The sequence below is a fragment of the Perognathus longimembris genome, chromosome 3 (genome assembly GCF_023159225.1).
Source record: "Perognathus longimembris pacificus isolate PPM17 chromosome 3, ASM2315922v1, whole genome shotgun sequence".
Taxonomy (NCBI): domain Eukaryota; kingdom Metazoa; phylum Chordata; class Mammalia; order Rodentia; family Heteromyidae; genus Perognathus; species Perognathus longimembris.
In genome coordinates, this window is record NC_063163.1 from 91,867,669 (window position 1) to 91,985,822 (window position 118,154).

Here is a 118,154-nt window from a genome sequence, read left to right on the forward strand (position 1 = left end):
ATTCCAGACTTGGCCACCAGCCTGGATGACGAGGATGACTGCTAGTTGGGAATCTGGGACTGAGTGAAGGATGCTCTGTGGCTTTGGGCCAGTTGCTTCCCCTCTCTGGGCCTTCCTGGTAGATGGGCACCGCCTTCCTCACTCCACTCTGGCTGGGAGCCTTTGCCCTAGCTGTTCTGATCACCTCTTGTGCACGTCACTCTGACCACAGAGTGGACGTCATCTCTCCAGACAGTGTCCTGGCCACCCCCATCGCCTGATCCCCTTGGTGTGTTTCATCATCCTGCCTTCTCTTTGCCAGGCTCATGCAATCTCCAAGGCTCTAGTGGGTTCTTTTGCCTGTCTGTTGTCTGTCTGCCCCTTGCCCTGGAGCTCCGTGTCTCCGGGGACTCACACAATGGGGGGGCCACGCTGCAGAGCAGCGCGAAGGGTCAGGAGGAGGCTCCCGTCCCCGAGCCCAGCCAGCCTCCGTGCACACCACCCACCCCCTGCTCAGTAGCTTAGCCTCCACTTTCCCTTCTGCAAAGCAGGCCATACTCTGCAGCGGGGCCATACTCTGCACACTGGGGCCCCCCCCTCAAGGGACAGGAGTGTTGGGGACTAATCAGGATCCATTTCTTCTTCTTCCTCTCCAGTTTTTTTTTGGGGGGGGGGGCTGGGAGTTATTTCTGGTACTAGGATTTGAACTCGGGGCTTTGAGCTTACCAGCCAGGTCTTTGGCTGCTGAGCCATGCTTCAGCTCGTCTTCCATATTGGGGATGGAGCCCAGGGCCTCATGCTAGGAACATGCTTAACCACTGAGCTCCCCAACCACTCCAGCCCCCCTTTCTTACATGCTGAAGAATACTCAAAATGTACCCTATGCCCACAGCCTGGGGGTGGTAAACCCCAAGTCCACCTGCTTCTGTTGGCATGCCTTCGGCTAACAGTCACCTCTCCCGTGGAAGCAGCCCAGGCTGGGGTCTTTGCTGCCACTCAGGAACAAGCTTTCTTTTTTTGTTTCATTTTGTTTTAGGCAGCCCTGGGGCTTGAACTCAGGGCTTGCACTTGCAAGGCACGTACTCTACCACTGAGCCCCATCCCCAGCCATTTTTCCTGCTGGTTATATTTAGGATAGGGTCTTGTTGCCTAGCAAGCCTTGAAATCTGCCTATTCTAGTCTTTCTGTCGTTTCTGGGATGACAGCTCCCCTCTGTGGAGATGGATATTTCTGCCTGGGCCAGCCTGGATCTGTGATCCTCCTATCCTCAGCCTCCCAATTCACAGGGATGACAGCCGTGAGTGACCTGTACCTGGCTTTCAGGGGTCATTCTAAGCCCACATCAGAGTCTCAAGATCAGTCTGGATCACTTAGGATCTTGTCTGTTCCCCAGATTAGGAAATAAAGGCTCAGAGGCCCAGCTACCTGGCCAAGGTCACGCACATCGGTGGGAGGGGCTTCGACGAGACTTAGAGGCCTGTCGGGTATGCCTGACCTTACTGTGTGCCCACCACCCTGTCCCCTTGCTGGCTAGCCATTCCTTTCTGAGTGCCCACCCTGTGTGTGTGCCTACCAAACCACCCCACAATGCTTAGGGTGCCCCCTGGGCTCTACATACAGATGTCCTCTGTCCCCCCAAAGGATCTATGAGCACATGACACAGCAGTACACATCTACATGGCTCATGTGCTGCATGGACACATACACTCTCTCTGTCTCTCCCTCTCATACACACATCCTTACAACCCCCCCACCCCCACACATCCTTACAAACACAACACCTAGGCTTTGAGATTGAAGAAAGGAAAACTCCCACATCTTTAACCACCTAGAGACCCTACCCTCAAGAAGCCAGGACCCCCAAGTTCCCCCTCCCCCCGCAAAAAAAAACAACAGACAGCAGCTTTAGAAACCAAGAAAATGTTTAAATACATGTTAGCAAAATATTACCATTAAATACACATTATAAATCATAAATAAGTCTTATAAATATGAAACAGATTAACAACTGATATTAAAAATAAAACAACAATAAATTAGTCTTGTGTCTCAAAGGAATCTGCCCAGCAGTTTCTGGGAGGGTGGCCATCTCGGCATGAGAAAAAAAAATCCCATGTCTGGCCACCAGGGGGCGCAGCCAGGCCACCAGGGGGCGCAGCCATGGTGAAGGCCTGAGGGGGGGCGGTTCAGTGTGCACCCTTCCCTTGGGGGGGGGGGGGGTGGCCTTACATCGCCCTCCAACCCTCACGCTTCCCAAAGAGAAAACCTGAGATCTAGAGAGGCAAAGGGACCTGCCTAGGGTCACACAGAAAAGTAGGAGCTGAGATAGATCATGAGCTCCATTCCCAGATGGGTGTTCCTTCGGGAACCCCCTCCCTGCATCCCACTGCACCCCCCCCCCCGCTCCTGTCACCACTGCCTAAGGTGAAGTCACCACCCAGACATCGAGGTGTCTGGCCTGAGCAGCAATGTGGGAGGCCAGCTCAGGCCCTGGCCTCCCCCTAGGAACCTCACCACCATCCACCGTGGAAAGAAGGAAGTCTGGAGACAAGTGTGCAAGTCATGAGAGGGCGGGCGAGGGGGGGGCAGCCGGGGAGAAGGGGGGGCTGCTATCCGCCCAGCCGTGAGTCAGATTGTGTCATCAGACCCCTGAATCAATGGAAAGTCGCTCCCTCGTGGCCTGCCCCAGCCGCCCCTCCAAATGTGGGGGACCTCCAACAGTCTAGCTCTCGTGCCTCTAGGCTTTTTTCCTTAAAGTGCACCTCTGAAGTTGGGGAACAGATGTGAAATAGAGGGGACAGTATCCTGCCACTACTCATGTCCACAGGGGTACCCCCTTTCCAGCTACCGGGGCAGCCAGCTCTGGGGCCCAGGCCCCCTGACCCTTCTGGGGCTCACGGTCCTACGAGACCCTTTGTGCTGGCGGCCCCGCTGGGAGCTGTGTCTCCGGGGGCTGTGTCTCCGACTGCGGCTCAGGCTGTCCCCCCATTCCCTGAAGACCGTCCCCGCAGCCTGCATGAAGCTGTGGTAGCCATACAGAAACTTTAAGCCAGCCACTTTGGCTGCCCAGGTGCCCTGGCTGGGGTCCGGCAGCCATGAGGGCTGGGTCCCCGTGTCCGCCGGCGTAGGCTCGGGCGTCTCCAGGGAGCTATTGAGGAGCCAGGCCATACAGTGGATGTTGTTCTGGAGGCCTAGGACATTCCACTTGGCGGCCTCCAGGTTCTGGGCATCCTTGGTCTTGGAGAGCTGCTGGTTCAGGATGTCCAGGTTGCGTACAATGCAGCCCAGGGTGGTGTGAACCGTCCTCAGGAGGCTGGGCCTGCTCAGTGCCCGCAGGGCGTCCTCGCTGGGGAAGATCCCTCTGCAGACCTTGCACAAACTCCTTAGGATGGAAATGTCCAGGCCTTGGTGCTGCATCTGCAGCGGGAAGGAGGGAGAGGGAGGAAGAGGATAATCAGGGGGTTCCTAGGAAAGCCCCCAACTCTACCCTGTAAGCAGATGATCCCTATCTGATCAGACCAAAGGGCATATAGGGAAACTGAGGCCCCCGGAGAGGCCAAAGCTCTGTGATCATGGAGATATCAGCGTGCAGTGAGTGGGGAGGGATTTGAGAGTGACTGCACAGGTTGGGGTGCAGGGATGAGGGAGTGTCAGCAGGAGGGAACGGGGCTCCAAGAACACAGGACTGTTTTGTTCATGGCTGTGTCTCGGTGGCCTTGAAGCAAGCAGACAAGCCCAGAAGGGAGGAATAGAGGCAGGGAATTCCCTCAGAGCTTTGGTTGGGATAGCTCAGACTCAGTTTCCCCATCTACCACTCTTCTCTCGCTAAGCCCCATAGTCCTCAGAGGCAAGGTGCTCACATAGGGTTCCAGAAGGGTGTTGTTGGCCGCGGTGATTTTGAACAGATTCTGGAGCTGGAGGAGGAGGTGCGGGACGGAGTCAGGACAGCCTTTTATGGCCGGGGCCTCACTCACGAGCAGGGCTCCAAGGGCCAGACCTGGGGCACAGAAGGGCAGGGTCACCTGATCAGGTAGCAAGAATCTTAAGGTAGGGGTTTGCAAGGTCATGGGAAGTCGCACCCCCTCGCATCCCCTGCAGAAACGGGGCACTGCTGTGTACATGCACACCCAGGGATGCGGGCTGGCTGCCAGCTACACCACCTCCCCTGTCTGGGACCAAAATGGGGCAAAGGAGTCGCTGCAGGGCCCCCCCATCCTTTCCTTTCCACACCTCCACCACCCGCCAGCTGGAGCTCAGCGCGGCCCAGGTCCCATCCTGAACTGCCAGCAGGGCCCAGGAGGATAGGATTTCTGTAAGCCACAGGCTGGCCAGTGACCCCAGACTAGCTTGTCTGCCACTGTCTGGAGACCCTGGACCTCTATGCAGAATGGAGCTGCATTCCCATGAGAGGCTGCCTCTCCTGTCCAAGGGGGCCGTGGCTGAACCCATTTCCCTGACAGATAAACTAAGTCCCTGGAGTCAGGCCTGCCCAGGTCACCCAGCTCCACATGCCTTCCTCTTCTGCCTGCAGAGATGCTGTGAACCCCCTGTGCAAGTGGCGGGGGGGGGGGAGGGGGGAGGTGGCGGTGGCAGTTCCGGCTCATTGCCCCCACCCCCACAGGCGCCGGCAGCCACGTGGTCGGAAGGGGGCCCCGTGGCGCAATGGCCCGGAAGGCAGTGACTCCATCACCCCTTCCTATCAGCCAGCCGGTCTGTTGGGGAGGACCAGCTGCTGGGGATATCTGGGGCCAGGCCCCCCAGGGGTGACCATCACCTTCACCCTCCTCCCAGGTGTCTGCAGTGGGAGCCCACGGCCCATGTGGGACAGGAACACGTGGGTCCCAGGGTGCAGAGGTGTGTGCAAGCTGGGTCACAGGAGGCCCCAGGAAACACCTGCCCGGATCTCCGTGGGGCCCAGGGCACAGGTGCAGCTCCTCCCCCCAGGTGAGCGCCCAGGTCCCCGCATCACACAGGCTGTGTGTGTGCAACTCTCCTGGGGGGCGGGGGGGCGTGGCTACATGTGCTAGGGTGCCTGTGGGAGTGCCCAGGGGGGTCCTCTGAGGTCTGGCTGACCTTCTGGTCCTTCCAGATCCTGAGGATAAAATTGGGGTGAGGAGGAGGAAGAGGAGGCCCCATCGGAACCCGCATTACTCCACTTCCCCCCACCCCCTGACTTCTGGGACCTTCCCAGAAGGTCCTGCCCCTTCTGCCTGCCTCCTGATTCCCGGCTGCTTCCTTCTTCATCCTCTTCCCTCCCACCCCGGACCCCCAAATTCTCTCCATCTCCACTCCTCCTGGAAGTCTAGGTTGGCAGACTTTCCAGCCTCCGCCTGGAGCCCTGGCCTTCCTCTCCTCTGCCCAACATGCTCACACCTGGCGCCAGCCCTGCCCGGCTCACAGAGGGCAAAGGGTGCCCCCCGCTCCCCACCAGCTGGCACAGCTGTGCCCTGGGCACAGCCAGGGGGTGCTGGCAGGAGGAAGTACTTACTGAGCAGTATTCTCTGGGTGATCTGTGCCCGCATAGCTGGGTGCCCGTGCTGTGGCCCGCGCCTTTGGGGGTGACACCTCCCGGCTTTGGAGCCCTTCGGGCTGGCAGCCACTTTATGCCCGCCCGGGGCGATTGGCCAACACCTCGTGAGGTGGGTGGGGAGGGGGAGGGGGAGGGGGAGGGCAGGCCTTCTGGGAACATAACCCCAAAAACCAAAGTTTTCATCGTGGCCAATGGGCGCTGGGCATCATGGACATGCCCGCTCCTCCTCCTGTTTTCTTCGAATTCATTCTTCGAGGACAACCCCACACCCAAGAGTGAGTGATGTAAAATACAGCCTCAGCTTTCTTGGGAACCCGCAGGCAGCAAGCAGGCCCTCGCCATCTCCGGGGCCTGGTCCCGGTGTGGGGGGGGGGGGGATGCCTGCAATCCTGGGCCCTCGGATCCCCACCCCAGCCCATCTCATCCATTGGCCTTACACAGAACCAGGGTTTGGGGGCAGAAGAGGGGCGAGACATCTTCCTTGTTGAATGCCCTTCCCGCCCTCCCGCTGGGGTTGTTGGGACATCTGTGAGCGGAAACCACCGGGCTCTGGGCACAGAGCCAGAGCCAGGCTGGTAGCCCCGAGATTGTGGTTCTAGCCCTGGTAATTGCATCTCCAGTTTGGAATCCCCTACCAAATCTTCCTATCCTAGGTCTACTGCCCACAGCCAGGCGCCTTCTCTGCAGTCGGGGAGGGGGGCGGGTCCTCACGGAAGAACTGGACATTCAGAATAAGAGAAAGAGAAAACCAAGCCTTCTGATGTGCTGTGTGACCTGAGGCAAGCCACTCAACCTCTCTGCCCCTCACAAAACAGACCGCAGGAAAGCACATCCAGGTCCACCTCTCCCGGGGCCACTGCCAAACATGGACATAAAAGAAGAGATGAAACGCTTGATTCCAAGTACCAGTTTTCGGGGGAGAGGACAAGGGAAGCGGTGAGATCAGAAGGGGAAGCCAAGGGGTGGGGGCTGCCTCGGCAGTTGGCGCCCGGGTTTCACTTTCTCTGAAAGATAGATAGCGATCGTGGGTTGGTCCCTGGGTTTCGTGAAGACGCAGGAGCCAGAAGGAGTCAGAGTCCAGGAGACAGTGTCACACTGTTGCTTCACCGTGGGGGTAAACTGAGGCCCAAACACAAAGCTAGGCCAGAAAATTCAGGGACTGGTCCGGGTCTCTATGAGCCCATCTAGCAGGCCCAGAAAGAAGACCTTCAGCAGAAGGGGGGGTGCCAAGGTGGGGCCCCTAGGACTTGCGGTGGGGGGCTGTGTGGATCCAGGGGAGAGGAGGCCCTAAGCACCCCCCCACACACACACACTGAGCCTCAATTATGAATGGCAGAGAAGCTATCCAGGCTGCGCCTGCTCTCTGTCTGACAACCCCCCCACGCCCCCCTCCCCACTGATATTCATTCAACAAACTGGATGTGCTCACACACTGTGCCAACGAGGTCTAGAAACTGACAAGCCCACACTAGGCAAAACCAGAAACACTGCTCTGCCCCTCCGGCCCACTCGGGGTGCTGGCCCTGGGCAGCACCCACTGTGGGCAGCCCTTCCCCCACCTTGCCACCCCCAAGGGCCTGTTCTGGAGCTGCAGCCTGAGACAGTGGCTTCCAGGAGCCTCCTGCGTTTTCCGCAGCAGCCCTGGGGAGGGAGGTCCTGAGTCTTAGCTCTGATAAGGAGACAGAAGCTCTGAGTCCATGGCCAGAGCTGGAAAGGGCTGGAGAGGTCCTTGCCCCAACCTCTCACCATGCCTGACCACCTCTCTCCTCCCCTCCCCTGTGGAACAACACCTCTGAGGTGCAGAGACTTGAGCAACCCAGCCTGAGACCACCCCGGAGACTACTGAGCTAAAGGCCAGGCTAGGTAGTGCATGACTGTCATCCCTGTTACTCTAATGGACAGAGTATTCTAGGCCACTCTGGTCTACACAGCAAGACCCTGGCTCAGAATATAATCAAAAGCGCCCGGAGCCTGTTGCTCACACCTGTAATCCTAGCTACTCAGAAGACCGAGATCTGAGGATCGCAGTTCAAAGCCAGCCTCGGCAAGAAAGCTCATAAGATTTTTTTTTTTTTTTTTTTTTTAGTGAAAACTAGGTTATTTTAAAATTAAGTGCAAAGCACTCATCTAGTTTCATTGGTGTCGTGGGGCATGAACTCTGGGCCTGGGTATTGTCCCTTGGCTCTTCAGCTCAAGGCTAGCACTCTACCACTTGAGCCACAGTGCCACTTCTGGTGTTCTGGTGTTCTGGTGGTGTTCTGGCTTTGAACAGTGGTGCTCAGATCTCAACCTCCTGAGTAGCTAGGATTACCCGAGTGTGAGTCACCAGAGTCCAGCCCCAGGATGTCTTTATAATCCCCCCAAAAGATGCAACGGTTACAGAAACCATTGCAACACCCAGTCATTTAGGAAACAATGGGGGAAATACATTTGCACGGTGTCCAGGGAGAGAACTTCCCGGAGAACTTAGAGCATGTTTCCGGAGAACTTAGAGCATGTTTCCATCAGCATTAGCTTGAACCTCCTGGTGTGGTGCGGCGACCAGGGCGTGGCGTGGGCGTGGCCTGATGTGGGCGTGGCCCGGACTGGGCGTGGTCTCAGGTTGTGGGCTGCTGTGGGCGGGGCCCTGGGACCCTGCACCAAGAGCTCCAAGAGTCAGTGGGGCTCCTGCAGCTGGCAATCCGGCATCGGCGGCATCGAGCGAGGCACCTGAGGTTGTTTCCTTCTGCAGCCTCTCCTCGGCTTGTTAATGGCTGGTGGTGTCCTCTCTTGGTCCTTGTCGGTTTATGTGTTTATCTATGTTCTCTCTCTCCTCGTCTCTCTGTCTCTCTGTCTCTCTCTGTCTCTGTCTCTGTCTCTCTCTGTCTCTCTGTCTCTCTCTCTGTCTCCCCCCCCTTCTTCCTCCCCCCTCTCTGTGCCAGCCCTGGGGCTTGAACTCAGGGCCTGGCTTTGATTCCTTAGCACCACATACACAGAAACAGCTGGAAGTGATGCTGTGGCTCAAGTGGTAGAGTGCCAGCCTTGAGCAAAAGCAGCTCCGGGACAGTGCTCAGGCTCAGTTCAAGCCCCAGGACTGGAAAAAAAAAATTTTTTTTTAAGGTTTCTTGCTCAGGCTGGCTTTGAACAATAATCCTCACATCTCAGCCTCCTGAATAGCTAGGATTCCAGGCATGAGTCATCCCTGCCTGGAACTATTTTCTTTCCTTCTTTCCTTCCTTCCTTCCTTCCTTCTTTCCTTCCTTCCTTCCTTCTTTCCTTCCTTCCTTCTTTCCTTCCTTCCTTCCTTCCTTCTTTCCTTCCTTCCTTCTTTCCTTCCTTCCTTCCTTCCTTCCTTCTTTCCTTCTTTCCTTCCTTTCTTCCTTCCCTCCTTCATTCCTCCCTTCCCTCCTCCCTTCCTTTCTTCCTTCTTTTCTTTTCCTTCTTTCTTTCTTGAACTGAGATTTGAACTTAGCACTTTGTACTTGCTAAAGCAAACAACTCTATCACTTGAGCCACTTTTTTGGCTTTTGATATTTTTCAAATTGAGTTTTGCTTTCTTCCCTATCTACATGGACCATGATCCTCCTATTTATGTTTCCTAAGAAGCCAGAATGACAGATAGGTATCGGCTGCATATTGGTTGAGATGGAATCTCATGAGATCCCCACCCCCACCCCAGGCTGGCCTAGAACCTTGATGCTCCTAGTCTCAGCCTCCCATGTAGCTAGGATTACAAGTGTGAGCCCCCAATACCTGGTTCCTAATCTCTGTTTGGAAAGCTATGTGGAGGTCCCCCTATGACCTCATTTAACCTTATTTCAAGGCTTCATCTCCAAAGGCAGCCATATGTGAGATACTGTGAGGTAGGGAGGAGTGGAGTGGGTGGGAGATAGAATGCATCCAGCCCATAACAGCTTGCAGAAGGGTTGGAAGGTTACGTATAATGGGGGCCCCAGCCCAGGGCCCAGAGTGGGATAACACACAGGAGGACAGGGAGTGGCCTGGAGACTTGGGGGCTGGCCTCCAGACCAACCAACCATCTGGGAGACGTGAGAAGGAAGATGCGTCAGCATTTCTGGTGAGGTCAGCGCTCAGTGACGTCCCTGTCGCCAGCAGGAAAGGCTTGCAACAGCTGGTATAAATAGGATCCCCAACCACAGGCCCTGGGCTGTCCCCTCTTCCTGGGTCACGTCAGTCAGAGCCGCGTGATTTGGAGAGGAAGAGAAGACCAGCTGGCTTCCTCCGAACTGCTGTGTCTCAGCCTCTCGAGCCCACTCTGCCTATGAGGCTCCTGCCCCTTTAAATGCAAGGACAGGTTCTAGAATGGCCATGGGGACACCCCGCTGCACAGAGGGACCAACTTTGGTTCTGGTTTCATGGCTTCTGAGCCCAGGATTCTTGGCCTAGACACAGCCTCTTCCTGAGCTTCAGTTTCCCCTCCAGAAAACGCAATGACATGAGCTTGGCGTGGTCATCCCGGATGGGCTGGCACATTCAGGAGTCAGGGGCAGGAAGATGGAGAGTTTGAGGCCAGCCTGGGCTATATAGCCAGATCCTGTCTCCAAACACAAAAGCAGCCTGGTGCCGGTGGCTCATGCCTGGAAACCGAGCTACTCAAAGGCAGATTGGAGGACTGAGGTTCAAAGCCAGCCCAGGCAGGGAAGTCCTTGAGACACTTTACTACAATTAACTAGAAAAAAAAAACCCACAAAAGTGGAGCTGTGGTTCAAATGGTTCAAGCAAAGAAAGCTAAGGGATAGCACCTGGGCCCTTAGTTCAAGCTCACACACACACACACACACACACACACACACACACACACCACAAAAAACTGAACATAAGTAAATAAATAAAGCAGCAACACCATTTAACAAGGATAGAAAAACAGTTTTAAAATGGGCAGAGGATTTAAACAGCCATTTCTCCAAAAATAAAAAGACATGTACATGGGCAATAAGACTGGAGTGAAAGCGGGCCACTGGTGTAATCCTAGGTACACAGGAGGCTCAGATCTGAGGATCACGGTCCAAGGCCAGCCTGGGCAGGAAAGTTCGTGAGACTCTTATCTCCAATTAACTACCTGAAAACCCAGAAGTGGCACTATGGTTCAAGTGGTAGAGCACTAGCCTTGAGCAGAAGAGCTCAGGGACAGTGCCCAGGCCCTGAGTCCAGTCCCAGGCCTCATGACTGACAAGAGTGAAAAAGGAATTGTGTTAAGATGCCTGATTTCATGAGCCTTTGTGAAATGCACATGCAAACCACTGGCATGTGCCCCATCACCTCCTCCTGGGTGGTCATAATCAAAAACATACAATAAGAAGTAGTGGTGAGGATGTGGAGAAATGGCCCCATCCGACACTGCTAGCAGAAACCTAGGAAAGTCTTTGGAAAAATCTAGTGGTTCTTCAAATGGCCCAACCAAGATCTCATATGACTGACAATTTCATTCCTAGTTCTATCATTAAGAAAAAAAAAATCAGCCCTCACAAATTGTTTAAATAAGATAAACAGAAAGCATATGTCCACACATGAACTTAAATCAGCATAGGAGCAGTTACTTACAAAGCCCACACAGCCTAAATGCCTGTCAATAGAAAAATGCATCAACCAAATGCAAAGAATACTATTAGGCAACACACTAAATGGAGAAATGCCACTAACCGCAACACAGACCAACTGTGAAAACTTTATAACACAGAAGCCAGACTCAAAGGACCCCCTATTTTATGGCATTCATAATTAAGACACATCCAGGGAGACAGTGGATTCGAGTGGCCAAGAGCTTGGGGAGATCGCTAAAGGCAATGGGGCTTTTGGGGGAAGGAGACAGGAATGTACACATGCCACCTCCAAGAACAGCCAGTGACATTCATTCAGTGAGCTGACTGTGACCCTCGCCAGGTCTGTGATAAACATGTCCCAGCAGCCCCTGGGACAGAAACTGAGGTTCACATTTGCTTATGTCATTGGGTGGTGGCGGGCGGTTGAGAAAGGCGTGTTACATAAACCCCAGAGTGAACAAGGATCTAGTAGTTCAGCGGGGTCACTCTGTGCCCAGGAGGTCCCTGGGCTCACAAATCTGCCACAGAATCCTTCTGGAACCCAGCCTGTCCACAAATACAAGAAACTATGTGTTGCCAGCACTAGTGCTTCACACCTGTAATTCCATCTACTCAGTAGGTGCTCAAGAAATCCTTCAACAAACACGTAGCCATGGGCAGAAGTCCCAGGGAAGCGGCAGCCTGTGGCTCTCAGCCTGCAGGATCCAGATGTGTCTCCAGCCCACATCTGTGCACCCCACTCCAGGTGTCTAGAAGTTGGCCACAGTAGCTTCTTTTGGGCCCATCTGCATTTGCTGTCCTGGTTCCACTTGCCAAGGAAATGGATTTCTGCCATTTTCAATGCCCTCCGAGTCACGTAATCCCATTTCTGGGCAGCTTTAAATTAAAAGACGCTGACTTTTTATTTATGATAACATTTTTAATAAGCAAATTTGAAATCTGCTTCCCTCTCTGCCCCATGTAGATTGCAACACTTTCCAGGAAAACTAACTGAAAAAAGAAAAAAAAGAGAAAACTAAAGCATTTCTCCTGCTTCCCAGTAAAGAATTCCCTTTGGCCCAAATTCCACCTAGGCAGCATGGGATCTCACAGAAACTGGGCTAGTCTTTGCTGGAGAGGACGATCCTGCCTTTTGGGAGTGTGAGGGGAAGAGCCAAGTACCGTCATGCATGCTGTAATCCAAGCTATGCAGGAAGTGGAGTTAGGAAGACCATAGAGCACCAAAGTGTGAGTCCCTATCTGAAAGAAAAAAAAGAAAAGGCTGTGGGCATGGCTCACAGGGTAGAGTGCTGCCTATGAGGCCTTGAGTTCAAGTGCCCGTACCACCACCAAAACAATGGAAATGAATAGATCATAGGGGCCTTGCACAAAGTCTCCAACCAGCGCCCAGCCATGAGCCACCCAGAGAACAGGCCAGGGTTGCAGCATCACTGTTGAACGTGGATGGGGAAGGGTGAGTGGGCATGCACGTCACACAGGAGCTTGCACATGCTCATGTGCACTGAAGGGCCATTTCTCAGGTTGCACCTCTCCTGCCCCATCACAGAGGAGGGATGCCTGGCCCGGTGGGGGCTTCGTGGGACCCCTGAGGCCGCAGTGCACCTGCAAATTCTGAAACCTTCCCTGGGACTGACATAGGGTGCCCAAAGCATGCCTGTCACATAGCTAGGGGTTTTCAATGTGTGTGTAGGCTGGGCCTGGGGCCTGAACTCAGGGCCTGGGACTTGAACTCGGGGCCTGCTAGACAATGTCCCTTTGCTTTCTGGCTCAAGGCTAGTGCTTGTGCCACAGCTCTACTTCCAGCATTTCTGATGGTTAACTGGAAAGAAGAATCTCATAAACTTTCCTGCCTAGGCTGACTTTGAACTGCGATCCTCAGATTTCATCCTCCTGAGTTAACTAGGTTTACAGGCAGGGACACAAAGAGGGGGCAGGGACACAGACAAGGGGCGGGGACACAGACGGGGGTGGGAACACGGAGAGGGGCGGGGAAACAGGGGGCGTGGACACCGGGAGGGGGTGGGGACAGAGAGGGGCGGGGACACTGAGGGGGTGGGGACACCGAGGGGGTGGGGACACAGAGGGACCTCATGAGCTGCACCACTGAACACCACCCTGAGGCCCTCAGACACATGGAAAGGCAGCTTCCTCCTCTGACACTTTCAGGGGCTGCAGGAAAATCTCTGAGCATATATTGAAGAGAAAAAGAGAGAAGCCAGGTGCCAGTGGCTCACACCTGTAATCCTAGCTACTCAGGAGGTTGAGATCTGAGGATTGCCGTTCAAAACTAGCCTAGGCCAGGAAAGTCCATGAGACTCTTACCTTGAGCTGTGGCTCAAGTGGTAAATGCTAGCCTTGAGCCAAAAGCTCTGGAACAACTCTCAGGCCCTGAGTTCAAGCCCCAGGATCTGCAGAGAGAGGGAAGTGGGAGAGGGAGGGAGGAAGATGACAGAGACAGAGAAGGGAGAGGTCATTGAAGTCCCAATGGGAAATGGGGGTTGTGGTTAGAAGGGGGAAGGAAGAGAGGGAGGGAGCGACTGGAAGGCAGAGCTTAATCACTGAAAGATGGACAAGACACAGCCCAAAGGTCCTGCAAAAGATTCTGAATAAACAAAAGAGTAGCTATATAATGGAATATTCTTTAGTTCTGAAAAAGAATGCCGTTTTACCATCACAGGTGAACTTCAAGTACGTGATACCCAGTGAAATAAGTGTAAAGCCATGTGCTGTGTGAGTGTAGGATTCTGCACACGTGAAATATCCGAAGAGGTAAACGCAGACACATGATGGCCAGGAACTCAGAGTGAAAGGGGCAGGGACTGGCTGCTTGGTGGATATGAGGTGATAAGTGATTTATGCTTTGTAAGTAAGTAGAGATGATGGCTGTACAACATCGTCAAAATGCTAAATGCTGCTGAAATATTCCACGTATCTTAAATGATTAACTTTGCACTGGGTGTGTGGCTCAAGTGGTAGAGTGCTTTCCTAGCAAGCATAGAACCCTGAGTCTAACTAAACTAAGCTGGGACTGGAGATTGAACTCAAGGCCTCAGGCTCTCCTTCAGGTTTTTGCTTAAGGCTGGCACTCTACCACTTAAGCCACAGCTCCACTTCTGGCTTTTGGATGATTAATTGGAGATAAAGAGTCTAATGGGTTTTTCTTGCCGAGATTGGCTTTGAACCTCAATCCTCAAATCTCAGCCTCCTGAGAAGCTAGGATTACAGGCATGAGAAACCAACTCTTAGCTTTAAAAGTTTTGTATCAATCAACCAAAATCTATCAGTCTATTTTTAGCCAGATATGGTAGTGCACACCTATAATCCCAATACTCAGGAGGCTGAGGCCAGACTGAGCATGTGAGGCCAGCTTGAGCTACAAGTAACTCTGTCTCAATTCTTTATATATTATGTAAATTTTACTTCAATTTTTAAATAAAAGGCAGACTTTAAGAAATCCAGCAATTTACATTATGTATCTAAAACTAAACAACTACTAAACAAACATAAAAAGGTCTAGAACAGACCTATCAGTGGATCACAATAGCTCAACAACTATGTATGTACACATGATTAAATAAGAGGAGGATAAGCAAAAAGAACTCCAAGAGAAGGATACAGGAGGATTCTATTGTTGATGTTACGTTTAATGTTCTAGGTGAATTTCCTTTGGCAGACCCCACGTGGTTACTGTATATGATTTTGGTACACTGGATATTGTATATATGCCTACCTGATCTAGGGAAGGGAAAGAAAAATGAGGGTGTAACAGATATCACAAGAAATGTACTCACTACCTTATTATGTAACTGTACCCCCTTTGTACAACACCTTGTCAATAAAATTTAATTAATAATAAAAAAAAGAAATCCAGCAAGATTTGAATGTGTGGCTCATTGATAGGGTGCTTACCAAGCATGTGAAAGACCCGGGGTTCATTCATCACCAGTGACAAATGAAAAACAAAAAGAAAAGCACAGAGCAACCCGGAAAACCAGAGGGCTGAGACAGAGCCAGGCTGCGAGGGGTCAGGAGGGGTCAAGAATGAGTCAGCGGCCCCAGGCCCTTCCTGGAACCTGTTTCCTACTAGTCCACCTGCAGACTTGGAAAGTACTAGCCTCAGCCCAGCACTGGCAGCTCCCGCCTGTAATCCTTGCTACTAAGGAGTCTCAGATCTGAAGATTACAGTTCAAAGCCAGCCCAGGCAAGAAAACTCCGTGAGGCTCTTATCGCTAATTAATCACCCCAAATCCAGAAGTGGTGCTGTGGCTCAAGTGGTAGAGTGAGCCTTGAGCAAAAGAGGGACATTGCCCAGGCCCTGAGTTCAAGCCCCAGGACTGGCATATGTGTGTATATATGTATATATATATGTATATATATACACACACATACATACATATATGCATATATATGTATGTGTGTGTACGTGCACGCACACACACACATATACACATGCACACACGTATATATGTTCATAGACACCCAGCCTAGCCACTGACACAGTACACACACACACACACACACACACACACACAGAACCCGGACTACCACACGTACTCACACAGGCAGCCACAGGCGTGCACACAGAGCCAGGCCCATAGCTGGTGCTCACCCAGCCATATCCAGACAGACATCCATCCTGGAGAAGCGTCTCTTCCATCCACGTGGACACTGCTACCCGCAGCCATGCAGCACGGTCCACCTTGGGGCACCGGTGCCCCACGTGGCGCCTCCCTGCCCCCCCACATCTCCTGGGAGAGGAATCCTCTGGACACCCCAGGGGCTTCCTTGCCTCAAACATCCAACACAGGGCAAGCCTGGGAAAGTAAGACAGAAACCACAGCCATTGCCCAATCCCCACCCGGCCCTGTGCCTGGCCCGGGGTCAGGCCTCGCGTGCCTGCCCACACACCCGTTGCCACCGGCAGCAGACACCCAGCCACCAACGCAGACAGCTGCCGTGACAAGGGATCTTGCAAAACCTTCCCATCCCTCAGGGTTCAGCTACAGCACCCCCATACACACACCTCAGCAAGAGGCCCCCAAGCCCCTCTCCTGTGTGAACCTGTGTGGGAACAGTGGTGTCTGCCTGTGTCCAGCTGTGTGGTCGTGAGGAAGCCACTGTGCCTCTCTGGGCTTCATGTCCACCTAGGTGAAATGAGGATGATGGAAGTACTGCATAGATGACTGAATGGGGCCACCCTCACTCACCATCACGAGACACACCTTGCGGGCAGCCAGCGGCAGGTGGACTCACTTCCTCCATGCCGCTCCTTCTGGGGTCTCTCCCCTGGGATGGGGCAGGAGAACACCAAAGGGGACATGGCGTTTCTTCTCTCACCTCTAGAGAGGATCAAGGAACCACCTAGGCCAGCACAGGACCCCAAGGCCCCTTGGGGCAGGAATGGAGGGGTGGGCTTGAAGGCCTGCATTTCTGCTGTAGGAGTTTACTCCCCCCCCCCAAGGCCACACCATCTCCACAGGTGCTCTCCCCAACTTGCATCAGGATTGGGTCCCTGGCTCCCTTCTCTGCCTCTGTGGCCGGCCCGAAGGCTCCTGGGAGGCCCTGTCCCCAGGCCTTGGCCTTAAGTCAGACCCAGGCCAGCCACCCTGGGGCCCCAGACAGGAAGCAACAGGTGGGTCTCTGAGCCCCAGCCTGGGGGGTGGGGAGCCCCCTGGGAGGCACTGTCTCCACTCAGTGTCGCTGGGACACCCTCTGCCTGCTGGGTCTCCTCAGCACACCTGCCGTGGATCTATCTGGGACCTCTGAAGGCCTTACCATATGCAGGAACACGGAGTGGGGGGCACAGGCTGACATCCACGCCTGGGCCCGAGTCAGATCAGTATCCTAGGGGTACACTGCAGCCACCTCACCCAGGCCTGGCCCCTCACAGCCGCCAACATCTATCTACAGCCAATTGGGACCTGGTTTAAGGGGCCCAGAGAGGCCTGAGGCCCTCAGAGAAGTAGGGTGAGAGAAACGCCCCAAACAGACAGTGACTCACAGGCAGAGAGAAGTCAGACCCACCCCCCCAAAAGGCAGGCCAGGAGTACTCCAGACATGGCTAAGACTCCCCCCTTCTTGAGTCCCCATCTCACAGGCCCTCGGGAACAGAACCAGAACCTTCTAGAATGTTCTACTTCTGACCACAAGGAGCTTGTCCCCAAGGGGCAGCTACCAGGTTTCTGGGCATCTGAAGAAACTGAGGCTGGAGGGAAGGGGCCTCCCCAGGTCTCTGCCACTCACTCACCGGGCCAGGGCTGCACGCTCAGCTGGTGTCATCAGCAGCCTAAGGAAGGCCCCAGCCCTGAAGTCACCAGAACCAGAGTGGGCGCATTGCCAGGTCTGGCCTCTTGTTCTAGCTTTTCTGGGGAGCCCCAGTGATGTGGGAGTACACAGAAGTCACGCCCTTCTTCCCTTCCCAAGTTTGGGCGGGGCTGGGCTGAGGTTGTCTGATAACCACCCCCCCAAGGCATATGGGGGCCCCCCGCTGATGGGCTGCAGGGAGTTCCAGGCCTGAGGGGCGTATGGCCCTTTATGGCACAAAAGTCTAGGCACAGAGGAGCCCAGACCCACTTGGGCATTGCAGGACAAAGCCTCCAAGGACGTGGGTTGTTCTCCTAGTCCTGGGTGGAGGCCCAAGGCACAGGCCCGGCCACACGAGCCCTAGAGGGGCCCTGGGAAGCACAACTGGAACGGGAACACAGGCTCGGCCAGATGCTCATGCCTGTAATCCCAGCTACTCAAGCGGCTAAGATTCCAGGATTGTGGATCAAAGCTAGCCTGGACAAGAAAGTGTGAGACTCTTTTTTTTTTTTTTTTTTTTTTTGCCAGTCCTGGGCCTTGGACTCAGGGCCTGAGCACTGTCCCTGGCTTCTTTTTGCTCAAGGCTAGCACTCTGCCACTTGAGCCACAGTGCCACTTCTGGCCGTTTTCTGTACATGTGGTGCTGGGGAATCGAACCCAGGGTTTCATGTATACAAGGCAAGCACTCTTGCCACTAGGCCATATTCCCAGCCCTCTGTGAGACTCTTATCTCCAGTGGACCACCAAAAAAGTCAGAAGTGGCTGCTCTGACTCTAGTGATAGAAAGCTAGCTGTGAGTGAAAAAAGCACCCAAGTTCAAGCCCAAGTACAAGAACCTAAAACGAAAAGCAGAGCTCAAGAGCAGGAGAAAGGTGGTCGGGGCCTTCTTAATGGCTTCTCCATGTCCAGGCAGAGGACACCGTAGGCAGGAAGATCTGAGCATCTCTCTACCCATGCCTACAACTTTCTTTGTTATTCTGGAAGCAACAAGAAATGGAGAAAAGAACCCAAACTTGAGCAGCAGACAGCCCTGAGTGGGAGCCCCTGTGGCCCTGGCTGTCAAGTCACCTCAGTTCCTCATGTGGAACATGGCAGTGGTTCACATACTGCTGGGGGGGTGGGGGAGGTGAGAGCCCAGACCAGGGCTGGCTCACACCTGTCATCCCAACCCTCAGGATGCTTGAGGCCCACGGGCCTAAGGTTCCACAACCAGCCTGGGCTCCATTTCCAACTCACCAGCAAAAAGCAGAACTGGAAACATGGCTCCAGGGAAAGAACACCTGCTGTACATAAGCAAGCAAGCTGAGCCAGTGTGAGACCCTTTCACCCTTTATTGGTAAAAGAAAGAAAAGGAAACTTGGTGCCAGAGACTCGGTCATCCTAGCAACTCAGGAAGCTGAGATCTGAGGATTGCAGTTCAAAGCCAGAACAGGCAGGAAAGTCCGTGAGACTCTTCAATTAACTAGCAAAAACAAAACAAAAAACCCACAAAAGTGGAACTGTGGTGCTAGCCTTGAGTGAGAATGCTATAAGACACTGCCTAGGCCGAGTTCAAGCCCTAATGACAGCACAAAACAAATACATCTATAAAATAGGAAGGAGGGAAAGAAAGAAGGAAGGGAGGGAGGGAGGGAGGGAGGGAGAGAAGGAAGGAAGGGAGGGAGGGAAAGAAGGAAGGAAGGGAGGGAGGGAAAGAAGGAAGGAAGGAAGGAAGGGTGAGCCATGATTGAGAATGAAACTCAGAGGATAACCAAGGACACAGAACAATCTGGTCAATATAAAGTCTTTTATTAATAGTTAATTTTTAAAAAAGGAGAGATGTAAAAATACTTTTCTTAAGGCACTGTCAGAAGTCACCTGGCCATCGAGGCAACTGGCCAGGCACAGGAGAGAGCCTTGCCCAGGGGAACAGCTGGCCCCGGGGTGGGGGGTGGGGGTGGCTCAGGCCTCGAGCAGGGACTGTGCAAATGCTGAAAGCCCGAGGGGAGTGACGGGTGGGGGCCCGAGCCCTGAGCACCAGGTTCCCCTGCATGGGCAGAGCGGGGAGGGGCTGGCACCTGCCCATGGCCCCTGGGAAAGCGCGCCTGCGTCCCCAGGTGCTGGTGCCCGCACGCAGCTTACATACAGAAGGCGGAATGATGGTGACCTCCCCATGCTGAAGCAATGGGGAGGCTCATTCCGTAGCTTGATTAAATAGTTCAGAGAAGTCTCTGGAAGCCCGGTGGTGAGGAAGAGCTGGCGTCTGCTGGGTTCTCTAGGAACCTTCGGATACCAGGCCCTCCTGCCTTCGCTGCAGGACCTCAATGACGCTGCTGATGCCATCCTCGGGCACCTGGGGGCACACGGGAGGGAGAGAGGGCAAGGAAGGGCAGGGGTGAATGCAGCCTGGCTGGGACTGCCTCTGACCCTCCCTCATGTCCCTGGGCCTCAGTTTCCCCCCCAGGACCCTGCGGCCTCTGGTACTCACCAGGGCATGGTCAAAGTTGAAGGTGCTGATGTAGTAGGCGGAGATGTCAGCGGCAGCCAGAGGTCCCGCAATCTGAGCCACGATCCCACATTCATCTGGGGGTTCAGGAGGGTACATGTATTCACCCTGGAGGCAGGGGTCACCCCACCCATGGCCTCTTCCCCAAAAAGAGCAGCCCTCACCAAAGCCCAGAGGATGTCCACCAATCCGCACCATCCTCCACAGCTCTCCCGATGAGCTGGTCAGCAGGAGGTCACTGGGGAACCTGGAGGAACAGGTGGGGGGGCAGGGTCACCCATTATCCCACTGTGGTGGGCCCTGGAGCAGGCCTGGCCTGCTGATCTCAGAGGCTGGTGGCCTCCCTCCTGGGGGGCTGTGCCCCCCTCCTCCCACCCACCTCTGGGGCCAAAGGTCACATACTTTTTCTGTGTCTCTGCATCCATCACGATGGAGATGTAACCCTCAATGAGGGAGAAGGCAAAGAATGGGATGGAGCTGGATTCCAGACTGTCGGAGGCTGCCTCCCTAGGGGCACTGAAGAAACGGCCAAATCAGGGGCTCCGCCATGCACCCAGCGAGTTCCATCTCCCAATCCTCAGCCTCCAGACCCCAGGGAAGGGGCTGGAACCGGTGGCCCTAGGCAGCTCTCCTGCTAGAGAGCGTGTGGACCTCCGAAGACTCCCACTCAGGACAAAGGACCCCAGGGGCAAAGAACTCCAGCTGGGAGGTAGAGGGGGACGCCCTGCAGACACCTCCAACTCCCACCCATCAGAAACTTCTTTCAACATGAGTGGAGGGCACCAGGATGCGAGGAACGCCCGAGGAACAGGGCGAAGCACAGGAGCGATGGACAGGACACAGGTGGTGAGTTAGAAACACTGGTGTGGAAACAGAGATCAGGTGCACCCGGGGCCCACCTGTGAGAGTAGAAGAGCACGTCGATGAGGATAGTGGCGATGGACGGCAGTGTCTCGGGGTCCAGCGTGAGGACACAGAAGCGGTTCTGCGGGCTCTGAATGGGGTGCACGGTTGGGCTTGGGCCTGTGGGAGAGGGGCATGGGTGAAAAGGCATCCGTGGGGCTCGGGCCTGTGGGAGAGGGGCATTGGGTGAAAAGGCATCCGTGGGGCTCGGGCGACCCCTGGTGGCCGGTTGGGAAAGGCCCCGCTGTGGGCGTGGCTTTGTGGAAATGGGCGGGGCCTGGCCCATGGTTCTCCAAGAACCAGCCTGGAGCCTCTGGCCTCACCATTCACACGGGAAGTGTGCCGCCGGTCTTCCCATGCCCATGGACCCGGGAGAGCAAAGGTGTATCCAAGAGGCAGACCTCACCATGCTGGGCACGGGGAAAGCCATTGCTGGAATCTTCCCTGATCACAGGCACAGGTTCCCCGCCCACTTCACGGTAGATATCAAACTCTTGGGCCAGGGTATGAATTACCACTGACAGGTCCTGCTCTCGAACCTGAACGACAGAAAGATAGTGCATCACGTTGGGGCCCCCCTCAGGCCCCCTTGTCCACCCTGCCCTGCCACAGAATTTATAGAAACTCACTAGGATGAAGTCTGTTTGATATGTAGACAACATCAGCACAGATACATGGTGCTCAGCCAGGGGTGTGATGACGGAGCGGGCGATCTTGGTGACCCCCGCAGCCTGCACTGCAGGGCCGCTGTGCGATGACACACTCATCACTAGCCACGTGGCCTCGGCTACTTGCAGGAACTCAGATGGGGGCAGTTCTGTGGGCAAGATGCACATGCCAGGTCCCGGCCTGCAGGCTTAGCCCCTGCCTTTCTCTGAGCCTCCATGGTCCTGACTGAGCCTTGGGAAGCTCTAGCAAGGTAAGGGGACAGGGCTGAAGACTGGGGCTGGGGTTCTAAAATTCCATATGTAGCAAAGTAGTGATTCAAGAACTGGTCAGCTAGGTATTAATCCTTCCCCGTAAACTCAGAAGTCCAGACTCAGAACTGGGTTCTAATCCCAGCTTTGCCATTTACTTGCTGCTTGATGTGGGGCAGATGATTTGAGTTTTTTCCTGTAAAATGGGAATCTGCACCTGGTTCAGTGAACTGGATAAGTGATCCAGTTCGGTGATCACATTACACCACCAGGGGGCGCCCGCAGATCGGGTTGGCCAGAGATGCTCTCAGTTTGCAGGACTCCCCAGCAATACAAACAGGGAAACCAAGGCCTGAAGTTGGGAGTTGCGGACTAGGCCAAACTCCAGTTGGCTGGCTGGAGCCTCCAGGCCTGTGAGATGGCCCTGGACAGCCAAGAGTTGAAGCCACATGTAAGCCCCAGGGCCCTGGGAGGGACCAGGCTAGCGTCCAGTCCTGAGCCAGGGACAAGGGCCAGGGAGGCTGCTGTTCGCCCAAGCAACAGCAAGGAGGCCCCCAGAACCCTGCTCTGGGATGGCTGCCTGATCCTGCATTCCTTCCCAGGCCTCAGACTCCTGGAGTTTCCAGACCAGCAGGGGAGGAGATAAATGCAAGAGGAATAGTGTCCAGGGGTCAAACTGCTGCAGGAACCCCCATTTCTCACCTGAAGCTGATAACAGAGCCTCTGTGCTGGCCTAGGACTTACTGCCCCTCTCACACTCAGCCCACATAAATCTTAACCTTTTAAAGCCCTCCTGAGAGCTATCTAGTTTAGGCCCCTCCTCCCACTATAAGGATACCCATTTTACATAATTGGACACAGCCCAGAGAAGGGAAGAGATTTGCTGAAAGACACACAGCCTGTGAGTGGCGGATTTGAACTCCGATCCTTTAAGGTCCAAGATTTCTCAAGACTTGAGATTCCGGGCAGAGGGCACAAGTGCCCAGCCCTCACCTGCAAAGCCCTCTTCGTCCACCATGAGTGTGTAATCCTCCGGGGTCTCCGTCAGACTGAAGAATTTGCACCTGGTAGGGGTTAGGGAGGATGAATTCTCAGCGGAAGGGTAGAGGGAGGGAGGGCAAGCAAGCTCTACTCCTACTGTCCTTTATAGGACTCCCGCTGGTGGACTTCTTGACGCTACCCCCCGCCACACCCAGGCCTCAGTTTCCTCCACGGAGCAATGGGGTGTCGGCCGCGGCTTCTGATCACGAAGTTTTCAACCTCCAGACCTTCTCCCGCCCCTTCACGCCAGGAGGGAGGGGAGGCTCAGGCACACCGGGACGCCAGCCCAAGGGGCACCGGACCTTGCCCTCCTCGGTCAGCTCCTCTAACCTGACGGGAGGCGTCTGCAAGTGGCGTGGCGAAGCGGCCGGGGGCCACAGCCCCCGCCTCACGCCACCCACCCCAGGCTGTTTGCGCCTGGACTGGCCCTGGGAGGGGGGCCGGATAGGCGGCGTCCCAGGAAGGGTAGGCCCGAGCCGGATGGCGGCCGGAGCGAGGAGCGCCTCCCCACCTGCTCCCTCTCCTTTCGAGGCGACCCTCATCCTTCAACCCGGACCCGGGGCGACAGCCAGGCCCCCGCCCCCCACCTGCGCCCCCAAACCTGGGCGCGCACCGGCTGCGGCGGGGCAGAAAGAGCAGCTTGATGAGCGGGTGGGTGTAGAGCCAGAGACCCGGCCGGGCGATACTCAGCACCCGCACCCGGTGCTCCAGAATGTGCAGCTCCATCGCGGCTAGCGCGGCCCCGGCCCCGCCACCAGCTAGACCCAGGCGGGAGGCGGGACAGCGGGGGTGTCGCCCCGGGACTTAAAGGAGCCGCGGAGTCGCGGCAACCCACGCCACCCGCTACGCGGCGGGGCCCGCCCAGCGCGGCGCCACGCCCAGCGGCCTCCCGGGGCGGCCACGCCCCCAGAAGCACGGCCAATGCGCGGTGGCCACGCCCCCTCCCCGAGCCAGACCTTCACTCGGTTGGTTCCAGCCCGCCGAGCCCCACCCCTCCCAGCCCTGGCTCCGCTGTCACCGCCTGACCCCACCCTCTGCCGAGACCTGAGGCCCCGCCCCGGCCCCGCCCCCGGTCGGGGCTCCGCCCTTTCCGCAGGACGTCTGCCGACCGGGCTCTGGAACACGCCGGAAGCATGAGCTTGTTTCCATCCTGCAGGCATGCACCTCGGCCTTAGGGTTGAGTCACTGAGATACAGAAGACGAACTCCAGTTCGGCTGGGATCTGAATGCTGCCCCCAGAGCTCTGGAGTGGGCGGCCTGGGGACAGAGGCCAGGGCCCTGGTGGCCCAGTGATTTGCTCCCAGCTGTGTGAGGGCTGCTTTCTCCACCCTTCCACGTGCAAGGTTGGGAGCTGGCTGGGCTGGTGGTGACCTACGCCATGTCTAAAAACAAGGACTGCCTAGCATTGGCATGGAGAATTACTTGAGTGAGGGCCGGCAATAGTGCCATTTTGGTCACCCAATTTCCACATTAGAAGAAAGCTCCCCTTCAGTGGACAGAGATAAGGAAAGCCCTAGCCACCTGTGAACGACCTTGCCGTGGGGTAGGTAGTGCAGGTGGCCCCAATTTATGGCTTGAGGCCCTTCAGAAGAAAGCCAAGGCCATGCTGGGTAGTCAGGCCAGAAACAAGCTCCACAGTGGCCTTTACAAGCCGCCCTTAGCAGAACCCAACTGGCTTCAGCACATCCAAACCTCCCCTCCCCCAAGCACTGGCAGACACCCCAGATCTGATCAGGCTTCTGCAGGTCTAAGACCCCAAGGCCAAGCAGGCACCAGCAAGCTCAGGTTGGTTCCTAGACAAGGCTGGGCATGCTCCAGGGGGCATGTCTGTCCCAATACACTCAAACCTTAGGTCTGAGGCTTTTCACCAAAGGGAAAGCAGACCTCCGGCCTCATTGGTATCCAGCCTGCCTGGGCCAACAGGCAGATGGGAAGCTCCCAGCCTGTGGGTGCTCCCATGAGCACTACAGCTACCAACATCTTGCTCTGTCCCCAGGAGGATTGCGATTGCGGGGAGGAGTGTTTCTGAGGCTGAGCTCAGGCCATCCACGGCAGGTGCAGATGCAGATGGGGTGGGAAACCACAGGGGTGAGAGGCAGGAGGCAGGAAGTGGGTAGTCTCCCATTCACCTCCCTAGCCTCAGTATCCCCAGCTGTATCAGAACAAGATGTTCCAGGCCAGGGCAATGCATGAAAGTTCCTAGGGAGGCTCTGCTCTTCCCTCCTCCACCCCCTCCCGCTATGGCCAGGCCTAGCTTGGTCTTCCGCCAGGAACAACCGCTATTGTTTGACTGGAAAAGCTGCTTCCTCAGCAGAAGGGGGGGGGCTCTCTCCCAGGGACACCCTGTCCTCACCCTTGCCTGTCACCAGATTGTGACCAGCGCCTACCTCCATGAGAGGCAAGTCATCTAGAAGCCTAGTGAGGAGAGGCTCTGAGGGATTCCTCACAGAGAGAAGGAGGGACTCCTTTCCCACTCAGCTCATACTTCCTGTCAGGCACAAGCAGCCCAGCATGGCACATGGTAGGTGCTTAGTAACAGAAGACAGCTTTACTTCAAGGACCCAGACTTCTCTCCTCACTCATGAGCCTCTGATAAAGGCCAGGCCTGAACATGGGGACATTCAGAATACCTCACCCCAGGTGCCAGCAGTGCTCAGAATCCCATCCTGAAATGGCAACCGGACTGGGAGGGGGAAGAGCAAGAAAGCATCTTCTTAGCCCAGTGCTAGTAGCTCCTGCTCTTAATCCTAGCACTTCAAGAGGCTGAGGATCGAGATTCAAAGCCAGCCTGGGCAGGAAAGCCCATGAGACTCTTATCTCTGATTAACCACTAAAAGACTAGAAATGGAGCTGGGGCTTGCATGGTAGAGTGCCAGCCCTAAAAAAAGGTAAAGGGCAGTGCCCAGCCCTGAGTTCAAGCAGGAGGGGGGGGAGGAAAGGAGGGAGGGAGGGAGGGGGGAGGAAAGGAGGGAGGGAGGGAGGGGGGAGGAAAGGAGGGAGGGAGGGAGGGAGGGGAGGGGGGAAAGGCAGATACCTCCTCAGTGAATAGCAAGCAGGGCCTGGATCATGCCCTGCTCTGCCCCAATGCTGGGCTCTAATACTATCCCTTGTTCATGGTGGACAGACATGGGGCAGCAGGAATGGGGGAAGAGAAGGGTTAAGATCAGGGGCTCACCCTGAACCTGGCAATTCCTCTGCCAAAAGAACTTCTCCAAGAGAGGCTCGTAATGAGGGCCTAACTCCTACTAGACTAGGGCCAGGACGGGGGGGGGGGGGGCTCTCTGGAGGGCATGGGGACGATCTGATGCTGAGCAGCGGGGTGACACCCATTCCTGCTCTTGAGCTACACACCAGCTCTCTACATAAGCGTGTTTATTTCTGTACAAAATCATATTTCTATTTTACACAAAGAGGACCCCCATGGCCCCCTTCAAGCCAGCACACTAGTGCTGGGGAGCACCCCTACCCCAGGAGGAGGGGCTGAGTGAGGCCCCATCCACTTGGCCCTAGTTCTGCCTGTGTTGGCTAGGCCACCGGAGCTCCACTCTATAGAGAAAATAAATAAGGAGACTCAGGCAGAATCTGCTGGGCCAACCAGAGTCTGTCCTGGCCTGGTGGCCAAGCAGGCAAGAAAGGCGTGGAGTGTCAGTCTTCGAACCATGTGTGCGGAGACCCCATGCTGGAGGTCTGAGCTGCCAGGGTTACAAGTATGTGTCTTCACTCTCCTGGGAAGTCAGGCTCTCCTGGGACCGGCGGTAGACTAAGTCCTGGGGAGCAGAGTCCTGAGGGGTCAGGTTCTGGGAGGTGGGGTGCTTTGAGGGCACTTCCTGTGGGGGACGTGCATCCCCTGCAGCAGTCACCGTGTCCTGACTGGGGGCTGGGGCCTTGTCCAGCTGCCCCCTTGCCTTCAGCTGCTTCCGCTGCTCTTTCTGGCCCTGCTTGAGTGGCTTGGCTTTGGAGTTGGGAAAGGGGGCATCTGGGGGCAGGCGGATGGAGGGTGAGGGCTGCAGGGCGGGGCGGGGGCCAGGCTCTGCCTCCAGGATGGCCTTGGCGCCGTGCAGCCTCGGTGGTGATCGACACTGCAGCTCTCCCCGGGTCTCCTGCCAGCGCCTCAGCTGGATGAGGTGTTCCCGCTCGATCTGGCGTTCTGTCACAGGCAACTCAACCACCTATGGTGGGAAGAGAGGCCAGGTAAGCAGGAAGAAGGCCTAGCTCCCCTGCACCCCAGCCGAGATCCCTTTCTTCCACTGTCTCCCCCAGCTCTGGCTGCTAACAGCAAGATGGAGGGTCTGTGAGTACAAGTCCCCAACTCAGTACCAGGCCACCTGCCTCAGGCTGATCAGGGAGCCACTGGCTTTCCCTACTGGGCAGGAAGGGTAAGGCTCAGACAGGCAAGGACCTGGACTAGACCAACATGTCCCCTGCTGCCCAGGGCCACCTGACTGCCCAGGTTCAAATCTCAGCCCTGCCATCCTTTCTGGCTGGTGACTGAGGGAATCACTTTGAGATGCTGCCTCTAGGGGGGCCTCTATTCCTAGTGTGGAAAATGAGGAGGTAAGCAACAACCCTCCTTGGTTGCTGGTAAAACAAGGACAAAGATGGCCTGTGCTTCAGCCTACCCCCAACAGCATCAGCTCTAACCCTGGGCCATGGAGATGAATGTGTCCCCAAGAGACGAGTACCATCCAAGAAAGGAAATAGGGGGAATAAGCCAGGCACTGGTGTCTCACGCCTATCATCCTAGCTACTCGGGAGGCTGAGATCTGAGGATCATGGTTCAAAGCCATCCAGGTTGAAAAGTCCTTGAGACTCATCTCCAATTAATCATCAAAAATGCCAGAAACATGGGCTGGGGATATAGCCTAGTGGCAAGAGTGCCTGCCTCGGATACACGAGGCCCTAGGTTCGATTCCCCAGCACCACATATACAGAAAACGGCCAGAAGCGGCACTGTGGCTCAAGTGGCAGAGTGCTAGCCTTGAGCGGGAAGAAGCCAGGGACAGTGCTCAGGCCCTGAGTCCAAGGCCCAGGACTGGCCAAAAAAAAAATGCCAGAAACAGAGATGCTGCTCAAGTGGTAAAATGCCAACCTTGAGCAAAAAAAATGCCAAGTGAGAGGGCCCTAGTCCTGAGTTCAAGCCTCAGTACACACACACACACACACACACACACACGAAAAAGAAACCAAGGAGCCAGGTGCTGGTGGCTCATGCCTATCATCCTAGCTACTCAGGAGGCTGAGATCTGAGGATCGCAGTTCAAAGCAAGCCTGGGCAAAAAAGTCCGTGAGACTTTTAGCTTCAATTAACCCACTAGAAAACTGGAAGTGGTGCTGTGACTCGAAGTGGTAAAGTGCTAGCCTTGAGCAAAAGTGCTCAGGGACAGTGCCTAAGCCCTGAGTTCAAGCCCCATGGCCTAAAAAAAGAAAAAAGAAAAGTAATCAAGGGATTGAGGTATGCAGGTTGCAGCTCCTCTTTAGTCCTATTGGATAAGGAAAACCTGTAACCCTAGTCCCATTTGTACCCCCTTCTCCTTATCCAGCCAGGAGGATAGGGCTACCCCAGTCCTGTCCTGGGCCCTGGCATGGGTGACTCATCTTTGGGGACACGGGCTTACCAGGACCCCTCCATGTCCTCCCCCTCCCACCCCATGGCAAGGCGCAGTGTGGGCCGCACCTCCTGGACCAGGAAGGCCTCCTGCATAATCTTGGGGCTGAGGCTCCGCAGCCGCTCGATGGTCTCGTACTGGCCCTGGCAGGCTTTGAGCTTCTCGGGGGAGCCCAGCGCGTGCTTCAGCAGCACCAGCCCCACTCGGAAGATGATCTTGACGCCTGCATGGAGGTGGGGGGCAGGTAGTGAGCACAAGTGGGCCTCTCAGGGCTTCTCCAGCACTCTCCCTGGCCCAGCCCAGCACCTTCACAGAAGAACATGTCCCAGACACGCAGCACGGAACTCCAGGGCAGGGTGCGGGCAAAGGCGCACATGAACCACTCTGTCATGTACAGCAGGGGGTCGATCTTCTGCCGGCTGAGGTGTTTGTGGGCGACAGGCGACACCTTCTGCAGCAGGGAGAAGAGAATCTCGCCATCCAGCTGGATCGCCTCCTGGGGAAACATCAAAGCCACAGGGCCATGAACTGGGCCCAGGGGGGCGGGGGCTGGAACTGGGCCTTCATTGATTGATCCAGGCCTTCATTGATTGATCTGGTGGCTGCTGCCTTCAGGGTGCTGGCCTCTGGAGGAGTCTGAGACCCAGCAATGAGCAAACCAGACACAGGTGGACTCCCATGGAGCTGAGGTAAAAGGGGCCTCAGGCACCTGGGTGCTGATGAGGCAGAGCTATGACTGGACATTCAGCAGTGGTACAGGGTCCACGTGTGAGGGTCAAGGCACATTCCCCAGGTGGAAAGCTGAGGGTAAGGAGGGGTTCTCAAGGGAAAGACAGTGCAATAGAGCTGCAGACAGATGCCAAACTAAGCCCAAACAAGGGCTGAGATGAGGAACCCAGTGCCCTGAAGAAATTTCTATCCTGCCCAGTAGCCAGAATGGCTGAAGACAGAGATGGAGGCAAGTGTGTAACTGATCATGCTGGGTCTAGAAGACCTGACCCTCATAAGTCTTGGAACTTCATTCTGCCTGGAATGGCAACAGAGAAAAAGTAGCCAGCCTCGGGTGGGGCCAGGACCAAATAAGCACTCACCAGTTTCTCACTGTAGTAGCCAGGCAGGTACTTCTCACAGATCTGTACCAGACACCAGAAGGCTTGCTGTGGGCAAGAAAGACATGCGGCCTTGCTGATGAGGGCTGGTCCCTACCCACTTGCCCACCGCCACCCCAGGGCCTGGAGGTACCTCAGCAGGCATGTGCATGAGCAACACGGCAGCAATGGGTGCCTGGGCCTGGCAGTAGCCCTCCTCAGGCCGGTACAGCGTGTAGGCCTTCAGCACACGGAACAGGTCCTGTTGGCTGTGGAGAAGCCAGACGGGGCATGATGGACAAGTATGACTCTGCTGCCCAACTCCTCCCCTGTGCCCACTGGACCAGGCCTACCTCAGAATCTGCCCTTCCTGCCAGGCACCTGGGGCTTGTGCCTGTCACTCTATCTACTCAGGAGGCTGAAATCTGAGGATCATGATTCAAAGTCAGCCAGGGTAGGAAAGTTTGCTATCTCTAATTAACAAGCTAGAAGTGGAATTGTGGCTCAAAATGGTAGAGTACCAGCCTTGAGTGAAAGAGCTAAGGACAATACCAGGCCCTGAGTTCAAACTCCCTCATACGTCCACACCCACACGTACACACATAGAAAATCTTCCTTGATCAGAGGAGGTGAGCTGAATGTAGTGACCAAGTGGTCAGTCTCCCACTGTAGCACATGGACTCCAATGTGACGAGGTGAGACAGGGGTACAGGGAGAGAACAAGGCAAGATGGCAAACACGTGGAGTAAGGAAGGGTCAGGAGCTGGTGGAAGGCCCTCACTGGACAGTTTGTCTCCTTGCCCACCCAATCCCCTCTTGTCCCTGTTTCTAGAAGGTCAGAACAGACAATCTCATCAGTCTGGAGAGCAAATGATAAAAGCTGCCCCAGGAGTCAAAGGATACTATGAGTACCACCAAACTCTAGCCAAGGAGGCCAGTGTGGAGAGCCGAGTGTTGGACACTTGGCTTCTGGGCCTCCCGAACACCCCAAATTCACTGCACTACCTCTCTCCTCCCCCCTCCCCATCTCCCAGAACAAGGCCCAGAGCAACAGCTCAGCCCACAGGCCCAGCCTGCTCACCCGTGGCCTCCTCGGGACACAAACATCTCATGGAAAGGGAACTGCCGGTGCAGGTCGCGCTCAATCACATCCAGCCATTTGGGGTCCCCAGGAGACAGGTCCAGCTCCTAAAAACAAGGGCAAGGGCACAGATCAGGGACTAGGGAGGACAGCAGGGGGCACTGTGGCAGGACACGGTTGTTCCACAAGCTCTTTATCAGAAACCATCACCATCTAGTCCCATCAGGGGACCTGGCCTTCCCATAAGCAGGTGTGGAAGTCTGGCCAAAGCGAAGCAGGACTCTGGGAAGCCTGAGAGGTGATCCTAGCTTGTCGAGGACTCTAGCTGTGTGTGAAATCACCTCTGGGCACATCAGTCAGGACTCGGTGTGTGGAGGGATGCATCTTTGAGTCACTGCACAGATAAGACAATGAGGGGAAAATTGAAGACCCTGGCTCAAGGTCTTATGGGCATAAAACTGGAGGAAGTGGAACTGGTAGAACTGGGAGGTAAATATGACTGAGTGCCCCAGCTTCTCAGCTGCTAGCACTCCCCACCATGGCCACGGGTGCCACCTGTTCAGGAAGGATATGACATCTGTCAAGCTATTAGCCTTAGGGGCTACTCTAGGTGCTAGGGTTTTAATAAAGTTTTAGTTTCTTCTTTGGACTTTTGTGAACATTTTTTTTTAGCAAGTGTTCCTTTAGAAAGAAACAACAAAGGCTGGGAAGGTGGCTTAACAGTATCGTGCTAGCCTAGCGTGCATGAAGCCCTGGGTTCAATTCTTCATTACCACATACACAGAAAAACTTGGAAGGGCTGGTATCCCTGCTGGCAGATGAGCAGGTACCATCATGAGGTAAAGCCCAAGGGAAAAACCAGGTAAGGATGGAAGGGTCATGCCAAGGAAAGGAAGAAATCGCATGTGCAGGAACAAACAGGCACCAGGGCTGAGAGCTTGCCTGGCTATGATGGTCAGGCGCCTGGGTTATTATGTGCACAGTGGTCCTAGCACGCAGGTGTGCTTCACCACTACAACCCTCTCGTGCCCAGGCTGCAGCTCATGATCACAATGCAGTGGAGAGCTTCCCATCCCTGTTTGCTTTCCTCCAGGTCACCCAACGGCCAAGTCCTTCCAGGTGTGCTCCCAAACACTCTTGGAGGCCCTCAGGACTGTCATGGGGACCCATACTCAGATTTAGGACATTTAGAAGGCCTTTCTTGGCAGCTACATTTGCACAAGCAACCTTCCAGATGTTGCAGGAAATGGCTTCCTCTTTACTCTCTCGTCTCTACATATATATATATATATATATATATATATATATATATATATACACACACACACACACACGCACGCACGCACGGAGCTCCATGCTGTTTAGCACACGTTGCTAACACACTGGCACCTGTTGGCCAGCGCACCCAGGAGGCTGCCCAGCTCTCACTCATGGGTTTGGGTTCTGGTGGCTGACATAAGCTATGAAGTCAGGGTAGGCTTCCATCCCTGAGCCTTCCATTTTGCCCCTGATTCAGGATGCAGGAGATGGACCCACTGGGAAGAAGCCTCCAGAGTGAGGGGGTGATATGTCCAAGCACACTGGTTCCAGGTTCCCCCAGCCAGATGCCCCACCAGTCCCCTTCTGCCAGGACCAAGCACTGCCAGCAAATAGCTCTGACCACTCTCTACCAGGAGAAATGCCAGGCTGCCTTGCTCTGCCTGCCCACCTACTCAGAGAACAGGTCTGGTCATAGAGAAGTATTCACTGAAGCCTGAGGATATCCACGAAGAGCTGGGGGCTGGCAGTTCCATCTCATTGCCTGTCATCTGTCTCAAGGGTTTGGAACAAACCCTGATACCTGGGGCTAGATCTGGCAGGTAAGCCAGGGAAACTACAGGAATACCACTGACTGCTCCACAGACTTTCCCCTAGGGGAACAGGCCAGGGAAGCTGCTCAGCTCAGGGAATGAAAGATTTGCATTCTGGCCAGCCCATGGGGCTAAGGCAGCAGAAGGTGGGCAGAGGGCACCCTTTCAGCCCACTGTCCTTGAGGGCAGTGGTTGGGTTCTGCCATCCCAGTGCTGATGGACTATCAAACAATTCAGATAGATAGGGTTTGGAAAGTGTGTGGAGGCAAGTGTCAGAGCAGAAGATGGGAAACCAGGCGGTGTGAAAGGTCCTATGTGCCACTGCCAGATGAGCCACTAAAGACCCAGTATATGACTCAAGACAGCTGGGCACTGGTGGCTCATGCCTGTAATCCTAGCTACTCAAGAGGCTGAGATCTGAGGAAGAAAGGTCCATTGAACTCCTATCTCCAATTATCACAGAAAAAGCCAGAAGTGGAGCTGTGGCTCAAGTGGTAGAACACTAGCCTTGAGCAAAAGGAGCTCAGAGACAGTGCCTAGACCTGGAGTTCAAGCCTCAGGATTGGGGTGTGTGTGGGGGTGTGTGTGAGGGGTGTGGGGGGGGGTGTCAGACCCAAGAGAGTTCAGGGGTCTGATCTGAGGGCTCCCTCCTGATCACTAAGAACTGTGAGTCATGAGCCTGAGAAAGCAAACTGAAAAAGCTGGAATGAGGAGTGGCAGGTGTATCCATTCCATTAAGTTCTGCTCAGGATGGCACCTCAGAGGAGGGAGGCCTCAGGAGTCGCGGGTCCACAGTGATGGGCCAATCTGGCCGGCTGAGTAGTACAACACGTGACTGGAAGTCCCATCCACTGCCCCCCTTGCCAAGGCCCGGTTGATGGGGGTGGGGGAGTCACTGCCATGGGAATACACGCAGCCCATAGACATGGCAGGACAAGTGGGGGGAAGGCAGGGAAACTCACCTTAAACTTGCCAGGATTCTGATGCAGCTTTACCTTGCCTCCAGACAGGTACTCCCAAGCCCGGCCCCTCAGAGAAGGCGGGATGCCCTTCTGACACCGCAGGCGGATCTGAAAGGCAAAAGGACAGCTGAGCCCATGCATCCACTCCCATAGCTCCTCCAGCCAGGCCCCTCTGCTCTGGTTCCATGGGCCTTCAATGAACAGTCAAGAGCAGAAAGTGGGAGAACAGAAGACTTTCTTACTGTTGCTCCAATGTAACTCCAATAGTGGGGCAAGGGACTAGACTACAGTGAGTCATGCTGCCAGCAGGTAAGCTCAGAGGGCACATCCCCCTGGGCCAGTGGCAACACAGGCATTCCTGAGGACGCCACAGTCATCCATCAAAACCTAGGCTAAACACATAGCTAAGTGGTAGAGTATGAGTCTAACAAGTATGAGGTTCTGAGTTCAAACCCCAGTACCCCGCCCCCCCCCAAAAAAAAGGCTGGGGATGAATCAATGTTCCCAGAAGTGTGGCCCAGGCACTCTGAAAGAGGGTGTTTGTTTAAACATCTGTGTGGCAGGACACAGCTGGCCCAGAAGAGAGAAATCTAGCAGAACTCAAAAGGAAGATAGGGGCTGCTCAAGGGACTCCCCTTTGTCTTGCTCTGTGAGGGCCTGATGGAGTCCATGTTCACCAAGTAATGGCTTCCTCTCCTCCCTCATCCCAGAAGTCCCAGTGCTTCAACATACACACACGTGCACACACATGTGCACACACACACACACACAAACACACCTGGAAAGCCCCCTCACAACCTCACAAGCAGCACTCAGAAGAAGAGCACCGAGGTCTTGGCTTTCCTAATGACCATTACAAACAAGAGAAAACTTTCCAAGGGTCAGAGAGAGTCAAGAACCAGGAAGGAGACAGGCAGGCAGGCTGTAAGCAGTGGGGAAAAGCCAAGCCAGAGCTTTGGGACGTCTGGGAAAAGGGGAGAAAAGGGAGCAAAGGGAACTGTCCTGGACTGTGAAAACAGTTTCCTGCCACTGCAGGGCAAGGGTCACCCTAAGAAAACCAGTTGAGACAGGCTTTAGCCATGGAACACTGGACAGCCCCTCGCCACAGGCCCTTTGAGCAAGTTCATTCAGCATGGGCAGCCTGGCTACCACAGCCTCCTGTCACAGGCAGAGGACTCCAGAGGGGGCATGAAGCACTTCCAGGCAATTGAGGTGCCCCAAGTGGCTGTATCCACAGACAAACCTGGGCTGGGAGCTGGATATGGAGAGACAGGAACACAGGAAACCTTTCCTAGCTGGCCTTCCTCTCTCCTCAGCACAGTGGTGCTGGAGATGGTCCTGCCTGCCTGCCTGCCTGCCTGCCTGCCTGCGAAAAAATTGAGGCAATACGTTAGGATAACTCATGACAAAGTGCTCCGAGAAAGTACAGGGCCTTACCAATCTCTAAAGCAACACCTGGAAAAAAGAGGCCACTAATGACAGCTGAGCAAAGCCACACCCTTGGCCTGCTAAACTCTGGGAGGGCAGGGCCCCCACCAGCAGGGGGTAGGACAGGAACTAATGAGGGGAGGAAAAACTTCCATCCTGCCTCTCCCCAGGCCCAGAGTTCTAGCCTGGACACAGCTGGTAGCAGGGAGGAAGGCACCCTCCCAGCAGGACTAAGGATGAGTCCTGGAGAAGTTCCAGGCCTGAATCCACATCCAAAACAACTACTGTCCTTCCTGTGCCATGGTTTCTGGAGCAGAGGGGAAGGGAACCTCCATAGCCAGGCAGGAAGATCACCCTGGGCAGGGCCTAGTAGGGCTGCAGCTGAGGCAGGAGGAGGGGCTCCCCAGGGCGATGGCTATCTAGACCTGCACTCGAGCGTAGGTTGAAGCTTAACTATGGAGGCCTCTGCTGGGCCTTGAACTCTCAACTAAGTATGAAGGAAACAAAGAGGAAGAGGAAATGCTGCTGAATGCTCTGCTGAGAGGAGTCCCTAAAACTCCCCTCAGGAATCTCCATTTGTCAGGGAGGCCAGACATCAGGGAGCACAACAGAAGGGTGAAGAGTAAGCCATAGCACAATGTAAGAGCCTGAGGAAAAATGAGTCAGGGCCCAAAGTTAGGTAATAAACAAGTGAAAACTGTTGCCTTAAAGAGAGAGAGAGAACGAACCAGTGGCTCACACCTATAATCCTAGCTACTCAGATTTGAGGATCAAGGTTCAAAGGCAGCCCAGGCAGGAAGTCTGTGAGATTCTTATCTCCAATTAGTGGTGCTGTGGCTCCAAGTGGTAGGGCACTAGGTCTTGAGCTAAAGAGCTCAGGGACAGTGTCCAGACCCAGAGGTTCAAGCCCCACGACCAACAACATGTGTGTGCCTATGTGTGTGTACACATACATGCACATGTATATATACATATATACATATGATTTATTTAAAGAAATGAGAGCTGGGTGCAGTGGTTCATGACTATAATTTGTTAATTGGGAGGCAGACAGACCAGGAGAATCACAGTTCAAGGCAAATCTGGGCAAAGGTTAGCAAAACCTCTCTTCATAAACCCAAAATAGTGGCACACATACATAATCCTAGCTACAGGTTAGAAGGGTTTTGGTCTGGGGCTGGCACTGAGCAATGAGATGCTATATGAAAAATAATTAAAGCACAAAAGGCATGGTGCTAGTATCTTATGCCTGTAATCTTAGCTAATCCTGAGATCTAAGGATCGAAGTTCAAAACTAGCCAGGGTAGATAAATAGGGGGAGAGAGAGAGAGAGAGAGAGAAGAGAGAGAGAGAGAGAGAGAGAGAGAGAGAGAGAGAGAGAGAGAGAGAGAGAGAGAGAGGGAGGGAGAGAGAGAGTGTATGTGCATGTGCATGCGCATGTGTGCCAGTCGAAATCAGGGCTTGAACTCAGGGCCTGGTCACTGTCCTTGACCTTTTGTATCCAAGGCTAATGTGCTACCACTTGAGCCACAGCTCTACTTCCAGCTTTTTCCAGTGGTTAGTTGGAGATCAGAATCTCACAGACTTTCCTGCCCAGACTGGCTTCAAATTGTGATCCTCAGATTTTAGTCTTCCAAGTAGCTAGGGTTACAGGTGTGAGTCACCAATGCCCTTCCCAGGAAACTCTTATTTCCAATTAACCAGCAAAAAGCCAGAAATAGAGGTGTCACTCAAGTGGTAGAGCACAAGCCTTGAGCAAAACAAGCTAATAAGCAAGAGCATGAGGCCCTGAGTTCAAGCCTTAGTACTGGCTTGGGGGCTTGGCTTAAGTAAAGAGCACCTGTCTCAAGCACGAGGCTCTGAGTTCAAACCTGTCACCCACAGCAGTCTATGAAACATTTACAGTCACCACCCAGTGAAGCCCTGAAATAGATTTATCCCAGGAAAACTGAGGCTGAGTGTGAGAGGCTTTTTGTTCATACCACTACTACTCACATCATCCAGGTGGTCTTTATAAAGACAACTAGGGGCTGGGACTGTGGCTTAGTGGTAAAGTGCTTGCCCAGCATGCATGAAGCTCTGAGTTTGATTCCTCAGTACCACATAAACAGAAAAAGGCAGAAGTGGTGCTGTGGCTCAAGTGGAAGAGTGCTGGCCTTGAGCAAAAGAAGTTCAGGAACAGTGCCCAGGCCCTGAGTTCAAGACCCAGGACTGGAAAAAAAAAAAAAAAGACTACTAGGTCAAACACCTTAACTACAATCTGCAAATGCTCCCCGCAGGTTAGCTGTCAGCAGTAGCCAGTCTTCCTTGATGGAGTGCAAGTACTTCGGACTTCTCCCAGCCGGACTGGAGCAAAAGCATCCAGTAGCAGCATTGTTTCAAAGTTCAGCTCCAGCACAAAGTTCAATGTGACTCTGAAGTCATCTGTCAGGACCCAACCTACCCTTTGCTTCCACCAGCTTCTGTTCCCATTTGGCCAATGAAGGCCATCTAAGGCAGCCCAGTGGATAGAGAAGCCCCTGCTCTCCTAAGCTGATGGAGATCTTCTTCCCCATCCCCGTGCTGTCAAGTCCCAGCCCACACACCAAGGCCCTTCACCTTTTTATGCTTCTTGGCCATCCATTTGTCCCAGTTGTTGAACATATCCAGCCACTTGGACTCCCTCTGTCTCAGCACCTCCAGGGGCACTTCCTCCAGCCTGTGGAGCAGAAGGCAGCATCATCACACATGCCAAGAGAAGCAAAGGCCCTGGCTTCAACCCCCAGCCTAGCCAGCCTCGCATCCTCTCCATAACTTTACTTCCCTCAGGATGGCTATCTCATGATGTCTCATCACAGATGGCATGGAATACTAGCCCTCTCTGGAAAGCATAGGCCAGAGAAACATTGGATCCAAATGTCCACTTCCCCAGTGTGTCAAGGGACCAGAGACACCAGGCCTCTTTGGGGTAGAATGCTGAATGTGTGTGTGTCTGCACATAGTCAAGCATTCCTATCTTGGGCCTGCCTTGGTAAATAAATGAGCCTGCTCAGAGGGCCTGCATGCTAGGAGTGGAGCCGAATGCAAAAACTAGCCAAACAAGTACAGAAGTAACAAGCTCACCTCGGCATCTGAGCCAAACTAGTTACTCAGAGTTTCCCTCAATTACATCTTGGCCTTTCCCACCCCCTCAACCTTTACTCATGCTAGTCCCTTGGCCAAAATGTTCTTCAAGTTGTCTCCACCTATGAAAATCATAACACATTTATTTCAAAAGCCTTACCATTGCCACTGCTTATATTTGTACAACTACTGACTGAGCAGTCTGCACAACTGTGTCAGCCCGGGTCAGGCTGGAAGGATTATGACTCTTAAGCCTCATGGAGTTGTTCTGCTGGGTACTGAGGCAGGCAGACCAGCACTAAAGCAGACAGAGCAGACCCTGAGTTCAAGCCCTAGTACCAGCACACAAAAAGAAAGTACTTGACAGTACTGAGAAAAAGAAAAGATGAATGACATGAGGAAACAGCAACTCAGGGAGGTAAGATAGTCAGGGAGAGTGTCTTGCTCAAAGCCAACCAAGAAATGAGTAAAAAACTTGAGTCTCAATTCCAGGTGTTCCTAGCCCAGAGCCGGCACTAAGTTTTGCCTGGCTTTCTAGAAAGACACAGGGCGGGAGGTACTTGAGGCAGCTCTCAGGAGTTCTGGGTAACAGGACTAGGTAGAGCTGGAGCCTGGCCCAGGCCTGGAGTTTCTGGTTCTTTCTGTGCCGGAAGGAAGTGTGCAGCTGTGGCTTCTACTGGTTAGAAGAGCAGAGGGAGGGGCGCTGGCAGGACCAAGGCCTCTGGGACACAAAAGGGCAGGTCCTCTTCAAGTGCAATTTATCTGGGAACTGCCCAAGCCTGACAGCTGCCTCAGAACTGAACAGCAATGGAGGGATCGTAGCCTGGGACAAAAAGGACTTCAACACACTGACACCCACCTCCCTCAAACTGCTGCCTCCTCTCCATCTAAAGACACGTCCTTTTTCTCCTTGAGAAGAGAAAAGCAGAGCCCAAGCCTTTAGGTAATTTACAAAGGGATATGCCTGTTCAGGCCACCCCTAAACTCCACGGAACAGAAACCAAGCCCCTCCCCACCATGGTGACTTCTATCACCCACAATGCACTTGGTTGTGGAACAAGTCAGGAGTGAACCTTTTTGTTCACTAGAGGAATGGGTGCCCACAAGAATCAACAAGAAGTTTTGGCAGTTATGGATCTGATAACACCTGATCTAATCCTCACCCCCTCACCCGGTCACCTGCCATATTGTGCAGATGAGGAAACTGAGGCTCAGAGAGGTTGAGGCTTTCGGCTGAGATTGGCAGTTTCCAGAGAGAATCCCCACCTGATTAAATCTGAGCCTGGACCTGGCTTTGTTGGTAAAATCTGCCCGTAGGGCTCTAGAGACACCCACTTTCCCATCTGCAAATACACTGAGGAACACTTTAGATTTGCTCATGATGTCTGATAACAGCTTTGGCAGTTTCAAAGCCCTAATGTCAAACCTCAAACCGGAACTTCAACAGGGTACAAAACAAACAACCATACTTCCTGGTTTCTAAGATACTGCTGATTTTAAGTATTTATGCCATTTGATTTATACCCTCCTTAGGTCTCTTTCCTCTCTGAGCCTGTTTCCTTGGCTGACATTAATCTTTTACTTTTTTTAATATTGTCAAATAATTTCTTAAATGGAAAAGAAGTTAAAACCCACAAAAAGTACCACAAAGAAATGTAAATACACTCCACTACTTCAAAATAAATTCAAGAAAAGAGGGTGTATGCATATTTATATGAGACACACCAATACATTTTATGTTTGTGTGTGTGTGTGTGTGTCCATGCATGTGTGTGTATCCTCAGTTCTCAGTCTCCCCAAGTAGCTAGATTACAGGTGAGAGCCACTGCATCTTGATTCATTTTTGTGTTCTTACTTATTTGTTTGAGCTACCAATTACTCTGTAGGAAAAGAAAGCAGATGTAAATCCCTAGTTTACATTTGTGAATTGACCTTGAAATGATGCACAAAGAGGAGTTGTAAAATATAGCTGGGATTGCGGGGGGGGGGGGGTGTCCCCTGCAAGCAATGTGAGGATGTAAAGGCCTTAGGTGGCTTCCTGCTGGCGGTGCAGAGATACATGAGGTAGTGGCTGGCTAGTGAGAGAAAAGCTAATTCCATGTAGATGATCAAACAGTTCATGAGGTCAAGTCCAAGGACTCATTCACTCTTCAGAAATCTCCTTTTCTGAATTTCTGCAACCACAGAGCCTACAAATCCTCTTGTGGGCCATGGTCTACTAGAACTCCACCAGGTATGGGGCTCCAATCTATTGTTGAAATTCAACACCCGCTTCCCCGGCCCCACAATTCTTAGACCTCTCACATGAGGTACACACATGCTTAGCCCTTGTCATTTACCAATCCCTATCTTAGAATGCCCTTTCTTTGCCAGCATCCCATCAGGGCCCCATTATACATTGGCTCACTATTTTTTTTCTCCATGCTTTTACATTTATTACATGTACATTAACTAACAACAATAGCATAGTATCATGTCCCCTATTTTATAGTAGAATCCAAAACAGTAGGAGCTGGGTGCCAGTGGCTTATGCCTATAATCTTAACTATTCAGGAGGCTTGGATCTGAGAGTTACAGTTCAAAGCCAGTCTGGGCAGGAAAGTCCATGAGACTCTTAGCTCCAATTAAGCAGCAAAAAGCCAGACATGGAGATGTGGCTCAAGTAGAAGAACATCAGCCCTGAATGAAAGAGCTAAGAAATAGTGCTTACACCCCAAGTTCAAGTCCCAGTACTGGTACAAAAAAATTAGTTCAGATTTGTAAGTTTTGTTGAAGACCATGGAGCTGTGTGTATGAGGCATAGCTGTAAACCCTGGCCCTTCTGACTCCATGGCCCATGCTCTTAACCGTACACTATACTCCTCCACTCCACAGGCCAAACCCTTGGTATTTACCCAGCCTGTACACCGCTTGCCCAGGTGTCATTAACTGCCCACCAACCTGCAGACTTTCATTCATCCAAGTTTAGAACACCATTTGTCACACTTTCAATTGAGACCTACTTCATACTGAGTACATATATAACTACAGAACTACATAATGTTTTATGAAACAAGTTGTCTTCACATACACCAATGCACTCTGATATTTTCAGTTCAACTGATTATACTAATTCTTTTCTTTTTTAAAAGAAAAATACTGATCACAATCTCCTAAAATTGATTCTAGTACCAATCTGCAAACAGGTCAAAACATGAAGTTTGAAATAAACATGAGCTTGCTTATATTACGCAGCACTGTCTCTCCTCAACTGGAGCAGGTCTGGCACTTTTGCCACAACTCTGCACAGGTGTCCAACAGAATCCTGCCTGGTCTTCTGCTTAGAGTGATCATTTTCATGTGTATTGCTTTCAGGACTACAAACCACTTCTGCCTACAGCCATTTGATTTGTTCCTCTAATACCCAGTGAGATAGAACCCTCATCGATAAACTCCTATTTCCATTTGGCCCACGAGAGAATTGACCTAATCAGAAAGATTATAGGACTTGGACAAAGCCATAAGCCAGTAAGCAGCTAAACCAAGGCTTCCCCTCTGCCACAGTGACTCCTGTGCTGACTCCAATTCCCCTAGGGACATCTGTGGGGAAGATCAGGCCCTTGTCCAGATGCTGCTGCAGACAGTCTGACCCCTAACTCCAGGGTCTAGAAGCTCAGAAAGTGGCCTGCCCCTGTGTAACAGCACGGTGGATGGACATTGCTGGCAAGCACAACCACAGCTGGAAATGGGATTCCTGAGCGATCTGCTGTTTGCCATGACCCCTGACTCCCAAGGAGAAAAGGCTGAGAGAAGACAAAGGTGATGCCTAATCCCAGATCCTGCCGGGCTCCTAGGCTAAGTGAGGCAGAGCTGTGCTGTGCCATGGCCGAGGGTGGCAGTGACATTTCATGGACCCAATTCTGTGCAATTTCCCAGTTCTTTTGCTTCCTCCCCAAACTCAGAGGCTACAGGCTTTCCAAGACTGGTCTCTCCTTTTCCTCCTAGATATCTGCTTCCAAGCCTTCTGGCTTGATAGTCTCAAGGGATAGCACCAATGCTCAGGACCTCTGTGTCCTATGGTCCCAAAGAACCATCTAGCCCCATCCTCCAAGTCTCACTTCCTAATCCAACCCAAATGAAGGGGAAAAATAATCTCAAACAGAAACCCTGAAGTCACAAACCACAAGACTGGTAGGATGATGCCCCCTCCCCACTCTTCCTTTCTTATTGGTCATAGGCTTGAACTTAGGGCCTGGGTGCAGTCCCTAAGCTTTCTGGTTCAAGGCTAGTGCTCTACCACTTTGAACTATAGCTCTACTTCTAGTTTTCTGGTGGATAATTGGAGATCAAAGTCTCAGACTTTCTTACCCAGGCTGGCTTCAAGCCGCAATTCTCAGATCTCAGCCACCTGAGTAGTTAGGATTGCAGGCACGAGCCACCAGCTCCCATCTAAGATTGTTATGCTTTTTTATGTGTGCCAGTACTGAGGCTTGAACTCGGGGACTGAGCCTTGTCCCTTAACTTTTACGCTCAAGGCTAGTGTTCTACCACTAGAGCCACAGCTCCACTTGTAGCTTTTTGGTGGAGATAAGAGTCTCACAGACTGTTCTGCTCTAGCTGGCTTTGAACCTCAATCCTCAGATCTCAACCTCTTGAGTAGCTAAGATTATAGGCATGAGCCACTGGTGCCTAGCCAGGATTAATGGCCTTCATCTCACTCATAGGGAGACCAAGTAGGATGGGGGAGAATACACATAGTCAGAACCTTGAAGTCAACTGACCTATTCTGTTGTTTCTTTTGTTGTTAGTTGTGGGGCTTGAACTCAGGATCCGAATGCTATCCCTGAGCTCTTTTTTTTTTTCTCTCAAGGCTTGTGCTCTACTACCTTGAGTCACAGCTCCATTTCCAGTTGTTGAGTGGTTAATTAGAAATAAGAGTCTCACAGGGACTTTTCTGCCTGGGCTGTCTTCGAACCACAGTCCTCAGATCTCAGCCTCCTGAGTAGCTAGGATTACAGGTGTGAGTCACCGGCACCAGGCCCCATGATATTTTCTGAGTTCTTCCATCTGCTAGCTGGGAGGCCTCCTAAGCTTTAAATTCTTCTTTAATGGAACCATAATGCATACCCAGGATGGCAGTGACAAATAGATGCATACAAGGGTCTAGCCTAGTGGGTGGCTAGCAAATGGTAGCTCTTAGGGGATTGATACTTACAGCTAGAACTTTCACATTTTTCATCTGACTAGTCACCCCATATTATACACAGCCATTGGAGGTAGTGTACAATTTATTCCTCTTTTACCAAGGAAGTAATTGGGGCCTGGGAGATTATGTAATGATATACAAACCACGATTGCTGGCTTCTGATCCCAGCTCCACTACTTTTTTTTTTTTTTTGCCAGTCCTGGGGCTTGGACTCAGGGCCTGAGCATTGTCCCTGGCTTCTTTTTGCTCAAAGCTAGCACTCTACCACTTGAGCCACAGCGCCACTTCTGGCTATTTTCTGTATATGTAGTGCTAAGGAATTTAACTCAGGACCTCATGTATGTGAGGCAAGCACTCTTGCCACTAGGCATTATCCCCAGCCCTCCACTACTTTATAGCTGGGTGAAACAGGGAAGGACTTCTCCACTCTGAGTTTCGGGTTCTTCATTTCTAACACCAGGCCCATGCTACCTCCCCAGAAGGCAGCTATGACCATGTGCCAAGTACTATACCGGCACACAATTCCCCCAGGAAGTAGCACTTTATTACCTCCATTCAAGAATCAAGAACACTACAGTATGGCATGGTTGTAATCAACCACAGTTACACAACCTGTAAGTGGAAGCTGCCACTAAAGCACTAGACTAACAAATATATAAAGTGCCACACACAAGACAGAGCCTTGGTCTTTGTCACATTCCCATCTCTTCTTACCACCCTCTAAGTTGAGAGAGGCAGGCATGAAGAACAGTGGCCTTTCACAGCTGGATCTCCAGAAGAAGATGCCCGAGGAAGTCCATACCAAAGTGTAGAAAATCAGAAAGGAGACATGTAAGCCAGGTGCCAGTGTCTCGTGCCTATAATCCTAGCAACTCATGAGGCTGAGTTCTGAGGATCCTAGTTCAAAACCAGCCCAGGCACAGAAGTCTGGAAGACTTTTATTCCCAATTAACTATCCAACAAAAAACAGAAGTGAAGCTGTGGCTCAAGTGATAGAACATCGGCCTTGAATGAAAAATTAAGGAATAAGGCTCAGGCACTGAGTTTTAGTCCCAGTATATAGATACTATGTTAAAAATGAACTATACACTGACTGTGGGTGAGGATAGGAGGAAAAAACTGGGAGTGAGGCAAAAGGGTGACATTGTCCAAAAAGAAATGTACACAACACCTAACTTACATAACCGGAACTCCTCTGTACATCACCTTTATAATAACAATAAAAATAAAAAAGTGGGCTGGGAATATAGCTTAGTGGTAGAGTGCTTGCCTTGCATACACGAAGCCCTGGGTTTAATTCCTCAGTACCACATAAACAGAAAAAGCCTGAAGTGGCACTGTGGCTCAGTGGTAGAGTGCTACCCTTGAGCAAAAAGAAGCCAGGGACAGTGCTCAGGCCCTGAGTCCAAGCCCCAGGACTGGCAAAAAACAAAACAAAACAAATTAAAAAGTGGACATGCAAAGGTGACATGGCCAGTCACAGATCCAGAGCTGGGGAGAGAAGCACCTTTTCTAGGATACTAGAAGGGTGACCTACTTTGTATACTGGGCGACAACATCTCAAGTTCACTCCCCTAAGAGGTGGTAATGATTAAAACCATAAGTTGTTTTTTTAGGCCAGTCCTATAAGAAATGATGATGGGAAATTGGGGTGCAAGAGAGGATAGGCTGATGGTGTGAAAATGTCTAGCGGATAGGCATACAAGATCACCTGGTGAGCCATCCTTTCCCAGATAGCTACAGGGGCCTGGGGTAAGTGACCTGCCCAAGACCACACAGCAAGAGGTGTGGGAAAACGATGGTTCACAGCAGCCTGGTGCGCCTTCCTACAGCCTGCCCACTCTGCCTTGGAAAGGGCTGGTAGTAGAAAGGTCCCCTATAGGAAGGGAAAGGATCTGGCCAGCTTCACCCTCCTTTCCTCCCAGGGCAGGCCAGTGCTCGTCCTGCCTCTCCTTCCCATGAGGCATTCCCTGGCTCTGCTCCTTCCGGCCCGGGTCAGTGCACAATGGTAAACAGGTTCTCTCCACCCTCCACTGGCCTTGGTGCCCTGGGCCTCTGCCCAGCTCTCCATTTACTCAGCTCCACCCCATTCCATGAGAAACTGAATAAATGGCCTTCTTAGGACCAGCTTTGCTGGATCCAAAAAAGCGCAAGAGGGCTGTGAATATGGCCTAGTGGTAGAGTGCTTGTCTCATATAGATGAAACCCTGGGGTCGATTCCTCAGCACCACATATATAGAAAAAGCCAGAAGTGGTTCTGTGGCTCAAGTGGTAGAGTGCTAGCCTTGAGCAAAAAGAAGCCAAGGACAGTGCTCAGGCCGTGAGTTCAAGGCCCAGGACTGGCAAAAAAAAAAAAAAAAAGAACAAAGACTCACCAGGCACTGGTGGTTCATGCTTGTGAGCTGAGCATCACAAGCCAACCTGAGCAGTAAAATCTAAGAGACTCTTATCTCCAATTAACCACCAAAAAGCCAGAAGTGGAGGGGTGGCTCCAGTGGTAGAGAGCTAGCCTGGAGCAAAAAGACTAAGGGACAATGCTCAGGCACTGAGTTCAAGCCCTGGAACTGCCACAGAAAGAAAAGAAAACAGAAGGAAAGAAAGGAAGGAAGGAGGAAAAGCCAAGGAATCCCCCTTACTCTGGTACACTCAGATAGGAGAGGGTCCAGAACCGAATCCCCAGGGCAGCCCTCCATATAGACACAGGAAGCTAGAGACTACTTACAACAAAAGACATCCCCCACACCCCACGCCCCAGCCCAGCAGAACGCTGCTTGAAATTCCCTGTCAGGGATTGGATCCTCAGATCTCAATCTCACTGAGAGTACCCAGTGAGGACCTCAATTCATATATGAAACCCCTCACCCATCCTTTCTTTTCTTTTACATTCTTTTTCGTTTAGTTCTGAGATTGGGACTCAAACTCAGTACCTGCCACCTTCACCCAGTGGCTCACTGGCTCATTAGCTCTATCAACTGAGCCATGCCTTCAACTTCACCCATCCTTGCTGAATTACTAGGTTTATTGAGCTCATCAGATTTAGTCCTGGCTCACTGTTTTTATAAGGCCTTTCCTTTGCCTAACCTCCTTTGTGGTTGCCCCTTACTGCCTTTCTTCTCCAACAGAAACCATAGGCCCTGGCTGTCTGGTCTTCCTGTCCTCTGTACATCACTCCCTTACTCCTGGTCTGAGGTGTAGGTGTTTCTCCTGCTTCCCCCATCTCTAACTTGATCACTACAGGCCTTATTCAGAACTGCTTCGCGCCCACACCTGACCCCTCCTAAGCACTCCAGGGGCAGCACAATCAGCACCTCATCACATTCCTCACACACCTCTAGAGACTGAGCTCCAGCCTCTAAATCCACAAAGGTGAATAAAAGGCAGACCCCACCCTTAAAAAAATCAACTTGGCAAAAAAGATAGATGGGTGACTAAATAACTAGCACACCCTGAAAAAAGTACAAGAGCATGAAGTATGTGAAAGGTGTCAGAAGCCTACAAGAAGTCCCTGGGGGGGGGAGGGGTAAGTGCAGGTATTTAGATCCCTTCAAAGGTAACAAACTAGTTTGAAGGGTGACAGGAAGTGGCTAGGCTGAGAAAGGGGAAAAGGGCACACCAGGCAGCAGGCCCAGTATGTGCAAGTGTAAGTTAATAGGAAGGGCATGGCTTGTCTAGGGAATGTGAGCTGCCCTGCAGAGCGGGTCCAGACCTCCGCTCTGCTGAGGCAGCATTCCACGACAAGCTACTCTTGCAGGGCAGAGGCTCCAGTTTTACTCTCTACAGCATATCCAGGTCCCTGGATGACACTTAAACATGTGGTAACTGACACCTTACTTTGGAACCTCAGGCCTCTTTAGTTTTAGTGTTCTCCACCGTAGGCTGGGAATGCAAAGCTCCACCTGTAATCCAGGGAGGCCAAGCTCTTATCCATAGCAAGAGCTTGATAAAGGTCTCTCCCAGCTCTAGGTCTTGCTCAAAAGCTAGCACATGGCTCAGCACAGTAGTTCTAATAGTCAATTAACTTAACTGAATGTCTGTTGTAACATTTACCAGGCACTTGTTGTGCACCAGGCACCACTCAGCACTTAACTGATATTTCATTTAATTCTGCCTTCTAATGATCAACCACTCAATTCCCCACCCCCCCACCACACACACACACACACACACACACACACACACACACACACACACACACCTTTTTTTTTGCTGGTCCTAGGAACTGAACTCAGGGTCAGGGCACTGTTCTGAGATTTTATGCTCAAGACCAGCACTCTGTCACTTGAGCTCTTGCTCTACTTCTGGCTTTTTGTTGGTTAATTGGAAATAAGAGTCTCATGGACTTTCCTGTCAGAGCTGGCTTCAAGCTGCAATTCTCAGATCTCTGTCTCCTGAGTAGCTAGGATTCCTAATAGGCATGAGCCATCAGCACCTGATAGCCATCCCCTTTTGTAAAAAAGAAAATATTGGGTTTTTACCAAGTAAGTAATGGGTCCACAGTAAGCGTGGACAGTACTGAACTGAGTCCAGACCCTGGCCTCTGGCTTTGGCCTGTCTAATTGGCTGAGTGCACATAAACCTTGCTCTCTTCCCAAGAGCTTGGGGTGCAGTAGACTGAGAGCCACAAGCTGCATGATGTTTATTTAGTAAGTCACTTTTCCTCTCTAGGGTTTGACTTCTGACTCAATAAAATGGGGACTGTAAGGAGACATCTCACAGGATTAAATGAGGTGAGGGTAGGTGACAACTTGGCTCACCATACAAGTCCCTCTATGAATGGCATTACCATGACAATTATGGGAAGGTGGAGGAGCCATCCAGAGGCAGGAGGAAAGTCTAAAGTGGAGGAGGATGACGGTAATTATGAAGCAAACTTGGATTCTCTGCTAGGTAAGTGTCACCACCCAGCAGGGTAGAGGCCCCAGGCAGGTCTTTGGCCAAATGCTGGCTTGAAGCTTTCTGTAGGCCCCACCTCTGCTCTTGCTTCTGCTTTTGTTTATGGGCCAGTGAGAGAGAAGAGCAAGCTCTCAGTCATGGCTGTCTGAGTTCCCAGCTGCAAATGACTCAATGAGGAACCAATGGGGGTTGGGGGAGGGGGGAATTCCCAACCAGCTCTAGAAGGCCAGGAAGCTTCTGACCTCAAGTTGAGTGGGGACTGGCTTGTGTCTCACCCCCTAAGACCCTAGGGTGGGTGGACAGAGCACATGAGAGGAGCCAGATCATCACCCCCACACTGCCTTGCTTTCTTATGATTACACTGAAGGCCAGAGAATAATGCACAAGTGAGAGCACCACAGACACTGATACAGAGCCCTTACACTGAGCTGGGTGCCTTTCCACACCTTCTCTATCACCTTAATCCTCACAACATCTTCCTATCCCAATCCTACCACTGACCCATTTCCAGATTCAGAATAGTCACATGCCTGGAAAGTGCCAGAAGCTGGACTCAAAGCTGGGTCTACTGATATCTTCAATCTGTGCTCTCTTGAGCCAAGTTTAGATCAAGATGGAGAGGAGCCAGGTGCCGGGGGCTCACGCCTGTAATCCTAGCAACTCATGAGGCTGAGATTGAAGGATTGCAGAAGGCAGCCAGGACAGAAAAGTCCATGAAACTTTTTATCTCTAATTAACCACCAATAGAAACTGGAAGTGCTGTAGTGCTTGAGCACTAATGCAGTAGACTTCAATGAAAAAGCTGAGGCACAGGCTCTCTGAGTTCAAGCACCAGTATCAGAAAGACAGGAAAAGGAGGTCTGGGAAGGATCACTCTCCACACACAGCAGAGCACAGAGCCCACAGCATGCTGAGGAACACACGTTCCGCAGGCTCGCACTGCCTCCCTGGGCTCCTCACCACCCAGTTGCTCTAGCCATATCCTGGGGACTTGTAAAGGGCTATGTGTGGATAGAAGTTGTACCATCCCCACATTTAAAAAAAGAAAATAGGAAGTGGAGCTGTGGCTCAAGTGGTAGAATGCTAGCCTTGAGCAAAAAAATCTCAGAACAGAATCCAGGCCCTAAGTTCAAGCCACAGGACCAGAAGAAGAAGAAAAAATAACAATAATCTCAGCTACAAAAACAACTCAAGAAGCCAGTTAGGAGAAGTTGGGACTGGGTGACTATAAGACTTGGAAAGGACATATAGTGGCCACCTGCTTCTATGAGATAGGAACTTGGGAAAGAAATTTCAGGTTCTACTATGAAATCATAGAAATAAATAGGGAAATTACTTTCTAATAAAGAATGTTCTTAAATGATCTATGAAAAAAAAAGAAGAAGAAATTTCAGGTTCTAGGCCCACTTCTAAATTATTTGCTCAGCCTGTTTCCTCATCCATAAACAAAGTAGAATACTCCTAATGCTACCAATTTTCCATTGCTAAAGAGTTTCTGGCAGACTAAAAAGCTAAACAAATAAAAGCATTCTTCAACTAGATAATACTTACATAGGTATGGGGGAGGCTTATCCTATGCTCAGTGGGACCCGCACATGGGGCAGTACATGCTGGAAGCGTGGGCTTCTGGGAGATGTACTGTGGTGACACTTTACACTGAATACCCCCACATGAAGAACCTCTCAGGCCAGGTGCCAGTGGCTCATACCTGTAATCCATCCTAGCTGCTCAGGAGGCTGAGATCTGAGGATCAAGGTTCGAAGCCAGCCCAGGCAGGAAAGTCTATATAACTCTTATCTCCAATTAACCACCCAAAAAAGCCAGATGTAGAGGTATGGCTCAAGTGGTAGAGCATTAGCCTTGAGCAAAAAACATTAGGGACAGTGCTCAGGACCTGAGTTCAAGCCCTAGGACTGGTACTACGTACACACAAGTACACACGTACACACGTACACACACACACACACACATACACACATACACACACCCTAAGCAACCTTCTCAAGGTCACATAGCCAATGAGTAGCTTGGTGAGGCCCTGGACTTAGGTCTCCTGATCCCTGCTCAGTGATCTCTGTTTATTCTCTGCTCCTAACCCAGTTATCTTGTTTGACACACACAATCCTTTGTACACAGTCACACCTGTAACTACTTCTTAATGTCCAACTTCCCTGCTAGGTTGAAAGTCTTGTGCAGGTGGTATATAGGTCTCTATTCTCAGGCTTGCAAAGGGCTGCACATATACTAAGTTCTAGACGAAAAATAGAGCCTAAAGGTCAAGCCTAAGTTACAAACCACATGGGGAATGGGAGAGAGATGAAGCTGACTCCAACACCCATACTCCTGTGCTCACACACCAGCCTAAATCCATACTTCTAGGCAGAATCTTTCCTCTCCAAGAGCCACTGGTGGTACCCTTAAGTGCAGAGGAGTTTGTCTCACTTCCTCCTGTTCCAGCCACTGCACCTGCTCCAAGAACAGAATAAACATACCAGGTGAGGTCAAGCTGGCCTCTCCTTTGCTATGCCCAAAAGCCCAAATCCCACTGCCATATCACCCTAAGGTAGGTGTTCCCTGCCCTTAGGCATCCCTCTTCCTTCCTTGGAAAGGAGCCTGGCTCTCCTTGTGCCTTCCTCGCTATTCAATATGTTTACCAGGCAGAGCCCACAAAGCTCAGTTTTACTCTCCCCATTCCCTCCCCAATTGGGTCAGCCAACCCGCTGGCCTGCTGGAAGGAGAGACAAAGAGCCCCTTGATGGGCCCAGCGTGTGATCAGGCCAGGCACCTTGGGGAGCCCAATGCTGTGACAAGGCCAATTTAACAGCAGCCCACTGCCCTCTATAGAGGAAGACACAGTCGGCCTCTCTGTAAATGGAAGTTCAGGATAAGGCTCTGTGAGAAACCTACCCACCACCCATGAGTCCACACAGCCAGTCATACACCCAGCCCCATTTCTGCTCATAATTCTTGACCATTTCCAGATCTCATCATAGCTCTTCTGGCCTATCCTGGTTTCTCTCAACAGTCTCATCACTTGGGATCTGGCTCTCCATTCTGCTATCTTTCATGACTAAGCTTTCTGAAAATAAAAAAGCCTCAGCCTGGCATTCAAGGCTCAACTTTCTTCTCCAGCCTACCCTTGCTTCTGTCCTCCTGCCTGCCACTAGTCTCATCACTGCTGCTCTCGCTACACTCCAAGCTTGAATAGCTAGCTTTTGGGTGGACGCCTGCACATGGATTTCCTACTGTCCAATGGAATGTGCTTGCTTGCCCCGTCTGAGTCCTGGATAAAGGTCCACTTCTTGTAGGCTCCTGTAGGAAGAGCTGGCTGCTTCCTCCTATAGACCAAACACACACCTCGATTACAGCTGGCATAGCTCAACATTGTAAAGATTTGTTTGTGGTTCTGTTTTCTAAGCAGTCTTAGAACTCCTTGAGGCAACTAGACAGAGAAGGCTTGTTACAGTTCTGTGCTCCTTGTTCCAATCACAGGGTCTGGCAGAGAAAAGGGCACACAGATTGTCTAGGAAACAAGCTCCCTGCTAAAGTGGTTAAGCCAGGAAGGGTATAAAACCTTGGTGCTGGGAATATGGCCTAGTGGTAGAGTGCTTGCCTCATATACATGAAGCCCTGGGTCCGATTCCTCAGCACCACATATATAGAAAAGGCCAGAAGTGGCACTGTGGCTCAATTGGTAGAGTGCTAGCCTTGAGCAAAAAGAAGCCAAGGACAGTGCTTAGTCCTTGAGTTCAAGCCCCAGAACTGCAAAAAGAAAGCAAGCTTTCCCAGGCTGCTTTCCCAGGGGGAAGCTAAGGAACTGGACAGGACACAGTGGAATAGGATGGAGTAGAACAGATGGGAAAAGAGGATAAGACAAAATCAAACTTTGCGGTGTTCCCCCCCCCACACACACAAAAAAAAATCCTGCATAGGGGGCTTCTAAGCAGGTAAAGTAACAGAAGTGTTGGTATAGCAGTTTTCTCCCTGTCCAGGGAAGATCCCCGGGCCCAGAATAGTAGCAGATTTTCCATAAGCAGACTAATCTGCTAAAGGAGGCCCCCTAGCCCTCAAGTGTGCTGTTTGAAGGATAAATGAAGTGATTGGCTAGACACTGCCAATCAGGTGAATGATGGATTGTCCCACTGTAATGGGAAATGCCCCCTGGCTTGGGGGCTCAAGTGGGCAGTGACATGTAGCTGGCAGAGCATTAGAATCCCACTCTGATCTGGCTCCACAATTAAATATAATGGTTCTCCAAGTTTCAGAAGCCTCACCTGATACAAGTCCTGGATCCCTCTTTCCTGCCACTTTTCTAGTTTGGATAAGCTCAGAACACTTGCTTTTCTTGCGTTATTATAGTCCCTGCCTTGTCTATGTAATAACCACTTTGCAGTATTTAGGGGTCAAGATCAATGCAATGTGGGCTCAGAACATTGGGAGGCCTACGCCATGCTTCCACGACTTCCCCAAGGATCTTTCTCCCATTTGGACAGCACATCCTTGGATTTCCACTGTCCCCAGAGGGTCTGGGGATGTAGTCTGGTTTCTGTTCCCTGGATATGAGGGCCTTGGGGATGATGAAGACCCAGCCTGCTACATTCAGTTACTGAATGCAAAAGTGGAGAAACAGTTCTGCCATTTATCAGTGGGAAAATATGAGGCACTCTGTAGTCTATACTAAGTATGCCCATGCAAAGAAAGAAGACAACCCTTTCTCAAGGAAAGGGTGAAGTCACCTGGATTGGGGCTCACTGCTGCCTGGAGGTGCTGAGTCTCCCTTATCTATCATCAGGGCCAGAGATGGAAAGACAATGAAAAGGCCAATATCAGTCTCTAAGAGGCAACAAGGACATTCAGAGGAGCGCCTCTGTGAATGCAGGTTCTTTACAAACATCATTTTATTTAACTTCACAACTACCTTGCAAAGTGGATACTTTTATATTTCAAAGATGAGAAACTGAGGCCCACGAGTGAAGTAACACATCCAAGATCACACAGACAGCCGAACTCTAGAGGTCATAGGAAGGAGCACATGGCATCTTCTTTCCCATATCCCAGTGGAAACAGATTGAGTGACTGGACCTATGCCAGGCCTCACTGCCCCCCAGAGGTCCTGTTTCAGACCAGATGCAGAAAGGACAAAACATCAAGGAGTCTCCACCACCTTATCTCTTTCCCACAGCTTAGGGTTTCCTAGCAAGCGGACACATAGGCACCTTCCCAGGACAGCAGCTGGTATACAGACCCCCCTCCTACACCAAGCCAGGTCTTGTCTGAGGCCTAGAACACCCACAGGGCTACTAAACCGGCTTGTCTATTGAGGCTGGAAGAAAGGAAGAGAGAGAAAAAAATGGGAGGGCCTGTGGTCTAAATTCACAGGCCAGCCCCCACCCCCCCTCCGCCCCTCTTTCCATGCAGCTGCCTCTTTCCAGATGGGCCACCCAAGGACTGCTCTCTGCCAACTCCAGGCTCTCCTAGGATCTATAAGTGCCCAAGAAAAGTGAATGTCCTAAGCTTACAAACTAGAAAAGTGGCAAGAAAGCAAAGGAGGCAGGCTCTGGCTTGCCAGGAGGGCCTTGGCCCCACCTCAACAAAAACTGGCACAGACCAATTCACAGAGATGCCAATTACGCCTGTTTTATGATTTCCAAAGTTTCATGGCTGTCTTAATCAGCTACAAAATAGAGTGCCCAGAGAGCAGGAGACCTGACGAAGCCAACATTGCTGATCCAGATGTTTCTCCCTCAGCCCAGCTCAGATCCCTTGCTCCCCTAATAGGAAGCCAACGCCCACAAGATCCCAGAGAGCATGCTCCTCACCTCATCTGGCCTAAAGACTGAGCAGAGGGAGGTTGGGAGGGAGGCTGCAGCTCAGGCAGGCAGTCTTCAGAATCAACCAGGAAAAGGCAGAGGAGCAGAGGAGAGTGAGGAGCTTGCCTCTTCTAGCACCAGGATACCAGAAGACCTGGTATCCAATGTATATCCCTCTGGCCCTTCCTTACCTTCTCTTCCCTACACAGGTTTGTTCTGCCTACCCCCACAGGATGGAATAGAGAACATCAATCCTCCTAACCGTCTCAGCTGAGAACACCTGGTCTTCTTAGGACTTTCTCCAGCCAAGCCAAGAGAACTTATTGTGGCCCGCTCCTCTTTCTGTGGCTAGCTGCTTTCTGGCCTCTGGCTACTGTTCAAAAAAGCAAGCAGGGAACATTTCAGAGGTTTCCAGCAGAGCAGATTAACAAGGTATCTAGACAAAGTTGAAGACATAGAATAGCATAAGGCTGGCATCAGAAATTTTGGGTTTAATGCCAAGCTTTGCTCCTAACTGATGTAAAAAAAACTGATCACTTCTTTCATATCCACCTGTAGGATGAAGCCCATTTCTAAGGTCCCTTTCAGCTTTCTAACTTGGGATGCAGTAAATAAACACAGTTTTTCTCCAAGGCAGGAGTAAATGACAGCAGCAAGGTGGGTAAGCCTGGCCCCCACCCGCAGCCAATTAGGCCAATGAACTGATCATGACAACACATTCTAACTCCACTAGCCACCTGGTCACCCTCCTGTGAGGTACTTTCAGTTTTACCTGTCTGTCTGATACCCATTTTGCTGGAGCCCAAGGGCCACATTTAAGGATGGCAAAGGCAGTGAGTCTTATCCTGGGAGTCTGAAAGCCTAGGTCCACGTCCTGGTTCTGTCACTAAAAGGCTCTGTTCCTCCTCTCTGTGCCTCAGTTTCCTCTGTCTAATAAGGCAGGTTGAAACTGGTCAATCTCTTTAAGATCTCTTCCAGCTCATCCAGGTTATGATTTTTATCATCCACTCCTACCTGGTAATAAACAGACAGGTGAGCAAAACAGCCTGTTTTTCTTCCCCATTTTCACTGCTTGCAACTATCAAAACTGTTTTGTCTTTGAGACAACCTTTGGCCCAGAGTGGCTAAAGTGGACCTTTACTCTGTACCCAGAGTCTCCACCATCTCCACTGCAACCATCAATGCTAATGTTTCACTTCTGTGGGCCAGCACATGGACTTCTAGCCCTCATCCACGGGACTGGGTTCAGGGCGGTCACCCTGAAACTTCCCACAACTTCCCCTCTTATAGCCTTGGGCAGGGACTTATTCTTGGCTTCTTCAGAACCACAATATAAACTAAACAAGGGAGACCCAAGCTCTCCAGTATCAGAGATTTTGCTGACCCACAGGCTTAAGTGAGGCAAGGAGAGTTGTAGGCCTGGAACTCCACTTCAGCCCCAGCCCTACAGACACCAGAAATGTAAAGGGTATCTGCAGAGCCACATCCTGATGGGGGAGGAGGAGACACAGATGTCTGGCTGACTGGTTGGGAAAGACTACAGCCAAAGGGAGGTGCTCCCACTGGGGCCTCTCTGCTCACAAATACCAGCGGTATACCCTCATTTTTCTTCTAATTCCTCGCACCCTTAGAAGAAAAAGAAAAGGAACATTTTCTGAGCCAGTATTTGTACCAGTCACTCTGCTAGGTGCCTCCACATTCCTAATTCTCATTTAATCCCTTCACTACACTGTTGGTGTAACTGTTGCCTTTCCTGAGCAAACAGACTCAGGATCTTGCCCAAAGTGGCACAGCTAATAAGTGTGATTCCTAGACTGGCCAGTTCCCAACAACATCATCAGGCTCTGTACCCTGGGATCTGTTCAACTCCCTGGGAGATATGCAGGAAGAAATCTCATACCTTACAATTCAACAAATCTGAGCTCTTACTTCCAAGATCTCCACAAAAGAAGCAGGGAATTCCTTTCAGCTTTCAAGATCCCACCCCTGCCTGGTCCTTGGTTCCTGGTTATGTGGTACCAATTCAAACACACCCTAAGCCTCCTATCGATTCTCACAATTTCATTCCAAGAAACGGAGACAAAACCTCAAACCAGAGAGGATAAGAATAAAGGGTGCTCTCTTCAGTCTAGATTAAACTTGGATGAGCTTAGCCCGCTGTGAACAAGTGAGGAGGAAGGAGTGCTAGGGGAGAAGATCCAGGAGACCAGAGGCAACGCCCCTGAGGGGCGGGGCTTAGGTTTCTCCTAGGGAGGAGGCTTGGTGAATGAGAGTTTGGGGTGGCTAGAGTGGAATTGGATTCTCAGTTAAAGCATTTCCGTAAGTCATGAGAAAGACTGGGGGAATTTGGGGCAGTTATGGTCAGTCTGAGAAGGGAAGAAAGGAGATCTAGGTAGGGTCGTGGCTGGAATAGGGTCCCCACTGTCTGCTGAATGCGCGTCAAGTGTCAGTTCTGTGCATACTGTAACATGTGACAAGAAGGTTGAGATGGGAGTGGGGTCTAGGATCTACCTTCCCTAAGGGAACCACCAATTCACACCTACATCTCTGGGAGGACTGGGCTCAGGACTGGGTTCCGCCCTGTCCAGCTTGAGAGAAGGTGCCTCACCTTTCTGCACCAGCCAGCTGAGTACTTGGGTGCTCAAGGGTGGAGGATCTGAAAGTGCTACCCGAATTAGGGACCTTGTTTCCTCCCTCCTACTCACACCCTCCCAGATTTGGGTTTTGAGGAGGAAGTATATGTCCCCCACAGCATCCCTAGAATTTGCCAACTGACAATATGTCCTGGAGTTGAGGAGCTGGGTAGCTACTGGAAAGGGGGAGTGTTCTACCTACCTGTTGCCTGTGAGGGCCAGGAGGGGAGGGGACTGCCTGTTGGGGACAGTGGCAGCCCATCAAGAGGTCTGTGTGTCCTGATGTCAGGGTAGGTCTGACCTGGACCGGGGGAAGGGCCCAGCAATAGATCCCTTTTAAATCTGCTAAGGTTCCCTGGATGGGAGAGGATACAGGGAGGCAGTGTGTCTGTGGGGGAGGAGACAGATGTTTAATTATGATCTAGGCGAGTTGGGGAGGGGGCAGTCATCTGTGACCCCTAAGGCCAGAGCGGAGGCGCCGAGTTTGGGGGCTGGTGTCTGTGGTCGTCCCGCCGTCGGAGGAGGGCACTGTCCGTCCTTTTCGGGACAGTCTGGGGAGAGGGGGGAGGGGGAAGAGGAGAGGCGGGTTGGTTTGTGGGTTCCCAGATCGGAAGTAGGGCTGCCGATCGACCGATCAGGGCGGGCCTGTAGGGACCGAGGGAAGGGGTTGATGGCCCTGGCTGGGGGAGGGGGGTGGCGGGACGGGGACACGTCTGCGGGTCCTGATGGCGGCTCGGTCCGGGTGCAGGCCCGCCCCGCCCCGCGCAGGTCCCGCGCCCCGGCCAGGACCCAGGCCTAGATCCCCGGACGCTACTCACGCGCCCTCCGCGCCCTGCGAGCCCACGATGAACCCGAACTTGTCGATGCGACGCTCGGCGAAGCCGTTGGCCTCTGAGTCGGAACCCAGAGAGCTAAGCTCGTCTATGGTTGTGGCGTCGGGGCCCTGGGCCAGGCTTTCCCGGGTCCCCGACAGGCTTTCCCCGGCCGCGGGCGCGCGCGGCCCATTCTCCCCGCTGCTCTTCGCCATCCTGGCCGCGCCCGCCGCCTGAGCCCCAGCGGCCACCTCAGCCACCTCAGCCGCTCCAGCTCCCCGGCCTCCGCCGACGCCAACGCAGACGCCCCGCCCACTCGCCGCGCCTATTGGCCACCGCAGAGAAGGGGCGGGGCTCTGGGCGCAACAGGGAAGCTCCCTCCTTTACGCTCAATGGGCGCCGCGGACTCCATGCCCCGCCTACTTCTACTAAGCTGGCCCCCACCGGCCCGACGTGAGGGGGCGGGGAATCCGTCATCAGGGCCCCGCCTCCCCGCCCCTGAGAATTCACCTGGACTAGCTCTTCTGGCCTTTCCGGGTTGGCCGGGGCCGCGCCTGTCTCCCTAGTGGTTTTCAGGTAAAGGCCTGGGGCTTTCCCCGGGGATTCAGCTTGTGCCCGCTGGGGCCCGCGCCTCGCCGCGGGACCCCGGCTCGTGGGTGGAGATTGTTCCTCCGTTCTTTCGGAGAATTCTGAGACACACGGGTTCAGGAATTCTCCCTGGGACACTGAACTTTATCCAGACGGAGCCTGAGCTAGACGTTTGGCAGCCCCCGTCCCCACCTCTTGACTTTGGAATTTTAAATTCGCTTGTAGGATACTTTTTCTTGGGATGGGGGTGGGGGAATAAAGGAATTTGAACTCAGAGCCTGGAGCTTGTAGGGGTCTTAACACTTGATCCATGCCTCGAGCACAGCTTTTTGGCTGCTTGGACTTTTCTGTCCTGACTGGCTTAAAGCCGTGATCCTCGGGATCTTTGCTTCCAGAGGAGCTAGGAATGCAGTGTGAACCACCTCCATTCCATTTAAGACAGTTTTGCTGTGTGATCAAGCTCCCCACGCTCTTTAGCCTCCACAGTGCTGGAATTACAGGCTCTGTGTCCATTAAGAATAATGACAGGGGGCTGGGGATATGGCCTAGTGGCAAGAGTGCTTGCCTTGTATACATGAAGCCCTGGGTTCGATTCCCCAGCACCACATATAAAGAAAACGGCCTGGGCTGGGGATATGGCCTAGTGGCAAGAGTGCTTGCCTCGTATACATGAGGCCCTGGGTTCGATTCCCCAGCACCACATATACAGAAAATGGCCAGAAGTGGCACTGTGGCTCAAGTGACAGAGTGCTAGTCTTGAGCAAGAAGAAGCCAGGGACATTGCTCAGGCTCTGAGTCCAAGCCCAGGACTGGCAAAAAAAAAAAAAAAAAAAGACAGGTTGGGAATATGGCCTAGTGGTAGAGCGCTTGCCTCGAATACAAGAATGACAGCACCGGGCACCCGTGGCTAACGCCAGTAATCCTAGCAACTCAGGAGGCTGAGATCTGCGAACCCCAGTTCAAAGCCAGCTTGGGCAAAAAAGTCTGTCTGTAGATTCACTTTTTCTGGACACTTCATATAAATGGAGCGATATAATATGTGGCTTTGGTGTCTAGCCCCGCCCCTTTCTTTTCTGTTGGTCAAGTGGCTGGAACTCAGGGCCTGTGTGCTGTCCCTGAACAGTTTTGCTCAAGGCTAGTCCTCTACCATTTGATCTACAGCGCCACTTCCAGTTTTTGAGTGGTTAATTGGAGGTAAGAGTTTCACCAACTTTCCTGCCTGGGCTGAATTGTCAGATCTTTATAGCTATGATGACAGTTCCTCACTTCAGTACATTATGATTTACATAATGTGTTACATACATTCTTGGTGTCATCTGACACACCCCACCAGTCCTGAGGTAGACAAACCCAAAAAGGGGAGACTGGAAGAGACAGGTCACAGCTGCAGAGCCTGAGAGAGGCTTCAAAGAATCAAATGCAAGCTCTAAGCCTTGAGTGATTCCCCAGCTGTTTCCTTGATGCCACGTGGCCCACAAATTCTTGCAGATTTCACTGTAGTCTTCACATTCCGTAGGCTTCTGGCTTGCCACAAACAAGCAATGGCAGATGGGAGTGAAGCACAGGCTAGTATGAACTCAAATCCTTAGTCTGGGAGGATGATCAGAATCTGCTGTGGCTCAAGAGCACGTTGGGCTTTTAGGTCCAAGCTCCCAGGAGGGGCTAGATACCCAGTACCCCAGGAGTGTTGGGGTGGGCTAGAGGCACACCACAGGGGCACGTATGTGTCCATCTTTGGAAAACTGGATAGATAGTATGCCATTTCTTTGTGTGCTGGTACTGAGGTTTGACCTCAGGGCCTAGACACTGTCCCTTAGCCTTTTTGCTCAAGCCCAGTGCTCTACTACTTGAGCCAAAGCTCCACTTTTGGCTTTTTGGTAGTTAATTGGAGATGAGAATCTCACTAACTTTTTTTTTTTTAGAAGAAACTTTTTTTTATTTGCTCACTTAACAGAATTTTCATGAATGTGATAGGATGTAGGCTACTGAAACACTAATAGAAAATTCTCACTATATTTGTTTAAATGTTTATGTAACTTCTCAACCCATCTGTTTTTATAAAGCCAAAGCTTGAACACAAACAAAAGTGGCAAAATCCACATTACCGTTTTTATGTTCCTAAATATCAAACTATCAATTTTACTAGTAGATCTGAAGAACATCACATTGAAAAAAACAAGTACAGAAATGCCTGATTCTTTAAAATTCCATAAATACCTAACATCCCAAAGAAATATGTAAACAAATCTCTACATTGCTCAATGAGTTCTTCCCAATCTCTAACAGTTATTGGATTGAGTACATGAGCTCCATGTAAGTTAGTTTCATTCATTACTTTAACTGTTATTACTGATAGAGCAAAGCACTGACTTTTCTACCCAGACTAGCTTTGAATCCTGTTCCTGAGATCTCAGCCTCCTGCTTAGCTAGGATTACAGGCATGAGCCACAGGCTCAGGGCAACATTACTCCATTTAAGGCCTTGATGCCCTAGCTTTTAATTGTTTTACATTGGATCATTCAGATTCAAATTGCTTTGAGGCATTTATTGGTTTTGTGCCAATCCTGGGGCTTGAACTTACAGCCTAGGTGCTGTCCTTAAGCTTATCCCCCCCACCCCCACCCCAGTCCTAGGGCTTGAACTCAGGGCCTGAGCACTGTCCTTGAGTTTGTTTGCTCAAGGCTAGCACTCTACCACTTGAACCACAGCACCACTTCCAGCTTTTACTGTGCATATGATACCAAGGAATCAAACCCAGGGCTTCGTGCATGCTAGGCAAGCATTCTACCACTAGGCTCCTCCTTAAGCCTTTTTTGCTCAAAGCCTACCTGGCTTCCAACCCCTATCCTAAGATCTCAGAATCTCAAGAGTAACTAGGATTATAGGTGTGAGCTACACTTTGCCAGGCCTTTATTTTTATTTTTAGGGAGAGTCTGGGCATATTGTTCAGGCTCAAACTCCTAGGCTTAAATGATCCTACCCTCCTGCTTCAACCTCCTGAGTGGCTGGGACTATAAGCATGTGTACCCAGCCTCTCTTAGGTCATTTTCTCAACTGTGAAATGGAAATCTTCAAAAAAAAAAAGGAAAACCTCCATTGGAGGAATTGCTCTGAGATTTCGCATGACACTACGTACTAAGCCTCTGGCCCATGGAGACATCCAGTAAACAGCGGCCAAGAGTGACAGATTTATGATTTGCATATTCGTTATTATTTCCCACTACAGCCTGTAGCTTGAATAGGGCATTAACTCAATCTACTCTATGGCACATGGCTCTGAAGACTTTGCCACATCTCTGTATCCTCTACAAACTGGGTGTTCTTACACAAAATTGCTTAACTTAAAAATTTTATTTTCCTTCTTCAGAAAATAGAAATGCCAATAATTACATGGTGAGTCAGAAAGCCATCTCTGAAGCTTGCAGGGCATAGTAGTCAGTCCCTGTAGTTTCTTTACCTTTTCAAACTTCAACTTCAAAGTGCTTTTTTTTCTTTTTTTGCCAGTCCTGGGGGTTGAACTCAGGGCCTGAGCACTGTCCCTGGCTTCTTTCTGCTCCAGGCTTAGCACTCTACCACTTGAGCTACAATGCTACTTCTGGCTTTTTCTATATATGTGGTGGTGAGGAATCAAACCCAAGGCTTTGTGTATGCAAGGCAAGCACTCTACCACTAGGCCGTATTCCCAGCCCCCCTTTATTTTCTTTAACACACTTCTAATGGGCTAGACATAACTGTATTGGAGGGATGAAAGAAAGGTCTGAGAAAGCCGGGCACCAGTGGCTCACACCTGTAATCTACTACTGCTATCTGCTACTGTAATCTGCTACTCAGGAGGCTGAGATCTGAAGATCACAGTAAGAAGCCAGCCCAGGCAGGAAAGTCCCTAAAACTGTTATCTCCAATGAACTACTCAGAAAAGGCTGGAAGTGGTATTGTGGCTCACGTGGTTGAGTGCTAACCTTAAGCACAGAGTCTCAGGGACAGCACGCAGGCCCAGAGTTCAAGCCCCAGGACTGTCAAAAAAAAAAAAGGACTGGGTGTGAGCCAGGGGTCTAGTCCAGGATTGAGCTGGGACAGAAACTGAGAGAAGGGAAAGGGAAGGGGGAGAGAGGAAAAAAAAAGTCCTACCAGTCATGCCTGTAATGGTAGCTACTAAAGAGGCTGAGATTTGAGGCTCCCCATTCAAAGCCAACCTGGACAGGAAAGTCCTTGAGATTCATTTCCCATTAACCACCAAAAAAAAAAAAAAAAGCCAAAAGTGGAGCTGTGGCTCAAGTGGTGGAGTGTTAGACTTGAGCACAAAAGCCCAGAGACAGCACCCATGCCAAGTTCAAGCCCCAGGACTAGCACAAAAATAATAAGAAAAAAATACATTAAAAATAAAAAAACAAGTCCTGGCTTAACAGAACTTGTAGCCTAGTGTAGAAGGCAGGAATGGTAAGGTGGAGAGAATGCGGGCAGGGGGCGGGGGGGGGGGGAGAGAAATGAGGCAGCCCCTCTGTGAGGACCTGGGGAAAGTACACAAGAAAGACAGAGGGTAGATGACGCAGGCTTAGATGTGTTTAGACTGGAGAAGGCAAGGAGAGGAGTGATCATTTTGATATATCAATGATCAAAAAGGAGAGCCCCCAGGAAGGGTGCTGTGGAGCGAGCTTGTGGTCCTTGCTACTCAGAAGGTTGAAGCAGGATGGGTCACTTTGAGCCCAGAAGTTTGAGGCAATCCTGGGCAACACAGCAACAAACCCCAAACTGGGCACCTGTAGCTTATTCCTGTGATCCTACTTAGGAAACTACATTCTGAGGATCAAGGTTCAAAACCATCCTAAGCAGACAAATCTGAGACACTTAATCTCCAATTAACCAGCACAAAGCTGGAAGTAGAGGTGTGGCTCAAGCTGTAAAGTGCCAGCCTTGGACAAAAAAGCTAAGCAAGCCCTGAGTTCAGAGTACATTCATACACACACACACACGCACACACGCACATGCAGGGTTCACTGCAGTTCAAGGGACAAGAGGCCTCAGGCAGTGCTGCAAAACATCTTGTTGTACTTGCTGGTACCTTCTTCTGGCCGTGAAGGATGTTCACTAGGGCTACAGGAGCCTGGTGCTACCCTAGTCTCATCCCAAGGCGCTCACTGGAGCCCCTCTTCCTGGATCCTGGAACATGCCCCTGGCCTACACTCATGGAACTCTCATGATATAGCAGTTCTGGAACTCACATCTTTCTTCACATACCCACAAGTCATTTGGTAGCAGTTGCTTCAGGGAGAGGAGCCTTACATTCCCCAGTATTTCAACTTCTTGCACAGGGTCACAAGCCCAGCTCTGACCTAATCACTTAACTCAGGGATAAGAAACCCTGGGGCAACTTGTTTAACGCAGTAGCAGTCTCTTCTACAGTGTGTAGTGATAGAAGAACAGTTTATCTTGTGCTACTTCTAGGGCTGTAGGGCCCAGAGGTACCTAGAATTGGTCATGTACCCACTCTCCTGAAAATACAATACAGAGTTCTTCTTCCCCCCCTCCCACTGCCCCCAGCCCTGGGGCTTGGGACTCAGGTCTGAGCACTGTTCTTTTTGCTCAAGGCTAGCACTTTACCTCTTGAGCCACAGCACCATTTCCGGCTTTTTCTGTTTATGTGGTGCTGAGGAATCGAACCCAGGACTTCATGCCTGTTAGGCAAGCACTCTACCACTAAGCCACATTCCCAGCCCAGAACAGTTTTAAAAAACATTCCTAATTAGGTAGAGTTAATGGTAACTTCAAATCTTTTTTTTTTTTTTTTTTGAGATAGGATCTCCCGTAGCCCAGGCTACATGTGAAATCTCAATCCTTCTTCCTCTGCCTTCAGTGTTGGGATTACAGGTACGTACCCCCCATACCTGATCATCTCATTAGTATTTTCTTTTTTTTTTTTGCCAGTCCTGAGCTTGAACTCAAAGCCTGAGCACTGTCCCTGGGCTTCTTTTGACTGACTCAAGGCTAGCACTCTACCACTTGGGCCACAGCACCACTTCCTGCCTTTCCTGTTTATGTGGGACTGAGGAATCAAACCCAGAACTTCATGCATGCTTGGCAAGTATTCTAGCACTAAGCCACATTCCCAGACCTCACCTTTTTTTCTTTTTGGTGCTGGCCCTGGAGCTTGAACTCAGGGTACCATTTGAGTCACAACTCCACTTCTGGCTTCTTTTTAAATAATTAAGAGTCTCATGGACTTTTCTGCCTGGGCTAGCTTTAAACCATAATCCTCAGATCTCAGCCTTGAGTAGCCAGGAATACAGATGGGAACCACCAGCTCCTGGCTATATACCGCTCATTTTAAAGTGAAATAGGATTGATGGTAGCCAGCTTTGAATGATAGAGTTTTCATTTTAAGCTACAGGTAGAAGTGAAAGTAAACTTCCTTAATATCTAGGGCTCTTGGGGCCCTCTGCATGCAAGTTGTTAAAATTACAGCATCTTTTTTGTTGTTGCTGTTGGTCATGAGGCCCGAGCTCAGGGCCTGGGAGCTGTCCCTGAGCTCTTTCACTCAAGGAATAGTGCTCTACCACTTTGAGCCACAGCTCTGCTTCCCATTTTCTGGCGATTAATTTGAGTCACATGGACTTTCCTGCCCAGGCTGGCTTTGAACTGTGCCCCTCAGATCTCAGCCTCCCGAGTAGCTAGGTTTATAGGTGTGAGCCACCAGCACTCAGCAAATGACAGCACCTTTGAGTGAAGACCTGCCCTGTCTTCTCAGTGGTTTCAGCAGGCACATTTCTTTCATCACAGGATAGGCCACAGCAGTGTATACACAGTGATCACCAAGAATGGATGAGCAGCACTGGCTTTCCAAAGCCCTCATAACCTCCATGACCCTGAGTACTGCAACTTATTTAAATAAAAAACAAAAACAGGTGGATAATCCTCAAAAGACTGCACTCGAAAAGCTGTGTAAGCAAATAGGTGCTACATCTAGGCTGTAGGCCCTATTTCATCAGGAAGAGCAGTGCCAAGCAACTGAGTCTGTAGCCACATCCGAACAAGGCTTCATGGTCAATGGGGCTCCTGAAGCTGAGCTGAGACAGATGGTAATTCAGGAGCTCCGGGAAACTGTCCACTCCAGAGGGTGGCTCAAAGGGCCCATTCACTCGCATTCCATTCAGCATTCCTGGCTTCCCTTCACAGCCTCAACCACCAAGACACTGTGGGGTCTGCCAATCTGCAGAGGCGTGTGCCCTGACCCCATTCTCAGAAAGGAGTGTGGGTGTGGGACTCCTCCAGGCCTCCTGACCTTCCCTCCTGGAATGAGATAGGGGCTTTCTGGTACTGCCTGAGGCCTTCAGCAGTAGGCACCCAAACCATGAAGCCAACTTCCAGAAACCAGGCTGGAGGCAAAAGTCCTAACAGGCTGGAAGTTCCAAGCTTGGCTGAGGAGGGTATGACTGGAATACTGGCGCTGTGACCTTGGCAAGCGTCACTCCTCTCCTTGCCCAAGTCTTGGAGAGGATCTGATGACAGTTTAAAAGGCACAGAGAACTCTGGGGCTTCAAACACATACAACCTTCAAAATGAAGTATCCTTCAGGGTTTTGTTGGGTTGGGGGTGCCATTCCTGGGACTTGAATTCAGGGCCTGGGTGCTGTCCCTAAGCTTTTGTGCTCAAGGCAAAGCCACAGCTCTATTTCCAAACTTTTGGTGATTGGCTGAAGAATCTCAGACTTTCCTGCCTGGGCTGGCTTCAAACTGTGATCCTCAGATCTCAACCTCCTGAGTAGCTGGGATTACAGGACTGAGCCACTGACGCTTTGCTCTACTTCAGGTTTGTCATCAAGCTCTCCCCTTCTTCTCTCCAGGCACTCAGCAGCACCGTCCTTCCTGTGATCCTGCCATACATTGTGATTCCAGAAATGGCTTGCATCAGATCTCATTCAGCATCCACAAGTGTTTTGCACATGACCCTTCCATCTTTGTACTGCCCTCTCTGTGACTTGCCCTCTCTGTACCTCAGTTTACTAAAGTGTGAAATAGGAATACTCACATGATTATATGAGTTAAAACTGAAAGGTGTTTTAAAATAATGAACTACATAGATTTAATGAAGCTCTTGAAAACAGAATACTACATTTTACTTGGCCTTGGCAATGGTTACTAACTACATTTTGTCTTTTTTCTGTCGGTTGTGGGGCTTGAACTCAAGGCCTCAACACTGTCCCTCAGCTCTTCTTTTGCTCAAGGCTAGCAGGCGACCACTTTGAGCCACGGCACCACCTCTGGTTTTCTAGTGGTTAACTGGAGGTAAGAGTCTCAAAGACTTGCCTGTCTGGACTGGCTTTGAGCCACAACCCTCAGATCTCAGCCTCCTGAGTAGCTAGGATCACGGGTATGAGCTACTGGCACCCAGCTCTACTAACTACATTTTAAAGAACCCTCACCTAAGCTGGGTGCTGGGAGTTTACACTTATAATCCTAACTACTCAGGAGGCTGAGCCTGATGACTGTGGTTCAAAGCCATTCAGGGCAGAAAAGTCTTAAGTCTTATCTCCAAAATAATTAGCTGAAAGCTGGTCTGGAGATGTGGCTCAAGTGGTATAAGGTTAGCCAAGTGGGCAAGCAAGCCAAGTAAACATGAGGCCATGAAATCAAACTCTAAGTGTGCCCCCCCCCCCCAAAAAAAATAAAGCTCATTGTATCCTACTTATCCAGCACCACTGAGCCCAACCAGTGGTGGTGATTCCAGGCCTGCTGTGTGTCTGCTGCCCCTGCCCCAGGAACCACATCTTCACCCTTGTGTGGGATATGGCCTGTGGAAGGTGCCCTGTGTTAGTCATTTACATGTAAGACTAGGCTCTGGAGTATTCCAATGTTTTAAGAGAATACAAATATAATGCTTTAAAAAAAAAAGACTTATCAATAAGGTGTGATGGCAGCATGAATATAGATGCAAACCCCAGGACTGAGCATATGCTCATGGCACTGTTGAGTGTCTATACAGGGCACAGGCGGACAAAGGACAGGTTGTTTTACATGGCTTTCACAAGGGTACAAGAGGTTTATTCGAACCATGGAGACACAAAATGATTAATGACCACAGTAGTCACATTTTTTCAGCCAAGTGCCACTAGTGCCACTGAGCACTAGAAACTTCCTCAGGATACCCTTGGGCTCCATTCCTAATTAAGTACCCAAAGAAATGAAGGACCCAAGGGGAAAAAATATTTAGGCAGAAAAGGGACCCAACAGCAGCTCTACTTCTTCCTGCCGCCTCTCTCCTTGAGGGCCAGATGGATGATGGCTCCGTTGGCCATGTTGTAGTAAGCCAGTGAGTTGGAATCCTTGATGAAGATGCCCTGGAATACAGACAGGGTGCCTTAGTGCAGGGCACCTGCCTTAAGCACAGTGCTGCAGCCTTACAACCCTTGGCCATCCCCATTCTGGGCTTAGAGAAACAGCAGCTTGAGGCAAGGTTGAGGATGGTGGGTGAGAGCTCAGGTTCTTCCTAGAATGCCTGCTCTTCCCACCCTCCGACTAAAAGCTCTGCCTTTGTCAACACTCAGCAAAAAGTTCAACTCCTCAAGATGGTGACCTGGACTAGCCCCAGGGGACTGGCACATAAATCATAAGACTTTATCATCTCAGCTGTCTCATTCATAGATGAGACGAGGCTGAGTGCAGACATGTTTGAGTCCAAAGAGAAGGCAGCGCTCTTCCACCACCTGGCAGCACTCAGGCTGGGCTGGACTCACTCCATATCTACAAAGAGCCAGGCTACTAGAGGTCACAAGGGCTCGGCCAGTGCCATAATGACTCCGGAACCTCCAGGCACTCCCAAGTCTTGCCCTAGGTCTCCAACCCAGGTCACAGACAGAGGCAAAAGTTTTCCGGACTGCAAACAAGACTACCCACAGTCCCACAGTGTCAGGTCATCAACTCTAGCACCCTAGGCAGGTTACTGGGTGGACTCAGGTGGCCACACCCAAGACTCTCTACCCCACTGAGCATTCCCTCAGCAGATATAGCTTCTGCGACTGCAGAGGATTAGAACTCAAAGGGCAGGACTGGGATTCTCTAACTCACTTCATATTGTAGCTTTTGTTTTCCTGCAGGCATGCCTGTGGCTTCATGAATCTTCACCTTGATGACAGAGACCTGAGGGATGGACAAAGGAGAAGTCATTGGCTCCCTTGCTAAGGCCTGCTGGAAGCTGTCCCAACCCTATGGCTCCATGCTCGACACCAGTTGGTGACCACAGCCCATACCTGGTCCGTAAGTGGGAGGGTGAAGACCAGCACTTGCCCATTCAGCTTCCATTCGGTCTTATCTTGCATGTTGGGCACTTGCACTTTGATGGACACAGGACCCTGCAAAACGAGAGGTGGCGGTTATGGCTGGGGAGCCCCGAGCCAACTAGGAACTCTGTTCTGCTCTCCCAAGGCCCATCCAGACAGGGCTCAGCCTGCCTGGGCTCCTAGACTTGGTCTACGTCAGCACTGACATCACTTAGAACAGAAACAAAAATTCCATTTCTCTATGTCACCCCACGCCTTGAACCATGGTGAGTAGGGAACTAAGAGGAAGCAGGTGGGTGACCAAGAAGTACCAGGAGGAAACACCATGTCCCAGGAAGTGGACCTGGGTTCCCAACCCAGCTTCCCCACTGGCCGACGCTCTAAGCTTCACTACCAACACCTATGTGGAACCAAGTTGAGCACAGTAGGTTAAGTATGGCAAATGCTCATCCACCTGACATCCAAATAAGTGGTTGAGAAATAGGCACTAGTCTTGTTAAGAAAACAAAACATTCTGTCAATGCACCAGGTGGGTGGGAGTTGATTCTGCCTCCTCTCAGGAGCCTAATAGCTTCCTTAGAGACCAGTGGTGCCATGGCCCCTGCTTCCCCTTATTCCAGCACCCAGCAGGAATTCCTCCTGGGGCTGGAGTGATGGGAGGCCTGGATGCAAGGACAGGCCAAGGATTTTCTCCAGGTATCTGGGGCTTCTGTCACCTCCAGATCATGTTGCCTATGAAGCCAGTCCACACCAGGGGACAAAGACCACCTGTGCCCTCCAGCTGCTGATCTCATACCTAACTCATGCTCAAAAGCCCCCTCAAGTTCATACCATGGGAGCAGAGCAGGGTCATGAACACTCAGTCCACACACTCTAGAGTGTAGTGGGCAGCACTCTAGGTCACAGACCTTGTTCCTGCGTAGGAACTCCTCTTCTGGCATGAGGCTATCCTCTGTCTTCAGTTTCTTGGAGGCAGGCTCATCTTCCATGGGAGGTGGGGGATGGACAGGGGGCATGGGGGCTGGAGCTGGGACAGGAGCCACAGGTGGGGCAGGAACAAAGGCTACAAAAATAAGCAGCAGACTTTGAATTCAGGAGGGCTGGTGAGACAGAGAGGGGAGATGGCAAAGGCTTTGCTCCTAAGAGGTATGTTATGTCACACCCCCTTGAGTCTGGCAGCCAGCAGCTTCTTTGGCAGGGAGCCCTGGGAGACTGCCCAAATTGGGCAGCAGAGGACTGGAGGAAGAGCAGGACCGATAGACCTTTGTGCCAGCTGACAAACATCTGTTAGGCCTTCAAGATTTGAGTTTGTGTCAGGCCTGACCTGAGTGCAGGCAGCAGCTACAACATATGTCACTTCAACTTCCTAGGTCTCCTAGGGGCTATGGCTCCCAGCTCCAGCTTGGGGCTCTTTTATGTGCAAAGCCAGGGCCTCCCTCTAGGCTGGAAACTCAGCTGAAGTAGCTGCCACTAATATCAGCCACTACTCTATATCAGTGTCTTAGCCTGTGGCTCCTGACCTCAATGGCCTGAAAGTTTCACCATAGACACTGACCTGTTGGTACAATCATGGGAGGTGGGCGGGGTGCCATGATAGGAGGTGCTGAGGGAGGCATGGGCACCACGTTGATCCTGGGCGCATGGATGATGGGTGGCATGGGGGCAATCACTGAGCCTGGGGGCAGTCGGACCACAGACGCCATCGGTGGCCGGGGCATGACAGGTACTGCAGACACAACCGTAGTACGGACAGGAGGCGGCATCTGTTGGGTGAGGGGGAGACCCACAGCTCACAGAAAGCCAAAGCTTGGTTCTGAGGGCATACACAGATGGCAACTGGCCCAAGGATGGGGGCTGGATGCTTGGGCTCATGCCCCTGGTGCAGAGAGATTGTAGCCTCAATCAGGAGTGATACCAACTTGTGGCTGAGAGGCCTAGGAGGACATTCTCTCTACTTGGGACAGCTGTTCATGGCAGATGGAGTCTCTAAAGAGACCAACCTCAACTTAGCCTCCTGGCGAGAGGCCAAAAGTCCTCAAAGACCTGTAAAGTTCTTCTATGCCTCAGACCTGCCTCCCACATTTACCACTTTGTTTCCCTCTATGCTCAATCCTACTCTAGTAAAAGACCAGGCTAGAGGTTTCCACTTCCATTTAGAGGCCCTTTCTCTTCCAACTTGATTCAGCCCCATTCTAAAGCAGTTGCCATTCTCAGACAATAGTATCCAACCCCAACAACCAAGACCTAAAAAGAATGAGTCACAGGGTGGCTGCTGGCTTACTGCAGGTGGCCGGGGCACCGAGGTGATAGGTGGTGCTGAACTGGGGATGTTGGTGGCTGAAGATGGAGGTGGTGGCTGCTGTGGGATTTCATTTGGCTTGCTGGGGCCAATCTTCTCTTTGGTGTCATCTTCTGGCACCAAGCCCTTAGCTTTGTGGATGGCCTCAATCTGCTCCTGCAAGGTGATGTTGGCCTGGGCAGCCTGCTGGGTCCGGGCCATGCTGCCTGAGTGACCATCCCAGGTCACCTGCAAGGAACAGCAGAACCACAATCTGTCAGTACTACTGGAGCGGAGCCTAAGGGTGGAAACAGCATGGAAGAATTCACACCAACTGTACCTTTTCCTCTGGCTTCTGGATCTCCTCCTCACCAATCTTCTTACCAATGGCCGTTTCCTCCACACCAAAGATGTCAGTACGCCGCTCAGCCAACTGCTTTAAGCTACTCTCAATATCCAGACCTATATGCAATCACAGAACAGAAGAGAAGCTAAACCTGGGGTCTTGCCACAAGGCAGCAGTGTTTGGAGAGTGCCAAGTGGAGGGCAGATCCATGGCACGAGGCCAACACTGTACTCTTGTCCCTGAGTGGGGGTTGCAGGAGGCCTGTCCGTTTGGTGCTGAGCTTGTCCACTCCTCTAAACTTTAAAAGTAGAGTGGGCCAGAGAGGCAACTGGGAGGACAGGGATAACTGAGTGGGGTAAGTAGAGTCAGAACAGAAAGTGTAGTCCTCTGCCCCCGTAGCTTCTGCTCTATCCTGCTGCATTCCTTATGGTAACAAAGGACAACTGCATCTCCTTCAGAGCCAGAGTGCTCCAGCCATCTGTCCAAAAGGCACAGAATGAACATCCCTCCAAGTATTTCTAGATCTTTCCAGAGGGAACATCATCCACATCAGTGCCCCCTTTACAGTAAGTGTGGGAATACCTGGCCCATGGCCCATGAAAGGCCTCCAAAATCATTTGGTACATTACAGGCTAGATGTGTGTTTTTCACTGGCTGTCAGAGACTATCTGCCTGTATTATTTAGTATAGTCACAAATGACGCTATAGATATCCAAATGGCCCTTGGCATAAAAAGGTTCCTCACCCCTGCTGCAGGATTCCCCTGGAGAGTCCTGGAAAATGAGAAGTTCTTTTGCAAATTCATAGGCTACACTTTTCTTCAAAAGCTTTAACTGAGGGCTGATGGTGTGGGTCAAATGGTAGAGTGCTTGCCTAACAAATGCTAAGCCCTGAGATAAAACTCTAGTACTACAACCTCTGGGCCCAAATATAGCTTTCACAGTTGCCTTCTGGATTTACATAAAACAAACTGACTGCATTTCAAAAGTGCTATGGGCTCTCCAGGACCCTTCACTCACCTGGTGCGTACACCTCATCATCACTCTGTTTCTCGCGGATGGAGCGATCCCGCTGCTCCAACCAGCGAGGGTCAAGAAGCCCAATGCGCATGTGTTCCTGCATCTTGCTGGCAGGGATCTTCTCTCCAGTGATGGGGGACACAAGATACTCATCTGGCGCAGGGGCTGGAGGAAGAGGCTTGGAAGCTAAAAAGAAATAGAGGTGTCTAAGTAAAAATACAGTGTGGCAGCTGAGGCTGATGAAATGATGTATCACTTATGAACCATTCATGGAATATACATCCACTCAAGTGTCATCCTTTTACCTGGTACCAGGGCTAGAGATGATTATGTCCTGTTGCCCATCATAAGCCGGAAGTGGGTTATAAAGGGTTTTACAAGTGCCTTAAGCTCTTCTAGAAATGACCTGGTCTGAGGAATGCAGAGAGCATGCAGGACCTTACCTTTCGGATCGTAGTCCTTCCGTACAATGACTTGGTCTGGAGTCGGGGGCAGAGGTGGAGGCATTGGCGTCTCTGGGGGTGGAGGCACCTTTTGCCCTTCTTCCTCATCATCTGAACCCTGACAAGCAGAGTGATGGTAGGACTCAGAAAGGAGACAAGCCCTGGCAGCTCTCAGGGTGGCAAAAAGCATTGGCCTCTACCAGCCTCCCAGGGCAGCCGAGGCCAGCCGGCAGTAGGCCAAGCAGCTTCCTCATAGCATGAATGGGAGCACTAGGAGCCATGTTGCTAACCCTCCTCACAGGCATTTCCAGCAGCTGGCACCAGGCAGTCTCAAGGGGCCAAGAGCATGGCACACACAGGGAGGGGAACAGAGGGCGAGCCAGCACTCAATGGTAGCTGCTCCCAGAGCAATGCTGGGAGGGAGAGAAAAAGTCAATTCCCACAGACACAGGAGCCCTTTCTTCTCAAGCTGCACACAAATTCTTTCCAAGGCGGAGGGAGCAGCCTGGCTCTGAAGACTGTGCCTACGTAGAGGGTCAGGCAGGAAGGGGTAGGGATATCGCAAAGTATGGGCTACATTTAGAAAAGCTCTGGGAACTGCTGATCCACTGGGCCTCAAAGCATTAGGGTGATAGAAAGTTCCCTGAGGGCTGTTGGGGGGCAGTGGGGGCAGAGCCTCTGTGCTAAAGGGGAGGCAGGCCACAACAGGGCCAGCAGTTTTCAGATCCCTGCCTCTGAATGAATCTTTGTTGCTGGAACTACAGATGTCTAGGTCTGCATTGCCGGGGCAGCTGACAGCCACTCTGGACTAGTCAAGGGCCCACACTACTTTTAAAGGAACTAGGTTTCAGACTCAGTGGAGATATTGCCTGCCCTACCAGATTTCAAGGGAAAGGCCAGCCTCCCAGGGCCACAGAGGAGCTTACCTCATCCATGTCCTGTACTTGAGTGTCCTGATCCAGTTGCGAAGGAGGTTCCTCGGTCTTCTCCTGTTTCTCATCTTCCTCATCAGACTCAACCTCCATCTCCACTTCCTCACTCTCTCCAAACTTCTCATAGCGTTCCTGAATGAGGATGCGGGCCCCCAGCTCCTCCGGGGTGGTTGGGGGTGGGAAGTTCCCTGACAGGAGTGAGTCAGAGTCAAAGGTATTCCTAGTAAAGGCTCATCTAATTTGCCTGTTCATGAGCTCCCTAAGGCTAGTGCTATCTAATTTCACTAACTGCAGAGCCCAAGTGGGGTTTGGCATAATAAGTGGTTGTGGAATTATATTAATTCCAACAAAGTGGTAGAAATGAAAGAAACACTGGCAAAGACTGCTGAGATTCCGATGCTCACTGGGACTGTAAGCCTCTACTTGAGGTCCCAGGGATGGCTCAGGCAGCATTCACCGCTCAGACCCACCTTGTTCATTGGGCTGGAAGTCCACTGTCTCTACCACCACAAAATCATGCCAGTCAATCTGAGCATAGGCCACCCGCTCCTTCTCCTTCTCCTCCTCTTCCTTCTTCCTCTCACGCTCCTGAAACTTGGCCCACTCCACTCGGTAACACACCTGACGGGATGGGAAAGAGCATGGCACAGTTTAATCAGTCTGCTCCCAATTGGTTGTCACCACCACCATAGCCAGCACTGCCTTCAGACCAGAACACTGCTCTGCCCACAAGGGAAACTTTCACTGTTCTGCAGGAGCTAGTAAGGGGTTCTGTGTTCACAGCAACAAACCTTACTCCAGGAAGTCTACCAGAAAGCCTGGCCTGAGAACCAGCAATCTCGTGGCCCAAGAAACAGAAGCCTTCATCTGGCCAGCACCAGTATGACTGGTCCTTTCTGAAAAGCTTCAAAAGGATCAATCACTGGGGCACCTGCTTGGGAGGTGGTTTCCTGGCTAGAGTATAAAAAACCCACTAAAGTTGAGAGGAAAGCAGAGTAGTGTTCCATGGTACCTAGACTTCTCTTTTCTTTTTCTTTTTTGCCAGTCCTATGGCTTAAGTACTGTCCCTGGCTTCTTTTTGCTCAAGGTAACACTCTACCACTTGAGCAACAGTGCCACTTCCGGCTTTTTCTGCTGAGGAATTGAACCCAGGGCTCCACACATGCTAGGCAAGCACTCTACTGCTAAGCCACATTCCCAGCCCTAGTACCTAGCTATCTTTGACTTTCATAGCCGCAAAGCTTTTCTGGATCAGAACATAGCAAGGTAGAAGCTGAGATTTCTTATTGGATATGCTTCTGGACCCAAAGTGTTTGAGATTTTGGAATGTTTGCATTCCAAAATGCAACGGGGATAGGATCCATGTCTTCTTCTAATGTATGTACATTTTATATATATATGTGTATGTGCATGTTATATGTATTATATATTACACATATTACACGCACACATAGAAAAACTGAACTTAACTTTACACAACAATTTTAGTGCATCTGCATTTTGACTATCAGTACGTGAAGTCAGGTGCAGAATTTTGCAGGCCTCACTCAAAACATTTCAGAGGTAGAGTGCTTACCTAGCACACAGAGAAAAAGCCAGAAGTGGCACTGTGACTCAAATGGTAGAGTGCTAGCCTTGAGCCAAAAAAGCTCAGGGACAGTGCCCAGGCCCTGAGTTCAAGCCCCAGGACTGGGGGAAAAAAGATACATATACAACATTTCAGAGCAATTTGGATTTCAGATTAGGAAGGATCAACCTGTACTGCCTCCCAGACTGTTTCCAAACAAACCAGATCCCAGTGGCTAGTAAATCCCAGGTTGTACTGACAACCTGCACTGTGAGAAGCTAATTAATTACCTGATCCAAAACTTCTCGGGGATTTTCAGCCTCTTTCTTGAGCTTTCCAAACAAGCCTTTGGGTGGAATCAAGATCTGAAAAAGAATTAAAGCAACCATCAGTGTATCTACTACATCATGTGACAAAAAGGCAGCCTTGCTCTGGGCCTGTCACAGGCAGAGAGCTGGGAGTGTGGGATTTTGAGCCCTGATCAATGCTCTCTTAGCTGTAATCAGGATTTGGGGCAAGTTACTTAACAACTAGAACTTGGTTTTCTTCTACAAGTGGTGACACTAGCATTTATAAGTGACACCATCAACTTAAGGTTGTTTCTAGGATAATCAAGAAAAACATAGGGGCTGGGAATATGACCTAGTGGCAAGTGCTTAGCTCATATACATGAAGCCCTAGGTTTGATTCCTCAGCACCACATGTATAGAGGAGGCCAGAAGTGGCGCTGTGGCTCAAGCTGGCAGTGCTAGCCTTGAGCGAAAAGAAGCCAGGAACAGTACTCAGGCCCTGAGTTCAAGACCCAGGACTGCCAAAAAAAAAAAAAAAAAAAGAAAAAAGAAAAACATAAAACACTGGCAAACTGCCCAAAACATCATCAGCATGTGACAGCTGCTTTTGTGACACTGGACTCCTAAGATTTTGAAAATGCTACTCAGGCCGCCCCCCTTCATTTCCTATTCCAGACTGCAGCCTACATAATCCACCTCCCTGAATTCCTAACTTGCTTTTTCTCCATAGTGCTTAACACCACCCAACATACACTGACATTGAGTTTCCTCCTCACTACAGGAGAAACTCTAAAGATAGTGCTTTCTCTGGGTTCTTTCCAATACATCTCTAGCACCCTGAATAACATTTAACAATGTTTGCTTACTGAGAGGGAACAGTGTCTTTGTTCTAACCAGCTAGCCATCTCAACTGATATGACAGTATCTACTGCCACTGGCAAAGCAGCTCAATGCCATCCCACTTTTCCCTGTGCCTGCCATCCCTAGAATCTATCTGCTTGCTCAGTCATCTGTCTTTGAACATAGTTGACGCCAATATCCAAGTTCAGAAGGAAACAGCGAAATAACAGGACAGAGAGACCTCGTTATCATCAACCATATAGACACTCCTCAGGAGCAATTAGTCCAGTGTTCACTTAAAACTGTTACTGTGTACTACTTTACAGTGACTTTCTGGCCTTGGGCCCTCAGTGATTGCTATTCTAGCTGTATTACAGCATCTGGATTTCATCCTTTTCTAAATACATGCATTTTTACAATTCTTTCTAATGATACATTACAGTAAAAGAAGTGAGAGAAAGTCTTTATGAATCCTTTTACACATTTAACATTTTGTTTCTACATATCAAGAACAGACATACACAACTGGGTGCCAGAGGTTCACATCTATAATCCTAGAACTCAGGAGGCTGAGATCTGAGGATTGTGGTTTGAAGCCAGCCCAGGCAGGAAAGTCTGTTAAGACTCTTCTCTCCAATTAATCACCAGAAAACCAGAAGCAGAGCTGTGGCTCCAAGTGGTAGCCTTGAGCAAAAGAGCTCAGGGACAGTACCCAGGCCCTGAGTTCAAGCCCATGACCTACAAAAAACAAAATAAAACAAAATTTTCTTGAATTTCTGTCCAGGGTGGTGTCTGCCCAGGGTTCTCTGAATCATAATCCACAGATCTCTACTTCCTGAGTAGCAAGGATACAAACAGGCACAAGTCACTGGCACCAGACAACTCTCTTTCATTCCTTCCTTCTCTTTTATTTTTTTGAGATTTTGAGGCTATGACCCAAGACTCTATTCTATGTATACTAAGCAAGTGCTCTATCACTAAGCTATAATCCCAGCCCCACTGACTTTATGTAGCTGAATTACCTTACAGGTTCTTGAGGGTTAATGGGGCCAACTGTTAAGAGCTTGCTGCTCCTCAGGTCCTAAAGTAGACAAGTGGAATGTACACACACTTAAAAGGCGCCAGTACCACCAGGCCTTGTCACACAGCAGCACTCCTTTTTTTTTTTTTTTTTAACATATTTTGATTGCCACAAGCCAGTTAACCTTGCGGTAACTTTTTTGACACCTCCTGCTTAAAACCTAAGAGGTCGAAAAAATTGTGAGGCCCTGCTTTCAATCTATGTTTGTACTAAAAAACCAAGATCAAGCGAGCTTTTGCTCTTCTGCTCAATGGGAAGGAGCATGTATTTTTCACTTCTCTTTAGGAACAAGAGGTCTGTTGCATTTAAAAAATACTGACTATAAATCAATTGGGATTCCAGGGAAATGGGCAGAGGAAGTCAAGGCCTCACAGAAAGTAAGGGGAGAGATGCTGCCTTCCTTGAGCCCAGGCCCCAGCCCCCTACTCAGCCCAGACACCTTCGTATACTGTTCCACCAGCTTCGTGAAGTAGTTGAAGAGACTGTGCTGTGGGCGGAGAAAGTCAAACTGGTAGTTGCGCTGCTCCTTCTGCATCAGTTGGGTCAGAAACTGGCGCCCATTCCTGGCCACAAACTGAGCCGTCAACTTCACAACATCAAGATCAAAGGCTGAGATGGAAGGAGGGTCAGCGATGAACTCAAACTCAGGAGGGGGCTCTTTGGGCACAATTGTCTCTTGGATCACCTGGGCTTGGACCTAGGACACAGACAGAGTGTGAGACAAGAGTACTCCCTCCCAAGCAGGATGGCTGTAGACCTCTATGTTCTACTCATTGTGAACATATCACTAGTACTTGCTAAAAGAATCCTAATTCCTAACAGCTTATTATAGCTTCAACTCCCCAAGTAGCTTTGAGTGAGACCCACACCCATATATCCTCTCCTGCTCCAAAATCATGGTCCCAAATTAGGTACCAAGAGACCTGATGGGAATTCAGTGTATCAAATCTCACCTGAAGGGGCTGGAAATACAGGAAGGACCCCAAGCATTCAGAGTTCCACTGTACAAAGTGCTTCCATGACTTTCACACAAACCAAGATATAGACAGAATGGGTCCTGCAAACCCTCTCTACAGATGAGGGAACCGAGGCAGTCTCAGGCCCTGTGAGTAGCAAACTGCAATGCAAAGTCTAACCTAACTCCATCCTTTACTTTCTACTACAAAACAAGGGGCTACCTTCCCCCAAAAAGTATGGGATTGAAGCAAAGTGAAGGAAGTAGGCCTGGCTATATAGTCTTCATTCATATCTTTAACAGTGCCTACTGCTGGCCTTAGCACTTCTGAACTCAGCACAGAAATGGTATCAGGGCAGCCAAGACAAGCCACATCACCTCCTACAGCTCAGCCAGGTAGGAAATCCTTCATATACCAAAGCATTGCCCCCAGGCTATGGCCAAGGCCTTGGGTAAGCCACACTTGTACAGGCCTCAGAGCCATCATGTGGAAAATAGTCATTCTGCTAGCCTACTCATGCAGACCCCAAGACGACTCAAAGAGACTGGTTCCTCAAGCACCAAGCACAGAGCTTAATGAGCAGGGCCTGGCAGGCGTCAACCATTACCAAAACCTTGCCACCTAAGCCTTAGTATCTGCCCCTGTAGGCTGGGATAAGGGTTTCACTTCTAATGGTGCTTGCGAATGGCAAAGTTAATTTTATCCCCCCTCCCTCTCCTTGCTTCCTCCTTGGCCCAGGAAGAGGGGTGAGGCTCCAAACCTTCTGGGGCAGCTGCTGTTGGGTAGTTTGCTGCTGCTGCTGCATGACCTTGGGGATGGCCGCTGAGGGTTCCTGAGCCTTCCCCTCCTTGAACTCGCTGACCTTATGGCGATAGTAGGCATGGTAAGGGTCATTGGGGTTCAGGAAGTTGAACTTAGGGTTGTTGATCTCATTCTGTCTTATTCTAGCTTCAAATTCGGGCCCATTTCTGGAGAGAAAAACAGAAGAGTTAATATAACTTTCAGGCTGCAGGCATGTCTCAGGCCAAGTGTAAGTCCTGGTCTCGAACAAAAACAAGAACACACAATTTCCCATCTTCCCTATATTACCTGTTTCAGATTATCATTGCTCTAGGACCTCCCTGGAAGTCCTCCAGCTCTTTGACTACTTCTGCCATCTTCACAACCAGCTGGGCTACTACTTTCTTCTTCTTTTTTTGGTTGGTCATGGTGCTTGAACTCATGGCCTGGCTACTGTCCCTAAGCTCTTTTGCTCAAGACTAGCACTCTACCACTTTGAGCTGCAATGCTACTTCCGGTTTTCTAGAGGTTAACTGGAGTCTCATGGACTTTCCTGCCCAGGCTGGTGAACCATGATCCTCAGATCTCAACCTCCAGAGTAGCTAGGGTTATAGGCCTGAGCCACCAGCATCTAGCCGACTACTTTCTTTTAATAAAACTTAACATTAGGGCCAGGGGATGCAACACAATGGTAAAACACTGACAACACAATCAGGCTCGGAGTTGGATCCTCAATACCACAAACAAAAACAAAACTTTCTTATTACTTAAAAAACAACAACAACATTATTTTAAAAAAGAAATGTCGGGCTAGAAGCATGACTCAAGTAGTAGAGTGCCAGTCAAGCAAGCAAGCAAGTTGAGCAAGCATAAGGTCCTGAGTTCAAGCTCTAGCACCAGAGTGGAAAAAAAAAGGCAGTCAAAGATAGCAAAGTGAAGATAGCAAAGTAAAACAGTTTAGCTCAAGCAGAGTGCTGGTGGCTCATGCCTATAATCCTAGCTACTTAGGTAGCTGAGATCTGAGGACTGTGGTTTGAAGCCAGCCCAGGCAGAGAAGTCTCTGTAAGACTCTTTTCTCCAATTAACCACTCCAAAACCAGAAGTGGTGCTATGGCCCAAAGTAGTAGAGCACTAGCTTTGAGCAAAGGAGTTCAGGAATAGCACCCAGCCTGAGTTCAAGCCCCACAACCAAGAAAAAAAGTTCAGCTTAAAGTTTGTTTGAGACTAGTTTTCTTAACTAAATGGGGAGGGCAATGAGTTCTCTGGGCAATGAAGACTGCAAAAATTTAGATGATGTGATTTAAAACGTTACCCAAGTATTGCCTCAAATTGCTCTATTTACTACTGAGAGGCCCACAGAGGAAACACTACAAGGACTCAGATCCTTAGACATGCAGGGCCGAGTACTGCATTCAGATGACAGGACTATGGGAAAACTGGCAGGGCATGGGGATCGCCCCCTGCTCTCTCTACCTGGGGACAAGTCTCCTGATCTGTCCAGGCAGGGGGTTAGTATAGGGGGTAGAGCAAGTCACAAATGGGTTAAGCAAGCCATTTGCAGAAGCAGAATATTGCAGTCAGGCTGACCTAGTACCAACTTTATTTTAACAGTTGCAACCATGATTTCCCATTACCACTAAGCAACCTTGAGCGGGCTAAAACAATTCAGTACTCAATCATAAGCAAACCAACCCAACAATTACCATGGCATTTCTACTACTATTGTGGTTATTTCTAGAGTCTACGACTATGATCATTTTTTACTGTCCTTTACCACGGTGCTACCCAGGTACAGAGGGGAACAAGTGCTCCCTATATTTTTAAATGTCAAACTACAAGAAACTAGTCTCATGGGTGGGAGTGCAGGCCTCTATCATGGAGTCATCACCAAGGCTTAGAAGCTGTTATAATTTTAACACTAAAACTTATATTTAGTTACTCCAGTTTTCAGGTCAGCCCTAACATAACCCAGGACTTCAGTCATACTAGGCAACCACTCCACCAATAAGCAACATTCCCAGTCCTCACTTTCATTCATTCATTTATTTTTGTTGGTTGTGGGGCTTAAAGTCTGGGCCTGGGCACCGTCCCTGGGCTCTTCAGCTCAAGGCTAGTGCTCTATCACTAGAGCCACATCCCCACTTCTGGTATTCTGGTGGTTAATTGGAGATAAGAGTCTCATAGACTTTCCTGTCCAGGCTGGCTTTGAACAGTGATTCTCATATCTCAGCCTCCTGAATAGCTAGGACTACAGGTGCCTAGCCTCACTTTTTTTTTGTTGTTCTCTTTTAACTCAATGCAGAGAAGGAAAGGGCAGTTTGCTTCCCTAAGGCACAAGAGACCTGCTTTCTCTAGGAGTCTGAGACTTTCAACTATAATGGACAGAGAAAGGAGGGAGGAAGGAGGGAAAGGAGAAAGAGAGGGAGGACTGAATTCATATTCCTAAAGGAGTGACTACTTTAGTAAAGCAAGACTTTCAATTATTCAGGAGCCTCATACACCCCTCACCCTCCCTCCCCAGTGTAGGCAGAAACCCTGTAACAATTTCCCAGCCCAGCAGGGTGATCCAGCTATAGGGCTTCAAAACAGCAGGATTTCACTGGAGGTACTGGCTGCTAGGCTCAAAGCTTATAGTTGAAGTAAAACAAAAATAAATGCAATTGTTGCTTGTGTTAGGGAGGAGATATAGGGTGGGGGAGAACATGGGAGTTGGGAGAGATGGCTTAGTTGGTAGAGTGCTTAAGCCAATCAGCAAAAACGGTAGGTACCAAGTTCGAGTTCTGGTGGAAGGAAGGAAGGAAGGACGGAAGGAAGGTCGAACATGGGAGTAGCTGCTGTGCTTGCATTTTGTTTCTTTTGTTTTGCCAGTCCTGGGTCTTAAACTCAGGGCGGGGAGCACTGTCCCTGGCTTCCACTCTGCCACATGAGCCACAGCGCCACTTCTGGCCGTTTTCTATATATGTGGTGCTGAGAAATCGAATCATGTATACAAGGCAAGCACTCTTGCCACTAGGCCATATTCCCAGCCCTGTGCTTGCATTTTGATAAATCAATTTCTTGTTCTGATTGTTTGCTTCTCCCGGTACCTTTCCCCTGCATTTTCCATAGAGCTTAAAATTATGTGAATAGACAATAAATTAGCTCTTAAAATTGTATTATAACCAGATGACAATGGCTCACATCTGCAATTCTATGGTGTATTTTATTTTTTGCCAGACTTGGGGCTTGAACTCACGGCCTGAGCACGGGCTCTGAGCTTCTTTTGCTCAAGGCCTACTACCTGAGCCACAACACCTCTTCCATTTTTTTCTGTGTTTGTGGTACTGAGGAATGAAGCCCATGGCTTCATGCATCTAGGAAAGCACTCTACTACACATTCCCAGTCCCCAGTGTATTTTAGATATAATTTCCTAATATGAGAAAAGACATTCATTTGTTTGTTTTGGGTCTTGTGCTGGTGGAATGAACCCATGGCCGGGCCCATGATAGGCTAGGACTCTCTACCAACGTTGATCCCATACTGGCAACTTTCTGTTTCAGGACTGAGATATTGAATCATCTTCTCCTCCTCCTCCTCCTCCACTTACTCCTTCTACTCTTCTTTTTCTTTAATGTGTGGTACAGACTTAGAACTTGATAAATGTCAACAGATATACAAATATTTAAGAATTTTGTTATCTACATTCTCTATTTTAATAATTTAATGTGCTGTAAAAATTTGTAGAATTTTTAATGTAGAATTTTGGAATTATTAATTCCCTTTGGTTTTATATAAGTATTTTATTTCATATACAGTTATTTTTACAAATATATTCTACCTAGCTCCTATTGGGCACTTGTAGGGGGACTTTTATGGTATAAATTTTTTTGCAAGAAAAAAAAAAAAGAAAATGTCAGGATAATGAAGACATGTCCTAGTCAGGATGTTTAGGGAACCCAGCCTGGTTTCCCAATGGTACTAATTCAAAGTGCCATACTTACATTTGACACCTGTGCTGTGTCAGGCAGAAAGCAAATAAACCTTAAGACTCAAACTATAAACATTTAAGTTTCATGTTGACTTCTGGCCCTCTCTAACCCAAAGCACTCACTCCCTGCTCACTCTGTCCATGTGTAAAGTGTGGCTAACCTGCTCTTCCCTCTGTACCTTCAAGCATCATGGAGATCAAATTATTGAAGGCAACATTCAAGTCTATTGGAACCAAATTGTGGCCTAGGAAGGTGAGAAAGGGCAGTTCCACAAATGTTCAAGATGCCTGGAGAGCTTTCAGTACTCTTCTGGTAACAGCCCTACATTCAAATAGGTGCCTCAAACACACCACGATATGGTTATAAGAGCTTGTGCCAGCCAGGTCACTCTACTCTCCTCAGACTTTTGCACCCCTAGCCCTGCCAGTTAAAAAAACAAAAGACAAGAGGCTGGCAACTCCATCCCAAAGTAGCTGCCACAACAACCTGGGTAATGCTGATGGTCAATACCCAAGTTAGTCCCTCAGCAAGCTCTGGTTACTCCTTGTAGCTTGACTAACACCATGATTTCTCAATCTGACTGCACCAATCCAGCTGGAACCTCACGCTTTAAGGAAGCATTTCTACCTTCCTATATAACACAAACCACACACAAGTAGCAAGAGGGTGAATGCATGCTTCAATCCTGTTGAAGTAGGTCACTAGGCCTAGCAAATGCCCAGGACAGACCCAGAGCCCTGCTTGTCTCCTGCATTACTGCCTCTTATGCCATAAACCCAACACATCTGGGAATAATCTGAAACACGATGATGAGAATGCGGGCGTGTTCATTCCAAACTATTCTATTGCTTTAAGTTAGCTTAGTGTTAATTTTAGCAATAGATCCTCTAACATAAGGAATACATTTTAGTAGAAAAAGAATGTGATTCCGACTCAGCCCAGCTGGCGAGACTTTTTAAGGGTAGATTCCAACTTAGTGGTTTTATTTTTTATTTTTGTTACACCTAGTACTGGGGAAACTCAAGGCACTCTACCACTTATCACCCTTAGACCAGTTTAGCTTCTTGATGGGATAATGTAAAGGAAGACCCAATCTAGAATGAAAAGCTCCTTTTGGACAACCATGCGAGTCTGCATTCTGGCTTTCTCCCAGAGCAACATAAACAAAGGTAAGTGCATGTATCTTAGAAATATCTACAAAAATACTCCATGGCTAAAAAGATCTGGTGGTACATGCCTGGTATCCTAGTTACATAGAAGTCTGAGATCTGAGGATCATGGTTTGAAGCCTGTCTACACAATAAAGTCACAAAGACTCTTATCTCCAGTTAACCACCAAAAAGCCTGAAGTGGAGCTGTGGCTCAAATGTAAAGTGCTAGACTTGAGCATAAAACCTCAGGGACAGCATCTAGGCCCAGAGTTCAAGCCTCAGGACTGGCACACACACACACACACAAAAAAAATATCCAACTGTATGTATGACTGTGTGAACTTTTTCTTGCAGTCATAGGAATTGAAGCTAAGGCCTTTCACATGCTGGCAAGTGCTGCCCTACTGAACTACATGCCCAGCCCATGTTTACTTTTGTTTTCTTGAGGAGCAATGTCATTACGTAGACAAGGCTGAATTTTCCAGCCTTCTCCCTCACCCTCCCAAGCACTGGGATTACAGGAGCATGCTACCATGCCTGACTATGTATGTGTATGTAGTTTGTTGCTTTTTTATTTTTGTTTTTTGGTGCCAGCACTGGGGGCTTGGCCACTGTCCCAAAGCTTTTTCACTCAAGGCTGGTGTCACAGCTCCACTTCCAACAGCTTTTTGGTGGTTATTTGATCCTCAGATCTCAACCACCTGAGTAGCTAGTATTAAGGCATGAGCCACTGGCACCCAGTTGACCATGTATATTCCTCAGAAGAGAACTTACATACAGTTTTATGTCTGCGATAGTGGATGATGGCACAAAATTATGGTAGTTACTTGGCGAAACACTCAAAAAATCTTTTAAAAGATGCTATCTCAGCAATTAATGTGTCACACATAGGTTTTTTCCTAAGGAAACAATCCAAAGGGGAAAGAAAATGCTAAGACTATCTCTGTAATCTTGAGTATATTGGAAACCGTGTATACTGGTATTGGAACTAGGAAATTGAAAGGGAATACCAAAATTGAGAGACACAGGGTAAGAAAAAAAAGACAAACAACTACAAAAGCAATACTTGCAAAACTGTTTGGTGTAAGTGAACTGAACACCTCAGGGGGGGAAAGGGAAAGGGGGAAGAGGGAGGGGGGTATGAGGGACTAGGTAACAAACAGTACAAGAAATGTATCCAATGCCTAACGTATGAAACTGTAACCTCTCTGTACATCAGTTTGATAATAAAAATTTGAAAAAAAAAAAAAAGAAAAACTTTTTAAAGAAAAAAAAAAAGAAAATGCTAAGTTTCTGGCCCTACTGGCCAAGTGGAAACACTAGGCACAATCTCAAAGGCAAACTCAGAGGAGCCAGCTGAGTCAAGGAGGGCCTAACTTCTCGACAGGGTGCACTGATCTATAGAAGACATATGGTACAAGGAAGATCACAGAGCAATTTGGGAAAATGCTTTTAACTCAGGTTGGAAAGGAAATCAAGATATGACACTAACTCTGCTACATTCCAAAGATCTAAAAAAGCATTCCAAGGGCCAAAAGGAAACTGGAAAAAGTGAAGCTGTTGGTAGAAGTTATTCTGGCAGTGAGATTATACTGATTTTTTTTGGCAGGAAGTGGTGCTGTGGCTCAAGTGGTAGAGCAAAAGAAGCCCAGGGCAAGTACCCAGTCCCAGAGCCCCAAGACCAGGAAAAAAAAAAAAGAACCACCACCAGAGAAGAGAGGCTGTGAAGGGCTGGGAATATGGCCTACTGGCAAGAGTGCTTGCCTCACATACATGAAGCCCTGGGTTCAATTCCCCAGCACCACATATATAGAAAACGGCCAGAAGTGGCGCTGTGTCTCAAGTGGCAGAGTGCTAGCCTTGAGCAAAAAGAAGCCAGAACAGTGCTCAGGCCCTGAGTCCAAGGCCCAGGACTGGCAGAGAGAGACAGAGAGAGAGAGAAAGAGAATGTAGCTCAGTGGTAGAGTGCTTGCCTAGCATGCATGAAGCCCTGGGTTAGATTCCGCAGCACCACAATCTATATAATCCACTCTCATTCACCATGTAGGCAACATTAACTACGTTACCTGGCCACAAAGCTGGCAGTCTTGTCGACGATATTTCTGACTTCTGGGGGAGGGTAAATAATCCCCACCACTGGCTTGGAAGGAGTGGAATCCTCCTTTGAAGATGCTTCTTCTTCATTTGGCTGTGAAAATAGAAAAGGGTTTTGAAATTCCTAGTTTGGGGCAGGATATCACCCATCCTCCTCCAGGATACTACTGAGAACCAAGGGTTTGCTCTGGATCTGTTATTACCTTCTGCTTGAGAAAAAGTTTGAATGACACATGCATAGCCCATTCCTGATATCTTGAGAAACAATAGTTTTCTGCATCCCCTCTTCCCCAGCTAGACTGAGAGACTGGCTCACTGGAGACAGGTACCTACACTCATCTATTTATTTATTTATTGAAGTGCTTGGTATCACAGCCAGTGCCTCAGGCATATACCCAGGCACCCAACCACTCAATGCTTAGGCCAATAATCTGTATGTGTACAAGTATGGTTAGATCCAGGAGTACTAAATGCATTCTAACAACCTACACAGCAGAATCCAAATGGCCATGTTTTTAATCCTGCACCAGCACTATGCTTGGTATAGAATTTTTTTTTTCCTGGTTTGAGTACTAGGGCTGGAACTTAGGGCCTTGCACTCTGTTTTCAGTTCATAGCTGGCACTCTATAACTTGAACCATGCCTCTAGAAAGCATTTTGCTGGTTAACCAATGATAGGAGTCTCAGAGATGTGTCTGCCCTGGCTGGCTTCAAACAAACTCCAGAGTAGTTAGGCATCAGTCAGAAGTGTCTGGCTTGCATAGAATTTTTTTTCTTGTCGGTCAGTCATGGGGCTTGAACTCAGGGCCTGGGCGCTGTCCCACAGCTCTTCAGCTCAAGGCTGGTGCTCTATCACTTGAGCCACAGCACCACTTCCTTGCATGGAATTTTTAATGTTTGTTTATTAAATAAAGAAACAGGAAGACTGGAGTATAGTCAGTAATACAGTGTGTGCTTAGCATGCATAAAGCCCCGGTTTTGATCCATCAAAAAAATGAAGGGAGGTAGGGAAGGAAACAAGGAAGGGAGGGAGGGAGGGAGGGAAAGAGGAAAGGGAGAGAGGGAAGGAAAGAGCTAGGTGCTGGTGGTTCATGCCTGTAACCCTGGTTACTATGATTTGAAAATCAGTATGAAGCCAGCTCAGATTGTGATCTTCATATTTATACTTCCAATGTAGCTGGAATGAGTGATAGGTGTACACCACCTCATACAGCTTTTTTTTTTTGGTTGAAATGGGAGTCTTGAGAACTTTTGTCCGGGCTGACTTCAAACCATAATCCTCTTGATCTCTGCCTTCTGAATAGCTAGGGTTACAAATGAGAGACACAGCACTTTATTTTTGTACTTACTATCTGGTATCATTTTTAAAAATTTTCCCCAGTGCCTAGAAAGTACTAGAAACATAGGCACTGAATTGTAGAAACGGCATAGATCTCACTCATTTGTTATATTGCCTGCTAGAATCTGAACTCAAAGCAGTGATCAGTATATATATAACACGCACAGGCATATGCATGTACTTGCATATGCATGTACTTGCATACACACACAACACAATGACCATATAACTAATGTAAGCTAATAAAATATATATATGTACTAAATACAGTAAAAAAAAAAAAGAATGGTATTTCCCTTTCCCAATTATGCTTCTGGTGTATCCTCAGTCATCATTCCAAAAAGCCAATTTAATTCTCACTTCTGTGGGCTTCCTCTATTCATCCCTCTCTCCCAAGTGATTACATTACAAACTCAATTATACCTACCACTTCTACTAGTTCATAGCACACTATACTGTATAACAGGGTGATTGAATGTTGACCTCAGGGCTCTCAAGCAGGCTCTCAGGCTTAGTTGCTCAAGGTTGGCACTGGTTCAGCATTTGCTGGTTAAGTGGAGATGGAGTTTCACAGGCATTTCTGCCTGGGCTGGCCTTGAACTATGAACTTCCAGGTCTCAGCCTCCTGAGTCCTAGGATTACAGGTATGGGTAACCAAGGCCCAACTTTTTTTTTTTTTTAAGGTACTGGGAACAGAACCCTGAATGGCCCTAACAGCAGGCAAGGCTCTAACACTTGATCCATGCTACCAACTCTTTAGTTTGTATTTTGTTGAGGTAGTCTCCCTTCTTGATCCTCCTGCCAGGGTACCAAATAGGTGGGATTACAGGCAAGCACCACCAAGTCCCACTGACTAGGAGCCTTTTAAAGATAGCTGGCACTGTATCATTTACCCTGATCTGAACAGTAAAGATTGCTGAATATCTTTTGTAGCACCCCTAGGTGCTTTCCTAAGACAATACTTGTGCATCATTCATCCTGATTAAACGTTGAATCCTTGTACAATGTCTGGCTTAGGGTAAACACTAGGTAGATATGGTGAGATTAGCAACCCCAAGCATATTCTGCAGGTTAAGAAATTAAGAGATTAGTGGGCAGTAGCTGAATGGGCCCAACTGACTGAATGGCTGAATCGATGCTTCTCATACTTTATTAATCACCATGGGATTTTTGTTAAAATCCATACTCCTGACTTAGAAAGTCTGGAAAGGAGAGTCTATTACTTTTTTTTTTCTTTTTCTTTTTTGCCAGTCCTGGGGCTTGAATTTCTTTTCTTTTGCTCAAGGCTGGCACTCTACCACTTGAGCCACAGCGCCACTTCCGGCTTTCCCTGTTTACATGGTACTGAGGAATTGAACCTGGGGCTTCAGGCATGCTAGGGAAGCACTCTACCACTAAGCCACATTCCCGGCCCGAAAGATTCTATTCTAAGAAGCTGCTAGGTGATGCCTATGCGGCCGACCCGCGGACTCCTGTGAGAACCGCCGTCCTAGAACGCTGGTTCCGGTCCCGAAGTCAGCGCAGAGGGGGAAGCGCACTGCCTCCTGGGACTTGTAACCCTAGCCTCCAGAGCAGTCGCTGCTTCCGGCAAGAGCGCGGAGCGCCCGCGCTGGAGCAGAGGGGACTAGGCCGAGGCTCGGCGGCCGGGCGGGCGGTTGAGGAGAGGGGATAGCGCAGTACCTGTTTGGGTTCCGCAGCCACCGGCGGCGGCGGAGGCACCGCCTGCACGGGTCCAGCAGGCATGATTGCGACACTCAGGGCAGCCAGTCCGCCTCGTGGTCGAAGACCAGTACAGTGTGAAGACAAGAAAACTCCCCCGCACGGACCGTAAGACCTACTCGCAAGATGGCGACGGCCGGCCGAGTCTCCGCAGAAGGCGACTGACGCACTTCCGGCCACGCCTCCTACCGTGGCGTACTTCCGGCCTCTCCCAACCAGCTCAGCGGCCGGCGGCGCCGTTGCCAAGGCAGCGCGGTGTGGGCGCCTGACTGGGGCCATCCTTGTTGCTGTTGGCGCGCCGGGGACGGTTCCATGAGCCGGCGGGACCCGGAGGCTGACGCTGCGACGTCGGAGACAGGTGAGCTGCGCGGCTTCGCTGGCCGCTCGCCCGCCGCACTTCCAGGCCGGGCGGCTGCTCGCTCGCTCGCTCCCTGCGGCCCCGCTTTCCACGGTCTCGCTGCCCCTGACTCGGTTTCTCAGTGTGAGGCTTGCAGCTCAAGACTCAACCCACTCCAGCCGCGCGTGCCGGTGCTCACGCCTATCCACTCGGGAGGCCGAGGTGTGAGGGTCCCAGTCCGAAGCCAGCCCAGGCTGACATATACAAGAAACTTTATCTCCAATTAGCCGCCAAAAAAAACCCCAAAAACACTAGTGGACTGTGGCTCATGGGGTAGAGCCAGCACTACTCTTGAGCGACAAGCCAAGCAAGACCCTGAGTTCAAGTTCCAGGGCTGGCACAAACAAAGCAAAACAAAAACCACCACAGTATTTATTCCCCTAAGTTATTTTTCAGTGGGCCTATCGTTTCTGGGTTCTTCTTTGCCTACCAAAGCCCCACAGGCCCTGCTCCAAAGGTGCCTGCTGCTGGGCATTGGTGGCTCAAGCCTGCAAGTCTAGCTACTCAGGCGGTTGAGATCCGACGATCACAGTTCAAAGCCAGCCAGGGAAAGCCATGAAACTCTTATCTCCACTTAACCATCAAAAAGCTGGACATGGAGCTATGGCCCAAGTGGTAGAGCACTTGAGCAAAAGAAGCTCAGGGACTGCACTCAGGCCCTGAGTTCAAGTCTGGGGACTGGATCAAAAAGAAGATGCCTGCTTGCTTAATCTTCATACTGAATACCATTGGGGCTGCTCTGCAGACCCTATCCCCTCCTGTCATCCATCAGCCTCTTTCCTGAGAGCCTGTTGCTGTCTGATCTCTTCTCCATCACAAATCCAGAATGTGGAGGGTGGAGTGTGGACTCCAAGCCCTTAATTCCCCCCCCCCCCATATACACACCTCTTCTCCCTTGTTCCTCCATTCTGTAACTGGTTTTTGTCATTATTACTAGCATAAAATAATGATAGGATTTATTGATCATTTGCTATGAGCCAGATCCTGAGCCAAACACTCCATGTGACACATCATTTATTCTTTATAACAGCCTAGTTACAGATAAGGACAGTGATGTTTAGAGTTGGTGGACCAGAATCCAAATTCGAGTCAGGCTTCTGTATTAGATGGCTATTCTGTTATCTTCAGTCACATCAGCGTCCCTGGGGGCAAAGGCAATAGCAATGACAATTGCTGTATGAATGGCTTCAGAGTTTCCAAAGTACTTTCATGGTGATGACTTGGAGTCTGAGAGGGTGCATCAGCTGGAAGGTGGGTATGATCACCCAACGGGGCATGGTGCCAAGTATCAGAAAGAAGGGGCTTGCATGTTGAATGGGAGTGGGAGAAAGGCTTCTACCCTCCTTTGGGAGTCAAAAATTTACCTGGAAACCCCAGGGAATGAAGAGACAGAGTAAGCTAAGCTATTGCCTCTACCTAAGAACAGTTGGCTCAGTTTATGCCCTTACCTGCATGGTCACAGGTGCAATGCAGGACTGGCAGTTTCAGGCTGAGTGTTCCACACAAGACTGGGGAATTACAAAGAAAGCCCATGTGGAAAACCAGGTGCTGTCCGCTCACGCCTGTAATCCTAGCTAGACTGAGATCTGAGGATCGTGATTCAAGATTCAAGCCAGCCAGGATAGGAAAGTCCATGAGACTCTCATCTCCAATTAACCACCAGAAAAACAGAAGTGATGCTGTGGCTCAAGTGGTAGAGCGCTAACCTTGAGCTGAAAAGTTCAGGGACAGGATCCAGGCACAGAATTCAGCCCCAGGACTGACCAAAAAAAAAAAAAAAAAAAAAGTCCATGTGAAATGCTCTTTTCCTCCATCGATACCTAAATTATTTTCAGATCATGAATCTGCCTAATCTGATTGGTTTTTTTTCCAGTCCTGGGGCCTGTACACTGTCCCTGGCTTTTCTATGCTCAAGGCTAGCACTCTACTACTTGAGCCACAGTGCCACTTTGGGCTTTTTCTGTTTATGTGGTGCTGAGGAATCAACCCAGGGCTTCATGCATGCTAGGCAAGCACTCTACCACCAAATGACATTCCCAGCCCCAAATTTTAATTAATTAATTTATTTACTTATTGCCAGTCCTGGAGCATAAACTGAAGGCCTAGGCACTGTCCCTGAGCTTCTTTTGCTCAAGGCTAGCACTCTACCCCTTGAGCCACAGTGCCTTCTGTTTTTTTCTGTTTATATGGTACTGGGGAATTGAACCCAGAGCTTCATGCATGCTAGGCAAGCACTCTACCACTAAGCCAGATTCCCAGCCCTCAGTCCAGCTTTTTAGGTGGTTCATTGGAAATGGGATCCCACATACTTTTCTTCCTAGGCTTGCTTCAAACTTCAGTCCTCCAGGGCTGGGAATATGGCCTAGTGGCAAGAGTGCTTGCCTCGTATACATGAAGCCCTCGGTTCGATTCCCCAGCACCACATATATATAGAAAAGGCCAGAAGTGGCGCTGTGGCTCAAGTGGCAGAGTGCTAGCCTTGAGCAAAAAGAAGCCAGGGACAGTGCTCAGGCCCTAAGTCCATGCCCCAGGACTGGCAACAAAAACAAAACAAATAAACAAACTTCAGTCCTCCAGGTCTCAGCCTCCAGGTCTCAGCCTCCTGAGTAGCTAGGATTACAGACACGAGCCTCTGGCACCAGCTTCCAATGCTAGATATTCTTGATGTTTTGGCATTTATTGCTAACCTAAACCAGAATGTAATGGGGATTCAGTGGTGTGGAAGTTGGCCCCAGAAACAGATCAGTGTTTCTGGTGAGGAGCTCCACATGCTTTGTCATCTCATTTTGCCCTTGCCCAGGCTGGGGCTTCCTGCTTACTTTATTTCATGCTTATTCAGGAAAGACACACAGAATGTTTCACTGGATTTTTTTTCCCTTTGCTTCTGCCTCATTCCTTGGGGCATAAAAATCTCTTGGGCAGCAACATCTCACAAGAGATGGTTGCCAAGTCAACATGTGCGAGGTATGAGCGCATGTGTTTGTGTGTGCACATGAGTGTCCTGGGACCAAGACACATGGTTTCCTATTCTGCCAGGGAAGCTGAAAGCCACAGGGTTCCTATTACAGAGACCCTCATACATGTTGGTGGTTCTTAGAGCCCTGCCTCGTGCCTTAGTCTTTCTTTGTGTGTATGTGTGCCAGTCCTGGGGCTTGAACTCAGGGCCTGGGCACTGTCCCTGAGCTTTTGCTCAAGGCTAGTGTTCTACCACTAGGGCCACGGCTCCACTTCTGGCTTTTTTGGTGCTTCATTGGAGATAATAGTCTCCTGGACTTTTCTGCCCAGGCTGGCGTTGAACCACGATCCTCAGATCTCTACCTCCTGACTAGCTAGGATTACAGGTGTGAGCCATTAGCACTTGGCCCTAATCTTTTTAGTGCGTGTGTGTGTTGGTGCTGGGGTTTGAATTCAGGGCCTCACACTTGGTTGTTTTCACTTGGCTTTTTCCATTTAAGGCTAGTACTCTACCACTTGACCCACACTTCCATTTCCAGCTTTTTTTGCTGATTGATTAGAGATAAGAGTCTCACAACAGACTTTTCTGCCTGATCTGGCTTTGAACTTTGATCCTCACATCCCAGTCTCCTGAGCAGCTAGGATTCTAGGATTAAAGGTGTAAACCACCAGTGCCTGCCTATCCCTAGTCTTGATACAGGGCTTGGGAGCTAGTGGATGCTTGGTCCCTGTTTGCTGAGTTGAGCAACTAGCTCTTTCCACCAGCACCATGTCATCTAATAGCTCCTAGCCCAGGTGCCTTTTGAGCATTTTAAATACTCTTCCAAATTGAGATATACTTTAAGCATCAAATACATTGGATTTTGTGACTTTAAAAATGTTAAGCATCTTGCTGGACACTGGTGGCTCACACCTGTAATCCTAGCTACTCAGGAGGCTGAGATAGGAGGATCGCAGTTCAAAGCCAGACGGGGAAGAAAAGTACATGAGACCCTTATCTCCAATTACACCAGAAAACCAGAAATGGAGTGGTGACTCAAAGTGGCAGAGCATTAGCCTTCAGTGAAAGAGCTCAGATAGCACCCAGCCCCATGACTGACAAAAAGAAAGAAAGAAAGAAAAAAGTCAAACATCATCTTCAGTTTAATCGAGTTCATATGGAAATAATGTTTTGAGTATATTAGGTTAAAAAATAGATGTACACCGGTGGCTCACACCTATAATTATCTGTAATCCTCATTACTCAGGAAACTGAGATCTGAGGATTGCGGTTCAAAGCCAGCTTGACCAGAAAAGTCCATGAGACTCTCATCTCCCTCTCCAGTTAACCACCAAAAAGCTGTGGCTCAAGTGGTAGAACACTGGCCTTGAGCAAAAAAGCTCAGGGACAGCATAGAGGCTCTGAGTTAGAGCACCAGGACACACACACTCTCCTAAGATTAATTTACATGTTGCTTTATACTCTTTTTTAATGTGTTATAGAGAGAAAATAGCTAGGCTGGGCCACGGAGTGGGATTCTGTTCTAAAAACGTTTAGATGCCAGTGGCTCATTCTGTAATCCCTGCCAGTCAGGAGGCTGAGACCTGAGATTGCTATGCAAAGCCAGGCTGGGCAGGAAAGTCTATGAGAAAGTCTCCAGTTAGCCACCAAAAAGTGGGAAGTAGAGCTGTGGCTCAAATGGTAGCACACTAGCTCTGAGTTCAGCCTTTGTACTAGCCCCCCCCCCCCCAAAAAAAAGTCAGGAAGTATATATTTGATGATTTTTTTTTCTTTTCTGCTAGTCTTAGAGCTCTTGTAGGTGTCACACTCTTACTCCCAATATGAAATTTACAGGAGGAAAGCAATTCTCCCAGCCCTGTACCGCCACAGCTAGGACTATATGAAAGCTTTTTTTTTTTTTTTTTTTTTTTTTTGCCAGTTATGGGGCTGAACTCAGGGCCTGAGAACTATCCCTGGCTTCTTTTTGCTCAAGGCACTCTGCCAACTTGAGCCACAGCGCCACTTCTGGCCTTTTCTATATATGTGGTGTTGAGGAATCGAACCTAGGGCTTCCTGTATACAAGGCAAGCACTCCACCACTAGGCCATATTCCCAGCCCTATGAAAGCATTCTGACATGCTCAGGCTCAAAGTATGCATCCCGCTGCCTTTTCCCTCATCCCATTCCCCCAGCTTCCCCTTGTTCCCAGAAAGCCCTACTGAGCTGTTCCTTCACCCACCGTTACATCCATCCATTCCCAGGGACCGAGGGGCTGGTCAGGACCAGCCCTGTACTGGAGACCGGGAAGCAGGCACCCGGATGAGCCCTGGGGCCCACAGGCGACTTGGAAAACTGGATATGATCGGTTGTTCCAGCTCTACGGGCAGGACCCTGTGAGAGGTGAGGGCAGAACCCACTCCTCTGGGAGACCCAGAGTCTACTTTGGCCGTTGACATCACCCCTGGGTGCCTCTGGTCTTCCCAGTATCTCTGGGCACAGACTGGCCCTGAAGCCTCTCTGACCAGATGGCCAGTTCATATAGCAGTGAGCTCAAAGGACACAGTCCTGGTGCACACAGGGACAGACTGTCAACCAGGGATAATCAAGGATCCATCATGATGGTAGTGAAGAAAAAGGCATCATCCCCTAAGAATGGGTAACAGAGGACCTCACTCTGCCTGGTGACCTGGAGGAGGATGTTTGGGTGGAGACCTAAGAGATATCTCATCTAGAGAGTACAAAGAGGAAGCCTGAGACCAAGAAGTGTTGTAGTTCCCAGAGCTGGAGCAGCTGTCACCCACCCTAAAGCAGTGGGGTGACCTGCCCTGCAGACTGGATGTGATGGGGCTGGGCCGAAGGGAAGCGGGGAAGCCACCTGGGAAGCCAGGTTGCTGAATGGTGGACAGCAGGGCTAGGTTCCCAGGGTCGCCTGGCAGGAAGACTGGCAGCATCTGGTACTCAGAAGCGGGGGCAGAGGAGAGAGGGATTCCAGGAAGGGCCCAGGCTTGCAGGCACAACAGGTACTGTTTTTTGAAGATGATGGAGATGAGAGAGAATAGATTTAGAAGAGATTTGCTGGCCTAGAGGGGCTGTGGCTGAGGCATTGCCCAGGCAGCCCCTGCATCTTAGGGCAGGCCAGGTGCTACAGGGAAGTTCTTCCTGTTGCTTGAGAAGTCCCAGATGTTCCTGAGGCCCCAGGTGACAAAGTGGGAGGGACTAGGGCTCTCACAGCTGCACATCATCAAACTACTGGAGAGGCCAGGACAGGGTCTATATTCCCCACCTTCTGAGCCCGAGGCCATAACGAGCTTATCCAAAAGACTGGGGATGTCCAAAGGTAAACAAGGCACTCTGTGTGGGCCCCACGGGGTTGAGAAATCACAGGAGCTAGGTGTGGGTTCAGAACTATCTTGGGCTGTTAGTGGCAGACTTTAGGCTGAGAAGCGACTAGGCAGATTAGGGTTTCCAAAAGGTTCCTCCAGGAGCAGCCATGCTACTAGAGCTGACAGGCCTCCACTTTGCCTACCCCAGGAGCTATAGGGATGGCACACCTGCTGGGAAGCCAGGCCTGCATTGACAGCCTACGCAAGGACCTCACCGACCTGCAGGGTGCCATCGTAGATGTATTCTCCCGAGCCGGACCCGTACGCTTCCCTTCCTGGAAGTTCCCTGACCGTGTGGCCTGTGATCTCGACATGGTGGCCCTGCTGGAGCACTATGACCACGTGCCGAGTGACCCTGAGTTCACACAGCTGTCCCATGCTGTGCTGCTGGAGCTGGTCATAGACAGGTGAGGGCCTTGACCAAATCCTGACACTGTGGACACTGCCACCTGTCCCTCATAGCATAGCAGCTGCAGCAGTCTTTCTTCTAATGGTGGCAACATTGTTAATGTGACTATGAACTGTGTACCTGTCAGAAGCCCTCAGAGTGACCCCACTTTTTTTTTTCCATCCTGGGGCTGAACTCTGGGCCAGGCTCTGTCCCTGAGCTTTTTTTGCTCAAGGTTAATGCTCTACTACTTGAGCCACATCTACTTCTGGTTTTTTTGGTATTTTATTGGAGATAAGAGTCTCACAGAAAGAGCCGGGCACTGGTGTCTCACTTCTATAATCCTGGCTACTTAGGAGACTGAGATCTGAGGATCGTGGTTCAAAGCCAGCCCAGACAGGAAAAGTCCGTGAGACTTAATCTGCAATTAACCACCAGAAAACTAGCAGTAGAGCTAAAGAGCCTCTCAGACTTTCTTGCCCAGACTGACTTTGAATCATGATCCTCAGATCTCAGCCTCCTGAATGGCTAGGATTATAAGTGTGAGCCCACCCCCAGCACCCAGCGTGACCCCACCAGTGTGGTGAGCTGTGCTATCCTGTGCTCCTGTCCCATCCACCTCAGGGAGTGGCTGCCTGCTCTTGGGGGATCCCTACCATGCTGTGTCAGAGCCACCATAGCCACAGCTCAGAATTTCCATCCCAGCCTCTTTTTCCTGATGTCTTATGGGCTGGCTTGTTCCCCTGGCAATGCAAGGCCAGGCAGGGGATGTGTTTTTCCAGCTCCTGGTCCTGCTGGAAAAAGGCTGCAGCCCAACCACTTGTATAAAAGTTAACGTGACCATCAAACTTCCTCTCCCAGCTCACTCCTGCCAGAGGCCCCTGGATCTGAATCCCAGACCCTCCTGGGAACCCTGGAGGTCAGGACCGTGGCTTCCGGCCCACAGTGTGGCATTTTGAGGAGCTCAGCTCACATCAGGATGGGATTGAAGCAGTGGGTACAGACAGCATAGTGTATCCTACCATGAAGGCCTGTCTGTCCATCTAAGCAGAAGACAGATTTCTCTGCCAAGCTCTCCATTTCCCATGATTGTTATCCACAGGGCCCCAAGGTCATGGCACCATCCCCCAAGAGCCCCAGGAAGGGCTGGAATTGTCCCCACTTACCTGTACAATAAGACAAGATCTTTTTTTTTTAAAAAAACACCATATCTGTGTGTTAGCACCTTTTCTTTTCTTTGAAAATAATTTTCCCTCAGGCACAGGCAAACCTATCTTTACAACACCCCATTTTCCTTACGATAAGTCTCTGCCTCTATTTCAAACATTGTTATTATTAAGGTGATGAACAGAGGGATAACAATTACCTGCGTCAGGTAATGAGCACATTTCCTTTGCTACGGTGTCTTCCCTTCCCTCACTTTCTCTGCCTCTCCTTCTGAACTTAGAAGTTAGCATGGAGGTCTAGCTGTCCTCATCCCAAGTCTCTTGGGAAATAAGCCTGCTCTGTCCTGCTCACCCTGTAGCCTTGAGGCTCTTTGTCCCCTTGGGAGTTGGGGGTGGGATCTCAGCCCTGTTGTCTACAAAGGGAAGGAAGGCTCCAGGTCACCAGATGTCAGACAGCTGCTCACCTAGAACTTTCCAAGTACTTGGGCTATCTCTAAGATGATGAGCCCAGGTGCCAGTAGCTCACACCTGGAATCCTAGCTACTCAGGAGGCTGAGATCTGAGGATTGTGGTTGAAAGCCAGCTCTATCAGGAAAGCCCAAGAGACTCTTATCTCCAATAAACTATTCAAAAAGCCGAAAGTGGGTCTGTGGCTCAAAGCACTAGCCTTGAGCAAAAGAGCTCAGAGACAGTGCCTAGGCCCTGAGTTCAAGCCACCCCCCATCCCCCAACACAAAAGATGATGAGCTGTTGCTGTCCTCCCCTAGTTCCCTGGCCAAGGGGGGAGGCCAGGCTGAAGTGCTGCTACCCAGGAGGTCCACTAGAAGGCATCCTGGAGGAAGTGGACTCTGGGATGTGTCTGAAGCTGACTTGGACACTCCCTTAGGACTGGGCTTCCCCCATTTCCTCTTCCCTTCTCCCCCTTCTTCCTTCACCTTTCCCTTCTTGCTTTCCACTCTCTTCTCCAATAGTACTTGAGTTTTGAACTCAGGACCTTTCTTGTGCTAGGCAAACACCTTTATGCCATGTCCCCAACCCTCCTGGGCCTGAGGCCACCAGATGGAAGTAAGGTGAGGACTCCTTATCTCCCTGGTGTCTCTGCCCACAGGCTCCTCCTCCTGCTTCAGAGCTGTGCCAGCTACCTGGAAAGCCTCGGCTTGGAGCAGACGATTCCCCCTGCCCGGGCTGCAGGACCCTGTATGTCGGTGGGGCTCACAGTGAGGCGCTTCTGGAATAGCCTGCTGAGACTAGGCATGCTCTACCAGCAGGTGGCCCCCCAGGTGGGTCATCCCCAGCCCCCAACCGTGATCACTCTCACTCCCCATCCCAGCTCCAGCTTCTTTGCACACCTGTGTGTGCACCATGTCCTTCACTGGCTCCCTCCTGCCCACAGGGAGCAGTGGAAACACCAGAGCCTTCCAATAAGGCCCCATGGGCTTGGGAGTTACGAACACAGGCCTTCAGCTGGAAATGTGGCTTAGTGGTAGAATGCTTGCTTAGCATACATGGAGCCCTGGGTTCAATTCCTCATTACCACATAAACAGAAAAAGCCAGAAGTAGTGCTGTGGCTTAAGTGGTAGTGAGCTATCCTTGAGCAAAAGAAGCTCAGGGATAGTGCCCAGGCCCTGAGTTCAAGCCCCAGGCTTTGCCAAACAAAAAAGAACTCAGGCCTTAGGTGGATGCTGGTGGCTCATACCTAGCTACTCAGGAGACTGAGGTCTGAGGTTCAAAGCCAGGGCAGGCAGGAAAAGTCTATGAGACTTAATCTGCAATTAACCACCAGCAAACTGGAAGTGGAGCTATGACTCAAAGTGGTGAGTGCTAGCTTTGAGCAAAAAGAGCTCAGGGACAGTGCCCAGGCTCTGAGTTCAAGCTCACGTCTACACCCCCCCCTCAAAAAAAAAAAAGCCTAGTAATTGGCAGCACTTACACACACATGCACACACATACACACAGTCACATCAAGCCTGGAGTAAGGGTGAGGTCAGAAAATCTGGGCTTGATAGATTGAGTCATGGGAAAAGAGTGGTTCTCTGTGATTTGTGTCAGGGTCAGCTCAAACCTGTGAGGGTCTGAGCATTCGGCAAGGTGGACACCAACATTCCCAGAACTGGCCCATCTCTTTCACCGATTTTTTTTCTTCTGACTCCAGAAAAGTGCAAACCAAAGAGACACCCCTATGGCTAAGCCTACAGCCAAGCCCACAGCCAAGGGCGAGCCAGCCAGGAGTCCTGAGTCTATGACTGCCAAGTTCATCAAGCCTCCCTCCCAGGTGCCAGGCTTGCCTCAGAACCTCCCTGGCAAAGTCTCTCTGAAATTTCCTGCTGGGACCCAGAACACCAAGAACGTCTATTCCCAGACCGTTGAGACGGCCCTCGTGCCCTGCGATGCATGTACCAGCGTTCAGGGTAGCCTGCAGGAGGTAGGCAAGGTGCTCGTCAGCCTGTGTCAGAGCCAGAACTTGCCCTCATCCTTGGGCCATTTTCAGCAGCTGGTGCAGGACAGCATGGGGCTCAAGCCACTGTCAGCTGCCACCATGGGCCACTGGGCTTCAGAACAGAGCAAAGACCTGACACGCCTCAGTAAGCATGTGGGGGCCCTGACTCAGCTTATTGGGCCCCTCAGGGCCCAGCTGGAGGAGGCTGAGGGGCAGAAGGATGGACTAAGGAAACAGCTGAGCAAGCTGGAGCAGGCCTTGGAGCAGGAGCAGGGCGAGCGGCAGCAGCAGGCAGAGGAGGCGGAGCAGTGCCTGGCCAAGTGGGAGTGCAGCCGGCAGCAGCTTCTTTCAGGTCTGTTCAGGGAATATGCTACAGCATGGGTGTGGGTGTACCCCAAAGGAGACTCTAAGACGGGGGTTTGTGTATGTGTGTGTGCCAGTACTGGAACTTGAACTCAGGGCCTGAGCACTCTCACTTAGCTGTTTCATAGCAAGGCTAGCACTTGAGCCATAGCTCTGCCTCCAGCATTTTTGTGGTTAATGTCTCACAGACTTTCTTACCCAGGCTGGCTTCAAATCATGATCTTTCTATCTCAGGAGCAAGACACTAGGATCAAGCTGAGACAGGGCTTTGAGTACTAGTAGTTTACATAGAACTCTGGCTTGGGAAACTGGTAAGTAGGGAAGAAAAGCAGCCAGGAAGGGCACATTCATGCATCTACAGACACTGAGTAGCTGGAGCTTAGTCCTGGAGAACACCAGAAGACAGCTATGACACAATTCCTTAGACTTGTCCCATTAGAAAGGGAAGGAGCGCCAGGCACCAGTGGCTCATGCCTGTAACCCTAGCCACTCAGGAAGCTGAGATCTGGAGGATCGCAGTTCATAGTCAGCCTAGGCAGAAAAGTCCTTGAGACTCTTACCTTTAAAACAATCAGCAAGTAAGCTGGCAGAATGGTTCAAGTAGCAGAGCATCCACTGAGCAAGCAAGCCGAGTGAGCCAAAACCCTGAGTTCAAACTTTGCTATTAGCAAAGAGAGAGGGTGGGGGAGGAAGGAGGGAGCTGGGGTATTAATTCACTCCTGGCTGTCATTGGGGGTCCCTGGCAGAGAGCTCATTCCTCTGCCACCTCACCCCAGCACAGCTTGTTGTCACTGGAAGTCACAGTAATGGGCCTGCCGTAACTGTGGGCAAGCCACTGTCCTTTCTGAGCTTCTCTGTTGCCTCTACGGGAGACACCAAGCCCATGTGTAGACACATAGCCACCAGCCAGTAAGAAGCCGGCCCAGGACCCAGACCCTCTGACGCCCTCTTGAGGGGAGCCTCCCCCTCCTCAGGGTGGTCCCACCACACAGCACATGCATCGCTGCCTTCCTGCTGCAGGACGCACTGGGCAGGAGGGAGGCCGGCCAGCATGAAGGGACACTCTGAAGGACCCTCTTTCTCCCCTACCATAGAAACAAATGACCTAAAGACGAAGGTGGTGGCTCTGGAGGTGGAGCTGAAGCAGAAGCAGGAGTCCATGCAGGTTGTGGGTAAGAAGGCATGTCGTGCCCCTCCCCCCATCTCCTCCTGGTGCTGCAGCTGGATGAGCAGCCTCCATTTCCATCCCCTGAGCTTCCAGGGCAAAGAGAAAGGGAGCTTCAGGATATCAGGCCTGACCCTTGGCATGGCTGGGCAATGAATGGCCCAGCAGATGGAAAGCACTGTTTTCTAGACCACTTCCAGGGTCCAGAGCCCCATGGTGTTGCAGAGTACATGAGTGTGACCTTCCCCTCCCCTCCATCCATCCAGCATCAGAGGTAGTGCAGGGACTTGCCCCCTGGTGCCCCCTGCCTGACCCTCTGCTGCCTGTTCCCTCCATCCTGCAGAGGAAAGGGCCCAACAGCTGCGGGAGGAAGGTGAACGCAGGGCAGCTGCCGAGAGGCAGGTGCAGCAGCTGGAGGAGCAGGTGCAGCTGCTGGTTGGGCGGCTGGACGGGGCCAGCCAGCAGATCTGCTGGGCCAGCACAGAGCTGGACAAGGAGAAAGCCCGCGTTGACAGCATGGTCCGCCACCAGGAGGTGAGGTCTGTGACCCAAGCTCTGGAATTGAGGCTGGAGACCGTTTCCTTCTTACTCCCTGCCACAACAGTGCAAGGTTTTCAGTTCTTCTTGTCATCCCCATTTTATGGATGAAGAAACTGAGGCTCAGTGAGGCTAAAGAAGTTGCCCAGGCCACATAACGAACAAGAAATGGAGTCAGGACTCAGCAGACCGGCATTGGTTCTCTCTGTCTCTGTCTCTCTGTCTCTCTGTCTCTCTCTCTCTCAGCTGGCTTCAAACCGCAATCCTCAAATCTTAGCCTCCAGAGTAGCTAAGATTATAGGCATGAGCCACCGGCACCCGGCATCAGCATTGGCCCTTCCTGCTTTACCCCTCAGTGGGAAATGTTGATGGGACACTGGAAACCTATCAGAAGAAGAAAAGCCCGTTTTCTAGACCTTTTCTAGTGGGAACTATGGGTCTGTGAATGACTGGAAAGAAGTAGGGTGTGGGTTCTGCAAGCTTGGGCTGGCCTTGACCAGGTTGGATGTCTGTCCATCTGCCTGGTGTCTTCTGTCTCCTGCCCTTCCTGCCCGCCTCCCCTCCCCCCCGTGTGTCCACGGCCAAGTGTCTGTGCACAGACATGGCATGGGGCAAGAGCTTGGAGAGTCATAGATAGAGTGGATTTGATAGTCCCCTGTGGCTGGCCTTATGCCTTCCTGTCCATCCATTCCCCTAGTCCCTGCAGGCCAAACAGCGCGTCCTGCTGCAGCAGCTGGACAGCCTGGACCAGGAGCGCGAGGAGCTGCGGGGCAGTCTGGATGATGCTGAGATCCAGCGGGCTCAGATGGAGGAGCAGCTTCAGAGCCTGAAGAGCAACCGGGAGCAGGACCAGTGCCAGCTCCAAGCCCAGCAGGTGCATGAGGGCAGGGAGAGGGCGGTCCCAGGTCCCAGGGGAGCCAAGGAGCCATCCTGGGAGCCAAGTCCGAGCTTCTCTCTACCCCAGGAGCTGCTGAAGAGCCTGCAGTGGGAAAAGCAGGACCTGGAGCAGGTGACCACAGACCTGCAGCTGAATCTCTCGGAGTTGCAACGGGAGCTGGAGGCCCTGAAGGAGCGGGAACGGCTGCTGGTGGCCTTCCCTGACTTGCACAGGCCTGTGGAGGACCAGATCCAAAGTAAGGGTCCAGGACGCTGCTGAAGGCATGCTGGGGCTCAGGGCAGCCGCACTAGGGCCTTCAATTCCCTATCCCACAGAGACGGACGTCCAGTAGTAATGAGGGAAGAGGGGAAGACAGCAGGCAGCCCCTACTAACCTTCCATGACACTGATGCTCCTGCGTTGTCAGTCCTTTTGTGTGGAGGCAGGGGGCCAAACGGGACCAAAGGTGATATAACCGCCCATGCCACATGTCAATTCTTTCTGGATTTCCTCTATATCTTCTTTCCTCATGTGTCCCCATAACACATCATGAGGCCTGGCCCATCTAGCCATCTAGCATCTTAGACTCCAGGGTCAGGAGTGCTAGGCACCCACACTGGCACAAGATTAGGTGGCAGGCAGCTTGGGTTCTCCTACCATCTAATATTGTGGCCCTCCTGACCATGGGTTCTGATGATCTGGGACAAGTCCTTTCCCAGAGCTGTTGAGGAGGGACAGATGGTCATATGAAGTCACCATTCTTGACCACTAAGTGTCAGGCCTATCTGTTGCCCACAACTGCCCCATGAGGTATGAGTAGCAGCCCCCTTTTTACAAACCAAGAAATAGAACTAGAACAGACAGCAACTTGTCCCAGTTACGTAGCCAAAAGCTTGTACCCATTACCACAGCCAGGTAGGTGATCCCTGCTGAGTTCCTGTGGCTCAAACCTGGGGCTGAGATTCCCTCTTCTATTGACCAAATCTTCTGTGAGTTCTAGCACACCCCCCCACCCAGCTCTCACATTCTATAATCCTGAGCCAACCTTATGGTGGGGATGACAAGGGAAGAAAAGCAAGGCCTCAGAAGAAGGAAAATGTGCTGGGTGGCCCACTGTATGTCCAGCCACCACCTCTGAGCTCCTGTCCCACCAGGCACATGAGGCAGACCTAGGAAGGTGAGGTCCCAGATGCTGTGTCCCCGCAGGTTCTGGCAATGTCACGGAAGATATGGAAAGGCAAGTGCAAGCCAATAGCATTCGCATCCAGGTCCTGCAGGAGGAGAATGGGCGGCTCCAGTCAATGCTGTCCAAGATCCATGAAGTGTCCCAGCAGGGGGCGCTCAAGGTGAGCCTGAGAGAGTGGGCCTTGGGGCCCTGGATGAAGCCCCTAGCCCACAAGTCTTGGGCCTCTACCTTGGGAGGCTTGATGGCCTGTGGGTGCAGACCAGACTTTAGGGTGATGGTTATAGATCCAGCGCCTTTCAGTCTCAAATTCCCCCGAGCCTGCCTTTACTTCATGTGATCCAAGATGCTTGGCCAAGGACCCTTCCACGTGTGTTGTCTTCCTGATCAGCTTGGAGCTTCCGAAGCCCTGCCCCTTAGCAGGGGGACCCGGATGGGTTCCCTCACCCCCGCCCTGCTAGGACACCCTCTGGGCCCCCTGGAAATAGAACTCCGAAGCCCTCCTGAGCTTGATTCTCCTCAGCAGCTGGTCCCGCAGGACAAGCTCTGGTCGCATCCTAGCAAGGACAATCAGGGAGCTGCTCCTCCAGCCCAGGCCCAGAGCATATCCCCAAGGTGAGTGAGGCTGTACTAGAGGCGGCCGGGTGGGGGTGGGGGTGGCATGGTCACCCTCAGCTCACAGGGCATCTTGGGGTCCTGTTGTCCTGCAGGTCCCCAGGCAGGCGGCGCTCTCCTGGTGCCAGGGCAGGCAGCACAGGCAGGACCCCGCCAGGCCATCCCCGAGCAGTCTCACCTCGGCAGCCCTGCAGCTGGCCCAGCAAGTCCCCCCTGGAGGGCGTCACTCACTCAGGCATCTGTGCCCAGAACCCCATTCGGGCCTTGGCCAAGCTCAGGAGGAGACTCTCACCAAGCCGAGACCAGGCCAACTCGGCACACCAGCCCCAGGAGCGGCCTCTGTAAACCTGCAGCAGGGGTGGGGCTGGAGGGCAACTGAATGGAATAAAGTTGCCGCCATCTGCCCACAGCCATCTTGGCCTTAGTGTGGTAGAGCTGGGGAAGAGTCCTCCAGTCCCTGTGAGGCCTCCCTACAAAGGCCAGCAACCCGCATGTGGGCCCTCAGTGGTGGGAGCTTCCTGCCATCCTCCTGACAAGATTGTGTGAGTAGAGAGCACATCAGGGGCAGAAAGAAGCTTCTAGCAACTTGGCCAGGTGAAAGACAGCATCCAGTTATTAGCTCTCAGCTCTGCAGATCAGAAATCCAGGCCAACCCTGTGTGGCTAAGCCCACTGCTGAAGGTGTTGCCCAGGGTGGGCTCCTTCTAAAGGGCTCTGAGAAAGAAGCCCCTCCTAAGGTCCTTCTGGTTGTTGGCCACCTACCCTGCCTTTCCTTCTGCCCACCACCGTAACTCGTCTTCAGGTCAGTAGCAGAGAACAACTATACTGAAGCTCCTACCGTGTCTTCTGATTCTCTCCTAGCAGGCCAGGTCCTTTTGGATGATTTCCCCAGCTTTGCTTTTTTTTTTTTCTTTTTCTTCCCCCCTCCCCTTTCTGTTTCTCTTTTTGTTCTCTCTCTCTCTCTCTCTCTCTCTCTCTCTCTCTCTCTCTCTCTCTCTCTCTCTCTCTCTCTTTTCTTTTTGCCAGTCCTAGGGCTTGAACTCAGGGCTTGGCTTCTTTTTGCTCAAGGCTAGCACTCTACCACTTGAACTACAGCTTTTCTTTGTATGTGGTACTGAGGAATCGAACCCAGGGCTTCATGCATGTTAGGCAAGCATTCTACCACTAAGCCACATTCCCAGCCCTGTTTTTTTGTTGTTGTTGTTTTTTGGCTGGTCATAGGGCTTGAACCAGGCCTGAGTGCTGTCCCTAAGCCTTTTGGCTCAAAGCAATTACTCTACCACTTTGAGCCACAGCTCTATGTCTGGTTTTCTGGTGGTTAATTGGAGATGAGTCTCATAGACTTTCCTGTCCAGGCAGGCTTTTAACAGTAATCCTCAGATCTCAGCCTCCTGAGTAGCTAGGATTACAGGCATGAACCACCAGCACCTGGCTTTTCTTTTGTACCTGAGTTTGAATGCAAGGCCTTGTACTTGCTCAGCACGTACTCTACCTCTTAAACCATATCCCTAGCCCTTTTGCCTTAGTTACTTTTTTTGCTAGGGTCTAATATTTTTGCCTGAGGTGGACCTCCACTAACAGTCTTCAAAATATGACTCCTGTGTTAGCTGGAACCACAGGTGTGTACCACCATGCTCACTTTGTTCACTGAGATGGGGGGGTCTCACTTAGATTTTGCCCAGACTGTCTTTGAATCACCATTGAGTCTCCACTTTCTGAGTATCTAGGATTATAAGCATGAGCCATGCTTTCTGGCCTTGCTTTTCCCATCTTAAGATTACCTGTGCATACATCATAACGTATTCATGGAAGTAAACCCTGAGTCCCAGCTGCAGAGATTACACAGCCATGAGCCTGTCAAGGAAGGATCTTAGGGACCATCAGAACCCCATTTACCACTGGCAGCAGAGCGCAAAGTGACAAAGACAAACTTAAGACAATCATACAAATTTTACATATTACGTTAAAATATAATCCATGTTTATTTTACTATTAAAACTTCCCTACCCGACTTTTAAGGACAAAAACAAACAACAGATGCCCTTAAAAGATGCACCACATTTTTTCCTGTGGCTTCAAGTATCCTGATCAGCAACACAGAGCCCACCAGAGTCAGAACTGGGAGGATTCTAAGGCCTCTGGTCCCAGCCAGGTCTGGAAAGGGAGTCCAACTGGACAGGCAGCCGGACCCATAGCTCCCAGTGCCCAAGGCCTGAGGGCAAGGGGCTGTGGAAGAGTCTCCATTTAACCAAGTTGTATCATGAAAATGAGGCTGGGGGGCCTCAGGTGAGAAAGATTTTTCCTCACACACACACACCCTTCCCCGCCCAATAAATAAGCATAAAACCTGGCCAGGATGCCCTGAGAGCGCCCAGCTCTCTGGGGACAGCTGATGGTCCCACATTCTCCATCCTCATTGCCCTGGTCACTGCCTGGAGGGCAGACACAGAGAGAGGATGACAGAGAACGGTGCAGAAGTGACCTTCCTTCCTTGCCTGGTAGGTCCAGCTGTGCCTTCTCCAGGAGTCCTTTCTTCCCCTCTAGGGCATGATGGGGCCAGCACCCTTTCTCCACCCACAGGGCTGGCTGTCTTGTCCATTCCACCATCTCTTCCCAGGAGCCTGGGCTGAGGCCCAGGTGCAGCTGGGCAGGATCTGTCCACACACACCAGCTAGTCCTCAGAGTAGTGGTTCCCTACATGGGGGAGGAGGGAAGCATCAGATGGGAGTGGGAGGGAGGGGGCGTTCCAGTGCTCCAGCCCCAGTGCTCACCCAGCACATTGAACTTGCACAGCGGGCAGGTCTGCTGCAGCATGAGCCAGGGATCCACGCAATCTCGGTGGAATTCGTGTTTACAGGGCAGTACCCGGAGCCACTATGGGGCAGAGAGGAGGGGCGCAGATCATAGGGTGATCTAGAACCAGCCTCCCCCCATTCTGGTTTTTTTTTCCTCCAGTCATGGGTCTTGAACTCAGGGCCTTGGCACTGTCCCTGAGCTGCTTTTGCTCAAGGCTAGCACTCTTCCACTTGAGCCACCGCACCATTTCCAGCTTTTTTTATGTGGTCACTGAAGGAATCGAACCCAGGGCTTCATGCATGCTAGGCAAGCACTCTACCACTGAGCCATCTTCCCAGCCCCTGATTCTGTTTTCTATAGTCCTGATGAGGCTGAGAGGAGAAAGGCCTCATTAGGGTATTCCAAGTCCCCTGGCACATGGGTGGCACAGGTCAGCTAATGGTTGGCCTCACCTCGATGCTCACCTGCTTATTGCAGAAATAGTCCAGGCACACAGCGCAGGTCTCAGTACCAGGTTCCTCGAGGCCCTGTGCTGCCCTGCTCAGCCGGCAACGCCGGGTCTTGAGAGATGCCAGTCTCTGCACCACGCGGCGCTTGAACAGGTCCACCTGTGGGGAGAGGACGGCCACTGTGTCACAGGCCCAAGGGCTGAGGGTACCAGGGTTCCCTTGGGTCTGGCTCCCACCTACCTGGCTGCCTGGCTCTTGCTGGTTCTGCCTTGATGCCTGCCGCTGGGCCTGGACCACAAGGCCTGTGCACAGGAGCATGGCCACCAGCAGGATGGCATTCCACAGCTGCTGCAAAGGCTTCTGGGAAGGAAGGCAGGTGTCACCTCCCTCAGAAGCATCCACCACTGTCCCACCCAGCTGCCTCAGGCTTCCTGCCAACTCACTTCCTCCTGATCTGCTTTCTCAGGTGTCCACTCAGGCTGAGTTCACACAAGAAATGTGAAGGGCCAGTCTGTGGCTCTGCTCCACTGGGAACCTCATCCCATGTCCACTCCACAGCCCTGCCCCCCCCCCATTTCCCATACAACCAGGGAGATCTCACCTGTCACCAGACCACTGTCTGTGTGTGCACGCCTATGGCTTGAACCCAGAGCCTTGAACATGCTAGGCAAGCACTCTACCACTTAAGTCATGCCTCTAGTCTTGTGTGTGTGTGTGTGGCTGGGATTACAGGTGTGCACAATCACACCTGGTTTTCTCTTTTTTCGTTAATTGTTCCTCCAACATCTGTGTCCTTCCCACACACTATTCCCTGACTTGGGAAGTCTTTTCTTCCTCCCTCTCCTTCCTCCCTCTAATGTCATTGGACCCCTCCTACTCTGGGAGCCCCCTGACCACAACTCTCATTTTGCCTTTCTCTGCCCAAGTCGCATGCCTGCTCTTCACCATGTTCGTTAAGTTTCCTCACTGCTGCTAGGGGTCCCTAAGCTCCCATTGGTCACATGTGAGGTGGCTTCGGTGCCTCTATCACTGTGGAACAAATGAGTGTAAAAACACTATGGAGAGACCACTACAAAACCAATGAGGGCAGGCAGTGTGGCTCCCTGGGAAGAGCACCCTAAGTTCAAGCCTCAGCAACCACCAAAAGAAAAGGGGAAAGAAAAACCCCAAAACTGTGGGCCATGGGGAGGGGCAGGGTGACCTTGACCTCGCCTGGTGGCTCGGGGCAGTGAGCTCGGGAGTGGATGGCACACAGAGCCTCCCACACAGGGGCACTCGTTCCCACATTCCCTTCTAAGCTTTGCGGGAAGCTCTCCGGCCTGGTGTTCTTCCCCATCCGAGGCTGCAGCTCTCCCCACACACAACATGGAAGAGGCGGAAAAGATGTGAAGGTTGGTCATTCGGAGCACAAGGGCTGCAGCTCTGGATTCCCAGAGACACTGAACAGCTGGCTCAAGGGGGACAGGGCCACTGGGTCAGGGTTGAGGGCCAGTGACCTCAGGCCAGCCATTTGAGACGACTGCCCAGCCAGCTTCTGGACGCCTCAGCATCACAGCTGCCCAGCACCTGCAGCACCCCCCCCCACACACACACACCTCATCTAGCACACAGTCATGGCTGTTGTGACTTTTCCTCCATACTCGCCAGACGCACCTGGAGATTGCACCGTTCCACCTCCAGGCTTCCCAAGCCCCTCACCCAGACTGCCCCTCTTTCCTCAGCTCTAACTCTCCAGCCCCTCACCAACACCTCCCCACCCACGGGGGAGATACATGCCATGTTCCCGAAGGAGGAACATGAGACCAGAGAAGTTGAACACTTGGCCTAGGGTTGCTCGGCTAAGGGTACAGAGCCAAGATTTGAACTTGTCAATTTGAAGCCACACACCTGAGCTCAAGAAACGCTGTGGGTGGATGGAGTTAACATCAAACCCTGATAGACAGCACCAGGAAACCCAAGCACAGATGAACGACAGTCCTGGGCACTGGAGACCACACTTCCCAACACCTAGCGTGTACGGTCCTCCCAGCCCTGTGAAAGGCCTACACAAGCACTGTGACTGAGAGGGGGTCCCTCAGCAAGAGTCAAGGGGGTGCCCCAAGGCAGGGTACTGGGCGCACAGAGTGTGTGCACACAGAGTGTGGATAGATGGCTAGAACCAAGCATGGACAAGTCCAGAAGCAGGAGACCAGGGTGTGCACGGGGACCAGGAATGGTGCAGGGGGCCAGAATGCTGGGAGAGGACTAGAAATGGGGGATAGCAGGGGTGTCGACTGAGCTTGTCCCCAAGGGGGGAGGCTGGAGTGGGGCCTTTAACTCCAGCAATAGAAAAGCAAAGGCAAAAGAATCACAAGTTCAAGGGCACCCTGTGCTACATGGCATCTTTGAAAACAGTTGGAGCTACAGTAAGACCCTGCTCCAAAAGCAAAACCAGAGGCATAGTAACTTAAGCCTGTAATCCTAGCTACTTGTGAGGTTGAAGACTGGGGATCAAGGTTCGAGGCCAGACCAGATAATAAGAAAACCCAGAGACTCTATTTCAACCAGTGGGCAGGTGCAGCTGCCTGTGCCTACCAACCCTGGTGAAGTAGGGAAACACAAGAAGATCACAGCTCAGGCATAAAGAGAGATCTTACTTCAAAATAACCAATGTGCTGGGTGCTCGTGGCTCATGCCTGTAATCCTAGCTACTCAGAAGGCTGATCTCAGGATTGTGGTTCAAAGCCACCCTAGACAGGCAAATCCAAGAAACTCATCTCCAGTTAACTGTCCAAATGCCGGAAGTGGAGGTGTGGCTCAAGTGGTAGAGTGCCAGCCTGAAGTGAAAAAAGCTTTTTGTCATGCACACATGGATAAATCAGTGCTGCAGAGGGCTATGATGGCCTTAAAGAGCCTGAATATTATTCTGCAGACAAAAGGAAGCCAAGGAGCAACTGAACAGAACAACTTCAAGACAACAGCATGTGAGAACCTCTAAGTGCAGAGCCATGAGGTCTGAAGGCTGAGAGTGGCTTGAGAAAGACCTATTGCTCCTAGCATTCCAAGGACCACAGATTCCACCCTAGGTGTGAGTTAATCTATATCCAAGCTTCCCTAGACCTTGGAACCAGGCAGGGGCCTATTCAAATTGGGTTTGTTGCCCATCTTCACCTCCTATTTCTAGGAAGTCACAAACCCTAGGATTGTTTTCCCCCACTCTGGTGTGGTAACTTCTAAGAGGCTGCAACCTTGCATCCTGCACTTACTCCCCCCTGTTAATGGGACCTTGTGTGTTTGCTCCAGGTGTAAGGCACAGATCCCTTGGTATCCCAAAAATGGTTTCATGGTCCAGTCTCCACGTTGCCTTGCTCCCTCCTGCGGCAGGACAAGGCGCTCATAGTGGTTTGCAACAACAGCAGCCAACAGTGACTTGCAGGTGACCTTGAGCCAGTACCAGTGCTTATGTTTGGCACTAAATGGCTATCCTCATTACAACCTTTTGCAAGACAAGTCACCCGAGTGGCCCCACCCAAGCCTCCTCTTTGGTGACCCCATAGGATTCCCCTGGCACCCACCTGTTCCTGGGCATGACTGCCTCCCAGGCATACCAAGTCCTGCCAGCCTCCGTGGCCGTCTTTGGAGAGACCACAAGTGGTCCATAGGGTCAGCTTCCACTCAATGTTTGCTGACAGGGACTCTCCACTCGTGATCTCCGCAGTGGCCTGGGTCCTCCTGAGAGTGAGAAAGAGAGGCCATGGAGAAGGGGAAGCTCAGACTCACCCAGCCCTGCAGTAGGTAACCCCAAAATACCATCCCTGAAGGCCTTCCTCTTGGGCTCCTGGGCCTTTTCCTGGCTGTTGGTTTTTTCCGTGCTCACCAAACTTGTCAAAGAGTTATCTAGCTTTCCCCTGCCTGGGGCCAGTCCCCTCTGCACTCAGGGCTCCCTCCTCCAGGTCTAGTACCTTTGTCTCATCCCTCCCCCACTTTCAGCCTGGCAGAGAAGATGCTTAAGGTGGATAGGCCCTACTCCTGAGCCCCTGAACTTGTGGGAGAGCCAGAGCCCCTCAGCCCTTCCCAGGCTCCTAGGTCCCTCCCCCCTTTGGAGCCCTCACTCCAAACTCACTTCAATAGTGCCTCCAACAGCCTGGTGACATTGGAAGAATAATGGAGGACGATCACGGGCCTGAGCAGAAGCTGGGATATGTCCAGCTGCGGGGAACAGGGAGGTCAGCAGGCCTTGGTCTTCTCAATCCCGGGCCTGCTCACCCTCACAGCCTGTTTTCTGGTTTACCTCTCGGACCACGTTGTGGTTCAGGATGAGGAGAAGCAGGGCTGAGGCTCCCAGGAAGAGAGCACGTCTCATCTGCAGGAGGACAGGAGGCAGAAGGCTAGCACACACCCTGCCTATTCACTGGTCACTTCCCCCACCTTCCCACCCCCACCTCCCAGGACCCCACATGCCCTTAACTCCTGGCTCTAAGACAAGCATTTCAAGTGTCCACAAACTGTCGAGGACAGAAATTACCTTTTGCTGCTGCCCTGTGGCATCTGAACTTGCCAGTGTGCTCTCTGCTTCTAGTAAGAGGGTACCCCCCCAGTCCCATCTCTGGCCTCCCAGCTTTGACACCGTGCGGTTTTGGGTTTCCACACTGGGGTCCCTGGACCCACCCGGGCTTAGCTCTTCGGGAGCTCCTTGGGGATCGATCGCCTGGTGACCCTTTTCCCTTTCTACCAGCTCCCCTCTCCACAGACTTCCCCTGCACCTGCTGCACCAGGGCCCTGGGGTAGGCTTGCGGGCCACTGCCCCGGTTCCCCTGCTGGAAGGGAGCCGCCTGCTCCTTGCCCACGTAGGCCACAGCGATCCAGTCCTCGCTCGGCACCTCCGGCTCGGCGTCCACAGCGTCCATCTGTGAAGGGCAGGGCCGTGAGCGGAGGGGGCGGGAGGAGGCGCCGGGAGAGGAGTCGGGGTTTGTTACCGCGGACGCAGGGTCAGGGTCTGGGTGGACTTCGGATGCGGGCTTGTGGAGCTTCGAGTGGGGAGCCCGGGCCGGGGAGGGCGCGCCGGGCCGGCCGGGGTTGGAGCGGGTGCGGCGGGTCCCGGTGCCGGGTCCGCGGCGGGGCGTCAGGGGCGGGCTCGGGCCCGGCGGCGCTCACCAGCAGCAGGCGGCCTCCCAGCGAGGCGGCCGGGTCGGCCTCGGGCCCAATCCGGATGCCCTCGAGGATCAGGTCCTGCCGCGGCAGCCTCACGTCCACCCGCACCGCGCGGGCTCCGCCCCGCCCAGCCCGGGCCGCCGGCTCGCTGCCGTCCGCCGCGGCCCCGGGCCCCGCCAGGCCCAGCCACAGCGGCAGCAGCGGCAGCAGCAGCAACAGCGGTGACGGGGGCGGCGGAGGCGGCGGCGGAGGCGACCTCAGCCCACGGCGAGCGGCGGGGCCCATCGCCGAAGCCCGCGAGCCTGAGGCCGGGACCGACCGGGGGTCCCGAGCGCCGGGACCGCAGAGGGAGCGAGGCCGCGGCCGGGCGGGGCGGGGCTCTGGGAGTGGGCGGGGCCGTGTGCGGACGGGGCGGGGCGTCAGGAGGGCGGGGCGTCACGGGTGGGCGGGGCGCCTGGATGGGCGGGGCGGGCCCTCGGCTGGGTCGTGCGCGCCCCCTGGTGGCCGCTGAAATCCCGGGAGGTGGAAGAGGGCGGAGCGCCGGTCGGTGTGCAAAGACCTTAGGTCAGAGAGGAGGCACTGGCTAGCCAGAGGCTGTCAGTCATGTGGCAGCGTGGGGGACAAGGTAGACCGGCGCGGAGAGAGTTGGAAGAGGCGACCTGGGGAGATGAGACATCATTAGATCCTGAGAAAGGCAGGATGTCTGGGAGCTTGGGCCCCTGATGCCTGTAAGGCCCACCCCCAGAGGGCTCTATGCAGATGCCCTTCACCTGTTTTAAGTGTGCACCAGTACCTGCGTTACCTAGGTAACTGGCACAACTGGAGGCAGTTACCTCCCCCCTTCTCTGAGATCACATCCAATCCACCTGGCCATACCTCACTCCCCTGCCCTAGATAAGGCATGGATGGCCCTTTGGTGGTTCAGCCCTTCTCTCCCGCCTTGTGTCATCTCAGCCACAGGCCAGCAGTTCAGGAATAAACTTTTCTCTCCTGCCTGAATATCGAGTGGTGTTCTCCTTTATTGGCTACCTACTCTAATAACTTTTACAATACCCTGGTTCTGTGTCAGCCCCTCAACCCACTGTGTGGCAAGGCCCTGCCCTGGCAAGACCTTGCTTCCTAGGGCCTCCATTTCTCAACCTGACCAGAGACTGAAAAGGGATGCAGATAGGGAGATTAAGTCATGGGTCCCAGGGGGGCAGAGATGGGAGTGGACAGGGTGGGATTGGACAAAGCAGGCTGGTCTTTAGTGGGATAAGAGGTTGCATCACTTTACAGATCTGTGGAATGGTCTGGATAAGAACCAAGGAAGCAGGGCTGGGGATATGGCCTAGTGGTAAAGTGCTCGTCTCATATACATGAAGCCCTGGGTTCGATTACTCAGCACCACATATATAGAAAAAGCCAGAAGTGGCGCTGTGGCTCAAGTGGTAGAGTGCTAGCCTTGAGCACAAAGAGGCTCAGGGACAGTGCTGGGGACCTGATTTGAAGCCCTAGGACCAGCAAAGAGGAGGAGGAGGAAGAGGAGGAGGAGGAGGCAGGAGGAGGAGGAGGAAGGAGGAGGAGGAGGAGGAGGAGGAGGAGGAGGAGGAGGAGGAGGAGGAGGAGGAGGAGGAGGAGGAGGAGGAGGAGGAGGAGAAACCAGAAAAGCCAGCTCACACCAAATTGCCTGCAGAAACATTGATAGTCTACCACTGTCCTTAAGTAAGTCCTTTCTCTAAGTTTTGAGGCACTGGAAGCTGGCTCTGCCTAAAACTGGAAACTTTTGCACACTGATAAGAGGGCAAAGACCAGATGAACTGATTTATTAAAAATTCAAACATACAGGAAAAAGCATTTTTCAGTGTCTACCTAAAGTCTCCAAAGGTCAACATATTCCTAAAGCCGAGGGCTGGTGGCTCACACCTGTGATCCTAGCTACTCAAGAGGTTGAGATCTGAGGATCATGGTTCAAAGTCAGCCTAGGAAGACATATCCCAATAGCCAATTAACCAGCAAAGAAGCTAGAAGTGGAGGTGTTGCTTGAGGGGCAGAGCACCAGTCTTGAGTGAAAAGGCTAAGGGACATCACCCAGGTTCTGAATTCAAGCTCCAGTACTAGCAATTTAAAAAAAGATAAGAACCAGGCACTGGTGGCTCATGCCTGTAATCCTACTCAGGAAGCTGAGATCTGAGGATTGCAGTCTGAAGCCAGCCTAGGCAGAAAAGTTCATGAATCTATGAATCTCTCTCTCTCTCTCTCTCTCTCTCTCTCTCTCTCTCTCTCTCTCTCTCTCTCTCTCTCCTCTCTCTCTCTCTCTCTCTCTCTCTCTGCCAATCCTGGGGCTTAAACTCAGGGCCTGAGCACTGTCCCTGCCTTCTTTTTGCTCAAGGCTAGCACTCTACCACTTGAGCCACAGCGCCACTTCCAGTTTTTTCTGTTTATGTAGCACTGAGGAATCGAACCCAGGGCTTCATGCATGTTAGGCAAGCACTCTACCACTAAGCCACATTCCCAGCTCTGAGACTTTTTATCTCTAGTCACCAAAAAGCCAGAAGTGGCTCAAGTGGTAGAATGCCATCCTTAAGCAAAAAAGCTCAGGGACAGGGCCCAGGCCCTGAGTTGAAGTTCCAAGGACTGGCAAACAAAACAAAAAAAGAATAGAAAAGAAAGGCATGCTTGGAGTCCAGCGATGGTGGTACTGACAGGAGGAAAGGCAGCCAGGGCAAATCCACATTCTGATTATCTGTTTGACGGAATACCAAGTGCCAATGTCATCAAATAGCCACCAGGTGGCAGGCTGGGCCCTAGAAAAAGGGAGCCACCAGGGAACCTGGGCTGGTTGTGTTCCATCTTCAGGAAGGAAGTGCTCAAGTTCACACCACTGTCCAGGCCTAATGCCAATCAGAGAGGGCTCAGGTAGGTGGGAAGAGGGTGGTAATTTAGAACCAGGAGATCCATAAGTCCCAAGATGTAAGACAATAAAAGAAACAAATCAGCCAGGCACAGGTGGCTCCCACCTGTGATCCAAGCTAGTCTGTAGGCTGCAACCTGGAGTGTCCCAATTTGAAGCCAACCCAGACAGATAAGCTGCAAGACTCCATCTCCAGTTAACCAACAGAAAGCTTGGACTGGAGGCGTGGCTAGAGTAGTAGAGGACCAGCAGTAAGCAAACAAGCCAAGTAAGAGTGCACCTGAGTTCAAGGCCAGGCACATCAGAGAGAGAGAGAGAGAGAGAGAGAGAGAGAGAGAGAGAGAGAGAGAGAGAGAGAGAGAGAGAGACAGAGACAGAGACAGAGAGAGAGCGAGAGAGAAAGAGAGAGACACAGAGAGAGAGACAGAGAGAGAGAGATCTTCAATTGTCTCTTGGGTTCCTAGTTCCACTACCATCTCTCTTTACTCCTGGATGCCCAACGAGGGTTAGTGACTCAGCCAGAATCACACAGGACAGATGTGGAAAGGAGAGCAGGAGAGAGAGAGGAAAGCTACTCCTTTTCTAGGAATAGGGCTTGTGCTAAGTCTTACCCACTAATGGCCTGCTGAGCTCCAAACACAGGGCTGAGGGCAGGGACCATGGTGGGCCACAGCTTATGTCCTTGAAAAACGGAAGATGTAATGAGAACCACACCCACCACGGGACTGGGGGGCTACTTCAGCCTCAGGACCAGGGATAAGAGGCCCCTCCCTCACTGAGAGAGGTATGCAGATGGACACTTGAGTGGCAAAAAATATCTTTCTGGGGGAAGAAACAGGAAGTTCAAGTACAAAAAACAGTGGATGCGCTTTTCTGGGTTCCAGGCCCTTTTCATACATTAGCTCATTTAATCTTTGCCTTCTTGAGGTACTGAGATTATTCTTGCCCTTGTCTGCATGGGAAACTGAAGCCCCAGATCAGGTAACTTGTAGAGTGACAAAACGAAGACTTGAACCCTAGACTACAGAATTGGTGGGAACACACACACACACACACACACACACAGCACTCTGCTTCCCAAAGTCCACTGGTGTGCAGCAAACAGAAATGGACTCCATCTTTAAGATCAGAAAGCAGAAATGGCAGCCCATATGCCCACCCAGGCAGCCCCATACCAGCTTGTGACAGAGTCGGAGCAGGGCCACTGAGGCCCTTCTCGTCATTCTGTCCCCTCTTGGGGGAGCCCCAAGATCCCAGCTCCCTGGTTCACAGCTAACTGGGCCAACCTTATTCTAAAGGGATTTGACTTTGAGTCAACTGGAGACTGGTGAGAAAGAGCTTAAGGATTAAACAGTGATCACCAGGAAGGCAGGGACCTTAATCAGAGGGGTTCAGGTGTGGGAAGTTGGAAGGGGAAAGGATTTGTTGGGGGGGGGACCTGGGGAAGGAGTGGGGTTCTCGGGGGAGGAGCAGGAAGGACTGAGTTTCTCACCTTCTCTTGTACCTTCACAAACACCCCGCTGGTAACAACAACAATAATAATAGTAATCCCTCGCCCTTGTGTGTTTGCAATTTTCCCAGCCATTCTGCCACTTGGAATCCTTCCAGTGGCCCAGAGAGAGAGAGAAAGAGAGAGAGAGAGAGAGAGAGAGAGAGAGAGAGAGAGAGAGAGAGAGAGAGAGAGAGAGAGATTAGTTTTTTCTCCCAAGGCTCCAAGTATCCAGAGAAAGCAGGTCCATCTCTCCCCCCCACCGCCACCACTGCACCAAGCAGCAGCTGTAACCCCATGTGGCAGGCAGAAGGGAAACAGCCTCCATCCAGTTAGTTGTGAGGGGCCTTTCTACAAGAGCCACAAGAGCTTTCCAGAGAGTTCCATCAGCCCCAGCCTGGTGGAAGTAGAGTGTTCTACAAATATTTGTTGAAGCATTTAAAAGACTGTTCTTTCTGACTCTCAAGGACTTGTGCCAACCTTTGTCTGCTTCCGCCTTGCTGCGGCATCACCAGATCTGAGGTCAGGGGACCAGAGGGAGGGACTGTGGTCTCCAGGCCAATGGCGTCTCCTCTTTGGCAATGAGGCCACCACCGTGGCCCAGAGAGTCCATGTAAGCACCTCAGGGGGTCCCCAGACATGCTGGTGTCTGAAGAGTCACACAGCACCATTAACTAATGGACACAGTGTAAATGCACAGGAACCCTAGTTCAGTGCCTGGAGGTACCTTCTAGAAGAACCTAAACCCCAGCGTCCCCACTTCTAAAACTAAGACACCTCCCTCTCCCGCCATCCTCACATTCTTCTCACACCACTCTACCCCAGATTTCACTGGTTCAGACTTTCCACTCTTTTTTGGCCACAGTCCAGTGCTCTTAGGGAACTTGCTAGCTCCTCACCCCCAGGCTGCCTGACGTGGGAGCCCAGGCTCTTCCTCTTGGGCCAGGTTCTTCCCTGAGATCTACTGCTCCAATACAAAGGAGTCCCTGTTAGGATCAGGAAAGAGGGGCTTCTGGTTGGCAGAGATCCCACTGCCAGGATGAGATCAAGAAGTTTCTGGAAACAGCCTTGAGGTCAGGGTCTTGAGGACAGAGGATAACCTGGCTGGAGGATATTAGGAAGAACTTAGAATGACAGAGGCA

The 118,154-nt window shown here is 51.2% G+C and overlaps 6 protein-coding genes and 1 long non-coding RNA gene across 11 annotated transcripts; 1 reads left to right on the top strand and 6 right to left on the bottom strand.

Annotated features, from left to right (window-relative positions):
• Positions 1–2,823: 2,823 nt before the first annotated feature.
• Osm (oncostatin M) lies at positions 2,824–3,396 on the bottom strand. Its single transcript, XM_048340722.1, has one exon. It carries the CDS (start codon positions 3,394–3,396, stop codon positions 2,824–2,826), a length of 573 nt encoding a protein of 190 aa, XP_048196679.1.
• A 15,728-nt stretch (positions 3,397–19,124) lies between these two features.
• Positions 19,125–23,504, bottom strand: Castor1 (cytosolic arginine sensor for mTORC1 subunit 1). Of its 2 annotated transcripts, none has more exons than XM_048343286.1 (9): positions 23,300–23,504; positions 22,651–22,721; positions 21,370–21,557; positions 21,147–21,279; positions 20,737–20,860; positions 20,240–20,353; positions 20,002–20,084; positions 19,820–19,914; positions 19,125–19,684 (listed from the first exon to the last, which is right to left on the bottom strand). In XM_048343286.1, exons 1-9 carry the CDS (start codon positions 23,422–23,424, stop codon positions 19,607–19,609), a joined length of 1,011 nt encoding a protein of 336 aa, XP_048199243.1. In that variant the 5' UTR covers positions 23,425–23,504; the 3' UTR covers positions 19,125–19,606. The 2 variants fall into 2 exon arrangements, with proteins under 2 accessions (XP_048199243.1, XP_048199244.1); XM_048343287.1 differs by having other exon boundaries at positions 23,312–23,503.
• A 2,551-nt stretch (positions 23,505–26,055) lies between these two features.
• Positions 26,056–77,767, bottom strand: Tbc1d10a (TBC1 domain family member 10A). Of its 3 annotated transcripts, XM_048343281.1 has the most exons (11): positions 77,756–77,767; positions 73,310–73,312; positions 55,604–56,128; positions 37,312–37,411; positions 33,286–33,393; positions 30,474–30,580; positions 29,547–29,661; positions 29,396–29,461; positions 28,611–28,800; positions 28,373–28,527; positions 26,056–26,867 (listed from the first exon to the last, which is right to left on the bottom strand). In XM_048343281.1, exons 4-11 carry the CDS (start codon positions 37,354–37,356, stop codon positions 26,400–26,402), a joined length of 1,254 nt encoding a protein of 417 aa, XP_048199238.1. In that variant the 5' UTR covers positions 37,357–37,411; positions 55,604–56,128; positions 73,310–73,312; positions 77,756–77,767; the 3' UTR covers positions 26,056–26,399. The 3 variants fall into 3 exon arrangements, with proteins under 3 accessions (XP_048199238.1, XP_048199237.1, XP_048199239.1); XM_048343280.1 differs by lacking the exons at positions 55,604–56,128; positions 73,310–73,312; positions 77,756–77,767 and adding an exon at positions 57,155–57,437; XM_048343282.1 differs by lacking the exons at positions 73,310–73,312; positions 77,756–77,767 and having other exon boundaries at positions 55,604–56,135.
• Positions 45,941–57,144, bottom strand: LOC125349278. The gene is made up of 3 exons (XR_007210499.1): positions 56,476–57,144; positions 48,305–48,310; positions 45,941–45,951 (listed from the first exon to the last, which is right to left on the bottom strand). It is a non-coding gene; the product is annotated as an uncharacterized LOC125349278 (long non-coding RNA).
• On the bottom strand, positions 66,750–88,936 carry Sf3a1 (splicing factor 3a subunit 1). The gene is made up of 16 exons (XM_048343278.1): positions 88,772–88,936; positions 85,725–85,846; positions 78,519–78,726; positions 77,242–77,499; positions 74,882–74,956; positions 73,495–73,645; positions 73,019–73,212; positions 72,093–72,210; positions 71,650–71,835; positions 70,625–70,746; positions 70,288–70,533; positions 69,562–69,769; positions 68,915–69,069; positions 67,977–68,078; positions 67,795–67,866; positions 66,750–67,067 (listed from the first exon to the last, which is right to left on the bottom strand). The coding sequence occupies exons 1-16, from the start codon at positions 88,832–88,834 to the stop codon at positions 66,966–66,968; spliced, it is 2,382 nt and encodes a 793-aa protein (XP_048199235.1). The 5' UTR covers positions 88,835–88,936; the 3' UTR covers positions 66,750–66,965.
• Positions 88,937–88,944: 8 nt separating this feature from the next.
• Positions 88,945–105,104, top strand: Ccdc157 (coiled-coil domain containing 157). The gene is made up of 12 exons (XM_048343279.1): positions 88,945–89,168; positions 94,404–94,542; positions 95,674–95,932; positions 98,188–98,359; positions 99,233–99,869; positions 100,975–101,052; positions 101,389–101,579; positions 102,280–102,456; positions 102,547–102,715; positions 103,665–103,804; positions 104,168–104,256; positions 104,352–105,104. Exons 3-12 carry the CDS (start codon positions 95,685–95,687, stop codon positions 104,599–104,601), a joined length of 2,151 nt encoding a protein of 716 aa, XP_048199236.1. The 5' UTR covers positions 88,945–89,168; positions 94,404–94,542; positions 95,674–95,684; the 3' UTR covers positions 104,602–105,104.
• Positions 105,105–106,213: 1,109 nt separating this feature from the next.
• Rnf215 (ring finger protein 215) lies at positions 106,214–113,000 on the bottom strand. 2 transcript variants are annotated; one of them, XM_048343285.1, is made up of 9 exons: positions 112,634–113,000; positions 112,243–112,386; positions 111,771–111,842; positions 111,603–111,688; positions 111,055–111,211; positions 107,741–107,857; positions 107,516–107,659; positions 107,027–107,129; positions 106,214–106,949 (listed from the first exon to the last, which is right to left on the bottom strand). In XM_048343285.1, the coding sequence occupies exons 1-9, from the start codon at positions 112,913–112,915 to the stop codon at positions 106,927–106,929; spliced, it is 1,128 nt and encodes a 375-aa protein (XP_048199242.1). In that variant the 5' UTR covers positions 112,916–113,000; the 3' UTR covers positions 106,214–106,926. The 2 variants fall into 2 exon arrangements, with proteins under 2 accessions (XP_048199242.1, XP_048199240.1); XM_048343283.1 differs by having other exon boundaries at positions 107,741–107,860.
• Positions 113,001–118,154: the final 5,154 nt, after the last annotated feature.

Bases quoted from the DNA above. Each gene is read 5' to 3' on its own strand.
- Sf3a1 (XM_048343278.1), bottom strand. From the start codon at position 88,834: ATGCCTGCTGGACCCGTGCAGGCGGTGCCTCCGCCGCCGCCGGTGGCT. The intron at 78,727-85,724 runs GTAACGTAGTTA...TTTTCTCTCCAG, and splicing joins ACTGCCAGCTTTGTGGCCAG to AAATGGGCCCGAATTTGAAG. The intron at 72,211-73,018 runs GTAAGCTCCTCT...TCTGCTTGTCAG, and splicing joins AAGTACAGGACATGGATGAG to GGTTCAGATGATGAGGAAGA.
- Rnf215 (XM_048343283.1), bottom strand. From the start codon at position 112,915: ATGGGCCCCGCCGCTCGCCGTGGGCTGAGGTCGCCTCCGCCGCCGCCT. The intron at 111,212-111,602 runs GTGAGTTTGGAG...TCTCACTCTCAG, and splicing joins CTGTTGGAGGCACTATTGAA to GAGGACCCAGGCCACTGCGG. The intron at 107,861-111,054 runs GTGGGTGCCAGG...CTTCCTTCCCAG, and splicing joins GCAGTCATGCCCAGGAACAG to AAGCCTTTGCAGCAGCTGTG.
- Osm (XM_048340722.1), bottom strand. From the start codon at position 3,396: ATGCAGCACCAAGGCCTGGACATTTCCATCCTAAGGAGTTTGTGCAAG.
- Castor1 (XM_048343286.1), bottom strand. From the start codon at position 23,424: ATGGAGCTGCACATTCTGGAGCACCGGGTGCGGGTGCTGAGTATCGCC. The intron at 20,085-20,239 runs GTATGTGACCTT...CTGTTCCTCCAG, and splicing joins GATGCAGAGACACAGAAAAA to GTTCCCCAGTGACCTCCTGC. The intron at 19,685-19,819 runs GTGAGTACCAGA...GTGTGCCCCCAG, and splicing joins TCAACTTTGACCATGCCCTG to GTGCCCGAGGATGGCATCAG.
- Tbc1d10a (XM_048343280.1), bottom strand. From the start codon at position 57,363: ATGGCGAAGAGCAGCGGGGAGAATGGGCCGCGCGCGCCCGCGGCCGGG. The intron at 37,412-57,154 runs GTGAGTAGCGTC...TCTGCTCCACAG, and splicing joins TCGCAGGGCGCGGAGGGCGC to GCTGGAGGAAGTGCCCCTGG. The intron at 29,662-30,473 runs GTGAGCAGGCTG...GCTTCTCCACAG, and splicing joins GTGTCCCGAGGAGGCCACGG to CCAACAGGACCTGTTCCGTG.
- Ccdc157 (XM_048343279.1), top strand. From the start codon at position 95,685: ATGGCACACCTGCTGGGAAGCCAGGCCTGCATTGACAGCCTACGCAAG. The intron at 102,716-103,664 runs GTAAGGGTCCAG...GTGTCCCCGCAG, and splicing joins TGTGGAGGACCAGATCCAAA to GTTCTGGCAATGTCACGGAA. The intron at 104,257-104,351 runs GTGAGTGAGGCT...GTTGTCCTGCAG, and splicing joins GCCCAGAGCATATCCCCAAG to GTCCCCAGGCAGGCGGCGCT.